This window comes from Pantherophis guttatus, chromosome 4 (assembly GCF_059756535.1).
Source record: "Pantherophis guttatus breed Tessera chromosome 4, ASM5975653v1, whole genome shotgun sequence".
Taxonomy (NCBI): domain Eukaryota; kingdom Metazoa; phylum Chordata; class Lepidosauria; order Squamata; family Colubridae; genus Pantherophis; species Pantherophis guttatus.
This window is the reverse complement of record NC_142066.1, coordinates 34,254,912-34,399,090: the sequence shown is the minus strand read 5'-3', so window position 1 is coordinate 34,399,090 and position 144,179 is coordinate 34,254,912. Positions and strand designations below refer to the sequence as shown.

Sequence of the window (144,179 nt, the reverse complement as noted above, 5' to 3'; positions counted from 1 at the left end):
GTCCCTACACCTAGAATGATTTTACTGCCTTTCTTTTGCCCAGGGCTACCACATATTTTTCAGGGATTTACATGCATTCAATGTCTATAGTTCATAGATATGTGTGTGTTTATTTTGTTCATCAGGTTGCATAGGTCCATCTTAATATGCTATTCCTGGTATGTGATGTTTTGTATACATACAGAGAAAGAAGCACTCTTGTGATCTTTGACTTTTACACTTGCTATCAAACATCAGCCATAATACTAATGACTGTTTTGAACAATATGCACGAATGGTTATTTTATATGTGAAATTATGACTGAAATATTTCTGCATCTATATTGGTTCTCACTGTCAGGAAGTTTCTCCTTAAGTTTTAGGAAAAAAATTAACTTCTCTCTTTGTTCAGTTTCCATCCATTGCTTTTTTTTTTGCCTTCTGGTGCTTTGGAAAGTACATTGCCTATACATTCTTTCTAGCAGTCCCTTAAAAACCTGTTGCCTATCACACTCTTGGGCAAAGCATGTGAGCCGTTTCCTCCTTTCAGTGGTCCATGAAAGTACATCTATAGTATGTAGATAATAAGTTGAAAAAAGGTGAACAACATTTTTACAGAACTATAGATACATTGATGCTGTGTGTGACAAGGAATGGCTGGTAGGGGAGGGGCCAGGCGAGGGACCCCTTGATGTGAGTGACATTGAGTTGGCCATGCCCACCCAGTCACATGACCAAGTCATGCCCACAAAATAAGCCACGCCCACAGAACCCAATTTTAGAACTCATCCCTGGAGCAGCTGAACTGTAGATTATATAGAAAAAGGGGATAACTTTCCAAAAGGCAACAAGAAAGCTATAATCAGCGAGGTAGATGAAAGAAGTTCTTATTTAGTCTTTCCAGATGAAAATGCTTCTGAGGAATAAGAAAAGATTTGTAAGACACAATACAGGAATACAAACAAATATATTCATTTTGTGGCTTCTAAACCTACTTGGAGTAATTTTTAGGAATGGTATTTACATCACAACATCCCTAGTTAGTGGGGAAGCAGAATGAGAAGAATGAATAAGAATGAGCAGTAGAGAGAAAGAAGAGATGGTGGATAGAAGTTGAGCAAGGGACTGGTTAAAAAGAGAAAGATTAGATGTAGAAGAAAAGAGGAAGGAATTCCCTGAGATGAATGGGTATTATGTAGGCTCAAGTGCTTCAGACTTACCATCCTCACTAGCTTTTCTATTTGGCATAATAAAAAGGAATGACCTCAATGCAGTGTTGAGATTTTAGAGTGGTTTTTGGTTTGATAAAACCTGAATGTGCTTCACATTCAAAGGAGAATATTAACAAATTACATAAAGTTTTGGCACAAAGTTGTGTGTCAACAAAGAGATGCTGTAAAGCTGTAAGGTAACAAGATATACTTATCAACCAAAACCTCTAAGACCCACAGAGAATGGAGAAACTTAGCAAAGATAGTGATGGGCAAAGTTAGCAAAGAAAACTTTACCAGTGAATATGGACCGACATCCACAATGTCCTTAGTATAGGCTCAAAGTTAAATAGAAGAGACTAACAGAATTCTTCTAGTAGGAAAATACTAAGGCTTCCATTTGATATTCCTATAGAGACCAATTTCCCAGTGCTGCTCCTTCACTATCCTTCACCTGATAAATTGCACTTTATTCTAATCTCTGATCCACTCCACTCCATTTCATTCACATCCTTTGGATTTAAATAAAACCCTGGTAGCCTACCTTCCTCCCCCCCCCCACACACACACAAACACACAAACACACAATATGAAAACAATTCCAATCACAAGCTAATGAGAAACAGCCACTCAAATGTAACTGAGCCATTTCAGATCTCCTACAATACTTTCAGTTTGCTCTGACATCAACTGACTCTCCTGTTGCACTCTTGAAAAATTATAACATCCTTACCCAAGAGCTCCACCAATATATTACCCATAATAACAGTACAACTTAAAGGCAACAATAGCACCACTCCAAGTCATGGTTTGACAGGGTCTTTGTTTACACCAAAATAACTTGCTGCCACTTACCAAAATTAAATATCCAATCCTACTGTCACACTGTACCTTCCCCACCAGAAATGATAGTTTCAACAGCTGCTGGCACTCAACTAAAGGAAACCATGAAAAACTGACCCATTAGATAGTAGCAAAAGGCGTTTTCTGTATCGCCTCTGTTACCACCAAGGGTTTGATTAGATTTCTCAAGACAACAAGATATAACAAGGAGCAAGTTAAAATTATAGCTGCAATAATTGTTTCTATTATATTATTTCTAAATATATAGTATTGTATCTGAATCTTCCCTGATTTGCATATCTCTAATAATAATATAGAACTAATAATATAGAATATTTATTTTTCTTCCTCAACAAAAATAGTGCAAACTATATCATATTTATGTATAACATAAAATTCCCAGCCAAAATTGGTACATTTTTCAGAATTAAATATCCTAGATATATGGGATCTTATGGTGTGGGAATAGATTTCTCTTATTATTAAATAATAAGTACAGTATGATCATTTTTGATCAATGGTGGCATATAAATTAATGTACCTGGAGGACCACTGGAACATTGCGTATAAGAAGTTTTTCCCTTGTGTGTAAACTGTTTAGAGTTTCACGTACATTAACTGTGCTGTCCCTCTTACTCTCCTTTTCCTCTATTCTTTTTACAAATATTTTCACTTATTTCTAAATTCAGCTTCACTTCTTTCTGAAAAAAATTGCATTTAACAACAACATTGGGGTTCAAATTTCTTTTGATGAAAAAGGAGAACTGGTTACTGGCCTGGATATTGAGAACTGGGTCACATTCCCCAACCAATCTGTCCTTCGAGTGAAAGTTGGGAAGCTGGATCCCTGGGCTGCTGAAGGCCAAATGTTCACCATTCATGATGGAGCTATCATTTGGCCCATGACTTTCAACCAAGTAAGTTCTGAATGTAGGTGATTTTGTTTGGAATGATGTATTTAGTCCTCACTTACCAACCATAATTAGGACTGGTAGCTCTACTGCCAAAAGACACAAGCAGTGAATGAAGCATCACATGATGGCACTTACTCACAGTATCAGTTCCTGATGAAATCAGTAGCAAATCACTCATGTCATTAAGCTGGTCATTGCATGACTGCAACATGAAATTCCCTGCTGGCTTCCTTGTTTATTTTATTTATTTCACATGGCATACATTTGTCATGGAGATCTACTCTTACAAAGTAGTCCTGCCCATCTAATTGTTAGTTCATTCAATATTGAGCCTGAGTGTGTACCATCTGGCTAGTGGAGTTCAGATTGATGACATCTTCCAGGTCTCTTCCACTGATTTCCCCTCCTATCTGGGCACATTCAGTGCTGGTACCCTTTCTTCTTGTGCAGTTAGTCTTTTCCACTGGATTGGAGCCCAGTTAACTACTCACAATAATGCTTTTGAACTGCTGGGTGGGCAGGATACGAGCTAGTTAAGTGTGATGGGAACACAGCCTGTCCCACGGGGCTACTAGGGCTCAAACTATCCTATTGACTTTGCTTGTCAGAAGTCGGCTGTGAAGTCATAACTGGTGATCAGGAGACCACAAGAACACTGTAGGACCAATCATAAATCTCCATTTTCAATACCATTTGAACTAACTTGAACAGTCACTGAACAAGTGGTCAAAAAGTGAGGACTATCTTTATCTAAATAACACCACAACATCATTTAACATAGAAAGAACATAAAAAACTTATTCTTTCGTTTGGTACAAATCTGTCTGCACCTGGAAAGAATTATAGATAATATAAGAATTTCTGAAAAGCAGTATTACCTAATCCATTACACAAAATATTACTGAGTTTCCACAGATATGTTGTAGTAAATTTTAAAGTCATTGGAGATATAGAGAAAGCACTTCTTCATACATCACTCTAATACAATGTTTCCCAATCTTGATCATTTTTTGGCTCATGATCCCTCTCTGACCCCAATTTGCTTCTATGAACCACACCAGAGTAATTTCTAGCTGACAATTATTCATTAGGAGCAATAGAAATGTTTAATATTTATGGTGCTGAAAGTAATACAGTGAATGACAAATTGTGCACCTGATTGCCCACTTCAGGATCATACACTTCATACCCTAGAGCAGGGGTTTCCAAACTTGGCAACTTGGCAACTCTGGACTTCAACTTTCAGAATTCATGAATCAGTTATCCTGGATGGGAAATTCTGGGAGTTCAAGTGCATAAGTCTTAAAGTTGCCAAGATTGGAGAGACCTACCCTAGTGATACGAATTGGTTCCATTTGTGGCCATATAGTCCATATCAAGAATGTAATGGGAAATATAATTGTACATTAATGTAGTAGTATGTTGTATGTGGCTGACGTTGTCTTCTGGTCTATTAACACGATGTCAGGTTGATTGGCTAGAACTCCCCCATCTGTCTGGATTTTGAAATATAATGGGGACCTTACAATTCTTATATGCAAAGATAATTTTTCAAGAGGCAAATGGACTTTATTGGGGGGCGGTTTGAAGACATTTTGCTTCTCATTCAAGGAACTTCCTCAGCTTTGAATGAGAATGCATTATTTTATTTTATTTCATTTTATATCAAATTTATATACTGCCCTTCTCCCTGAGGACTCAGGGCAGTGTACAGCCAAATAAAAACATAGACTACAAATATTAAAATACTATTAAAAAGATATATATAAATTTGGCCCTGTAATTAAAAAACCAATGACAAACCAATTAAAAACATTTAAAAGTGTTAAGCCAGCCCGGCTTGCTGAAAAAAGAAAGTTTTAAGGGCACGGCGGAAGGCACTGAGGTCTTGGATTATCCTTATCTCTGGGGGCAGTTGGTTCCAGAGGGTAGGTGCCCCCACAGAGAAGGCTCTCCCCCTGGGGGTCGCCAGTCTACATTGTTTGGCTGATGGCAACCCGAGGAGGCCCTCTCTGTGGGAGCATACAGGTCGATGGGAGGTTGTCGGTAGCAGCAGACGGTCTCGAAGATATCTAGGTCCTATGCCATGGGGTGCTTTAAAGGTGATAACCAACACCTTGAAGTGCACCCGGAACACTACTGGGAGCCAGCGCAGCTCACACAGGAGAGGTGTTGTATGCGAGCGCCATGCAGCTCCTGTAATGCCGCATTCTGGACCAATTGGAGCCTCCGGGTGCCCCTCAAGGGGAGCACCATGTAGAGAGCATTGCAGTAGTCCAGGCGAGAGATGATGAGGGCATGAGTGACTGTGCACAGGGAATCCTGATCAAGAAAGGGCCACAACTGACGTATCAGGTGAACCTGACAAAAAGTCCCCCTGGCCACAGCCGTCAGATGTTCTTCCAAGGACAGCTGCATATCCAGAAGGACTCCCAGATTGCAAGCCCTCTCCGAGACTCGCCCCCAATAGTCAGAGATGGAGTCATCTGACTATATCGGGATGCCGGGAACCACAGCCACTCAGTCTTGGAAGGGTTGAGTTTGAGCCGGTTTCTCCCCATCCAGATCCGCATAGCCTCCAGGCACCGGGACATTACTTCAAGGGCATCGTTGGGGTAGTCAGGGGTGGAGATGTACAGCTGGGTGTCATCAGCGTATTGGTGGTACTTCACCCCAAAGCCACAGATGATCTCACCCAGCGGCTTCATATAAATGTTGAAAAGAAGGGGCAAGACAACCGACCCCTGAGGCACTCCACATATGAGAGGCCTCGAGGTCGACCTCTGCCCCCCTGCCAACACAAACTGCGACCAGTCGGAGAGAAAGGAAGAGAACCACCGTAGCACAGTGCCCCCCATCCCCAACTCTTCCAACCAGTGCAGCATGATACCATGGTCGATGGTATCAAAAGCTGCTGAGAGGTCTAACAGGGCCAGAACAGAGGAGCAACCTCTGTCCCAAGCCCTCCAGAGATCATCTGATGTGAAGCAAAATGTCTTCAAAGAAAAACAAGAAAGTCCTGTTGCTTCTTGAAAAACCACCTTTGGGGAAACCATGACTTGGATGATTGAGAATTTCCATAGACATTTAACATTTTTATACACCATAACTTTCTGTGGCATCGCCTATCTCGACTGAGGAAGTCTAGCCTATATCATATGCTTGATTGTGCCATTCAATGTATTGTGCCCCTGCCTGCATCTTACACCCTACCACTGTCTGATGGGATGCCTCTGAGGCCTTTCTGCATATTCACCACCTTGGATTCTATCTAGCCTGGTAGAACCCTACTTCAACGGATATGTTGCTTAGTGACCGTTCTTGTACTGTTACAATGAGTATCCCAGTGCTGCTTTTTTATTACTTTATTACCTTCTAACTGCTGGTAGAATTTTTCAATTTCAGACATCTCAGCTGTCATTGCTACAATGATACATCCCATGCAGGGTGTTGCCATGGCATTTTCTCTGCTTGATCTTCCACTCATGTCAATGATTGAACACCTCATTCACTCTTCACACTCAATTTGATGTCATCTATGTAGAGGAGGCGGTTGATGGTAGTTCTGTATCTCTATCCAGTCCTTGTGACATCGGAATGAGGGAGCTCAAGCCTATGCAGAACAGTGATGGGGATAGTGCGTTACCTTAATATATGCTGCATATATGATATTTGCAAGACACTTGTATGAGCTGTCTTGAGTTTACTTTCAATTTTGTGTTGTATAGTCTATTGAATTCATCAGGAACATTCTTGTAGACTTTATACAGACCCAGGCATTAAAGATCCATGTGTGTGGCATTGAATCATAAGCATTGCTGTAGTCAATCTAGGCTATGCTCAAATTGGTGTAACTAGAACTTGAATCTTGGGCAACTGCTCTATCTATGACCAACTGGTGCTTTGAGCTTGTACTATTGTTCCCAATGCTCTTCTCAGCTGTTCTTATGTACTGGCCCATATGGTCCCATAGTTTTGTTGGTGTGATGCTTGATAGGACTTTTCATTTTGTGGGGCAGCAGCTTACTGGCCAGTAGTTGGATAGTCGTATTCCGTTGTAGGGGTCTTTCATGATTTTTCCTTGTGTTAGCCAGTTTCAGTGGGATCCTGGTTCATCTTTGTTGCTAGGCATTCTTGCAGTGCATCATGATTAAAACCCAGCTTTGATGTGGGAGACTTTGCTTGTTGGAAGCTAACTGGGAAAGTTTCAAATGGTAATCAAATGACATTTCAGGCAGTGCAACTGTCAAAAAACATGCCAGTTGCCAAGTGCAAGATTTTTGATCACTTGAATATGTGGATGCTGCAATAGTCGTAAGTGTGAAAAATGGACATTAGTTATTTTTTTCAGTGCCAGTGTAACTACAAACAATCAGTAAACCAATGGTTGTTGATCAAGGACTACCTGCATGTTAGTTTTATTAGATCTATGGGGAAAAAAATAAAGTAAGATTTTGGAAAAGTTATTCCCAAAAATAAACCTCTGGATTTAAAAGAAAATTGAATAAAACTGTGTAATTATAATCCTTTTGCATAGATAATTACTAATTGGCTTATATATTTTGCAATAAGCATGAGACTTAGAACTTAGTATGGATAGTATCAACCATAGTATCTTCCTTGAATTCTACAACTCTTGAGAGCTAGAGATGCCAGTTTGTAAGTGGTTAATTCAATTATTCACTTGGGAGAATGGACAGGATATCAATTGGTTTCTCCCATGAAGGTGACTACAGGATTTGGTTCTCACTCTCTTATATTTCATATCTACATAAAACCACTCTGAATGTCATCCACTGGTTTGGAAAGTTATGACTGTTCTTCTGCAATAGACATTAAGTGAATCATCATTATTGTTAAATGAATCTGAGGTCATTAAGAGAACACCATAGTTATTAAGTAAACCCATTCTTTCCTAAGGGGTATTTTAACAAAAAATTGGAAGTAAATACTGGTTTTCAGTAAAAATATTGTAAATTGTGATGACATGATCATCTATTACTGTGGGCCAATTGCCAAATGCAATACTTTGGAATTGGGTTATAAGCACCTTTTGGAGTGTCAGTCATAGCTTTGAATGGACACTAAGTGACTGTCACAAATCAAGGAGTTCCTGTATTCAAAATATCTAATTACCCAAAGTGTGAAAGATTACATGTCCAGAAAGAAGACTTTGATTAAGCTGAGTGCCAGAGAAATAATTCAGCACTGGGACATACTTTAAGCCTAAAATATTTCCCAGTTTAGAAGAAAGAATTGATGTAACCAGTAAAGTAAAACAAAGAATGAAGATTGATTTTTGTGGTGGTGGTGGTGATGATCATGATGAGGATGATATGATAAAGAAAAAAATGAAGGTAGAATTAGAATTCATTATTTGTCAATCATTAAAATCCAATGATTTTTCTATCTTCTTTTCCAAGTATCTGACTGAATGCTAACATTTTCCTTTTTATTTCACTTATTGGATAGAGGATACCTATTTCAGTATGTACTGAGAGCTGCCTCCCTGGATATTTCAAAAGGAAGCAAGAGGAAAAGCCATTTTGCTGTTATGATTGTCATCCATGTCCCAAAGAGAAAATGTCAAGCCAGAGAGGTAAGAAGCTTCATGAATCAAGTTCAGTTATAACTCTACAGGAAGGTGAGTTGTATTTGTTGTAGTTGTATTCTTTCATCAGTTGGCAGAGTATGGTCTCCCCAAAAAATAATTATAAGACCTCAGCAAAGAAATAAGAATTTAAAATGGGTTCTGGTTTAAAAAACCTCCCCAAGCCATTAATATAATTGATAAAAATAATGTTGAAAGTCCCAATTTCTGTTACATTGGGGTAAGCTTCTCATTTCTAGAACTGTGTATTATTCTATCTCTCATAATATCTGTGCCAATCAATAGATGGAAATATGTTGATGAGCTCATTCCTTAAAAACACACTGCAATTCTTAAACTGGAGAAATATAGTTCAATATTCACACAATTGAATATTAATAAATTACTAATATTAAATAGAAATCCTTAAAAGAGAATTTCCATGTTAAAATACAAACACTATTAAGATTGGCAATGCCAGTGTCAATCTTGCTTTTAAGAAGGCAAATCAAAAGCCTCTGTCATAAAAATATTGGTAAAATAATGACAGAACTCAAATAGAAATTTAAATATAGACACACATGCATGTATATGTATTTAATACAGATATATTTAAATTCCAGACATGGATGACTGTTCCAAATGTCCAGAAGATCAATATCCAAACAAGGTCCAGGATTCGTGTATTCCAAAAAGAATATCATTCTTAACCTATGAGGAACCAATGGGAATAAGTCTAGTCATTCTGGCAATTTTCTTTTTTCTTTGCACGACTTTGGTGCTGGCAACATTTTTGAAGTATCACCATACTCCCATTGTCAAGGCCAATAACCGAAATCTCACCTATGTTCTTCTCATCTCCCTCCTCCTCTGCTTTCTTTGCCCATTGCAGTTCCTTGTTGTACCAGGCAATATAGTATGTCTCTTTCGACAAATTAGCTTTGGCATCATCTTCTCAGTGGCTGTGTCTTCTGTGCTGGCAAAAACCATCACTGTAGTTCTGGCTTTCATGGCCACCAAGCCAGGATCCAGGATGAGGAACTGGGTGGGAAAAGGACTGGCCACTTCCATTGTTATTTCTGGTTCCCTGGTTCAAACAGTCATCTGTACTGTGTGGCTGTTCACATTTCCCCCTTTCCCTGATATTGATACCCATTCAGAAATTGAGGAAATCATACTGCAGTGCAATGAAGGCTCATCTATCATGTTCTTCTGTGTGCTGGGCTACATGGGCTTTCTGGCAGCTGCAAGTTTCACCATAGCTTTTTTCTCCAGGAATCTCCCCAGCAGTTTCAATGAGGCCAAATGCCTCACTTTCAGCATGCTGATCTTTTGCAGTGTGTGGATCTCTTTTGTTCCATCCTACCTGAGCACCAAAGGCAAATACATGGTTGCTGTGGAAGTGTTCTCCATTTTGGCCTCCAGTGCAGGGTTGCTTGTCTGCATATATTTCCCCAAATGTTACATAATTATTTTTAGACCAGAGCTAAACAACAGGGAGCAACTCATTAAGAGAAGAAGTTTGTAATATATGACCTAAAGTCTCCTATAATTATTTTTCTATTTTAGAAGTGTTTCTTTAAAACTCTAGTAAATTTATCAGTGATTTTGAAGAGATGAAAATGTTTGGGTGAGTTTCTGATACAGGAGTAAAGCTTAGTGAAATTATTCCTCATTTAGGTTAACTGAAAATCTGAGATATTACGAGGCCTTGAGTCTCTTTAATTTTGCAGGTGTTTTTTCCTGGTCTATAATGTAAAAGCATGAAAATGTGCTTTCTCTTCTAGTACAAAAAAAGAGTAGTGGAAACTCCTCTAAAGTACGCTAATTTTGCAGGGTTTTAGATGAGAGCATCAATGTTATCACTGGAAAACATTTTTCAAATACAATCAAGTGGTTTATTTAAGTACTTGTCATTTTCAGTACTCGTTGCACTTCCCAGAACCAATTAATGATGAGTACTGATATACCACTGCATTATACAGAAATAGCAGGGATGAAAGATAATACAGCATTACTAAACTGTATTGCAGAAATAAACTTAAATTGTGTTGAACTATTACAGCAAGTATCCTAATATAATTTTCATTTTTTTGGAGTGATCGTCATTTCTTTACGACTGTGCTGCAGTAAGGACCAAGCAATTAATGATTAGGAGTAAACATGACTGTACATATAACACTAACCAATCATATTAACTAGACAGTTAAGCGAACTGTATTGGTGAAGTGATTTTTCATTTTGGAGGGATGGGATTCTTAGATTATCTCAATATACTCTACATGGACAAGCTCTTAAAACCATTCATAAATTTCATTCGGTCCAGAATAAGGCTGCATTAGCAATTTTGGTTGTCACATAGTATTCTCATGTTGCAGTGTTGCTGTGTGAGCTGCATTGGCTTACAGTTTCTTTCTGGCTACAGATCAAGGTTGCTTGTTATCGTTATATTAATTTCTTGTGTCTTCCTCTTCCCAAGGGCATCTGCCTACTCCACTATCAGAGTGGGTTCACTCCATTTTCCACCTCTTAAATGTCATTATGTAGAAGGACCTAGGCATCAAATATCTCAATAGTAGACTCATACTTTGGAATGTGATTTAGCAGTCCCTTATACCTGGGCCTTCTACAAAGCTAAATGACCTGTTATCATAAGTCAAGTTACTGAAATCACAAGTCAAAGAGAATTCCCCCTATTGCGCATCATGTCTGTCTGTGCAATGCAATCCTATTTACTACAAAATGCTTCATGATTTGATCATTTCTGACATCTTTGTCAGAGTATAGCTTTAAAATATTTATTTATTTTATTTATTTTATTGAATTTCTATACCGCTCTTCTCCCGAAGGACTCAGGTCGGTGTACAGCCAGAAATAAAACCATAACAATATAAAAATTAAAAGCAATTAAATAAATTAAATAAATTGGCCAAAAACTCTAATAAAACAACCCATTAAAATAGTTAGGCCAGCCCTGCTTGTTGGAATAATAATGTTTTTAGGGCGCAATGAAAGGTACAAAGGTCAGGAATCCTACGAATCTCCAGGGGCAGCTCATTCCAGAGGGTAGGGGGGCCCATAGAGAATGCTCTCCCCCTGGGGATCATCAGCCGACATTGCCTAGCTGACGGCACCCGAAGGAGCCCCTCTCTGTGGGAGCGTACCAGTCGATGGGAGGCTATCGGTGGCAGAAGGCGGTCCCGTAAATACCCAGGTCCCAAGCCATGGAATGCTTTAAAAGTAGCAACCAACATCTTGAATCTCACCCGGAAGAACACTGGGAGCCAGTGCAGCTCGCGCAGGAGCAGTGTTACATGGGAGCATCGAGTCACTCTCGTAATTACCCGCGTGGCCGCATTCTGGACCAGTTGGATCTTTGGGTGCTCTTCAAGGGGAGCCCCATGTAGAGAGTGTTACAATAGTCCAGACGGGAGGACAAGGGTGTGAGTGACTGTGTGTAAGGAGTCCCAATCCAGAAAGGGACACAACTGGTAAATCAGGCGAACCTGATAAAAAGCCCCTCTGGCCACAGCCATCAAGTGGTCTTCTAAGGACAGCTGTGATTCCAGGAGGACATCCAAGTTGCGAGCCCTCTCTGAGGGGGTCAAGGTCTCACCCCCAGTAGTCAGTGATGGAGTCAACCACAGCCACTCGGTCTTGGAAGGGTTGAGTCTGAGCTTGTTCCTCCCCATCCAGATCCGTACGGCTTCCAGGCACTGGGTCATCACTTCAAGGGCATCATTGGGGTGGCCCAGGGTAGAAATGTATAACTGAGTATCATCAGCGTACTGATGGAAATCCACCCCGAAGCCACGGATGATCTTGCCCAGCGGCTTCACTTAAATGTTGAACAGGAGGGGTGAGAGGACTGACCCCTGTGGCACCCCACAAACTAGGTACCTTGGGATCAACCTCTGCCCCCCTGCCAACACAGACTGCATACGAACAGAGAGGAAGGAGGCAACCACTGTAGAATGGTGTCCCCCACTCCTAACCCCTCCAGCTGGCGCAGCATGATACCATGGTCGATGGTATCAAAAGCCGCCAAGAGATCTAACAGGACCAGGACAGAGGAACAACCTCTGTCCTGAGCCTCCAGAGATCATCAACTAATGTGACCAATGCCGTTTCCGTGCTATACCCAGGCCTGAAACCCGACTGGAATGGATGTAGATAGTCCGCTTCATCCAGGTGCTGTGGAAGTTGTCGTGCCACCACACTCTCAACAAACTTCGCCACAAAACAAAGGTTGGAGACAGGACTCTCAACAACCTTTGCCACAAAACGAAGGTTGGAGACAGGACAATAATTTGATAAAGCAGCAGATAGACAGACAGACAGACAGACAGACAGACAGACAGACAGACAGACAGATAGATAGATAGATATCTTTGTAAAGTAGCCCTTTACCTTACCGGGGGATACTTTTACATGTTTTACAATGAGGGACACTACCAGGATCTGTACTTTGTAATTCTCATTACCGCCCCTGATCAGGCAGAACTTATTTTTTACTTTTTGAAAGTTTAATTTTCACATCCACTCTGCTAATCAGTAGTTTGTCTTGAAAAAAGAGATTGCTATGCAATGGGCCTAGCAGGTCCCATTCATGGCTGCCTGCTGTGTGTCTGGCTCTCACTCTGAAACCGGAGTTACCAGTGGCTGTCAGCAGGGTGTTCTCCATGAGTGATGCATCATCCTTTTAAAAACCACCAGCTGAAAACTGAGTACCCAAGGCACCACCTCCAAAGTTCAGAATAAGCTCAATAGGAGCTCTGTATGCACAGGAGTGGTGACTCTGTGTAATTGACTCTGTGTAATTACACAGTCGCCTAATGTAACATCCACCTAATTAAACAGCGTCACTATGGGGTCATTGATAAGGCTCATTCTTGCACCATCATCTACATCTGTGCCATCTGCCTTTACAATCTTGCAACTCACATACAGCAGAATATTGTTTAGATACGTGTAATGCTCACCGTGTCCCGTTATATAAAAAATCCCAACAGCACATTGAGCGTCAATGCTGATAAAGTGGGGATCTCGGTTTATGTGCTGTTTTCAAGTCTGGTTTGTGTGGGGGCTATTTGAAAAAGATCTAGCTCCGATTTGACACATTTCTCTGAAGCCTCGTGGATAAAGCCATTTTATGTTAGAAGATGCTCTGTTTGGCAACAGCGCTTCCTTCCTTCTGAACGTTTCCTCTTTGTCTGGCATTTATTTTTCACAAGCTTCCTTTTTTAGGAGGCATAGGCCTCCCAACAGAATGTTTCTTCTTGATTACAGCCATACCAGCCCCCTCCTGACCGCCCTCTACAATGTGTGATACAAGATTGCCCAACATATCTCTGGCAATGTTATTAGCAGTCGCTGTCATGTGCGGTTTAATGATTTCTAATCCCCTCCTCAGTAATGGCATTGCTTTTCTTTTCTTTTTTTTTATTGAAAAAGTTTTTCAAATACAGATTTTTCCCCCTTTTCCCCCCTTCCCTAACCCCCCTCCCCCTCCTCTCCCCCCATGGCTTCTCCAAGATGAAATCCAAATTGATATCACATTATATAATACTTTACCACCCTTTTACACCACCCCCATGTGCTAAACATTTCTTTCTAACATTATTATTATATCCCCTGTATACTATACATTTCAAAACAACATTCGGCTATAAAACTATATAATAGATCCTAATTTGGCATTTATTCTACTCATAATCTACCCATTTCCTCCAGCCCCATACGTATATCTCTTAATTCAAATCTTTTAAGTATATTAATATCTAAACATAATATCCATTTTCCTGAACAAAGCAATCAGTAACCTAACCTATCTCCTTGTACCATATCGATTTTATTTCACCCACTTTCCTGCAGGTCTACCATACATAATATATTTAATATCTTTATTCTTCTGCCCATATCACTAAAAGATATTTCCATATGTAAATAAAATCCTCAAATGACTTTAAATTTGTATTCCATGTAGTATCTTCTGTAATGCCTTTCAACTAGATTGTTAATTCCATCGACCATGTTCGGGTAACATCAAATCCTGCTTCCAACAGTGTATTTAGTATCTTCAATTACCATCTACCCCCATCATTGATAAGTATTTCTGTATATAACCCCCCCCGAGTGACTTTATATTTATATTCCATATAGTATCTTCTGTAATGTCTTTTGTCTAGATTATTAATTTTAACAACCACGTTAGGGTAACAACCAGATCATCTGCATGCCCCTATTCCATAGTTCTCTTGCCTTGTAGCTCAACATATGCGTAGTCCATCTTTCATAGAGTCCATAATAGAAAGTTCCAGTCCACTCAATCACAGGCCATCTTCCACATCCCAAAGACACCAGCACTGCAGAGATCTGTTATTCTTCTCAAAATAGTATAAGTCTGTAATTTGCCTCCGTTATGTTTTCATGTATCTGCTTCTATAAGTCCCGCTTATTATATTTAATCGTCTCTTAAATAACTGGCATTAATCTGTTGGCTAAAAAAGAATTGTTTAGTTTAAAATTTTTTAGTTTTGTAGAACCTGCTTCCTCTTTTCTTAACTTGTGGTTTAGATCTCCACCCTGGTTGCCTTTCTAGGACTTGTATATCAGCTGATTGAATTACATGCTGGTCTTTAACTTGATAAGACATCAAATCGAGATCCAAAGCCGCCTCTCTTATATTTATAGGTGATCCAGCTATAGCCTCTAAAGGAGAATCTAAAAGTGGCTCATCCAAAAAGCCCTCTATAACTTGTTGTTTTTCCATTACCTCCATCTCCATCTGCTTAGCCTGAGTTTCAATCTCTTGTTCATTTTGCTTTTCTTTATCCCCCTCCTGTATTCCTGACACTGATAACATACGTGGAGATGTTGGGCCCATTTTAAAAACCTTCTAGTAAAATTCTTCCGCTTTTTCAAGAGTGTTTAATTGATATCTTTCTCCTTGATATCTCAATATTATACCAACTGGAGCATCCCACCTAAATGGGATGTTTTGTTTCTTTAGCTCAGTCACCAAAAATCTAAAGTCCTTTCTATCTTTTAACATCTTGGACGGCAGCTCTTTATATATCCAGATCTTCATTCCATTCATTTCTAGAGTGGAGTTAAAAGACTTTTGCACAATATCATTTCTTATTCCTTTATCAGTAAAATAAATCACCACATCTCTAGGCAATTGTCTTTGCTTTGCCACCCAAGAATTTACTCTGTAGACCTTATCAATCTTACAGAATACCTCTTCAAAACTAACCTTTAAAATCACAGCCAGAACTTCAGCAGACATCTTTCTCAAGTCCTCCCTGTTATTTTCCTGTATTCCCCTCATTCTGATCGCAAATTCCATGGATCTGAATTGCATCATTGTAACTTCATTTTCAATCCTTTGCTTTATATTATCTACATTGTAAGTCTTGTGATCAGCTTCCTTTATTTTAGACTCTACTTCTGAGCTATTTTCTTGAATCATTGTCAAGTCATTTTCAATTCTTTGTATTTTATTATCCAGATTATGAATCTTATAATCAGCTTCCTTCATTTTAGACTCTATTTCTAAATTGATATCTTTATCCATCTTTATAATTACTTCTGAAAAGCTTTTCAAAGCTGTTACAATATAGCGCTTCAGGTTATCATACTTTTGTTGAACCAACTCTTTAATTTCCTGTCTAAATTTTTCAAGATTCTGGTTCATAATCTCGTCTTGCCAACTCCTCCACAACAAATTCCTTTAAGTCTTTAAAACCATTCTTCTGCATCTGTAAACTCAAAAATTGCTCTTGTGATTTATAAATGGGGGACCCCCCCCCACAGCTTGGTTGTCTGGCTTTGTCAGTTTTAACGCCATCCTGCCACGCAAACAGACTCTTTTTAAAGAAAAAGTCTTCTCTCCACACAATATCAATATCAAGTCTCTAAGAAGGAAGAAGCATGAAACATAAATTTTTCTCTTCTCTTCTAGCCAGCACTATTGCTTCAAATATTTTGTAGCATATTAAACCATTCAAACGGAAAGACTTTCGCTTTCAGCTTTCTTCTCAAGCCTCAGCCAGCTGCCATTTTAAACTTTTTTTTCCCCTTTCACTCTTTCTTCATTCTTAAAATCAATGATAGGGTTGTTACAAATACTTGCAATTTAGAGTCCCAAATCCGGATTTCATCCTGCTTATTCAAGCAATCTGTTAGTTTTCGCTGATTAGGTTGGTCACATCGTCTAGCTCTGCAAAGCGCAGAGTTCCCCCGAAGCACGGAGCAGTAGCGAGCTGGATAGGGAGCCTCATCCTGCTTCCTCCCCAAGAGTAAAAACAAACTCTGGGGACTTTGCAGAGGGCTCTACCTGTTCTCGCCGGCTCTCCTCACATTTCCTTAAAGAAACGGAGTTTTTTGAGCTGCCTCTCAGCTGTAAGGGGGCTCTTTATGAGCGGTGGGGCTGGCGGTCCCAAAAGACCGTCTGGGGACGATGGAAGCCAAACCGGAAGCCCCGGAATTGCTTTTCGAAAAAGCCCCTGGAACACACTTCCTATGCCTGTACCATACATAACAGGTGCTCCTTGGAAGCCTGCTAGACCGTTTCCTGCCAGAGCCCTGTAATAGACAACATAGTGTTGAGGCCTCCCACACATCTTTATCCCGACCATCCTTCAGCTTTCTGAGGCCTGAAATAAAGCTTAACAACCACCTTACCGCGGTTAAAAGCTATGTTTTCATTCTGATCTGTCTTGATTTCTACAGTAATCGTATCAATATAATGTTTGTTGATGGGCACATAATGCGGTCACTCAAAGGTTGTCATTATTATTTTGTTGTCATTACCTTGCATGGGTAAACACTATAGTAAAGGCACATAGAAATGGGTAAACACCGTAGTAAAGGCACATAGAAATTGCCCACTATTTGAGGACTTACAATATTTGTATAAATATACAGCATGTTGAATCTCTGGTAATGTCCGTGACAACGTTGATTTTATTGGTACGAACAAGTGGTTGTATGCCTAATATATTCCCAAGTCTTCAGTGACTAGGATACTGTAGGGCCCTTTGGTTTTCAGTCTGATTTTTTTGTCCTATTGTATCATACTTCACAAACACTTTTGGAGATTCTTCGTCCTCTGCCATAACTTCATTCATATTTTCTATAATATGCTGGACGGTTGTGTAGTGTCCAGCTTTTAAAGAAAAAAGCCATTTTTTTCTCCCATTAGCAATTTCAAAATATTCCCTTGGATTTATTGTATTTCAGGTGTGTGGGTACTGTATCTAACCAGTCCTACTTCCCATGATCTTGGATGCATCAGCACCTTTACTAATTGAATAGTAAAGTTGGAACTTTTGTTGTTGAGAAACACAAATGCAGATGCATTGCTGGGCAGTGCAGTATAAAAGCCAGCCATGTCAAAATTTATACAGTTTGGCCTCCTTAATCCAACTATTGAATTTCTCTGGCCAGCTGGTCCATTTAACTAGGAGTTCTCTTTGTTTTCCCCTCACCCTTTTCCGGAATATTTTTTCAATTCTGTAGACATGTTCTTGGTCGCTAGGAATCTTTTGCAACTCTTTTGGGTAAAAAGAACCCTGTACTGGGTCCTCCGCATAATCCATTAATCTATATATCTCCCTTTCCCCCCTCCTAACTGCTCTTTGATGATAAATATTTCATCTGTAAAGGTTTGCTGATAAACCTTTTCAAACATTCCCTTTAGTCTGGATATCCTAACGTGATTCCCCACCTTAAGGATTTTTAAATTTCTGATCATTTTAAATTTTTTCCTGACTTATCCAATAAACAGACAGCCCAGGCATATTTGGATAATACATCGACTACTGTTAAAATAAATTTTGTGCCATTGTTTTCAATGGCAAAACCTGATAAGTCCACAAGATCGGCTTGCCATTGACAGTCTATGCAAAAAAACTATTGTTGCATTCCTAAGAAAGCTAATTCTTGCAGGTTTATGAAGGGTATAAGCATCTTGTCTGGAAAGCCATGTCAAGTTTTTAATCCGCTTTTGACAAGCCTTAAATAGGGCATTTACACCCCCATAACTACCCAAATACTCGGGTTTATAATAAAGCTCCTTTAGAAGTTTTTCATACTTCATTCTGCTCTGTTCACCCCATACAATAAACATACTTTACTCTTTAATACAAACCTTTTATTTGTAATTTAGAGTACGCTAACACACCCTTTGCCATCAGAATAATAACTTTCATCAGTAGTATCATTATAGTTATAGTAATTATCATCATCATCATCTTCAACCTCTGTGGTCAATAAATAAATACAATCAACACGACCACGTGGACATCCTTCAGCAACGTTACCCTCATTTGAAATGTCTCTTTTAAATTCATCAGGTAGACAAAAGGGGTACTCGGTAAGTTTCAGAACAGCTTCATTAATATCATCATTAACATCAACAATAGGCATGCTGTTAACAGGATTCATAAGTAAATCACCATAGAATCATCCTCGCTTGAGAGACTTCTTAAAAATACCAGGCATTAGTCATGCTTACATCCAGGAACTGTTTCTGCTTAAAAATAAAATACATAGATGGTTACTAAAGTGGTCAACAACTATTGCCCCCCACTTATTATATAAAATTATCATCAATACATATAGTACAAAAGACTATTTAGAGTCATTTACCTCCACAGTCCTCTGCATCCTCGTCATTGGTAAAGACGTTTGTTATTAATGAGGCACTGTGGTTATGGCTATAACCCAGAACAGAACCTGGAAAATGTATTCATTCATTACCTATCATGTATTTAACCTTTTGAATATATAACAAGGGGTTTACTTACTGAGGCATGTTCCTTGAATAGGCAATAAAGAACACCTCGTAGTCATTTCCCAACCTGACAGGTAAGATCTGGAGAGATCATCTATCTCTTCACGTTTTTATTGCTTCCCGTACATTACAGCACGATAGATGACATCCAAACAAAATAGGCCTGAAGTAATTTAAGTCTTCATCAAACATTGTAAAACATATTTTATGGCAGTAATTCAAAATAGGCCTTGACTTGGGCCATGATGTAGATGGGTCTACAAACATTTTTATCATTTCTGTCACTGGGTCCCATGTTATTATTAAATGCTGGCTATGCTTTAGGCAACTGAATTGTCAACCATTTGCAGAGACCTCCTTTTCAACAACCCCGTGAAAAGCAGGTCATGACTGGGACAGGCCTAAACATGCCTTAAACATACCTATCACATGTGTGATCATGTACGGTGCATGCATGGTTTCTAACAAGCATATATGGCGCAGGCCCCCCATTAAGCCCCTGGGATCTGTCACAAAAAGCCCTGTGTCCTATTGTCATAAATGAGCATGCACATATGTACCACATTTTAATTTTTACATATATCGCCTGTATCCCACTCCGGAACCCAGCTGTTATAATGCTATGACTCCGAGGGATGGGCAGTGGAAGTGATGTCACAAAATGGGCAGAACAAGCAGCTTCTAAAAAGGCAGTCCTCCAAGGGATGGGGACTGGAAGCGACATCACAAAATGGGCGCAGCTAACAGCTCCTAAAAAATACTATGTACTCTTACTACTTAGGCTGCATTGTTCAATTCATGATTGATACACAAACTACGGGGTCCTCTTGGATTCATAACTACTAGTTATAGAACAGGTAGCAACAATGGTTGGGGGAGGGTGATATATATTGAGTCCTTTAAGAAGTTTGGTTTTGAAATGAAATAACATTAGCTACTGTTATTACTCTATAAGTAATAGTAAGTAACCATCAAGACAGAAAATTATTTTTAAAATGAGAATGACTGTCATATGTTGGCCTGGTTTTTGAATCAAACACATATTCATTTCATCTCACAAACATATTCTTCAATATTTGTGGACTGTTGGCACAGTTCAGCCCCATTGTTTGATTAATGGATAAAATTGGTGATAATATGTTTAGAATTGAGAAGCGTATGTATAGTTCCACAGAGAAATGTAAATGTAAAAGTCACACTTTTCTCCCCCTCCTTTATAATTATCAAAAATATTATTATTAACGTTATTGCTTCTCAAAGCTCTGGTGAATAATTTATGTTTATTTGGAAGAATGGGCAGTAAGAGATGATGGACAGTTTAAATCCTTTATATTTTTTTAGAGTTTGGAGTATATAGGATTATTGTAATGATGTGTCAGAATGATTTTTATTCAAAGGTTCAGAACCAGATGAGAGTTATGTGAGGAAGAGAGAGGCTTATTTCAAGCTTGACTATGCTTGAAGACTTATAAGCATTGCATGGAAATGATAGGAAACTTGTAAACTGAGCTATGATTTTTTTGATTCTCCTACTATTGCCTTATACATTTTATGAGGCTCAACCAATAATGTGTAGAATCCAAGATACTATCCCGATTGATCACAAATATCTTGAAGCCGGTGACCTCCTTATTGGTGGCATTACTTCATTCATCTTCCTAAATAGAGTTGTAGAAAGCTTTGAAGAGGCTCCCAAGAAATCTGCTTTTGGTGAAACTCTGTAAGATATTATTATTAATTTCTTTCTAATATTGTATCAATAAATTTATTCTCTTAGTTAATTATTAAGAATTAAAATATGTGTTCCTTAAAGAAAGTGGTGGAAATTGAAATAATTATTCAGTCTTTCATGTTTAATAGATTCTACATGATTCTGGGGATTACAGCATCAGCTTCTCAAACTGAATTTCAAAGCAAGTAAAATTCTATTTAACCATTGGAATAAGAGTATTAAGTCAGAGATGCGGCATATTTTACATCAATATGTAGAACACCAATAAATAAATATGGCATATGATGATGTATCGACTGGCAGCCCCCAGGGGAAGAGCCTTCTCTGTGGGGGCACCTGCTATCTGGAATGAGCTCCCCCCGTAGATACAGAGGATCCCGTATTTACACACCTTCCGCCGTGCCCTCAAGACTTTTTTATTCCAACAGGCTGGCCTGGCCTAATTTCCCTTTTTAATTGTAAATTTTAAATTTGTCTAAAACTTTAGGGGTGTTTTAATCTGTTCCAGCCAAATTTATTTAGTTAGGTTTTTATACTGTTTTTAAATTTTGTAATCTGTGTGTTTTAGCTCTTGGCTGTTCACCACCCTGAGTCCTTCAGGAGTAGGGTGGTATATAAATCTAATACTAAATAAATAAATAAATAAATAAATAAATAAATAAATAAATAAATAAATAAATAAATAAATAATGATGCATTTTGGAATGAGAGAGAGGAGAAATGTCTATCTTTGAGAGCATATAATTAGTAACATTTTATTCTGCTTTTGTAATTTTTTTAGAAATTCTGTTTTCACAATTATATGAAGTTCTTACATTTAAACTAATAAAGGCATTGAACCAAATAAATTTTGCTACTATTTTAAAGTACAACAACTTTTGGATTTTGCTTAACTGACTTTAGCACATTATGGGATATTTGAAGTGCTTATTAAACAACTTATTATAGATACAATTTAAAAAGTTACAACCTATTTGCTACCCAATAATGAGGTGTTGTTAGGAATATACTTTGTCCATTCTGGAGGACCTAGATATTCTTCTAAGTAAATATAAAGCTAACCAACACCAAACTCCATGTTATTTCTTTGAAGACTTTTAAATTACAACAAAATATAATTCTTCCAAAATAAAAATGTCTATTTTAATGTCTATTTAATTGTAGGGCAAATACAATATAGTATATATAATCAAAATTGTTTAATGCACACACTCATGAAAAACTAATAATTATTTACCTGAAAACTGAATGATAACCAATTTATCAGTTAAAGTTATTGTAACAGTGGTTAGTTTGACTGCCCTTTTAGATGCAGAATTTCATTTGATTCAGCATCTAATTCCTATTGCAGAGTCCTAATCAAGTATTATCAGCATATTTTGACCATGATATTTGCTGTTAAGAAGATCAATGAAGACTTCCAGCTCTTACCTAACGTCACCTTGGGCTTCAGAATCTATGAGACTTATGGTGGGGAATACACATATCATGCCACAATGGAACTTTTCTCCAGTCAGAACCTATTCGTTCCCAACTACAAGTGTGGCATTCTGAACCAACTTGTATCAGTTGTTGGGACTCTTGATCCTGGAGTTTCTTTCGCTATGGAAGATATTTTAGGCACTTTCAAAGTTCCACAGGTAAGATGCATTGATGATGTTGTCTATACTTTGGTTTGTATTTTCAGAAAGAGTGAATTGTAAGTTTTTAAGATACATTTATTTTGATATTCATTTTTCTGTGAAGTATATTTAAGAATATGTATTTATCAAAGGATAAAACAATGTGATTCAGAGAATCATTCAGTTGTGCAGATACAAATATTTCAGACAAATAAATATTTTTATGTGTAGACATTATTGAGACATTTTAGATTTCTTTATTTATAGGAGATACATATTGGTTTTGTTTATTTTTTTTATTCTTTCTATAGCTCCTATATGGCCCTCTTCCAAATATGAATGGTAAAACTCATATCCCCTTCTATTACCACATGATTCCAGGTGAAGACTTTTATCTTCAGGGGATTCTTCAGCTACTGCTCCACTTCAGGTGGACCTGGATTGGAATTCTTGTGAAAGGAGATGGTGGAGAAAAATTTGAACAACTGATATTTTCATGGTTTTCTGTTCATGGGATCTGTATTGCTTTCTTAGAACAATTCAGGACAATTTATATCAGCAATCTGGATGATGGTCTGAAATGGTTTGTGGAGATATTTCATCGTTTTATTAACAGCAAAGCTAATGTTGTGATAATCAAAGATAAATATGTTTTAGACTTGAGATGGTTGTTATATCTGCCTGAAATAGAATTTGTTTCTACAAAGCCAAAAGGTAAGGTGTGGATCATTGCTTCCCAAATGGGTCTTGCATCATTCTTTTTTCAAAAGAGCTGGGATATCCAAGTCCTCCATGGTGCATTGTCCTTTGCAGTTTACTCAAATGAAGTTAAAGGATTCCAGCATTTTCTTAAGGCAAGAAACCATTTCTCATTCTTTCCCCAAGATGGTTTCCTTAAAGATGTATGGGAACATGCATTTGGCTGTGTATTTCCAGACCCATCTGAGAAGGATGATGCTGAGGGTATCTGCACTGGGAAAGAGAAACTGGAAAATCTTCCTTGGGCCTTTTTTGAAATGATGATGACCAGTCATAGTTACAGCATATATAATGCAATGTATGCTGTGGCACATGCTTTACATGCCATACAAGTGGGTCAACAACCATATACAAGAAGGTTGAGTGGCAGGAAACCTAATCTTCATGATGTACGGCCATGGCAGGTAATTTTGAAGTAATCAAATATTCTGGGAATGAGATGTTAATTGCAGATCATTAATGACAATGTTTTCTGAATCGAAAGTTAGGAATTTCACATGTTCTTTCTTTATCCCTTTTTTAAAAAATCTTGGGGGGGATTGCTAATCCCAAATTAGTTTCTCCTGCCTGAGTCTTCCAAACTCTCTTTCTTTCTAAATTCTTTCCTTAGTATTCTTCCAAAATACATTCAAAATAATTTCTGCCAAAAACATGATCAGCCCCAAAGTCATGAATGCAACTCGTCTGTGAAAGAGAAGGAGGATAAAATTAAATTGAGCAGCTGAATAATAGATTATATAGAAAAAGGGGACAACTTTCCAAAAGGCAACAGGAAAGCTGTAATCAGTGTAGAAGGTGAAAGAAGTTCTTATTTAGTCTTTCCAGATGAAAATGCTTTTAAGGAATAAAAAAGGTTTGTAAGACACAATACAGGAATACAAACAAAAATATTCATTTTGTGGCTTCTAAACCTACTTGGAGTAATTTTTAGGAGTGGTATTTACATTATAACATCAGTTAGTGAGAAAGCAGAATGATGAAGAATGAATAAGAATAAGCAGTAGAGAAAAAGAAGAGATGGTGGATAGAAGTTGAGCAAGGGACTGGTTAAAAAGAGAAAGATTAGATATAAAAGAAAAGAGGAAGGAATTCACTGAGATGAATGGGTGTTATGTAGGCTGAAAGTGCTTCAGACTTACCATCCTCATTATCTTTTCTATTTGGCATAATAAAAAGGAAAGACCAAAACCTCAATGCAGTGTTGAAGTCTAAGAGTGGTTTTTATTTTGATAAAATTTGAGTGTGCTACACAGTCAAAGGAAAATATTAACAAATTATATAAAGTTTTGGCACAAGGTTGTGTGTTAACAAAGAGATGCTGTAAAGCTATAAGGTAACAAGATATACTTATCAACCAAAATTTAGGAAAAAAATTAGGAAAAAGATTTAGGAAAAATCTCACACAGGATGGGCAAACTTAGCAAAGATAGTGATGGGCAAAGATAGCAAAGAAAACTTTACCAGTGAATATGGACAGACATCCACAATGTCCTTAGTATAGGCTCAAAGCTAAATAGAAGAGACTACTAGAACTCTTCTAGTAGGAAAATACTAAAGCTTCTATTTGATTGTTCTATAGAGACCAATTTCTGCTCCTCCACCTGATAAATTGCACTTTATTCTAATCTCTGATCCACTCCACTCCATTTCATTCTCATCCTTTGGATTCAAATAAAACCCTGATAGCCTACTGTTCTGTCCCCTCACAAGAGTTGCCTTGCAGAAGCTCAAATAGCCCGGCAGTAACAAACGCAGGCTAGAGAGATTGAAGCTGGCTCTTTAATAAATAGTTCTCTTTCAAAAGTTCAATAGTTATCAGCAATGTTCCAAAGGTATATCAGTTCAGTAATTAACTGGGCAATGTTCCAGAAGTCTTGGCAGACTGCCAGCAAGCTAATGCAGGAATGCAGGTTTCTTTTCAAAACTCAAAACTAGCAGTTCTAAACTGCACTGCCTCCAAAAGGCCAACAAATTGTTCACCATGCCTTTCCGGCCCAGCCACACCCCTTTCATACTTTGTAAGATGTGGCCCTATGTCTCCTGACTACACCTCTTCGGATGTGGCAATAGCTGTTCTCTACAACGTCTCCTATGTCTCTCTCTTGCATCCAATAGGGGCTCCCTCTCCTCATTACCGGCCTCTGTTTCTGCCTCAATTTGGTTGGGGTCCAGAGGCACATCAGCAACTGTCAATTCTTGCTGATTCACCAGTGAAGACGCCCCTCCGGCACATATCTCGTGCCAGCTTCCCCCATATCATTCTCTGACTCAGCATGCAAAGATAAATCAGCCTCCGGGGCTGGAGTCACAACAGCCTACCTTCCTCTTTCTCTCTCTACACACACACACACACACACACACACACACACACACACACACACGGAAAACAATTCCAGTCATAAGCTAATGAGAAGCAGCAACTCAAATGTAATTGAGCCATTTCAGATCTCCTACAATACTTTCAGTTTGCTCTGACATCAACTGACTCTCCTGTTGCACTCTTAAAACATTATACGTTCCTTACCCAAGAGCTCCACCAATATATTACCCACCATACCAGTACAACTTTAAGGCAACAATAGCACCACTCCAAGCCATGGTTTGACAGGGTCTTTGTTTACACCAAACTAACTTGCTGCTACTTACCAATTTTAAATATCCAACCCTACTGTCACACTGTACCTTCCCCACCAGAAATGATAGTTTCAACAGCTGCTGGCACTCAACTAAAGGAAACCATGAAAAACTGATCCATTAGAAAGTAGCAAAAGGGCTTGGTGTACCATCACTGTTACCAACAAGTGTCTGACTAGATTTTTCAAGACAACAAGATATAACAAGGAACAAGTTAAAATTATAGTTGCAATAATTGTATCTATTAATTAATTATTTCTAAATCTATAGTTTTGTATCTGAATCTTCCCTGATTTGCATATCTCTAATAATAACTGAACCAACTATTTATTTTTCTTCTACATCACAAATAGTGCAAACTATATCATATTTATGTATAACATAAAACTCCCAGCCAAAATTGGTGCATTTTTCAGAATTAAATATCCTGGATTTATAGTGTCTTACGGTGTGGGGCTAGATTTCTCTTATTATTAAATAATAAATACAGTATGGTCATTTTTTATCAATGGTGGCATATAAATTAATGTAGCTGGAGGACCATTGGAACATTGTGTATAAGAAGTTTTCCCCTTGTGTGTAAACTGTTTAGAGTTTCACGTACATTAACCATGCCGTCCCCCTTACTCTCTCTCCTCTATTCTTTTTACAAATATTTTCACTTATTTCTAAATTCAGCTTCACTTCTTTCTGAAAAAAATTGCATTTAACAACAGCATTGGGGTTCAAATTTCTTTTGATGAAAAAGGAGAACTGGTTACTGGCCTGGATATTGAGAACTGGGTCACATTCCCCAACCAATCTGTCCTTCCAGTGAAAGTTGGGAAGCTGGATCCCTGGGCTGCTGAAGGCCAAATGTTCACTATTCATGATGAAGCTATCACTTGGCCCATGACTTTCAACCAAGTAAGTTCTGAATGTAGGTGATTTTGTTTGGGATGATGTATTTAGTCCTCACTTACCAACCATAATTAGGACTGATAGCTCTACTACAAAAAGACACAGGCAGTGAGTGAAACATCACGTGATGGTACTAACTCACAGTATCAGTTCCTGATGAAATCAATATCAAATCACTCATGTCATTAAGCTGAACATTACATGATTGCAACATCAAACTCTCTGCTGGCTTCCTTGTTTATTTTATTTATTTCACATGGCATACATTTGTCATGGAGATCTACTCTTACAAAGTAGTCCTGCCCATCTAATTATTAGTTCATTCACTATTGAGCCTGTGTGTGTACCATCTGGCTAGTGGAGTTCAGATTGATGACATCTTCCAGGTCTCTTCCACTGATTTCCCCTCCTATCTGGGCACATTCAGTGCTGGTACCCTTTCTTCTTGTGCAGTTAGTCTTTTCCGCTGGATTGGAGCCCAGTTAACTACTCACAATAATGCTTTTGAACTGCTGGGTGGGCAGGATACGAGCTAGTTAAGTGTGATGGGAACACAGCCTGTCCCACGGTGCTACTAGGGCTCAAACTATCCTATTGACTTTGCTTGTCAGAAGTCAGCTGTGAAGTCATAACTGGTGATCAGGAGACCACAAGAACACTGTAGGACCAATCATAAATCTCCATTTTCAATACCATTTGAACTAACTTGAACAGTCATTGAACAAGTGATCAAAAAGTTAGGACATTTTTATAAACCATAACTTTCTGTGGCATCACCTATCTTGGCTGAGGAAGGTCTAGTTTATATTTTATACTTCCTGCACACAATGCAAAATACTTGATTGTTCTATTCAATGATTTGTCTTCCTGCTTGCATCTTACACCCTACCACTATCTAATGGGCTGCCTCTGAGGCCTTTCTGCATATTCGCCATCTTGGATCCTGTCTAGTCTGGTAGAACCCTACTTCAATGGATCTGTTGCTTAGTGATCATCCTTGTACTGTTATGATGAGTATCTCAGTGCTGGTTTTTTTTACTACTTTACTACTTTCTAACTGCTGGTAGATTTTTTCCATTTCAGTCACCTCAGCTGTCATTGCTACAATGATACATCCCATGCAAGGTGTTGCCACGGCGTTTTCTCTGCTTGATCTTCCTCTCACATCAATGAATGAACACCTCATTCACTCTTCACACTCAACTTGATGTCATCCATGTAGAGGAGGCAGATGATGGTAGTTTTGTATTTCTATCCAGTCCTTGTGACATCGGAATGAGGGGGCTCAAGCCTATGCAGAAAAGTCATGAGGATAGCGCATTACCTTGATATATGCTGCATTTGCAAGACACTTGTACAAGGCTTTATCAGACTTAAGGGACATAAGACATAAAGACATAAAATAAGGGTGTGGCTGGCTGAAGAAGTCTCATAAGACAGAAATAGTACTATCCCAGTCTCCCTTAAGTCTCACAACAGACAAACACAAAATGTCTGATAAAGCCTGAAAGTGGTGATTTGAGACCCGACTATGGCTATACAAACATCTTGAGCTACGTAGGAAAAAACCCTGACTAAAAAAAGTATTATATATATATACATATATACATATACATATACATACACACACACACACACACACACACACACACACACATATATATATATATGAGGTTTTCGCGGGTGTTTGTATGTAGGTCTTTGGTTATTCAGGTTTTCTCCCGCGTAAAATTGGAGATGTCTTGGCAACGTTTTGACGAAGTCTCATTCGTCATCTTCAGGCTGGTGTTTTCGGCTTTGTGCTTCTAAGAACAATGTGTGTGATCGCAGCTGTTTCTTCCTTTTAACTGCCAGTAGGGGTGTGAACTGATTGGGTGGGAGCTTGGCTGTGTTCTGATTAGGGCCAATTCTGTTCTTTTCAGGATGCGTTTGGTGGCTGCAGAGTTGGAGTGGTATTTCAATTGGAAGCATGTGGGGATTAAATTTTGATCAGGGCAATTGCGTAGAATGTGAGGTCACATAAAATGGAAGCTCTCTGGACTTCAACACAAATGTTCAAAGGCTGGAAGAGCCACAGAAAGAGTTACTGAACAGACCAATTACTAAGACCGAGCTAATAGAGGCAAGAGGGGAAAAAAACAATAAAACCCAGGACCGGATGGTATACCAACAGAATTTTACAAAACATGCCAACATCCAATGGATGAGATTTTACTTCAAGTTTTCAACAATGCACTTTTAGAAGCTACTATTCCCAAATCATGGACTGAAACTATCATTACACTTATCCCAAAAGAAGAAACAGATCCCACACAAATTAAAAATTACAGGCCAATATCACTGCTAAATGTAGATTATAAACTGTTCACGCTGATTATCAGATAGAGACTGAAGAGAATCATTCACGAATATATCCATCCAGATCAAAATGGTTTCATTCCAAGAAGGCAAATAAAAAATAATATGGGACTAATCACTGACGTTCTTGAATATTATGAAAAAAACTCAGATAAACAATTGGCCTTAATCTTCTTGGACACACAGAAGGCTTTTGATAATCTAAATTGGAAATTTCTTATATTACAATTGGAAAGTATGGAATTCAGTGACAAATTTTTAAATATGATTAGGAAGATTTACTCCTCTCAAACTGCAAAGATTATGATAAATGGGGACATGACAGAACAATTTGAAATATCAAAAGGAGTGAGACAGGGATGTCCTCTATCCCCCTTACTGTTTATAATATCCTTAGAAACACTATTAAATGAAATCAGGAAAGAAAAAGAAATAAAAGGACTGAGAATCAAAAAAGAGGAATATAAATTACAAGCCTTCGCAGATGATGTGGTGTTTATCTTGGAACAACCAGCAGTAACAGGAACTAAATTGTTAGCAAAAATAGAGGAATATGGAAGAGTGGCCGGTCTTAAAATCAATAAACAAAAAACAAAAGCATTAACGAACAATCTGACAAATTTGCAGGAAAAAGAATTAGAAGATAAATTAGGAATACAAATGGCAAAGAAAGTAAAATACCTAGGAATCTGGCTCACCAACAAAGTATCATCACTTAGAGAAGATAATTATAACAAATTGGCAAACCAGATGAAAAAGGATTTGGAAACATGGAGCAAGTTACAATTATCATTTCTAGGAAAAATTGCATCTATTAAAATGAACATATTATCCAGAATATTATACCTCTTCCAAGTAATCCCAATATGGCCAGGAAAGGACTTTTTTAAAGATTTCAATAAAATGATTGCAAATTATATTTGGCAGGGGAAGAAGCAAGAATTAAATTAAAATACCTTCAAGATACAAGAGAGAAAGGAGGATTAGGATTACCGATTGGGAACTGTATTACAAAGCAGCATCTTTGATTTGGATAAGAGATTTCATAGAGCTTAAAAACAAAAGAATATCAACATTAGAGGGCTTTGATTTGCAAAGAGGTTGCACACTTTTTTGTGGGAGGGGAGAGATAAACACCACGGATACTTCCAACAACATATTATTAGAGAAGCACTATATAAAACATGACAAGAGATTAGAAAAATACATTACAATAAAAATCCAGGATGGTTATTAACCATGAAAGCGCAGATCTATCCAAATGCCATGGAAATGGAGAAAATGAAAACCTATTAAGAACCACTGAATAGCAGGGGAGAGTTAAAATCGAGACAAGAACTGAAAGAACAGGGTATAGACATTGGCTGATGGCCATATTTACAGATAGAATCCAGATACAAGACAGACCTGGTACAATTTGGATTCCAAAAAGAGCCATATGAATTAGACAAAATTTTATAAGGAACGGATGAGAAATTGATAACCAAAATATATAATTACTTATTAAGATATAAATTAGAAGAAGAAGTGGTCAAAGAAAATATGATAATTTGGGCGAAAATTTTTGGATATAACATTGAATTGGACAAATGGGAAAAATTATGGAGTGTGAATTATAAACTAACAATGTCTATACTCTACAAAGATAATTTGTATAAAATGTTTTTCCGGTGCCACCTCCCTTCTGCGCGCTTAGCAAAAATGTTTCCGAATACCTCCCCAACCTGTTGGAAGTGCAAATCACAAAAATGAACCTACTACCATATGTGGTAGTCATGCCAGAAGGCAAAACAATTCTGGCAGGCAATAAAGACACAAATAGAAGAAATCACAAACCAGAAATTGGAAATGAAGCCCGAAATCTTTTTACCAGGAATAATTACAGGCCATTATAAAAAAGAAATAAAATATCTAATTATCCACATACTAACAGCAGCATGGATACTCTTTGCTCAAAATTGGAAACATGAAGACATACCAATGGAAAATAAAGTAATCACCAAAATTATGGAATGTGCAGAAATGGACAGACTCACAAAAGAATTACAGAAAAAAGATGAAGCAGACTATTATTTAGTATGGCAGAAATGGTATAACTGGTTGGAGAAAAAAAAAGGAATATAAAAATAGGGACACAAAAGAGAGGTCATAATTTATAGACAAAAATTGGGTACCAATTAAGGAACATAATTAATTAAATATGGAGTTTATCATATTGCTTTGTATGTAAATATATAGATATATAGATAAGAAATATAAATACAGTCTACTGATGTGACAATTTTGAAAAAGAAGTCATAAGACTTGATTCATGTTTATTTGTTTTGTATGTTGTATTGTTGTATTGTCGTATTTATGTTTGTTCGTAATTTTTAACCAATAATTTTTTTTAAAAAAAAGTTCAAAAACCATTGAATATAACATAAAGATAAATATATATATACGTAAAATCAGAACATATTATATTATTATAATATAATTATTATAATATTGTTAGAATTGTTAAAATTTATGAGAAGGCAAACATTGAATAGTGAATTACAAAAGCAGAATATACATGCTGATACGGAAAGCTGTAAAATTATATTACATTGTTGTATTGCTTGTGTTTTTTATTTGTTTGTACTTGTACTTGTATTTGTTTTCTTTTTTTCCCCTTTTTTTCTTTTGTACTTGTGTGTTTTAAAGTTGGAAAATGTTCAATAAAAAAAGAATTAGCATTAATTATTTGCCAATCATTACAATCCAATTATTATTCTATCTTCTTTTCCAGGTATCTGAGTGAATGCTAACATTTTACTTTTTATGTCACTTAGAGGATACCTATCTCAGTATGTACTGAGAGCTGCCTCCCTGGATATTTCAAAAGGAAGCAGGAGGGAAAGCCATTTTGCTGTTATGATTGTCATCCATGTCCCAAAGAGAAAATGTCAAGCCAGAAAGGTAAGAAGCTTCATGAATCAAGTTTTATTATGACTCTACAGGAAGCTGAGTTGTAGTTGTTGTAGTTATATTTTCACATCTCTTACCAAATTGTGCTGTCCAAAAAAGAAGGATTCCCTTTCCAATTGGAAGAATTAAGAATTTAAAATTGGTTCTGGATTAACCAAAAAACAAAAAAGCCAAGCAATTAATATAATTGATTAAAATAATAATCTCATTTCTATAATTGTGTATTATTTTATATTTCATAATATCTATGCGAATAAATAGATAGAGAGTGATGATTAGTCTGTTCCCTAAAAACACAGTGCAATTCTTAAACTAGAGAAATATAGCTAAATGTACACAATTGAACTTTAATAAATTACAAATACTAAATAAAACCCTTAAGAGAGAAGTGCTGCATTAAAATCTAGATTGAAAATGTCACTGCCAATCTTACTTTTAAGAAAGGCAAATCAAAAGCCTGTGACATAATAATATTCATACAATAATCACAGAATTCAAATAGAAATTTGAAAATAGACACACATGCATGCATATATATATGTAGGTCTTTGGTTATTTGGGTTTTCTCCCACGTAAAATTGGAAGTGGCTTGGCGACGTTTCAACGAAGTCTCATTCGTCATTTTCAGGCTGTGTTTTTGGCTTCGTGTTTTTAGGAGCAATGTGTGATCACAGCTGTTTCTTCCTTTTAACTGCCAGTGGGGGTGTGAATTGATTGGGTGGGAGCTTGGCTGTGTTCTGATCGGGTGGAGGTGTGTTCTGATTGGTTGAGGGATTGGCTGTGCTCTGATTGGATGGGGGTTGGCTGTGCTCTGATTGGATGGGGGTGTGTTCTGTTTGGATGGGGGCTTGATTGTGCTTGGGTTAGTCTGAGTTGCAGGGGGATTTGAGCTGGTGAGCTACATTGCTGTTGTTTGGCTTTGCGTTCGTGGTCATGCCACATCTTCATGGTGGGTCAGTTTGCTTCATGTATGGATTGGAGGAGTTTAAAGTGGCTAATGATGCAGCTGTGGTCTGACTTCTGGTTTGTACACAAGACAAGGCCACGGCGGGGGTCCCGGTCTACTGTGTTGGGCCGGAAAGGCCTGAAGATCATCAGGAAAAGCCGGTTGGGCCCAGAGTCCTCGAAGATGCGACGAGGAGGCCTCAGAAAATTCCCAGGGCCTGTCAATCAGCACAGGACAGCAGGCGAAGAGCTCTGAAGCTGGCAAGCCTGTTGGAGGGCAAAGACCTCGGATAGAAGATGCCGGCTGGCACGCTGTCATCGACAGAAGAGGATCGGCCATATGTGTGAGAATCTCAGCTGGAGGTCCTCCGAAGAACATCTGGGCCGGTGATTCTTGCTGCGGTGGTAGGTGGTATGCCTCAGGATCGCGTGGGCCACCCACATCAGGTTGGGTAGCCAGGATTGCAGCCTCAGCCATATTTTAAAAAGTTTTTACTATGGCGCTGCAAGCGGTGACCAGGGAGTTTATGGTTTCATGTAAACTAGTTTGCCCCTGGGTTGTTTGGCTGGGTGGTCGTGTTGGTTGCCCCTGCAACATGCATGGGATAGTCAGGGTTGGTAGTCCCACTGCTGTTGGTGGCAGCTCGTAATTAGTTGCTCCCATTAGCTGTTTTTTATTAATGGGGTTTGTATTAGTTGTTAGGCCTTTGGCCTGTTGATGGCTCATGGGTGTCGCCATTTTGGATCCTGTGACAACAGGAAGTGGTGAAGCCACCATTTTGTTTTTCTGCTGAGCTGATGAAAGTTCTGTCAGAAAATTTAAAGGGGCAGGTTCTGACAGAAAAATTTTTGCCGCCTTTTCTCTGGCATAATGGCTCACAGGAGTCTCTGAGGTAATTGAGGCATTTGTTTTTATTGCCTTCAACATATCTCTTGATTTTTGGAGGTCAGATAGCCTCTTTGTTATGAGGAGATTAGCGAGGGAGTCATTTAAGCATTTTCCTCAGTTAAAGCCTTTAGGATACTGTATCTGGACTTTGCTGCTTCTTTGGGGTCAGGAGTTGCTTCAAGCAGAAGTTCATAAGGGTCTTCTTCTGCTGTTACTTTGCCAGTATTCTCCTCATAGTGAGAGGAAAAGTCCTTTCAGGACTTGTGGCTACTGACCTGTATCCTGCAATTCGCCCACTGGCTCCTTTTTCAGCATATTCTTTAGCCTCTTTATCAGAGCTGTCAAAATCATCTGTTCTGCTGGTCATGTTTGTTTCGCAGTCTTCTTGATGCTGGCTAGCCATCTGAATCCTCTGGGCTCTGGTTAATACCGGGGATTCACGGATCCAAGTAATTTTCTTTTTAGTTACCCCTTTTATTTTAGATGACATATGTGAGCTTGCTAAAGATCATTAGACCACAACAGTCCTCTTGCTACCAATTTGTTAGAAAAGTTTTTTAGTTTAGGTTATAGAGGTCAATAAGATCTTGGAATGTCCCAGCAGCTACAATTAAGCCAGATTTCTTTTATCAAGAAAAACTTTGTTTATTTAAAATCAATAAACTATTTACATTTTAAATCACAGAACATTGTATCTTGGTCTTTATTTATTTCTGAGGTAAATGTGCCTAGAGCATAATCCCTTCTTCTCTCTTTTCTCCTGTGTGTCTCCTCTATGTCTCCCCTGTGTCTCCCATGTGTGTGTGGGTAAAGGAGGTCATATTTATAGAGTGGCTAAGCCACTCCCCGTTCAGTTCCTTAGACAAAATGGAGAGAAAGTATAAACACAAAACCATCCTTCCAGTATAGACAGTGTGGTTCAGTGGCAGTGTTTTATATAATTATCTGACAGTACCTTTACAGGGAGGATACATGGGATGAGGGTGTGGCTAACTGATGAGGACTAATAAGTCCAAAATAGATCTATTTTAGTCTCCTTAGTCTCCCAATGGGCAGCAGGGTGCTTGCTGGCTGCCTGAAAAAAAAGCCTAGAAACTAGTGGATTGTGATTTCACTGAACTAGGGCTGCATAAAAATCTTGGTTTACATAGGAAAAACCTGGCTAAAGAGAAATACACATAAAGGCCTATGAAAAGGCCTATGATATTGCTGAGCACATTGTAAGCCGCCCTGAGTCTCCGGAGAAGGGCGGCATATAAATCAAATTAAAAAGAAAAGAAAAGAAAAGAAAACATGTGATGTGTGTGTGTGTGTGTGTGTGTGTGTGTGTGTGTGTATATATATATATATATATATATATATATATATATATATATATTGCAAAACATTAAAATACATATATATTTGAATTTCAATTCCAGACAGGGATGACTGTTCCAAATGTCCAGAAGATCAATATCCAAACAAGGACCAGGATTCATGTCTTCCCAAAAGAATATCATTCTTAACCTATGAGGAACCAATGGGAATAGGTCTTGTGTTTCTGACAATTTTCTTCTTTCTCTGCACAACTGTGGTGCTGGCAACATTTCTGAAGTATCACCATACTCCCATTGTCAAGGCCAACAATCGAAATCTTACCTATGTTCTCCTCATCTCCCTCCTCCTATGCTTCCTTTGCTCACTGCAGTTCCTTGTTGCACCTGGAAATATAATATGTCTTTTTCGACAAATTAGCTTTGGCATCATCTTCTCAGTGGCTGTGTCTTCTGTGCTGGCAAAAACTATCACTGTGGTTCTAGCTTTTATGGCCACCAAACCAGGATCCAGGATGAGGAATTGGGTGGGAAAAGGACTGGCCACTTCCATTGTTCTTTCTGGTTCCCTGATTCAAACAGGTATCTGTACAGTGTGGCTGTTCACATTTCCCCCTTTCCCTGACATTGACACTGATTCAGAAATTGAGGAAATCATACTGCAGTGCAATGAAGGCTCATCTACCATGTTCTATTGTGTCCTGGGCTACATGGGCTTTCTGGCAGCTGCTAGTTTCACAGTAGCGTTTTTCTCCAGGAACCTCCCCAGCAGTTTCAATGAGGCCAAATGTCTCACATTTAGCATGTTGATCTTCTGCAGTGTGTGGATCTCTTTTGTTCCATCCTACCTGAGCACCAAAGGCAAATACATGGTGGCTGTGGAGGTTTTCTCCATTTTGGTCTCCAGTGCAGGGTTGCTTGTCTGCATATATTTCCCCAAATGTTACATAATTATTTTTAGGCCAGAGCTAAACAACAGGGAGCAACTCATTAAGAGAAGAAGTTTGTAATATATGACCTAAACTCTCCTATAATTATTTCTCTATTTTAGAACTGTTTCTTTAAACTCTAGGAAATTTGTCAGTGATTTTGAAGAGATGAAAATGTTCGGGTTAGTTTCTGATACAGGAGCAAAGCTCAGTGAAATTATCCCTCATTTAATATTAACTGAAAATCTAACTAAAATCTAAGCTAACAAATTATATCTATATTTTCTACAGCCTAAAATGGGAAAACATTAAAATGTCTGAATCTATCTATCTATCTATCTATCTATCTATCTATCTATCTATCATCTATCTATCTATCATGTCTATGTCTGTCTATGTCTGTCTGTCTGTCTGTCTGTCCGTCCATCCATCCATCCATCCATCCATCCATCCATCCATCTATCTATCTATCTATCTATCTATCTATCTATCTATCTAGATGGGATTTAAAAAAAGGGTGGAATCTGCTCTAAATAATACTAACTCTGCTAGGTTTAATATCAGGATTTCAATATTAAAAACATATCTGAAGCATTTGAAGCCATTATACTGAACAAATACAGCAAACCTTCTAACTCCAGTGTTAATTTTAATTAAAAATTATTTGATTAGTTTTCATTATAGAAGCAAAGCCTGGTGAAATTAACCTTCATTTATTAAAATTTCAAAGCCTTTATTGTCATTGTACAACAAAATTGGCTGTAATGCTGACCTATTAAGAGAAGATGAATCAATTTAAGATTGCAACCTGGATTTTCAGTAAAAAAAGATTCAAGTTATTTCTTTTTTGAAAAAAGAACAGGTATTTTCTGCCTATATTTCCTATAATGGGAATGCATGAAAGTGTCTGGATATGCTTTCTTTACTGGTATTGTTGGTCAGGAATCAGATTATTCTGATGAATGGCCAAGAGAGGCATATTTTGAAATGGCAGAGCTTAAGTTCAGGCCTCAGAAGGCCTTTGAGGCCATGGAAAATTTCACAGGAAATGTGTTAAATTTATATTTATTGACAAAGAAATAAAGGGAGACTATTTCAAGCTATTTAGCTCTCATCAGCTAGCCATACCCTTCTGGGATTCAAACTAAATAGCTTGAAATAGATCTATAGTAAACTCCCTTTATTTCTTTTTTGGGAAATATAAATTTAACACAAAGATAGTTTGTTGCGAAAGCGACTGCCTGCAAAGCCTCCTGGATTGGAGCTGAAAGGCGAAAGCAGAAGCAGTATGCTTTGTCCCATATTTGGGTAAACCAGGTTGCCCTGATAAAAATACACTTTTTCACAGAAAATCACTAGCCTGAAAATCACTATTGTGCCATAGAAATTTTGCCTGCAGCCAAGTTACCCAAACCAAAATTGTATTCAGTAACACCAAAGGAATTAGATGCACTCAGGGAATTCATTGACAAAAAAAACTAGGAGCTTCATCCAACCAACAGAATCACATATGGAGAACCCAACTTTATTCCAGGAAAAGAAAAAATCTTCTCCAAAACTGTGTGGATTGTCAAGGACATTTTCTACACATTTGTGTAGAAAACGTATATACCCTGCCTTTGATGAAAGACATGTTAGCCCACCTAGACAAAGACTTTTTTTTTTTTTTTTACCAAACTGGACCTAACAGAAGCATATTACTGAGTCCTAGTCAAAGAGTCTGATGAGTGGGAAACTGTTTTCAATTGCCTGCTTGGTTGTTTTCAGTTCCGGGTCTGTCCATTTGGTCTTCAAGGGACACTCACCATGTTTAGGTAGCTAATTAATGAGGTGCTGCATGAGCTCCTCTTCAAGGGAGTCCTAGAATGCCCAGATGACATTCTAATTTACACTGAATCCATAGACAAGCATGTGAAACTAGTGAAACTGTCCTAGAAAAGCTTTTAACTGTCCATCTATATGTGAAACTCTCCAAACTCTGGTGAGTTTCACCAGACTAAATTAGACTACCTGGGGTACCGGATCTCCCACAAAGGTATGGAAATGGCCCAGGGAAAGTTTGAGTGGTACTTAATTGGGAGGCACCCCACACCCAGAAACAACTGCCGAGTTTTCTACCCTTTGCAAAATTTTATAGACAGTTCATCCCTACCTTTGCCCAAATCGCCATGCCACTAACAAACCTACTAAAAAATTAAAGGGGAGGGAAGGCCTAAACTGAGAAAACCCTTCAAATAGTCCATGGAATGCCAAATGGCTTTCAAAAAATTTAAGAGATTATTCATTGATGAATTTATTCTCAAGCACCCTGACTCTGATGATCACTTGCTGATGCAAGTGATATAGCAGTAAGCCTCATCCTCCTCTAAAAAGACCAACACAGTGAACTACTACCCTGCACTTATACATCCAAAAAGCTGTCTGAATATGAATGCAGATAGATGTTTGAGAAAAAGAGGCTTACAGAGTGAGATTGGCGTTATTGACATGGAGACATTTCCTAGAAGGTGGTAATATTCCTTTTGAGTATAGACTGGCCACAAGAACCTGGAAGCACTAAAAGCCCCTCAGAAACTTTCACCCAAACAGATGAGATGGGTGAAGTACTTTAACCAGTTTAATTTTACATTGTGGTTCTCACCTGGAAGGAAGAATTTCATCTCCAGGTTACCCCAATACAACAGTACCAAAAAGTGAACTCCACATCCCTCCTCCAATTGGATAGCAGCACCAGCTACAACCAGAGCACAAAATTTAAAAAGTCCAACCTGACCAACTCAGGCATTAAGAACAGCCCTGATCAAGGACAAGTGGTTCACCAGCCACAAAGAAGATTTCTGCTGATGTAATGGCCTCACTTGAGTTAAGGGCAATACTATGTGCCAAAGACATCTGATTTTCCTATGGAGCCATGACTCAAAAATAGCAAGGCATTTTGGTTTGTAAAGACCCTGTATCTCATTAGATGCCAATTCTGGTGGTCAAGCATGAAGAAAGATATAAAAGGGATATGTGGCTAGTTGCCCTGTGTGTGCATTGGCTAAATGGCATCCAGGACTTTTGCAACCAGTTGCTAACAGCTCTTTGGAAAGAGGTTTCCATTGACTTTATTGTTGAACTTCCTGAAAGCTCAGGAAATACTGTAGTATGAGTCACCACTGACTTACTCTCCAAACAGGTGCACTTTGTGGCATGCCCAAAAATCTCTTCTGCATGGACCCTCGCAAAACTCTTCATTCAAAAATCTCTTGTCTCCATGTGCCCCCTGAAATAATAATATCTGACCAAGAGATGCAATTCACCTCAAAGTTCAGGCAGGAGTTCTCAGAGCTTTTAGGGATCACCCAGTCTCAGTTCTTTGCACTACCTCCAAACTAATGGTGCCTATGAACATAACAATGGCATCTTAGAACAATGCTACATAACCAACAGGATAGATTGGTTAGACCTCTTCCCCTTCATGGAGGTAGATATAATAATTCATTACACAGCAACACTGGCTTCATGCCATTTCATGTTGCCACTGGCCAGGACTTTATTGCTATGCTGCAATGGTCTGCAACTTCTGCAACACTAGCGCAAATTACATGGTCCATAGTATGTAAAGCACTAGATAACACTAGGGACACATACAAAAATTTACAGACAAAAAGAAAATCAGGGAGGATGTATACCTTTCCACCAAGTAACTACAATCTAGGCAATCTTTGAAGAATTGGGAGTGAAATATATAGGTCTTTTTCACATAACAAGAGTTATTAAACCAGCAACTGCCAAAGAATTTTAGGAATATACATCCTGTGTTCCACTGTAGTCTGCTTAACCAGCCAAAATTTCCCCATTATGACCACCTGCAGAAGCCCCTCCTCCTGATATCATTGAAGGTAAGCATCATTTTGAAGTAAAGGAAATCCTAGTATCACACCTCCATAATACAATCGAACAAATCCAGAGATATTTCACAAGAAGAGTCCTCCACTCCTCTGTTCACAACAGAATACCTTATGCCACCAGACTTAAAATTTTGGGCTTAGACAATTTAGAACTTTGCCATCTTTGGTCCAACCTAAGCGTAGTACATAAAATTATCTCCTACAATGTCCTACCTGTCAATGAATACTTCAGCTTCAACCACAATAATACAAGAGCATATAGATACAAACTTATGGTAAATCGCGCCAAACTTGATTGCAGAAAATACGACTTCAGTAACAGAATTGTTAATGCCTAGAATACAATACCGGATTCTGTAGTTTCTTCCCCAAATCCCCAAAACTTTACCCTTGGACTGTCTACTGTTAACCTCACCCCATTCCTAAGAGGTCTTTAAGGGGCCTCTTAGGAATGGGAAATCCCTGTTCCCTTTTATTTGTATCCATTTCATGTATTCATAATTATGTTTATATTTATATCTGTTTTCTAATACATGCTTGACAAAATAAATAAATAAATAAAAATAAAATAAATAAGGAGCCTTGATAGCACAGGGGTTTAGTGCACCCTGTAATTAACACAGCTGCCTGCAATTTCTGCTGGTTCGAATCTCTCCAAGGCTCAAGGTTGACTCAGCCTTCCATCCTTTCTAAGGTAGGTGAAATGAGGACCCAGTTTGTGGGGGCAATAAGCTGACTTTGTATAAAACATACAAAAGAATGAAGGCTATTGTTTAACGCATTGTAAGCCGCCCTGAGTCTCCGGAGAAGGGCGGCATATAAATCAAATTAAAAAAAAAAAAAAAAATAGGGGCAAACTGCAGTTTTTGGTTCTCTGGAAACACATCCTTTCTTCTGAAGCTGAATGGGTGGTTGCCCAGAATATGCAAGCTCTGAGAATATTATGCAAATTCCATAATCAATACCCTGACAACCTCCATTAGTAACCTAATTAATAACCTCTCTCTTTTCCTTTTTTCTCCAGGTTTATTCCTTTTCACAAAAGGGGCAGAATGTTAGAACTGCCACCTCATGCCTGTGCTTGGTACCAGTTTGCCAAGGACTCAAAGGGGGAAGGGGGAAGGGAGGGGGGCTGTTCGGAGAGAAAATGAAAGTAATGGAAGTAAGTATGTCTATTTCAAGTTGCTCCATTGTGAGAAGTATTCAGCTGCAAGCCAGCCTACACCCAAAATGACCATTTCCAAAGCATTTTGGAAATTGATTGCATGATGTGGGGACCAGCAATTGCCCTAAGAGAAGTGCCTAAGAGTTACATTTGGGAATTTGGTGCGTGAATTTCAGTTCTGGATTTGCTTTACTGAAATCCACGTGACTTCTAATAAAGCTATACATTTTGCAACAAATGGAGCCAAGGATCATTTATAGCTAGGAATCTAAACTGAGGCAGGTCTGATATTTCCAGAAAGCTGAATGACCTGAGTTTTCCCATGGGATGGTGTGAAGCTGGAACTCTGTGAAGTTCCGAATACTAATAATGGGTTCAGAATTGAGAAACATATTCTTAAATTTACAGAGTAATGGCAATTTAAAGTCACACTTTTTTCCACCCCTCTCTATAATTATCAAAAAGATTATTATTAACCTTGTTGGTTCTCAAAACCCTGGTAGACAATTTATGTTTACTTGGAAGAATGAGCCATAAGAGATGATGGGCAGTTTAAATCCTTCATGTGTTTTGAAAAACATATATTTAGAGTTTTGGGGCAGGTAAGATCATTATTGGATTGATGTCTCAGACTGATTTTTATTCTGAAGCTCAGAACGTAATTGGGCTTATGTGAGGAATAGAGAGATTTATTTTAAGGTTATTTATTCTTGGAGACTTGTCAGCATTATATGGAAGTGATAATAAGCTAGTAAATATGATATTGGTTGTTATCCTGTTATTGCCACATATATCTTGCAAGGCTCAACCAATAATGTGCAGAATCCAAGACACTATCTCGATTGTTCATGAATTTTTTCAAGCAGGTGACCTCATTATTGGTGGCATTACTTCATTAGTGTTTATAAGTAGAGTTGTAGAACACTTTGATGAAGTTCCCAAGAATTCTGTTGCTGGTGAACCATTGTAAGACATTATTATTGTTGTTGTTGTTGTTATTGTTGTTGTTGTTGTTGTTGTTATTGTTGTTGTTAATCTTTGGTGAGATTCACAGCCTTTGAGGCTGGTTAATAGCTCAGCAGCTTGAGTCCTAACCAAGAACCTAGGAACTGTTAAGGTATCGTCAGAGGATGTAAGCTGTTCTGAGTAGGGTGGTTTTTTGTAGAGTCAAAATGTTCAAGTCCTATAAATTTAGAATTTCTAAATAGCGGGGTAGCCCTTTGGGTATTGCTCCAAGGGCTCCAATTACAATCGGGACAACACACAATTTCTTTTTCCACAGTCGCTCAACTTCAATTTGCAAGTCCTGGTACTTTGTGATTTTTTTTCTTGCTGCTTATCTTCAATCCGTGCATCACCAGGCATTGCAATGTCAATGAACCATACTTTTTTCTTTTCAACTATTGTTATGTCAGGTGTGTTGTGGACCAAGTGCCTGTCAGTCTGAATCCTAAAGTCCCACAAGATCTTGAGTTTCTCATTCTCTAAAACTTTCTCAACCTGATGTTCCCAGTGGTTTTTGCTGTATTCAGATCCAAACTTCTGGCACAATTTCCAGTGAATGATCTTAGCAACACGGTCATGGCGTTGTAGGTAGTCAGTTTGTGAAATTTTGCTGCATCCACTGATCAGGTGGTCGACTGTCTCATTTTTCTCATTGCAGAGGCGGCATTTGCTGTTGGTGGTAAAATATTGAATTTTTGCCTTCATGCAGTTTGTGGCTAGGGCTTGTTCTTGAGCTGCCAAAATAAAGCTTTCTGTTTCTTTTTTCAGTACTCCTGATCTTAACCAGTTCCAAGTTAGTTTCTGGTCAGCTTTGCCTTCAATACTTTTCAAGTACTGGCCATGCAGAGCTTTGCTTTTCCAATTTTCAGCTCGTTGTTTAATTACTTCTTTCTTATATTCTGCTTTTGTTTTAGTTGTCTTTAAAAGGCCTCCTTTATTTACTTCCTTAATCATTGGTTCTTCATTTTTCTGGATGTAATCATTCAAGCTGCATTTTTCTTCTTCCACAGTCTGCTTTACTTGTAGGAGTCCTCGACCACCCTCTGCTCTTGGTAAATATAATCGGTCAACATCACTTTTAGGGTGCAAGGCATGATTCATTGTCATAAGCTTCCTTGTTTTTCTGTCCAAATTGTCTAACTCCATCTGGGTCCAGTCAATTATTCCTGCAGAGTATCTAATCACAGGTATAGCCCAGGTATTTATGGCTTTTATGATGTTTCCTCCACTCAATTTGAACATTAATATCTTATGAATTCACCGAATGTACTTGGCTGAAGTTAATTCCTTGATTTTTTTATGCATTAAGTCAGAGGCTTCTAAAATCCCCAAGTACTTGTAGCCTTCTTCTGATTTTACTGCCTTTATCATTTCTGCATTCTCTAGTTCTATTCTATCCTCTTCTATGATCTTGCCTGCTTTGGTTGCTATTGTTGCACATTTGTCAATTCCAAACTGCATACTGATGTCTTGGCTGAATTCTTTTGTGTTTTCAATTAATAAATTCAGTTCAGTTTTTGTTTTACCAAACAGCTTAAAATCATCCATGTACATCAAGTGCGAGATTTTCAGTCCTTTCTTTGCAAGTTCCTATCCACAGTTCATCTTCTTCAAAATGATTGTCAGTGGTAGCATTGAGAGTATAAAAAGTAGGGGTGAAAGGGAATCGCCCTGGAAAATGCCTCGTTTAATTTCAACTTCACCCAGTTTTTCTTCATTAGCCATAATTTTCATTTTCCAGAGGTTCATTGAAGATTCCATGAATTTTTGTATGTTGCTGCTGATGCCTAAGATTTCCAGGCATTTCTTGATCCAGCTATGGGGAACTGAACTGAATCAAACGCTTTCTTATAGTCTATCCAAGCCATGAACAGGTTGGTCTTTTCTTTGAGTTCTTTAGGATTAGCTTGTCAATCAGCAATTGATCCTTTGTTCTTCTTGAGTTTTTGCAGCATCCTTTCTGTTGTTGTTGTTATTATTATTATTATTATTATTATTATTATTATTATTATTATTATTATTATTATTTTATTACTGTCAGCCTGATGTTCAGAATGGGTTTGGCATTTTTGTCTACCTATTGAGTCCTTACCAGGACCTGGGATAGGCAAATCTGGATGTTTGACAGTGTTACAGATATCGTCACAGGATGGAAGCTGTTCCAAGTAAAGCTGCCTTCTGCAATTGACTGATGGCAAATTTGTCGATGCCTATGGTGTTTAAGTGGTGCTCCAGTTGTTTTGAGAGTGCACCCAAGACGCCTATTACTATTGGTACTACCTTTGCTTTGCATAGTTATTCTATCTCTATTTGTAGAACTTTGTATTTTGTTATCTTCTCCAGTTCTTTCTCTTCTATTCTGCTGTCTCCAGGCACTGCCACATCCACTATCCAGACATCATCATCATCATCATCATCATCATCATCATTATTAATCTTTCTATTACTATATCAATCTACCTAAAATTCTTCTATACTCCAAGTCTATGAATTATAGTTAATTTCAATATTGTACATATAAATTTTTAAATCAAAACAAAATAATACTTTCAACTTATGCTTTCATTGTGCTTTCTAAAGGAAAGCAATAGTAAGATCCTGTGTTGCTTCAAGAAAGGGGGAAAATCAAAATAATTATTCAGTCCTGCATGATTAACAGATTTTACATATTTCTCGGAATTATAACATCTGCTTCTAAAATTGAATCTCAAAAAAAGTAAAATTGTATTTAACCATTGGAATAATAGAACTAGTCAAAGATGCAGCATATTTTACATCAATAAATAAAACATCTATAAATAAATATGGCCATGATATATGAAACTTTTTGGAGTGGGAAGAAGAAAAATACATGTCTTTAGGGTAATTCATTAATTAATAAAATCTTATTCTGCTTTTGTATTTTTTTTTTAGAATTTCTGATTTTACAATTATATGAAGTTCTTACATTTAAACTAATACATTGGACTTACATTAAACTAATACAAGCATAGCACCAAACCCAAATTTTGCTATTTCTGTTTTTGGGGTAGGGAAAACCTTTGGATTTTGCTTAACTGGCTTTACACATTAAGGGATATTTGAACAGCTTATTAAATAACTTATTATAGCTATAATTTAAAGATGGTGCATTTAAGAAAATATTTTGTCAATTCTGGAAAAGTACTTAAGTACACTTCTAAGAAAATGTAAAGGAAATCAAAAATCAAAATCCATGTTATTTCTTTTAGGTCCTTTAAATTACAACAAAAATCTTTTCTACCAAAATATAAAGGTATCAAATTCCACAGTTTAATGTTTAATTAAGTTTAATGTGTATTTTCCATGTTGGGCAAATATTTTGCTCAGTATCATATAATCAAAATGGTTTAACAAACACACTCATGAAAAGCAAGTATTGATTTCTCTAAAAAGTGAATGATAACCAATTTATCAGATAACATTGTTCTTGTAAAGTTTAGTTTGACTTCCCTTTTTAGATGCATAATTTCATTGATTCAGCATCTAATTCCCATTGCAGAGTCCTAATCAAGTATTATCAGCATATTTTGACCATGATATTTGCTGTGAAGAAGATAAATGAAGACCTCCAGCTCTTACCTAACATTACCTTGGGTTTTAGAATATATGAAAGTTATGGTGGAGAGTACACATATCTTGCCACAATGAAACTTTTCTCCAGTCAGAAACAATTCATTCCCAACTACAAGCGTGGCATCCTGAACAAACTCAAATCTGTTATTGGGACTCTTGATCCTAACATTTCTATTGATATTGCAGACATTTTAGGTGTTTACAGGATTCCACAGGTAAGATGCATTCATGATAAGTTGCCCTTACTTTGCTTTGTATTTTTAGATAGAAGTGATTGTAAGACATTAAGACATATTTAATTTCATATACATTTATTTATGAAGTATATTAAGAAAATATACTTGTCAAAGGGTAAAGAAATGTGTACCAAATTTCAGAATTTGATATGATTGGTCAGGTTCAAACAATTAACTAGAATAGAATAGAATAGAATAGAATAGAATAGAATAGAATAGAATAGAATAGAATAGAATAGAATAGAATAGAAGAGTTGGAAGGGATCTTGGAGATCTTCTAGTCCAACCCCCTGCTTAGGCAGGAAATCCTACACCACTTCAGACAAGTGGTTATCCAACATCTTCTTAAAAATTTCCAGTGTTGGAGCATTCACAACTTCTGGAGGCAAGTTGTTCCACTGATTAATTATTCTAACTGTCAGGAAATTTCTCCTTAGTTCTAAGTTGCTTCTCTCCTTGATTAGTTTTTACCCATTGCTTCTTCTCATACCCTCAGGTGTTTTGGAGAATAGTTTGACTCCCTCTTCTTTGTGGCAGCCCCTGAAATATTGGAACACTGCTATCGTGTCACCCCTAGTCCTTTTTTTCATCAAACTAGACATACCCTGTTCCTGCAACCGTTCTTCATATGTTTTAGCCTCCAGTCCCCTAATCATCTTTGTTGCTCTTCTCTGCATCCTTTTCTAGATAGATTGATAAGCATTAAACATTTTCCCTTATTGCAGGATATTTGGATTTCTTCCCAATAAAGTTGCTATTGTGGTAAATAAAAATGATATAAGATTTCAGAATTGTATTTATTTATGTTTTGTTTTGTTGTAATTTAGATGCTGCCTTTAATTCTCATGTTCATGGAGGCACACATAGTGCTCTCTCCTCCTATATTTTTCTGCTACTACCAATTGTGATGTGTTAGGCCATGAGAGAGTATGGTGGACCCAAAGTTGTATACACTGAGCTCTTTTGGCTGAAGTGGATTTGAACCTGGTTCCTCCCATTCCTCATCCACCCTTTAAATTACTGTATCTCTTTGAAGCAAGGCTTATCATAGTAGATTTTGAAGCAGAGTATATAAGGAAATAAGGGAAATTTTGGGTGAGGGTAGCATCCATTCAAAAAATGAATTGAAGGCACATATATTGGAGAACAATGTTTCTTGGAAACGTAAATCTTTGTATTTAGAGCCATATTGGATCAATATCAATATCAATATCCAGGAGCTAGAAAAAGTTTTGTGACAGATTTGGGAGACTCAAGAAAACTCATTGCCATTATTATTATTATTTAATGTATGATGAGAAAAAAAGTAAACATATATACACAGACTACATAATTATAAATAAAACTTATATAGGGGTATAACAGTGGCCTCATAACTGAATATCCAGTTCAGCTATCCAGGCTATTGCCTCTGGTGTTGCTTCATGCAGATCTTCTAAGAAACCAGAAAATGCATGTTGTGGGCAATCTTGCACAATATGTTTAATATTTGTATATCAGCAACACAGTCACAACAATCTTTCCATCCCCATTGGTACAAGCAGAGGCACTTCCTCCAGTATAACATTTAATTTTGTTCAATTTCAACCAGACAAAATGAGGCATGTCAAACCAGATGGTTTGGCATAGCATTCACTAATGGTCAGACCATAAAATGGTACCTTGGTCCATTCTTCTTTCCAGGCATCCTTGGGGTTAAACTGGGTAAATATTAAGTGAATAGCTGTTTTTCCAGTTTGCCTATGGGATTTCAATCTTGTGATGGGCTGTGCATTTTCCTGGTGAGTATTGCCCTTGTTCAACATGCTTGACCAAAGCTGAATCAGAATTTGTTGTCTTCTAATGTGGTACAGTTACTGGTAACCAATGCATAGGAGTAGGATTCAATATGCCAGCGATGATATGCATTGTCTGCCAGAGTTTGACAACTGGTTAGGAAAAAAGCCTTAGAATTTTCTCTTGTCTGCAGAACAAGGAGCTTACAAACCCTCTGTGGTTCTATAAGATAGTATGAACCATATTCATACATGAAATTATTTTTATTGTTGAAGAAAAAAAGTAATATAAAAAGATGAAAGAAATTCAGAGGATCATTGAATTGTGCAGACTTTCACAAATATTTCATGCACATAAATAGTGTGAGAGCATATTCTAGAACTCTTTATTTGCAGAAAATGCATATTGGTTATCAATCATCTTTCTGTCTGTTTTTTGTTTTTTTTTATGTGTATAGCTCCTATATGGCCCTCCTCCAAATATGTATGCTAAAACTGATATCCCCTTCTATTACCACATGGTTCCAGGTGAAGACTTTTATTTTAGGGGGATCCTTCAGCTACTTGTCCATTTCAGGTGGACTTGGGTTGGAATTCTTGTGAAAGGAGATGGTGGAGAAAAATTTGAACAACTGATATTTTCATGGTTTTCTCTTCATGGGATCTGTATTGCTTTCTTAGAGCAGCTCAGGACAATTTACATCAGCAATGCAGATGATGGTCTGAAATGGTTTGTGGAAATATTTCATCGTTTCATTAACAGCAAAGCTAATGTTATGATAATCAAAGATAAATATGTTTTAGAATTGAGATGGTTGTTATATCTTCCTGAAATAGAATTTGTTTCTATAAAGCCAAAAGGTAGGGTGTGGATCATTGCTTCCCAAATGGGTCTTGCATCATTCTTTTATCAGAAGAACTGGGATATCCAAGTCCTCCATGGTGCATTGTCCTTTGCAGTTTACTCAAATGAAGTTAAAGGATTCCAGCATTTTCTTGAGACAAGAAACCATTTCTCATTCTTCCCCCAAGATGGTTTCATTAAAGATGTATGGGAAAATGCATTTGGCTGTGTATTTCCAAACCCATCTCAGAATGATGATCCTGAGAGTATCTGCACTGAGAAAGAAAAATTGGAGAGCCTTCCTGGGGCTTTTTTTGAAATGAGGATGACCAGTCCCAGTTACAGCATATACAATGCAGTGTATGCTGTGGCACATGCTTTAAATGCCATACAAGTGGATCAACAACCACATAGGAGAAACTGGAGTGGCAGGAAACCTAATCTTCAGGATGTACAGCCATGGCAGGTAATTTTGTAAGTAATCAAGTATGCTGGGAATGACATGTCAATTGCAGATCAGAAGTGACAGTTTTCTGTGATGTTAGTTTGGAATTTCTCTTGTGTTCTTTCTTTCTTTATTCCTTCTTTATTTTGGGGAGATTGCTAATCTCAAGGTAGTTTCTTCCAGCCTTAATCTTACAAACTCTCTTCCTCTCAAAATCCTTTTCTGAGCAATTTGTTCAAATTAGATTCCTATTCTTCTGGAAGACAGTCAAAAATCATTTCTGCCAAAAACATTATCAGCCCAAAGTCATGAATGCAGCTATTATTTGAAAGAGAAGAAGGGTAAATTAAACTGAGCAGGTGAACTATGAATTACAAAGAGAAAGGAGACAACATTCAGAAAACTAACAGGAAAGCTGTAATCAGTTTAGAAGGTGAAAAAGTTCTTATTTGTTTTTTCTAGATGAAAATGCTTCTGAGGAATTAGAAGACATAACATAGGATACAGGAATATAAACAAAAATATTCATTTTCTGACTTTTAAATGAACTATCAGTGAGTTTTAAGACTGAAGTACCTGCATTAGAATATCAATGAGTGGAGAAGCAGAATGATGAAGAAATAATAAGTATAAACAGAAGACAGAAAGAAGAGGTTATGGAGAAAAGTTGAACAAGGGAGTGGTTAAAAAGAAAAAGATTAGATGCAGAAGAAAAGTGGAAGGAATTCCCTGAGATGAATGGCTGTTATGTGGGATACTCAGATGCTTTAGATTTACCATCTTCACTATCCTTTCCATTCAACATAATAAAAAGGAAGGGCCAAAATGTGCAGTGTTGAGTTTTTAGAGGACTTTTCTTTTTGATAATATTTGACTGTGTTACAAGTTCAAAGGAAAATGTTAACAAATTATATAGAAATTTTGTACAATGTTGTTGTGTGCACAAGACTGTATAGCTATGAGATGTAGTTACCAACCAAGGTTTAGGAAACACTTCTAAGACCCACAAGAGGGATGACAGAATAATAAGCAAAGTTAGCAAAGAAAGTCTTGCCAGTGAATATGGACAGACATTGACAGTCCCATTAGTATAGGCTCAAAGTTAAATAGAAGAGATCATCTAATACAAAAAGACCAAAGTTTCCTTTTGATTTTCTTATGGAAACCAATTTTCCAGTGCTGTTTCTCCACCATCACTCACTTGAGAAATTTTATTCTAATGTCTGATCCATTCCCCTCCATTTCATCCTTGCCCTTTGGGTTCAAAAAACACCCTGGTACCCTATCTTCCACCACTCAGAGACACAATAACAACCATCCCATTCTTCAGCTAATGAGAAGCTACTAACCCTTGCAAAAATTACTTTCCATGCCCTGGTTTGGAGGGTAACTACTTCATCCAAATAACCTGCATAAAGCATGCTTCTAACCTGGAAACCAGATTAGTGAAAAAATCTGGACAGCTGAGAAATTGTTAAAAACTGCTGTTTAGTTAATTGTATTTTTATTTTTAATTGGGGGATAACCAGAACTAAAGCACTGAAGTGCAAAAGAGAAACCCTAGTATCCACTATTCTATAAACTGTGTCAATGCTGCTCCCCTCATTTAAGTTTCATTGTGTTAATTCAACCCAGCCACCCAGTAATAAATACTTCTGCACTGCCATTGAGGCAGAAACCCCAGTTCAGATTCTTGTGAGATGATCTGGAAACTTATGCTGCTTTCATTATGCTGTTGAATTAATAGTCCTGGGAAGGAACATCAACAGTAGATTTTGGTCAATGGTCAATGACCAATGACCATGCTTTCTATGCATAGCATAAGTATCCCCCTTTCCAGCACTGAGCCTGAAGGACACCTTCTCACCCATTGATCAGAAGATTAGAAACTTTGTGCCTGGCTGAAACAGATTTCAGACTAAACCTCCACTTTTTAAATGATGCCCTAGAAGTTGACTTTCCAATTGAATTCAGCTACCTACCTGGTTTCAGAATGCATGCTAATAATTATCTAATAAATTCTAGGGAACTTCTACTTTTTCCCAAGTATAGAAGTATAACAATAATCACTTTCCAATCCTGCTCCAATTAAAATGCCTCATTTAAGAGAAACATACTAAGGAAGAATTTTCTGCCAACCCAAGTGGACTGCTAAATCAAATGAGGAAGTTATCTCATATCTCCTATAGCATGGGTGTCAAACTTGCAGCATCACATTGCCATCATGTGATGTATCTTGATGTGTTTTCCCTTCATGGAGCTGGGGTGAGCTGGGATGGGTGTGGCCTGCAAGTGGTGCATCTGGCCCACGGACCACCAGTTTGACACCCCTGTCAGTTCTAATCAGATGACTCTCCTGATGCACCCTTAAAAAAATATACTATCCCTATGCAATAGCTCTACCAGCATGTGACCCATAATAACAGTACACCTTAAAGGCAATAACAGCACTTGTCCAAGCAATGATTAGACAAGGCCTTTGTTTACACCAAAACAACAACAACAGCAACCCTCTACCACTTTCTTAAATATTGAATAGTACTGCTGCATTATACCTCCTCTACCAAAAGAGATGGAATCAACAATTGTTGGTACTAATCTCAATCAATCAGAATAGAACTGGAAGGGACCTTGAAGATCTTCTACTCCAACCCCCTGCTGAAGCAGGAGACCCTATGCCATTTCAGATTTCAATGTCTCACAAACATAGCCTTAGTCTAAACACAACTCAAAATGTTACAGACAAATCATTATTTTTTCTTTTCTGGGTTGTTGTATTTCTAAACCCCTAGCTTACCACTAGATAGTAGCAAAAGACCTTTCCTGTAGTCTGTTGACAACAAGTGACTAGCTGGATTTTTTATGACGTCCAGACATGACAGATGCTAAACTATATTTATAGCTGCAATAATTGTATCTATTATATTATTTCTATAACTATAGTTTTGTATCTGGATCTTCCATGATCTGCATATATAATAGTTGAGCAAAATATTCAATTTTGTTCCTTGCTAAAAAAAAAAAAAGTGCAAATTATATTATATTTATGAGTAAAATAAAACTCTCCTCCAAAAGAAAATTGGTATATTTTTCAGAATTAAAATTTCCTAGATATAAAATCTCCTAGATATAAAATCTCCTAGGTCTTTGGGTAAGGTAAGGATAGATTTCTTTTATAATTAAATTATCACAAAAACTACAGTATAATTATTTTTGATCAATGGTGACATATAAGTAAATATGGGGGAACCACTAGAACATTGCACATTAAGAAATATCCCCCTCATGTGTAAACTGTTCTGAGCTGTTATGCAATTCTATATCTTAATCATGCTTTCTTTTTCTCTACTCTTTCCTTTTTACAAATATATTTAATTATTTCTCTATTCAGCTACACTTCTTTTTGAAAAGAATTGCATTTAACAACAGCATTGGAGATGAAATTTCTTTTGATGAGAAAGGAGAACTGGTTACAGGATTGGATCTTGAGAACTGGATCACATTCCCCAACCAGTCATTCTATCGGGTGAAAGTTGGGAAGCTGGATCCCTGGGCTGCTGAAGACCAAATGTTCACCATTCATGAGGAAACCATCAATTGGCCCTGCACTTTCAATCAAGCAGGTTCTGAATGTAGATGATTTCATTTGGATGACTGGAATGATATAGGTAGTTATTTTTTATCAATCATAATTGGGACCAGCAACTCTCTTGCAAGGATACACATTCATAAAGTGAAACATAACGTGATTGCGGTAACTTACAGCACTGGTTCCAGATGCAATTTTTAGGAAATCACCCATGGTCATTAAGTAGTTTGTTACATGACTGCAACATGAAACTTCCTACCAGATTTCTTATTGCCTTTCCTTTCCTGGCTATGAAGTCACAATTAGTGTCCATGTGACTGCAGGAACACTGTGATAGCTGCAACTTTGAAGACTAGTCAAAAGTCACTTCAGTATCATTGTAACTTTGAACAAGAGGTCAGTAAATGAGGACTACCTGTGTCTAAATGACACCTCTATATCATTTAACATAGAAGACAGATAATTTATTTATTTATTTATTATTTAAATTTCTATACCGCCCTTCTCCAGAATAGGACTCAGGGCGGTGAACAGCCAGAATAAAAAACAATACATACAAAATTTAAAAACAATTTAAAATAATTAAATATTATTGGCCGTAAATTAAAATAACCCAATTTAAAATCATTTTAAAATTAACTCAAGCCAGCCCCGCTAGTTGAAATAAATGGGTTTTCAGGGCCCGACAAAAAATCCGGAGGTCTGTTATTGTACGTATCTCTGGGGGGAGGTTGTTCCAGAGGGTGGGCGCCGCCACAGAGAAGGCTCTCCCCCTGGGGGTCGTCCGCCGACATTGTCTGGCGGACGGCACCCTGAGGAGGCCCACTCTGTGCGAGCGTACTGGCCGGTGGGAGGCTATTGGTGGCAGAAGGCGGTCTCGTAAGTACCCCGGCCCTAAGCCATGGAGCGCTTTAAAGGTGGTCACCAACACCTTGAAGCGCACCTGGAAGACCACCTGGAGCCAGTGCAGCTCGCGCAGGAGAGGTGTTACATGGGAGCGCCTCGTTGCCCCCATAATCCCCCATGCGGCCGCGTTCTGGACCAGCTGGAGCCTCCGGGTGCACCCCAGGGGGAGCCCCATGTTGAGAGCGTTGCAGTAGTCCAGGCGGGAAGTAACGAGTGCCTGAGTGACTGTGCGTAGGGAGTCCTGATCTAGAAAGGGGCGCAACTGGCGTATCAGGCGGACCTGATAAAAAGCTCCCCTGGCCACGGCCGTCAAATGATCTTCTAACGACAGCCGTGCATCCAGGAGGACGCCCAAGTTACGAGCCCTCTCCGTGGGGGCGAGTGATTCACCCCCAATAGCCAGTGATGGCGTCAGCTGGCTATATCGGGACGCCGTAAGCCACAGCCACTCGGTCTTGGAGGGGTTGAGTCGGAGCCTGTTTCTCCCCATCCAGGCCCGCATGGCCTCCAGGCACTGGGACATCACTTCAAGGGCATCATTGGGGTGGCCTGGGGTGGAGATGTACAGCTGGGTGTCATCAGCGTACTGATGGAACTCCACCCCGAAGCCACGGATGATCTCACCCAGCGGCTTTACATAAATGTTGAACAGAAGGGGCGAGAGGACCGACCCTTGTGGCACCCCATAAGCAAGGTGCCTCGGGGTCGACCGCTGCCCCCCTGTCAACACAGATTGCGACCGGTCAGAGAGGTAGGAGGAGAACCACCGCAGAACGGTGCCCCCCACCCCCAACCCTGCCAACCGGTGCAACATGATACCATGGTCAATGGTAACAAAAGCTGCTGAGAGGTCTAACAGGACCAGGATAGAGGATCAACCCCTATCCCGAGCCCTCCAGAGATCATCCACCAACGCGACCAATGCCGTTTCCGTGCTGTGCCCAGGCCGGAAGCCGGACTGGAGCGGGTCTAGATAGACAGCTTCATCCAGGTACCGGGGAAGCTGTTGCGCCACCACACTCTCAACAACCTTCGCAACGAAGCGAAGGTTGGAGACTGGACGATAGTTAGCCAAAACAGCCGGATCCAGAGAGGGCTTCTTGAGGAGGGGCCTCACAACCGCTTCTTTCAAAGCGGCCAGCAGGACCCCCTCACTCAAAGAAGCGTTAACAATCTTCTGGAGCCAGCCTCGTGTCACCTCCCGGGAAGCCAGTACCAACCAGGAGGGGCATGGGTCCAATAAACATGTGGTTGCGTTCAGCTGTCCCAGGACCCTGTCCATGTCCTCGGGAGCCACAGGATCGAACTCCCCCCAGATAACACTCTCAAGACCTGTCTCAGTCATCCCATCCGGACATACCCAGTCAGAGGCCAGCCCTTCCCGAATCTGAGCGATTTTGTCATACAGATACTGCACAAAGTCCTCAGCTCGGCCCTGCAAGGGGTCATCCCGCAGTTCCAGGTGGAGGAGGGAGCAGGTCACCCTAAACAGGGCGGCCGGGCGATTATCTGATGACGCGATAAGAGCGGCAAAATAGCTAGATTTTGCCGCTTTTATCGCCACTAGGTAGGTCTTAATATGAGACCTCACCAGTGTTCGGTCGGATTCGGAGCGGCTGGTCCTCCAACTACTCTCCAGGCGTCTTTTCCGGCGCTTCATCTCCCTAAGCTCCTCGGAGAACCAAGGAGCTAGGTGAGTTCGGTGCTGGGTCAGAGGCCGCAAAGGCACGACACGGTCCAAGGCCCCGGCAGCCGCACTATCCCAGGCGGCCACCAGGTCTTCAGCCGAGTCATGAGCCAGAGTCTCAGGAAATGGCCCAAGTTCCATCTGGAACCTATCAGGGTCCATCAGGCGCCTGGGGCGGAACCACCTGGTCGGTTCCGCCTCCCTGCGGCGGGGTGCAGCGGTTAGAAAGTCCAGTCGAAGGAGCGAGTGGTCAGACCATGACAAGGGTTCGATGGCTATATCCCCTATATCAAGGCCACTCAACCACTGACCAGAGACAAAAACTAAGTCCAGATGTGTCCCCCTGTGTGAGTGGGGTCATGAATTAACTGAGTAAGGTCCATGGCCATCATGGAAGCCATGAACTCTCGAGCCACTTCAGACGTTTCACCGATAGATGGCAGGTTGAAATCCCCCATAATAACAAGTCTGGGGGTGTCCACCGCCACCTCGGCTATAACGTTAAGCAGCTCGGGCAGGGCCATTGCCACGTGGCAGGGAGCCAGGTACGTGACCAACAAGCCCATCTGTACTCCATGACCCCACTTTACAAAGAGGGACTCACATCCGGCTATCTGTGGAACAGTGGTCTCCCTTGGATCCAGACCTTCCTTTATAATAACCGCCACCCCCCAGCCCCTGCCCTGAGCCCTCGGCTGATGAAATGCACGGAAGCCTGGTGGGCATATATCCACGAGGGGAACTCCCCCCTCCTGGCCCAACCAGGTCTCCGTAATGCCCGCCAGGTCCGCCTCCCCCTCCTGAATAAGATCGTGAATAAGGGGGGCTTTATTAACAACGGACCTGGCGTTGCATAACATCAGCCGAAGGCTCTGGCCCTGAGAATCTGGACAGCCTGGGGAACGAGAAAAGCATTGGGGACCGGAGTGCGCAATCACTCTAAAATAGCGAGTGCGCATTCCCCGAACATGATGTGGTCCCCAGCTACCACCATATCTGCCCCTCCCACTCACTATGCTGATGGAACAGCCCTCTTCAAATCGAACTCCAACCCCCTCCCCCACCTCCGGTTCTATGTCCCTAATGTCGCAGCCCTTCGCTAAGGCTGGTCTTGCACCCGGTGGATTTCCCCCAGAACCCACCCTAATCCCCCCGAACCCCTTAAAATGTTTGTTAAAAAACTACTAAAAGACCCACATGAAAAAAACCCTCAAACTCTTCTTTGCTGCATGCCATCTCTCGGGGCTCCAACGCCCGTCATCAAGATAGGCCCTCGATAACGAAGAGGGCCAAACCTGCGAGAGGGGGGAATCTCGCAGGGCACGAAGGTCATAAATGTCTTATTCTTTTAGTTGATACAAATCTCCCACAACTGAGAAGAATTGTAAACAGTATAAGAATTACATATATCTGAAAAACAGTGTTATCTAATATATATTTAAAATATTATTCAGTTTCCAAGCATACATTGTGGTAAACTTGAAGTAAAGTCATTGGAGCTATAGGAAAAGTATTTACTCATACATTATTCTAATGCAGTGTTTCCCAAACTTTTTCTTTTATGGCTCTGAGTCTGACCCCTTTCTTAGGAGACCCCTTTCCAATTTGCCTCTCTGAACCTCTTCAGAGTCATTGTTAGCTAATAGATCATACTGCGCAAAAGAGACAATCAACAAGCCAAAAAGGCAATAAAAAGGCAGGAACTTTTGCTTGGATTGTGCTATCTATTGAGAGTTGGATGGAGAATAAGTTTGACTAAAAATATGTATTCTAAATGTTTATAATACTATTTACTATTCAGAGTTAGGGGGATCTGGACCAATTCAGAATGTATTTGTGGGTTGGCAATATTTTATAAAGCATGTTTAAAATTGGAATTAATTTTAACCAGGATACAGACATATAAACACAACACACATCCCTTAAAGGGGTTTAACACTCGTTATTTAGAAAGATGACCAGAGCATGATCAACTATGCACGCTAAAGATAAGAATATATATATATATAAGCTGGCAGCCTGCGGGCCAGATGTATCATGTGCAGGCCATGCCCACTTGAGCTCCCCAAACACAAAAAATGTTATGATGTGTCGCGATACATCCTGTGATGCGATCAAGTATAACAGCCATGCTCTAGAGTCTAGGACAACTTGATGCAGCCAACTTAGTGTGGCCAACTTGCCATGGCCAACTCACTGTGGCCAATTGATTGTGGGACAACTTGCCACAGCCAACTTGCCATGGTACAACTCACTGCAGGAAAACAGTTACACTAATATCAAAGAAATTGTGGAATAGAATCAATAAGGAAAAGATGCCAAGGAGGGACAAAATGAAATGCAAATGACATGTTGGCCATGTGGAGATGACTATGGCAAATTGGCTGCAGCGAATTGGCCACATCAAGTTGTCCCATTCCAATCTCTCTATTGCTTGATAGCAATCTGCTGTAAATGGTGCTATCCTTGAAGAATAATTGGAATCTAAAATACAATGAAGTGGCACGTAAAATTCTGGGGACCCCTAGGGTGGCACAAATAACACCAATGTTGTATGAGCTGCATTGGTTGCCAGTTTGTTTTTTGGTCCAATTCAAGGTATTGATTATTATCTTGAAAACCCGTATACGGTATGGGTTATAGGTATCTGAGAAGCCATCCCAACACCATAGAACTAGCCTACCCCATGTGCTTCAGCAGATCTGGAGATCTGCCTGCTCTGGAGCCCACCTGCTAAGGAATTTTGGCAGGCAAGGTTAAGGAGAAAAGCCTTTTTCTTTGGAGCTATGGCCATGTGGAGCACTCTACCACTAAAGACGAGAACTGTTCCCACCCTTTTGGTCTCCCGGATGGGCATCAAAACTTGGTTCTGCTGGCTCCAAAAGAGGCTCTTGAAGATGGACAGGATAAGAAGATCATATCCTGATGCCATCTGCCTCCTTGATTCCAGTTTTTATATAGTTTTTAAAAATTAATTAGTTTTATATTTATATTTCATTATTTGTAAGCCAACATAATGTGGAGTCACATTATTGATGAGATAGGTAGAATATAAATTTAATAAATAAGTAAATAAAAATTAAACAATCACGATTTTTAAATCTTCTTTTCAAGTACCAGAGTGAACACTAATGTTTCCCTTCTTATTTTACTTATTGGGTAGACCTTGCCTGTTTCAGTGTGTACTGAGAGTTGCCCACCTGGTAATTTCAAAAGAAAGCAGGAGGCAAAGCCATTTTGCTGCTATAATTGTCATCCATGTCCCAAAGAGAAAATATCAAGCCAGAAGGGTAAGAAACATCATGAACCAAGTTATATTATGGTTCCACAGAAAGCTGAGTTGTATTCTTTTGTTTTTTGCCAGATTATACTGTCCCCAGAATGAAGGATTGCCTTACCAACTGAAAGGAAGATTTAAGGCAGAGTTCAGCATTTAACAAACAAAAAGAATCAAACAATTACAGAGTTTATTAAAATAATATTGAAACTTCTAATTTCTCTCACATTGGGATTACATTCTCATTTCTATTATTGTGCATTATTTGGTCTTCCATAAAATCTGTATAGGGAAATGAGTTGGTAATATACAGAGAAAAGCCAAATCCTTAGCTCTTTTCCTTGAGCCTTGCATTTATGGATATGAACACTGATTTTATTCCACAAAAAATATACAAAATGAATAAAATTCAATATAGACAAAGTGATAGGAGCACACTCCTATGGTATTTTACATTATTTTCAATATTTTAGAAACTGCATTCCATAAAGGCAAGATGCAGCTGTGAAACAAGACAAATGGACAGATAAATGGACACAATTGATAGAAGTTAGTAATAATATTAGTAAGAGTAAGTATAAAACTTAAAGAGATAATTGCCTTGTTAAAATCTAAATACAAGATTGGAAAATCAGGTGGAAAATGTCAGTGCAGTGATGCTGTTAAGGGCAATTTAAAGACTTATGTCATAATAATATTCATAGAATAATAATAGAGCCAAGCACAAATTTAAATACATGTATATTTCAATTCCAGACATGGATGACTGTTCCAACTGCCCAGAAGGTCAATACCCAAATAAGAACCAAGATTCATGTCTTCCCAAGAGAATTTCATTCTTATCCTATGAGGAACCAATGGGAATAAGTCTAGTGATTCTGGCAATTTTCTTTTCTCTCTCCACAGCTATAGTGCTGGCAACATTTTTGAAACATCACCATACTCCCATCATCAAAGCTAATAACCAAAACCTCACCTATGTTTTACTCATCTCCCTCCTTCTCTGCTTCCTTTGCTCACTGCAGTTCCTTTTTATACCTGGCAATATAATATGTCTCCTCCGACAAATTAGCTTTGGCATCATCTTCTCAGTGGCTGTGTCTTCTGTGCTGGCAAAAACCATCACTGTGGTTCTGGCTTTCATGGCCACCAAGCCAGGATCCAGGATGAGGAACTGGGTGGGAAGACGACTGGCCACTTCCATTGTTATTTCTGGCTCCCTGATTCAAACAGGCATCTGTACAGCGTGGCTGTTCATATTTCCCCCTTTCCCTGATGTTGATACACATTCAGAAATAGAGGAAATCATACTGCAGTGCAATGAAGGCTCAACTACCATGTTCTACTGTGTCCTGGGCTACATGGGCTTTCTGGCAGCTGCAAGTTTCACAGTAGCTTTTTTCTCCAGGAATCTCCCCAGCAGTTTCAATGAGGCCAAATGTATCACATTCAGCATGCTGATTTTCTGCAGTGTTTGGATCTCTTTTGTTCCATCCTACCTGAGCACCAAAGGCAAATACATGGTGGCTGTGGAGGTTTTCTCCATTTTGGCCTCCAGCGCTGGCTTGCTTGTCTGTATATATTTCCCCAAATGTTACATAATTATTTTTAGGCCAGAGCTAAATAATAGGGAACATCTCATTAAGAGAAAAAGTTAATAATTTGAAACCAAACCTTTCTTTAATTATTTTTGTCTGTTAACAGCCTTTATTCAAAGCTATTGTAGTTTAGTCTTTGATTTTGGAGAAATGTATTTTGGATTAGTATTCAGTATGGAAGCTAAGCCTGGTCAATCATTCAGTTTTAACTGAGTTAAAAGGTACTGAGGTATTAATAGGGCATGATTATTTTTCAGTTTGGTCTCACTGAAAAATCATATTTGAAATATTAAGTGCAGATAGCAGACATGAGAGATAATACAGGATGACTAGACGTTTAATTGTCTCTTTCTCTCACTCTTCCTTTCTTCTTTCCTCCTACTCATCTTGCTTCGTTATTTAAAAATATAGTTATATGGCAAATTAAATAAACGTTCTCTAATTTTTCATCACTTTGTTTTACTCATTTTTTCTTGCCCATTAGAAACTCCATTACACCCATTTAGGATGGATCCCATCAGCCATTTATAAGGCTCTTCAAACCTGGCTGTCCCCATAGGAATGTGATCTAGGAATTTAGGGGGACTCTATTGGTGAAATGACTTTTTATTTTTGAAGGATGGCATTATTAGATTTTTAATTTTTATGTATGTATGTATGCATTATTTATTTATTTGTTTGTTTGTTTGTTTGTTTATTTGTTTATTGCCAATCTGATTGTTTGGGATGACTCTAGATTATCTCAACCATGCACTATATGGGGCAGCCTTGGAGACCATCAAAATTTTTCAAGTAGTCCTGAATGTGGCAGTATGAGCAATTTTGATATCACATGTTTTGCTTATGTTTCACTGTTACCAGTTGAGCTGCACAGACTTGCATTTCTTTCCTTGTGCAAATCAAGCTTGTTGATTATCACCATCTTTCTGTGTTTTATTGGCATTTTGCTCAATTTGCACAAAACTATATGGAATACTGTATTTTTTAACCAAATGAAGGTTGTTCATTCTTTAAGGCACTGTCCCATGCAGAATGCATTATAGTAGTCCAAATAAAAGGAGACTATGGTTTGAGTGAGTGTAAGAAGAACATGTTGGTCCAGGAAAGTGTACAACTCACTGATGTGCAAAAGACATATGCTCCTCAAGCATGAATTGTACGTCCAAGAGAAACCATTAATTATACCTGTGGTAACTTTGTACAGTGCAACCCCATCCACAACCAAATATGGTAATTCTCCAAGAACCTGAGCCCCAAACTCAAACCCACTGTTTCTTGTTGGGTTCAGTTTTAATCCCAGAGTTTAACAGTCTCTAGGCTCCAAGAATTCACTGTGGGCAGAGATGTATAATTGAGGCCAAGGGTCAGACCTCTTGTTCTTAATTAGCACCAACTGAAAATGACTTTGAACTGGGAAAATACTTTGCCCCCCCACTCCCAATCCCTGGATTCATTCGAGAAATAAATCATTGTCATTGGTATCAAAGGCTGCACAGACATTTAAGTAAAACAACTACAGCTGCATTAGCCTCATTCTGTTCTCACCAGAGGTCATCAAAATGTATGACCAATGCCATTTACATCTAGGGCTAAATACCAAGTGAAAGGGGTCCCAATATTCCATTTCATCTAAGATCCCCTGAAACTGCAGAGTGACCACTTTTTTTAGCAAAGAAAAGGGAAGATTGAAGACAGGCAACAAATTGTCCATTGGGATAGAATTCATCAATGGCTTCTTAAGAAGATAGTGAATAAAAGTCTCCTCTTTGGGAACATCCCAGTTCCGCTTGTTCATGATCTGTGATGAATCTGGAATAGAGATCGTGCATCTCTCAAAGTTGTCCTTGATCTCTCAGTGGCCTTTGATACTATCAACCATAGTATCTTTCTGAGTTGGCAGTAGGCCTCAATCAAAAAGGAAAATTATGACAAATTAATACTGCAAATTGAGAAAGATTTGGAAAATTGGAAAAATCTTCAAACTTCAAGGATGGGAAGAGTGGCGGCAATTAAAATGAATACCTTGTCTTCTTTTTTTAATGCTTATGTCCAGTTAGTGTTGGTGGAGATAATTCATCACTTAAAACCCTGTTTAATTCATCACTTAAACCCCTGTTATGTGCGATACTACAGGATTTGTCATTGTCCACTCCATTGTTGAACAATCACATGAATCGCTGGAGTTAATCCACCAGTTTGGGATTTTGTACCATCAATCATCAACATTACACCCCCACAAGTTTGAACTCCTATTGGCCAAGTGAGGCTGTTCAGGTCCTGTTTAAATGTCTGGAGGTTTAGTGGGTCTGATTGGGAAGGAATCACTGACTCATGATTGTGTATATTGAAACTCCACCCTGGCTCTGAGGACTTTCCATTCATACTATTGGATGAAGATATGCAAACAAGGAGTAATTTTGGATTCATAACTCCTGCTTAAAGAGTAGGTGGCACCTGTGGCCAAAGGGGGGGATTTTACTTTGCTCCATATGGTGTGTCGGTTGCACTCTTTTTTAAAACAGAAGGCCCTTCAGATTACCACTCATGTTCTTAAAATTTCAAGGTTATCCTGTAAGCTGCCCTGAAATATTTAGTTAGTCTGCTATAGAAATAAAATAACACCAGCAATTGCTACTACTCTATGAGGTCACCCTCAAGACAAAAAAAAAAAAGTATTTTTAAAATGAAGGTGAAAGTTAAAAGTTTGGCCTGGCTTTAGGATCAAGTACAGACTCATTATTATTTTCTACGCCTCACTGTTCATCTCAAAAATATGTCCTTCAATATTTGATGATGATTATCTCTTTTCAGCCTTGTTATTCCATTCATGTGTTGAGTTGCTAATTCTATGTTCAGAATTGAGAAACATATTCTTAGTTCCACAGAGAAATGGAAATTTAAAGGTTGCACTTTTCTTTCCCCTTCCTTTACAATTATCAAAAAGATTATTATTAACTTTGCTGCTTCTCAAAACCCTTATGAACAGTTTATGTTTACTCGGAAAAATGAGCAATAATTGCTGATGGACAGTTTAAATCCTTCATATGTTTTGAAAAAACTTGATCTTAGACTTCATGAGCAGGTAAGATTATTATAGGAGTGACGTATCAGAATGCTATTTTATTTTAAAGTTTAGAACAAAATGGAAGTTATATGAGGAACAGAGAGTATTTATTTCAGTCTTGGATACTCATAAGCATTACATGGAATAATAGAAACCTTGTTAGCTGGGTCATGATGATATTGATTCTTCTCCTATTATTACTACATGTATTTAGTAATGGCCAACTAATGATATGCAGAATTCAAGACCCCATCCCAATTTTTCACAAATATTTTCAAGCAGGTGACTTCATCGTTGGTGGCATAACATCTTTTGTCTTCATAAGCAGAAATGTAGAAAACTTTGAGGAAGTTCCCAAGCATTTTGATGTTGGTGAACCGCAGTAAGATATTACTGTTTTCTTTACTGGTAACATTGCATCATGTAGACATTTTTTTTTAATAAATTTATCCTGTGAGTCATAATTTATTCCAATATTGCACATATAAATTGTTTTCTAGTATGATTTGATTGCTTATTTGTACCCTATGATTAATATTAAGTGTTGTACCTATGATTCTTGACAAATGTATCTTGTCTTTTTATGTACACTGAGAGCATATGCACCAAAGACAAACTTTTTGTGTGCAAAGAAAAAAATAAAAATAACTATTTAGCCCTTTGTTATTCTGAGATCCTAAACAATATTGGGAATTACAGTGTCAGCTTCTAAAACTGCTTCTCAAAGAAAAGGAAAGGAAAGTTGTATTTAACCATATGAACAATACTATTAAGTCAAAAATGCAGTATACTTTATCTCAATAAATAAAATAGCAATAAACAGAGATGTCTCTGTGTTGATACAGTATGCTGAAACTTTTTGGAGTAGGGAAAAAAGAAATACATGTCCTCAGGATGATTTAATTAGTCAAAGTCTTATTCTACTTTTGTAATTTTATTTAAAAAGATTGGTTTTACTAATAAATGAACTTCTTATAGCTAAAATAATGAAGGCATTAATGCTAAGTTTTGCTACTATTCTTAAAATAGAAAAACCTTAAGCCTTGTTTAAGATTAAACTGACTGGCATATTTTGGGATTTTTGAATTGCTTATTAAGTTAATAAAAAGAACTATAACTTTCATATAATGAAAATTGTTTAACAAGCACTTTTAAGAAATGCTAGCAATGATTCCACTGAAAACTGAATGGTTACTAATTAATCAATTAACATTTCTTATGGAGCACAATTTCACTGCCATTTTTAGATACAGAATTTCTTTTTTTTAAAATTGGTTTTTTTATTATGAAATATAGTAATACAATTTAATGTTTTTCGGTTCCGTGGTTTCAATATATAAGTACATGTTATTTACATATTATTTACATAGTATTGCATCTTTGCTTAGATCTAATTTTAAAAAAATATTACAAATAGTAATGCACAATTCTTTATGATCATATAAACATATTGTTTACTTGTTTACTTAAATTGCATCCTTACTTAACTGCAATATAATAATGCAAGTAGTAATACTCCACTCTTTATGATCATTATTAGAGATGTATAACCTTTATACTTCTCAAACTTCACTTTTTGTTTCTTTTCTCTATCCACTCATACCACAACTCCCACACATTATAATATTCCGTGTTCTCTCTTTCGTTAAGTTCTAATGTTAGCTTATTCATTTCGGCGCACTCTAGTATTTTCCTGATTACTTGTTCTTCGGGTGGTAGTTTTTTCTCTTTCCAATACTGAGTATACGTTATTCTTGCCGCTGTCGTTATATGTATAATTAGATGCTTCTTTTTTTTTTTTCGTATTCTGTTTTCAGGATTCCCAGGAGAAAGATTTTTGGTTCAAAATTGATATTGTCTTCTATTATTTCCGTAATCCATTTCCAAATCATTTTCCAAAATTTTTTCGCTTGGGGGCAGGTCCACCAACAATGGTAGAAAGTGCCTTGGTGGTGGCCACATTTCCAACAATTGGGACTCATGTTGGATTTTGGCAATCCTGGCAGGGGCTAAGTGCCACCTGTACAGCATCTTATATTGATTTTCCTTATAAGCTAACACCCTGGTCATTTTAAGGTTACTGTTCCAAATTGTGTCCCATTCGTTTAAATTTATGTTTTGTCCAATATTCCTAGCCCATGCTATCATCTGATCCTTGACCACCTCTTCTACCATGTCGTATTCCAGCAAGTAATTATACAATTTGGCTACTATTTTGTTGTCAGTTCCCATCCATATCTTATCAAATCCGTTAATGCCTATCTCTATGCCAAACTCTTCCTTGTCCTTTTTATAACGGGATTTTATTTGTGCATATGGCCACCAATCGATGAGGATGCCCTGTTCTTTCAATTCTTCGTTTGTTTTAAGGTTCCCTCCCCCATCTAATATCTCTTTATATTTGACCATTTTCCCCATTTCCAATGCATTAGAGTATATCATGGCCTCCATTGTGGAAAGCCATCTCGGGACTTTTGTATATTGTTTTCGTCTTATTTCACCCCATGTCTGCATTAGTGTGTCCCTTATTTTATGTCTATGTAAGTATGTCCTTGCTCTTTTCCCTATGTCCCAAAGGTAGGCGTGCCAGTCCTTCTGAAGGTCATGCCCTTCCAAGGTCAGGAGTCTTTTATTTTCCAGGGTTGCCCACTTAACCCTAACTTAGCCTTCAACCATACCAAATTCGCTGCTTTATAGTAGGTTTCCCATATTGGGAGTCCAAATCCACCTCTGTCCTTTTTATCTTGCAGATTTCTAATCGCTATCCTGGGTTTCTTCACACCCCAAATGAATTTTCTTATAATGGTATTAAATTCCAAAAAGAATTTTTTATTCAATTTGGTGGGGGCAGTTTGAAACAGGTACAGCAACTTAGGTAGCACACTCATCTTTATTGCTGCAATCCTGCCTAGGAATGATATCTGAAGTTTCCCCCATTTTTCTAAATCCTGTTTGATGTTTCTAATCAGGGGCATGTAATTGTCTTCCTTAAGGGCCGAACACCTTGCCGATATCCACACTCCCAAATACTTTACCTTCTGAACTATTTGAAGCCCCATTGCTTCTTCGAGTTTTTTCTTTTGATTCTCGGTCATATTTTTGGTCAGCAGTTAAGTTTTGGTTTTATTTAATTTAAAACCAGCTACCTCTCCATATTTACCCAGTTCTTCCAATATTTTAACACCTGTTTCTAATGGCTCTTCCATGATCAGAGCCACATCATCGGTAAATGCCTGGGTCTTGTACGTCTCTTTCCTGATTGTCAGTCCCTTGATTTCATTGTTGTTTCTAATCCTTTTTAATAAGACTTCTAGGGCTAGTATAAACAAAAGTGGTGACAAAGGGCATCCTTGTCTCACCCCCTTTCTAATTTGGAAGGTTTTTGTCAATTCTCCGTTTAATAAAACATTGGCTCTTTGTTTTTCATATATTGTAGTTATCGTGTTTTCAAAATTTGATCCGAATTTCATCTTTTTAATTTGTTGTGTCATGAACTCCCAATTCAAGTTGTTGAAAGCCTTCTGGGTGTCTAAGGAGACCAGTGTTATTTCTTTATTCGGGTGTGCCTCATAATATTCAAGAACATCTATTACTATCCTTGTGTTATTTCTTATCTGTCTCCCAGGGAGAAAACCATTTCGGTCACTATGTATCAAATTGTTCAAAATTATCTTTAGTCTTCCTGCTATTACACTCATATAAATCTTATAGTCTGTATTGAGAAGTGAGATAGGTCTATAATTTTTTATCAATTTTGGGTCTGCACTTTCTTTTTGGAGGAGTGTTATATATGCCTCCCTCCATCATTCCGGTATTTTGGATTTTGTCAGGGTCTCATTATAAATTTCCAACAATTTTGGTAAGAGAATTTCCTCTAATTCTGGGTTTTTATATAATTTTCCTGGGAATCCGTCTGGGCTTGGTGACTTCTTCTTTTTAAGTTTCGATATAGCCATCTTTAGCTCCGTCATTATAATTTCTTTATTGAGCATTTCTCTCTCATCATCCCCTATTAATGGGAGTTTTTCTTCCGACAGGTATTGGTCCACTTTTTCTTTTGGGATTCCTTCCTCTTTATACAGAGTGGCATAATATTCTTGGGTAATCTCTAATTTATCTTCTTCTTTATTCACAATATGTCCCTCTGAGTCTTCCAGATGGTAAATAGTCCCTTTCTCTTTTTCTTTTTTTTAGCCTGTAGGACAACCACCTGCCCGGTTTATTTGCATTTTCGAAATAATATTGTTTGGTTCGTTTTATCTTATATACCAGTTCTTCCTGATCTAGAATGTTTAATCTATGTTGTATAATTATTCAATTTTCTTTGGCTGCCTCGTTGCCTGGATTTTGCTGCACTATCTTCTCTGCTTTTCCTAATTCATCCAACAGTTCCCTCTGTAACTTTCTTTTTTCTTTATTTTTGTGTGAACCATATGATATTGCCAGGCCTCTCAGATAGGCCTTCATTGCATCCCATATTATTCCTCAGGCAATTGGCTCCTTTTCATTTTCTTCAAAAAATCATTTTAGTTCTCCCTTTACTTTCGCAATATTTTGCTTATCCCTCAGGAATTGTAAATTTAGTCTCCATCTCTTATTTCTTCTTTTGTATACATTCTTCCATCTAACTTCTAGCAGATTGTGGTCCGCCCAGACATTGGGTGTAATCTCTGCTGACATAATTTCCATCCCCATGTTTCTGCTTACCCACATCATGTCAATTCTTGACCATGATTTTTTAGGGTTGGAATAATATGTGTATTGTTTTTTGTTTGGGTGCAGTGTTCGCCAGATGTCTACTAAATTAAATTCATCTACTAAATCAAAGAAAGTTTTTGGTAGATTTTTTCTTTTTTTCTTTTGGTCTTTGGTGCTTTTGTGGTCTTTATCCAAATCTACTACCCCATTAAAGTCTCCAATTATGCAAGTATTACTATTATCCATTTTACTTATTCTTTCACCTAATTTTTTGTAAAATTTCCCCAAGTTTTTATTCGGGGCATAAATAGCTATTAGTAGTATTGGGGAATTGCCTCTCTTTATTTCCACTACTAACATTCTGCCCTTAGGGTCGGCATACTTTAATTCTCCTAGTATTTCTTTCTTGATATATAATGCCACACCCCTCTTTTTTTTCTCAGCTAAGGAGGTGAAAATTTTTCCAAATTTATTGTACTCCAGGTACTTTTCATTTTCTTTTTTTTATATGGACCTCTTGGAGGCATATTATATCTGCATTTTGTTTAGCTAATTTTATAAAGAATTTTTTCCTCTTTTTATTATCATTCAGACCATTGACATTAATTGATGTTAACTTCCAGTCTTCCATATCTTGTATCCTTTGTGTTGTCTTAGTTCTTATTTGCACATGTGGTCCTTTGCAGTCTTTGCTTCTTCTTTGCCTCCTTACTTTCCTTATCCTCCATCTCCTTCTCCTCTGGGGTTCCTTCTTTAGATCTCCTCTGCTAGATAGTTTCCTCTTCTTGTGTTATTGCTTCCAATTCCTCCTTACTACTTTGGTCTTCTTTTGTCCTCTTAGCTGATCTAGGAAATCTTGAGCTACTACCAGGCTGTCTATTTTGATTTTCTTTCCCTGCCATGTAATCAGCATGCCTTCCGGCAATATCCATCTAAAGAGGATATTCCTCTTATTCAATTGAATGGCCAGAAATCTATAGTCTCTTCTTGATTCCCTCACCCTCCTTGGGACTTGCTTTAATACTATCACTTCCTTTCCTTTAAACAACACCGGTTCTTCTCTCACCGCACTATAAAAGATGTCTTTAACTTTTTTCTGTGCGAATCGAATGTGCACTTCTCTGGGCAGTTTATTTCTTCTGGCGTAATTGGTCTGCACTCTGTACACCTCATCCAATTCTTTTATTATATCTTGTTTGTCTTGTTGCAGGACCTCAGCTATTAGCTCAGCCATCACTTGATCTTCTTCCTTATCTTCAGCAATATTCTGGAAACGCAGATAGAAGGAAACTCTATCCATTTCTAATTGAGTGATTGAATCCTCCAGCTCCCTGTTCTGTGCCATCAACTTCTGATCTACTATACCTAAGTTTCTTTCATTTTGCTCGATTTTAGATTCCATCTTCTTTATCTTTTGTTCATTGATTTGTATTAACTCTTGTATGTCGTTCACTTTTTGGTTGATGACTCTGATATCTGTTTTCAACTCTATATGATTGCTGGACATCTTTTCTTGCATCATAATCATAGTGTCCTGTATTGCTGTAAATGTCGATTGCATTGCTTGCATAGTAGGAATCATGGCTGATTTTTCTGTTTTCGACAATCCTTCAATCGACTTCTGTATTGCAGGTGATGTCATTGTTATTGTGGTATTAGAGGTTGTTTTCTTTCCTGTTTTGAGCACAATAGATACAGAATTTCATTTGATGTAGAATCTAATTCCCATTGCAGAGTCCTGATCAAGTATTATCAGCATATTTTGAGCTTGATATTTGCTGTGAAGAAGATCAATGAAGATCTCCAACTCTTACCTAACATCACCTTGGGCTTCAGAATATATGATACTTATGGTGGAGAGTACACATATCATGCCACAATGGAAGTTCTCTCTAATCAAAAAGTATTTGTTCCCAACTACAAATGTGGCATTCTGAACAACCTTGTATCAGTTGTTGGGACTCTTGATCCTGCAATTTCTTTTGATATGGCAGATATTTTAAGCATTTATAAGGTTCCACAGGTAAAATTTCTTAATGATAAGGTCTTCACACTTCGCACTTTGTATTTTCAGGAGAGCAAATTTTAATTCATTAAGATATTTTAACTTCATATCCCTGTATCTATAAAGTATATTTAAGAAAATGTATTTATTGAAGCATAAAGCAATGTGGATTAATTTTCAGAATTTGATATGTTAGGTAAGTTTAAAAAATTAACCATTAATAAATACCCTATTGGGCAGAAGTTTGGATTTCTGTGGTCCTCCCATGTAAGGATATTGTGATGAACAATAAATAATATAAAGTTTCTTGATTTTATTTATTTATATTGCATTTCTTTATTAGATTTATATGCTTTCTTCCATTCAGATGTTGAAGTGCCATTCAAAGTGCTTTCTTTTCCTGTATCTCTTGAACTACCAGTTGTGGTAGATTAGGCTGAGAGAGAGAGAGAGATTGATGGATCTAAAGTTACACAGTGAGCTCTTTTAGCAGAGAGTGGATGTCCACAAGTTCTTCCCACACTTCATCTTCTCCATAACCACTTCCTCTTTCTTTCTTTCTTTCTTTCTTTCTTTCTTTCTTTCTTTCTTTCTTTCTTTCTCTCTCTCTCTCTCTCTCTCTCTTTTTTTCTTCTTCTCTCTCTCTCTTTTTTCTTTTTCTTCCTTCCTTCCTTCCACCCATCATTCCTTTCCTTGTTGCCATATATACTATTATTTTTATTCTGTGTTGTGTGTTGCTCAGAATCTATTAGGATTGGGGAAGCTAAAATATTTGAATATATAGCTAACTATAGTTAGTTAAAGAATGAAGTAGCCAAAGCTACATCTTAAATGTCAAGGTCTTTATGGAAGCAGGTGTTTAATGGAGATAGTATACATATATATATATATATATATTTCATTCTGATAGATGATATTTCCTAAGAAAATATTCAATGATGCAATTAAAATTCATCAATAAACTGAGAAAATACATTCTTAAATAGGAAGCATATTGTCTATAATAAGAAAAGAGGGATCATAAGTATACTATATGTTGGTATCAAATACAAGATTCATAATCACAAACTCATGAATAGCTCATGCAAGGGAAGAATCTGAAATCATATGTTAAAATATATTTCAGAATAGAGGTTGGATATATTTTTCATCAATTTTCATCATTTTTCATCTGTCTGCAGAACAAGGACTTTACAAATGCTCTCTGGTTCTACCATCTAATATGAATCACTTTCAAAGACAAAATTATTCCTATTCACAAAGAAACAGCAGGAATGTATAAGTAGAAAGAGGATGAAAAATCACAGTCATACAACTCTGCAGTTGGTACAACAGTCACATATTATCTTGTGTCATAAATATTTCATGCATATAAATAGCATGAGAGCATATTCTGAGATTTTAGAATTCGATATTTGCAGAAGATACGTATTGCTTTTGTCAATCATTTTCCTGTTTTTCCCCTCTATAGTTCCTATATGGCTCTCCTCCAAGCATGCATGGTAAAACTGAAATCCCCTTCTATTACCATATGGTTCCAGATGAAGAATTCCATTTCAGGGGGATTCTTCAGCTACTTCTGCACTTTAAGTGGACCTGGATTGGGATACTTGTGAAAGGATATGGTGGAGCAAAATTTGAACAACTGATTTTTTCATGGTTATCTCTTCATGGTATATGCATTGCCTTCTTAGAGCAACTCCGAACAATTTATATCAATAATGTGGATGAGGGACTGAAATGGTTTGTGGAGACATTTCATCTTTTTACTAACAGCAAAGCTAATGTTGTGATAATCAATGATAAATATGTTTTACATTTGAGGTGGTTGTTATATCTACCTGAAATGGAAATGGTTTCTATACAGCCAAAAGGCAAGGTGTGGATCATTGCTTCCCAAATGACTCTTGCATCATATTTCTATCAGAAGAGCTGGGACATCCAGGTTCTCCATGGTGCACTGTCCTTTTCAGCTTATTCAAATGAAGTTGAAGGATTCCAGCATTTTATCCAGGCAAGAAAGCATTTCTTATTCTCTCATCAAGATGGCTTCATAAAAGATATGTGGGAGCAAGCATTTGGCTGTGAATTTCCAGACCAATCTGCAAATATGGAAACTGAGGGTATCTGCACTGGGAAGGAGAAACTGGAGAGCCTTCCTGGGGCTTTTTTTGAAATGAGGATGACCAGTCCCAGTTACAGTATATATAATGCAGTGTATGCTGCGGCACATGCTCTACATGCTATACAAGTGACTCAACAACCACATAAAAGAAAGCTGAGTGGCAGGAAACCTAATCTTCAGGATGCACAGCCATGGAAGGTAATCTTCTCAGTAGTCAAATATGTTGGAAATGAGATGTGAATTGCAAATCAGAAGGGTCAGAAAGGTGCAAATAGAAAGTTGGGAAATTCTTGCATGTTTTTTCTTTATCCCTTTTTCTTGTAGGATTGTTAATCTTGAAGGTTCTCTCTTCCTGCTTTGGTCTTCCAAAATTAGCTGTTCTCTAACTCCCCTCTGATAGACTGCAGCTACCTGAAGTTTAGCTTTTGCCTTTGCTGCCCCTATGATGGGCAAAGTTAGCAAAGAAAGCCTCACCAGTAGATATGGGTAAACATTTACAGTGTCCTTAGTACAGTCTCTGTAAAATAGAGTTAAATAGAAGAAATTACTAGAGATTACTATGTAGGAAAAGTCCCAAGACTTCCTTTTGATTCTCTTATAGAGGCCAGGTATCCAGTACTGCTCAGCCACCTAATAAACTGCAAATTAGAATAAATGGCTGCTACATATCTATCCACTCCACTCCACTCTACTGTCTTTCTTTGGTTGCAATAATAGCCTGATACGCCACCTTCCCTCCTATTGAGTGAGGCATAATTACAGACATCCCAATTATGGGTAGCTACTACCTCTGCAAAAATTCCCAGACTCTGGTCTGAAAGGCAACTGTGTGACATCCTCATGACCAGCATAAAGTCACCCTTCTAACTGGGACATTTGGCTTGCATTTGCAAGAGATGTCTGTTTTACTGACCTCCTCACCATGACATCACATTGACCCAGGAAACATGAACTGCAGATGAACTGCTACTTAATAAATTCCATTTATTTCCCATTGGGGCACTGAAGAGTGAAAAGCAGCCTGGGGTCTTAGCCTCCACAACAATACCTCCATTCAAATCATGTCATAACTATGTTAATCAATCCAGTCACCATTTTCTATTGGTAATAAATGTTTCTATTTCCCCAATGAGGCAGAAACCCCAGATCAGATGATTGTGGAATGAACTGGAAACGTATGCTGCTGTCCTTATACCATTCCAATACATTTGTATTCCAACATATTTATACTTCTGTGAGGGGATTTCAATGTCACATTGGACTACAGTGACCTCACCCTTTATACACAACACAGATGTCCCCTTCTCAACACTGAGGTTGAAGAATTTCACCTCACTTATTCTTCAAAAGATCAGCAATCATACTTTGCAGGCTTTTTCTGGCTCAAATAGTAATTTGGATAAATCTCCACATATTAAATGATGTCCTTGCAAGTGGCCATCCAGCTGAATTCAACTGTATTTCTGGCTCCAGAATGACAACTATGACTATATGATAGCCTCTAGGGACCTATTCTCTTATGCCAAGACACTAGAATTTATGCTTAGAGGGACAGCAATCACTTCCCAATCCAGCTCTAGTTAAAATGCTCCATTCAAAATAAACATACTAAAGAACATTACCACCCAGTTTGCTCTGACATCTACTGTGTCTCCTGATGCACTTTTGGAGAATTATAACTTCCTACTCAAGAGCTCCACCAGCATGTAACTATAATAACAGTGCATCTTTGAGGCAATAATAGTATAACTAGAAGCTTTGGTTTGACAAGTCCTTTCTTAATGTGTAAACTGTTTTGAGCTATCACATAATTCTATATCTTAAATATGATAACTCTTTCTGCTTTTTTCTTTTCACAAATATATTGAATTATTTCTCAATTCAGCTTCACTTCTTTCTGAAAAGAATTGCATTTAATAACAGCCTTGGGAATGAAATTTCTTTCCATGAGAATGGAGAACTTGTTACAGGACTGGATATTGAGAACTGGGTCACATTCCCCAATCAATCAATTCATCGAGTGAAAGTTGGAAAGCTGGATCCTTGGGCTGCTGAAGACCAAATGTTCACCATTCGTGACGAAGACATCACTTGGCCCAGCATTTTCAATCAAGTGGGTTTTGAGTATAGGTGGTTTTCTTTGAATGACTAAATGATGTATATAATCCTCACTTACAAACCTTAATTCACAAAGTCACAAAGTGAAATATCACTTGACTTCACTGACTTACAACATTAGATTCAGCTGCCATTATTAGCAAATCACTCTTGGTCATTAAGCAGGATGTTGCATGGTCCCAACATGAGACTTCCTGCTAGATTTCCTTATTGACTTTGCTTGTCAGAAGCCAGCTTGAAGTCACAAGTGTTGACCACATGACCCTGCAGACACGTGACAGCCACAAACTTAGCCATAAATCTATTTTTTCAGCAACATTGTAACTTTAAACAGGCACTGAAAAAGTGATCAGTGAGTGAGCATTATCTGTATCTGAATGATACAGATAATGCTAATGGGAAACGTAACTTTATATATAGGTATTAGTACATTATACCTGATTGAAGTTTATATAGAATGGCAAACTATTCTGTGACTTTTTAAAAACTTATTATATTTTATTTCTGAACTTATGCATACATGGTTGAGTGCAAAGATATGTATTAAAGTACTGTGTTAATCTTAAAGGAGGTGATTTGATATAAACAATCCCTAAAGTAAATTCATAATTAATGATCAATCCCAATTTTGTTGCAGCTAATCAGGTCTGGTGGCTGCAATATTCTTCACATATTTGATTATTCTGGTATTTTATCTAGCATTATTAGAATAATTATTGTATTTCTTATAGAAATTTCACTCTGTTAATCAAGAAGGTAGGTGGTGGATTGGAATTACATGAGGCAGATCATTTGCTAAACAACTATCAAAAATATTATAACTAATACTTTCCATTTTGTTGGAATTTGAAATAATAGATTCTGTATACAGAAGAAAAATATTATTTTCCTTTTTTGTACTCAGTCTCTCTTGAAAAACTTGTCTCAGCAATAGCTCCTGATGAAGGAGCAGCAGAGTTTGAAAGAGGCTTCAGAGGAGCATTTGCTTGGGTTACATTATGTGTTGAGATATGGGATAGAGAATAGTTTTGAGTATAAAATTGTGGTCTGGGAAAGTTTAAATTTAGGTTGCTTAAAATACACTTAAAAGTGCATATTATACAGTAGAAATAAGGTAGGATGTATGTGTGCATGTGTGTATGTATGTGTGTATGTATGTACTTACTTTAGGTATGTATTAAAATAAAAAAAATTCCCTTCTCACCACTATAGATGGCATACATCTTCATCAAGCTCAGGTTCTCTACCAGTGGCCTGAGAGTTTGAGGGTTCTGCACAGTATTTTAGCTTCTTTTTCCATTATACTCTTTTGGAGAGAGAGCTCCGATATTTTTCCTGGGATTTGTTGGAGCCACTCACTCAAGATTTCCTCTTTCTAGTCAATATAAAGTCTCTTAGTGTTGGACATGTATGGAAACTTCCATATATGGTGAAGAACGACTAGGTCATATGTAAAAGTAAATACACCCTCTTTGAATTCTATGATTTTATATACCAAGACATAGTAAAAATCATCTGGTCCTTAACAGTTCTTAAAAATAGATAAATAAAACCTCAAATGAGGTATAACACGTAACATATTATACCATGTCATCATTTATTTTACAAAATAAAGACAAAATGTAGAAGACGTGTAAAAAAGTAACTATACCTTATGATTCAATATCATGTGGAACCACCTTAAGAAGCAATAACTTGAAGTAACTGTATTCTATATGATTTTATCTGTCTCTCTCATCATTGTGGGGGAATTTTGTATCCATTTTTCTTTACAATATTGCTTCAGTTCATTGAGATTTGTGGACATTTCTTTATGCACAGCTTTATGCACAGCTCTCTCAAGATCCCACCACAGCATTTCAATCAGTTCGAAGTCTAGACTTTGACTGAGCTATTGTAGCATCTTGATTCTTTTCTTTTTCAGCCATTCTACTTTAGATTTGCTAGTGTGCTTGGGATAATTGTCCCGTTTTATGACCCAATGTTGACCAAGCTTTATCTGTTGGACAGATGGCCTCACATTTGACCCTAGAATACTTTGATATACAGAAGAGTTTGCAGGTGATTCAATGACTTGCAAGGTGCCCAGGGCTGTGGATGTGTTGTGGTTGACTCATTACTCAGCCTGCTCATAACCAGACAACAATAATGGGAGGGGGGAGGGGAGGGGAGGCATTGAAATGTGCAGGTGGTTTGGGAGGGACACTCTGGAATGCAAGTGAGACAGTTCCTCCAAAGATCATCAATTCTGAGAATGTCCAAGGTAGACAGATCATTCTCAAAACAACCCAGGTGCAACCGATTGGCGGACAAAAGAGGTCCAGGGAGAAAAAGGGGAATTTTTCTTATGCTTTTTATGCGTGAAATGTTAGAACTTCTGTACCCACATGGCTTTTCAGTAAAGTATATTCTTGGAGATTAAAAGAAAAAAAAACATTTCAGGAGTTTCTTTTGCTAGCTAGCATATTGGGACAGTTGACAGGTTGCAAAACAAGTTCAAATCATCACCCCTCCACCACTATGCTTGACTCTTAGTATGAGATATTGTGCTGATATTTGGTTTTTGACAAATATGGCACTATGCCTTATATCCAAATATCTCCACTGTGAGAGATTACATGTCCAGAAAGAGGACTTCAATTAAACTGAGTATCATATAATGAAATTCAGCACTGGGACATGTTTTGAGCCTAAAATATTTATGTAATCGGTAAAATAAAACTAAGAATGAAGATTTTCTTGATGCTGCTGCTGATGATGATAAAGAAAAAGAAATGAAGATGGAATTAGCTTTCATTATTTGTCAAACATTAAAATTCCATGATATTTCTAATTTTTTCACCAAGTACCTGAGTGAATGCTACTTTTTATTTCACTTATTGGATAGATGCTACCTACTTCAATGTGTACTGAGAGCTGCCTCCCTGGATATTTTAAAAAAAAGCAGGAGGGAAAGCCATTTTGCTGTTATGATTGTCATCGATGTCCCAAAGAGAAAATGTCCAGCCAGAGAGGTAAGAAGCTTCATGAATTAAGTTCTGTTATGACTCTACAGGAAGCTGAGTTGTAGTTGTTGTAACTGAATTTTTACATCTCTTAGAACAGTGTGCTCTCCCAAAAGAAGGATTCCTTTTCCAATTGGAAAACCGCAAATAAAAAAATAAGAATTTAAAATTAGCTCTTGTTTAACAAAAAAAAATCAAGCAAGTAATATAATTGATTAAAGTAATATTGAAAGTCCCAATTTCTTGTATATTGGGGTAAACTTCTCATTTCTATATCTGTGTATTATTCTATCTCCCATAATATCTGTGTCAATGATTAGATGGAAAAGTGTTGATAAGCGTATTCCCTAGAAAACACAATGCAACTCTTAAACCAGAGAAATACAGTTAAATGCACACAATTGAACAGTAAGTAATTAAAAATACTAAATAGAAACCCTTAAAATCCAAACACTAAAAAGTCAGATTAACAATGTCAGTGCCAATCTTGCTATTAAAAAAAGCAAATCAAACTGTGATAATAATATTCATAGAATAATTACAGAATTCAAATAGAAATTTGAAAATAGACACACATGCATGTATATATATTTAATACATATACATTTAAATTCAAATTTCAGACATGGATAACTGTTTCAAATGCCCAGAAGGTCAATATTCAAATAAGGATCAAGATTCATGTCTTCCCAAAAGAGTATCATTCTTATCCTATGAGGAATCAATGGGAATAAGTCTAGTGATTCTGGCAATTTTCTTTTCACTCTGCACAATTGTGGTGCTGGCAATATTTCTAAAATATCATAACACACCTATTGTCAAGGCCAATAACCGAAATCTTACCTATGTTCTTCTCACCTCCCTCCTCCTCTGCTTCCTTTGCTCACTGCAGTTCGTTGTTGCACCAGGTGATATAATATGTTTCCTCCGACAAATTAGCTTTGGAATCATCTTCTCAGTGGCTGTGTCTTCTGTCCTGGCAAAAACCATCATTGTAGTTCTGGCTTTCATGGCCACCAAGCCAGGATCCAGGATGAGGAACTGGGCAGGAAGAGGACTGGCCACCTCCATTGTTCTTTCTGGCTCCCTGATTCAAACAATCATCTGTACGGTGTGGCTGTTCACATTTCCCCCTTTTCCTGACATTGACACTCATTCAGAAATTGAGGAAATCATATTGCAGTGCAATGAAGGCTCATCTACCATGTTCTACTGTGTCCTAGGCTACATGGGCTTTCTGGCATCTGCTAGTTTCACAGTAGCGTTTTTCTCCAGGAATCTCCCCAGCAGTTTCAATGAAGCCAAATGCCTCACATTCAGCATGCTGATCTTTTGCAGTGTTTGGATTTCTTTTGTTCCATCTTACCTGAGCACCAAAGGCAAATACATGGTGGCTGTGGAGGTTTTCTCCATTTTGGCCTCCAGTGCAGGGTTGCTGGTCTGCATATATTTCCCCAAATGTTATGTAATTATTTGTAAACCACAGCTAAACAATAGGGAGCAACTCATTAAGAGAAAAAGTTCATAAAACATGAACCAAACTGGGAACGCTGGTATATATGGCTAAAGAAGAGGACAAACATAGAGTAAACAATATAATATTAAATATATACTTAGTTATAATTAGGTAGCGTTTGGTATTCAAAATGGTCAATGTTATCTGAACAAAAAGATTTACCGGGGTGTAACTATGAATAGGTATCTGGGGAATTGTTATGATCCCTGCTTAGTCTTTCTTTGTGGTTGTCTTTATGTGTTGTGTATATATATATATATATATATATATATAGATAGATAGATAGATAGATAGATAGATAGATAGATAGATAGATAGATAGATATAGATAGATAGATAGATAGATAGATATAGATATAGATATATAGATATATATACACACTCATATCTGTTTGATAATTACAGTATATGTAATTATCAAATAATTAATAAAATCAATTTTTATTTTAAAAAATGAACCAAACTCTCCTATAATCATTTCTCTATTTTAGAAGCATTTGTTTAAAGCTCTGAATTTGAAGAGATGGAAATATTTGAGTGAGTTTTCAATGTAGGAGTAAAAGCCAGTCAAATTATCCCTCATTTAACTAAAAATCTGAGATATTAAGAGGCCATGATTCTTTTTAAGTTTGCAAATTGGAATTTGAGGACCTATTGATTTGTGGAAAGCGGAATAACCTCTAATAACTTCTAATACTAACCTTGACAGGTTCCACATCAAGAACTTCAATACTAAGAAATATATCTGAAGCATTAACCAGTTATTCTATGAATGATGGATAAGACATCACCAATTTGAACTTAAATGAACGGTCATTGTATTCAATAAATGTAGCACCATTCTAATCCCAAAATTTAATTTTAATTAGAAATGATTTGGTGAGTTTTCAGTTCAGGAGCAAAGCCTTGTAAAGTTAGTCTTCAGTTATTAAAATGGAAAAAGTGACCTATTAAGAGATGATGAGTCTATTTAAGGTTGCAATCTGGAATTTGAGAAAAAAATATTCTAGTTATTTTTTTAAAAAAAAAATAACTGATTTATTCTTATTCTATAATGGGAAAGGTTGGGCCTGCATTCTTTTCTAGTATAAAAAAGCAATGGTAGGGACTGAGCAGTGGTGGTGCATTGGTTAGAATGCAATATTACAGCATACCATACATGGAAGTAGGTACCTTGTACTTTGTTGCATTTCCAGCAATTAGATTTTAGGTTGGGGTACATTTTTGCGAGTCTTGTTGGGGCTAAATGCCACCTATAGAATATTTTATGCTGGTTTTCTTTATATGCAGCAGATTTTAATGTATATTTTTTCCCAATTTTTTTCCCATTCTTCAAACTCAATGTTGTACCCAATATTTTTTGCCCATGCTATCATTGATCCTTTTACAATTTTTTCTTCTAACTCAAAATTTAATAAATAATTATATATTTTAGATAATAATTTCTCTTCCAGGCCTGTTAATAATTTATCTAATTGTGTAAATTTCAGTTCAAATCCAAATTCCTCTAAATCTTTTCTGTATCTAAATTGCAATTGAAGATACGGCCACCAATCTATGATTATTCCCTGTTCCTTTAATTCTTGGTTAGATTTTAATCTTCCTCCATTGTCCAAAATTTCATTTTATCATTTTACCAATATCTATTGTCCTGGGGTAGATCATTGCCTCCATAGTGGATAACCAGCCTGGTTTTTTGAGATAATGTTTCTTCCTAATTCCCAAGTCTGTAACAGTGAATCTCAAAGTGTATGTCTATAGAAGAATGAATGTGAATGTTTCTTATTTCTGGTGTTCCATACGAAGGCATGCCACCTCATTTAGAGATCATGCCCTTCCATTGTTAAAATTCTCCTATTCTTTAAATTAATCCATTTCCTAACCCAAACCAAACTCACTGCTTTGTAATAAGTTTCCCACACAGGGAGTCCAAAGCCTGCTCCTTCTATCTTGAAGTGAGATTAATTTTATCCGTTTTTGAATTAGAATTGAATTTCTAAAGAAATTCTTATTTAATTTTATTGGAATCGTTTGGAATAAATAGAGTCGTTTTGGCAAAATATTCATTTTAATTGTTGCGATTTTCTCTAATAGTGACAACTATAATTTTCCCCATCTTTCTAAGTCTTTCCCTATTTGTTGTATTAATTTCATATAATTATCCTTTTTTAATGCTGAACATCTTGCTCTTAACCAAATACCTAAATATTTCATTTTTTTACAGTTTGAAGTCCCATTCTTTCCTCGAGTTCTTCTTTTTGTTTTTCCGTTAAATTCTTAACTAACATTTTAGTTTTTTCTTTGTTAATTTTAAGGCCTGCAAACCCCCCCCCCATATATCTCTATCTCTTGCAGTAGTATTGGTCCAGATTCCAGTGGGTCTTCTGTAACAAATACCATATCATCTGCAAATGCCTGCACTTTAAATTCTTCCTGTTTAATTTTGGTTCCTTTTATTTCCATTTTCTGTCTAATTCTCTGTAATAATATCTCAAGGGTCAGGATAAAGAGCAGAGGTGACAGAGGACAACCCTGTCTAACTCCTTTTGTTATCTTAAATGAATTTGTAATCTCCCCATTTATTATTACCCTTACCATATTACCATTTTGATCTGTGTGTATCTTATCATTTTGTATTTTTTTTATCCGTTCCGTCATAATGTTCATAAAAATTTTGTAAATTTAAGAGTGAGATTGATCTATAATTCTTGATTTGTTTATTGTCTGTGCTTTCTTTAGAGATCAAGGTAATATATGCCTCCTTCCATGATTCTGGTGACTTTGCTTCCCTTAGGGCTTCATTGCATACTTCCAATAATAATAATTCTACTGAATCTCCTAAGTTTTTATAAATTTCCCCTGGCAACGCATCTGGTCCTGGGGTCTTGTTACTTTCTTGTTTTTGAATTGCTTCTTTAATTTCTAATAATGTTATCTTCCCATTCAATGTTTCCCTTTCTTTTTCCATCAATGAAAACCCAATCCCTTCCTTCAAGTAATCACTTATTTTCCCCTGTTCTGTCTCTTCCTGTCTATAAAGCCTCTCAAAGAATTCTTGTGTGATTTTTTTTTCTTCTCCATATTACTTTCCACAATTCCATTTTCATCCTGTAGATGATGTATTATTCTTTTTTCTCTCTCTCCTTTGCTGAGAAGTTAAAAAATTCTGGATTAAAATACAAAAATGACTAAAAGAAATTACACACTGTAAGATAGAATTTAAACCTGAACTGTTTCTTCTGGGGATTATTAAAGGAAATTACCCTGAAAGGATAAAATATTTAATCATTCATATAACTACAGCAGCTAGAATTGTACTTGCGCAAGCCTGGAAAATGTCCATTATACCAACAGACTGTGCAATAATCCGGAAAATTTTTGAATGTGCAGAAATGGACAAACTTACTTTAGAATTAAATAATAAGGAAGATTCGGAATACTACTTAACTTGGGAACATTGGTATCAATGGATAGAAATTAAAAATAAGAAATGTATAGAATAAAATAAGATATAAAATGTGTTTAAATATGTTGATTAAGTAGGAATATGTGGAAATAGATGAAGAAAGTTGAAATTATGTACTGTCAGAAAGACGTTGAATTGTATAATTATTACGGATGTATTTTTATTATAGATATATTTTAACTTGTATTTTTGGATTTTAAATGTTAATAAAGGTTTATTAAAAAAAAAGAATGCAGTATTACAGGCTAACTCTACCTACTGCCAAGAATTTGATCTTGACCAGATCAAGATTGACTCAGCCTTACATTGTCCTGAGGTCAGTTAAATGAGGACCCAGATTCTTGGTTGCAATATGTTGCCTTTGTAAACCGCTTAGAGAGTGTTGGAAAGACTTTGGGCTACTGCTATTTCTATTCTAAAGAATATTATTTTGCCAGATATTGAAGTATCTGCCACCATTAAGAACATTAATGATGTCACTGAAAAACATATTTAAAATGTTAAGCAGAGATAGTAGAGATGAGAGATAATATAGCAAATACAGCAAATAGTGCTGCATTAGAAGCAATTATGCCTGCATATATAACATGAGCAGGAACCAGACAGTTAATTGAACTGTGTTGGTGTGAAGTGGCTTCTTATTTTGGTGGAATGGGTTGGGACTGGAATGGGATTATTAGATTATTTCCACATGCTCTATGTGGGGCAGCCCTTATGAGCATCCAGAAATTTTATCTGATCCAAAAAATGGCTTGGGATTCACATAATTAGTTTATATTGCATAGTTGCTATATCAGCTATATTGGCTTGCATTTTTTTTCTTGATACAAGTCAAGGTTGCTAGTTATCACCACATTTCTTCCTTATGTGTGTCTCTTCCAAGGGTATCTGCCTATTATAGTGTCAGAGCAGACCACTTTAGGTTTCACTCCTTAAATATAGTCATGTAGAAACACATAGGCATCAAGCTTCTCAATGGCATCCTCATTCTTTGGATAGCCTTCCATGAGAATTAGCTTTCTCTAAAATCTGGGTCTTCCAGAAAGCTGGATGATTGACTTTTTTTTATAAGCTTTGAGATGGTATGAAACTGGAGCGCTGTGAAGTTCTGAAGACAGATCATTCAGCTTTCTGGAAGAACCAGGTATGGGGACTGCAAAATCTCAGGGAAGGGTATCCCAAATGCTGAGGCTGACACTGACACTGACACTGAAAGGCTTGACCTTCCCAAGACAGGAAAGGACATGACTGATGTACAACTCACACTTGTGCAAAGGCTGTTCTGGGAACAACTGTCACCTGTTCCCCAAGCAGCCACAAGTCAAGGAGCATGCCCTCATTATGCACCATGTTTGTCTGGGCAGTGCAACCCCATTCACAACCAATGAGAATAATTCTCCAGGAACCAAGGATGCTTGAAACAAAGACTACTCAGTCTTGCTAGCTTCAGTTTTAATCTGTTGATGTCAGCGTTGCAACGCTGCCATAGATAGAGCAGAGGACAGCGAAAGATAAACTCTGAAACTTTTGCCTGCAAAATCCCTTTGAAGCTTGGTTGTCGTGGAGATTTATTTATTTATTTATTTATTTATTTATTTAAATTTCTATACCGCCGTTCTCCAAAATAGGACTCAGGGCGGTGAACAGCCAAAGTAAAAAACAATACATACAAAATTTAAAAGCAATTTAAAATAATTAAATATTTTTGGCTATAAATTAAAACAACCCAATTTAAAATCAAATTAAAATTAACTCAAGCCAGCCCAGCTAGTTGAAATAAATGGGTTTTCAGGGCCCGACAAAAAATCCGGAGGTCTGTTATTGTACGTATCTCTGGGGGGAGGTTGTTCCAGAGGGTGGGCGCCACCACAGAGAAGGCTCTCCCCCTGGGAGTCGTCAGCCGACATTGTCTGGCGGACGGCACCCTGAGGAGGCCCACTCTGTGCGAGTGTACTGGCCGGTGGGAGGCTATTGGTGGCAGAAGGCGGTCTCGTAAGTACCCCGGCCCTAAGCCATGGAGCGCTTTAAAGGTGGTCACCAACACCTTGAAGCGCACCTGGAAGACCACCGGGAGCCAGTGCAGCTCGCGCAGGAGAGGTGTTACATGGGAGCGCCTCGTTGCCCCCATAATCCCCCACACGGCTGCGTTCTGGACCAGCTGGAGCCTCCGGGTGCACCCCAGGGGGAGCCCCATGTAGAGAGCATTGCAGTAGTCCAGGCGGGAAGTGACGAGTGCCTGAGGGACTGTGCGTAGGGAGTCCCGATCTAGAAAGGGGCGTAACTGGCGTATCAGGCAGACCTGATAAAAAGCCCCCATGGCCACGGCCGTCAAATGATCTTCTAACGACAGCCAGGCGTCCAGGAGGACGCCCAAGTTATGAGCCCTCTCCGTGGGGGCGAGTGATTCGTCCCCAATAGTCAGCGATGGCGTCAGCTGGCTATATCGGGACGCCGGAAGCCACAGCCACTCGGTCTTGGAGGGGTTGAGTTGGAGCCTGTTTCTCCCCATCCAGGCCCGCACGGCCTCCAGGCACTGGGACATCACTTCAAGGGCATCGTTGGGGTGGCCTGGGGTGGAGATGTACAGGGATCAGGGGAGGGGGCACATTCCTGAGAAATGACGGGGAAAAGAAGTCTGAAGAATGACTTGGAAGGCAGCCAGTGAGAAGCAGAGTCTTGGGGGTCAGAAAGGGAGGGATTGGGAGGCAAAAGGTCAGTCTTGTCCACGCGGAGTCATGATCCGGTGGCTGAGCTCAATTAAAAAAAGATTTCCTTGAAGATTGGCAGTTTGGAAATTCATTTAATTTTGAGACAATACCGCAGTCTGACAGACGGACAAGACTCACCTTTCCCAGCCAAACTGGCAAACCTCCAGCCCTCCAGCTCCTTACCAGATGTTTGGACAGATTGGAGGCACGGGTCTGAAGCCATGGCAGCAAGCCAGCTCTCTACTGAAAGTCTGCTTCAAACGGCTGTGAACCAGCCACCCCTCCCTACTCCAGCCAACTTGGATGCAACGGGGCCGCCTCTTCCTCCAGCAAAGCTGCAACCCCCCCTTCCCCTCCCTGCCACAGGATTACCAAGGACAGACGATCGTGCTCCAGCCCAAGAGAAGAAAAAATGAGGAACCTTGGTGGACTTTGCCAAAATCTGCAGAAGCTGAATTCCCCTTTCCAGACGCTAAAGGTAAGGGGAAGCCCCTGAGTGAACTGGGAAGGGCAGATTGGTTATGGGATTGGCAGAAGGCCAGACAGAAAGAAATTCCAACCCTGCCACTCGAAAGCCCATGGAGGAGTTAAAGCAAAATTTTGAACATGCTGTCAGCCTGGAAGATGGCCCATCCTGCAGGCCCAAAGATATAAGGAGGCCAACTGACCCTGTTGAACCAAGTCATCATAGAAGGGGGCCCAGCCCTTCCCCCTCCCACAGCAGAAGGAAGGAAAGTCCAAGGTTGCATCCATGGGTTCCTCCTCCACCCAGCAAACATACCAGCCTACGCAAGGCATCACCCCCCCGCCTCCGAATGAGAGATGAGGAAGAAGCCCAACGATACCCCAGACAGGCACACAGGGCCCAGCCATGGGAGGATGGGCCACCAAGGGCAGAGCCACCCCAGTTCAGAGGGAAATTTGATGGGGACCCAGACCAGGTGGCGCAGTTCCTCGACACAGCTGAGATCTATATCGAGAGCTATGGGCACCTTTACCCATTCCCCAGAGCCCTGGTCAATGCCATTTCAGAAGGGCTGGAGGGAGAAGCAAAGACTTGGTCATCAGCCCTCCACAAGAATAGAGCCCTCCAACTGCAAGATGCAGATGATTTCTTGCAACTATTGCGGGTGAGGTACGAGGAAGTAGTGGAGGACCCATATGTGGAAGACGAACTCAGAAGCCTAGTCCAGAGAGGGAAGCCCATCAAGGAACACATCCGTGAATTTCAAAGAGTCATGGGCACCTTGCCTCCCCTACCTGAGCGACTGCTAGTATATTTTTTTAGAACGAGCCTAGATAAGTGGATTGCTCAAGTGACCGCTTATCAGGACATCCCAAACCGACTCTCTGAATGGTTCCACGTGGCAATGCAAGTTGAAAGGGGACTGTGCACCAACGACATGCTAAAGCAACCAGAGGCCAGGGAGAGATACCAATCGGACCCGAGGCCACAAACCAGACAAGGAACCATGGCACCACGGCCTATCCAAAGGCCTTTCGTTCCACGGAACCCAATGAGATGCTACAGATGTGGAGGAATGGGCCATCTAGCAGCAGCCTGTACAACCCCGGGTCCGAGGCCAAACCTTCAGCCAAAGGCATGATGACAACGGGGCCCCAAGTGAGCCACTAATGCGCCATGAAGTCTCCTCCCCGACACAGAGGACTTCGCCCACTTGACCGAGACAAAGGGAGTCTCGGATGATGGAGACCAATTCCCCGACTCGTATGACAGTGAGGACGGGGGTGAAGATGACCCAATGGTGAGTGGACCCATCCACCCTTTCCTTTTTCCCATACACCTAACAGCCCCAAAGACAGGTACCCAAGAGACTTTCCAAGCCCTGATAGACTCGGACTGCACTAGGTGCCTAATTAATCTACCCACAGACCTAAAGTTAGGAATCCGAGCTAAGAAGCTCAACCACCCAATTCGATTTGAGCAAGTTGATGGGACCCTAGTAGGCGGAATGTGCACCACACACCTGACCGAACCAGTGAAGCTAGAACTAGGGGATCACTGGGAGACGATACGGTTCATAATAGCCCCCAAGATGGCCGATCCAGTCATAATGGGACTTTCCTGGCTAGACAAGTGGGGTCCAATTATCTGGTGGCAAGAGGGGACCCACAGATTGAGGATAGCCAAAGGGCCCCAACCTCTGCCATTCCATCCAGAACAAACACCCCCCACACTCGGACCCCAATGTCTCCCGCCTGAACAAAAGAAAATGGCACTGACACAAGGGCCCCTCCCGAAGGGCACCGTGAAGCAGCTGGGGCCCACATCCCACAGCACCCATGACACAGAGCAGATCCCAAAAGACTACCAAGACTTAGCACAGGTATTTAGCGAGACCGAGTGCAACATCCTACCTCCCCACCGTGATTCCGACTGTGCCATTGAAATCATCCCTTGGGCGAAACTTCCTAAACCAAAATTGTATGCCATGACGCCCCGTGAAATGCAAGAAATGCGGAACTACATAGATAAAAACCTACGAAGGGGCTTCATCAAGCCAGTCAAACCGCGGGTCGCGGCACCGGTCCTCTTCAAAGAGAAGAAAGACAGCTCTATGCGTCTGGTAGTTGACTTTTGGGGCATCAATGCTGTCTGCGTACACAACCTATACCCCCTGCCCCTCATGAAGGACATGCTAGCCCACCTGGCCAAGGGGAAGATTTTCACCAAACTAGACCTCCGCGAAGTCTACTACCGAGTGCGCATCAGGGAAGGAGACGAGTGGAAGACAGCGTTCAACTGCCCCCTGGGAAGTTACCAATTCAAGGTGATGCCATTTGGGCTACAGGGAGCCCCAGCCGTTTTCATGCAATTGATAAACAAAGTTCTGCATGACCACCTGTACAAAGGGGTCCTCATCTACCTAGATGACATTCTCATTTACACGGAGACCATGGACGAACACATACCCCTCTTACGCAAAGTGCTGGAAAAACTGCTGAAAGCGAACCTCTATGTCAAACTGTCAAAATGCGAGTTCCACCGATCGTGTCTGGACTATTTAGGTTACCGAGTATCAAATGAGGGGATAGAGATGGACCCGGCTAAAGTACAATCAGTCCTAGACTGGCGACCCCCACACACTCGCAGGCAACTACAAAGCTTCCTGGGGTTCGCGAACTTCTACAGGCAATTCATCCCCTGCTTTGCAAGAATTGCCAAATTTCTGATGGACCTCCTAAAGACAGGAAGTCCGACAACGAAACCCACCCGGAACAGCCTCTACAATGGGATTCGGCCTGCCAACAGATGTTCGAGACACTAAAACAAATGTTTGTAAAAGAACTGGTCCTGAAGCATCCTGACCCCAAACAACCCTTCGTCATCCAAGCAGATGCCAGCGATGTAGCAATAGGGGCAGTCTTACTCCAAAAGAACAGCCAGGGGGACCTGCAGCCTTGTGCCTACACATCCCGCAAACTCACCGACACGGAAAGACGATGGGCGGCATGGGAGAAGGAAGCGTTCACGGTGAGATGGGCACTATTAACCTGGCGACACCTGCTAGAAGGAGGCCAGACACTGTTCGAGGTCTGCACCGACCACAAAAACCTACAAGCCCTCAAGACCCCACGGAAGTTATCGCCCAGGCAAGTCCGGTGGGCCTAATACTTCAATCGTTTCAACTTTGAGCTGAAGCACATCCCGGGGGGAAGAACTTTCTGGCTGATGCCCTCTCCCGAATGCCTCAATACAACAGTGAACGTGAGCAGATAGTGAATCCCATCATCCCTTCTGCCCAAGGAGTGGGCCAAGTAATCACCAGATGGCAGCATTGAGATCAGCAGGGCCAGCCCGCGAGTGACCTAATGATGAGGCTCAAGGCAAAAACATTGGCGGACCCCTGGTTCTGAGACAATCAACATCTCTTGACAAAGAGAGATGGCCTAGCATGGAGAGGGATGAAACTTTATGTCCCAGCCACCTTGCTCACCTTAATCCTCAAGAGAAATCACGACGTCAAACCAGCAGGACATTTCGGCTTCCTAAAGACTCTACACTTAGCTCGGAGACAATTTTGGTGGCCCCACATGAAAAAAGATGTGGACAGCTATGTAAAAAGTTGTACCATCTGTGCCACGATGAAAACCCAACCAGGAAGGCCCCCGGGGCTGCTTCAGCCAGTAGCTGAACCATCAAGGCCATGGGAGGAGATTGCTATGGACTTCATAGTCGAACTGCCGAAGAGCAGAGGAAACACAGTGATCTGGACTGTAATAGACCTGTTCTCCAAACAGGCACATTTCATACCCTGCAGCAGACTACCCTCAGCCCACCAATTGGCCAAACTGTTCATAAAACACATCTACCACCTGCATGGAGTACCCAGAAGAATCATCTCTGATCGAGGAGTCCAGTTTACAGCGAAGTTCTGGAGGGAATTCCTTCGATCCATAGGATCATCCCAAGGCCTCAGCTCAGCGTTTCACCCAAGCACCAATGGGGGGGGGGGCGGAGAGACTGAATGCCATGATAGAGCAGTACCTGAGGTGCTACGTTGACTACCAACAATCAAACCGGACGGACCTCTTATCTTTTGCTGAGGTCGCATATAACAATGCTGTCCACAGTAGTACAGGACTAACCCCATTTAAGATAGTGAGCGGCATTGATTTCATCCCCATGCCAGAATACCCGAGGGAGCCTCCTTCCTCAGTTACCTTGACCGAATGGATGGCAATGCTAAGAGAAACCTGGGAGAATGTCAAGAGGGCATTAGACAAGGCAGCACAGACTTATAAGAAACAAGCAGATAAGCACCGAGACCCCCAGAGATCGTTCCAAGTTGGGGAAAAGGTCTACCTCTCCACCAAGTACTTGAGACTCAGACTCCTGACCAGAAAACTGGGGCCGAAATTCATAGGGCCATTTCCAATAATAAAAGTAATCAACCCGGTCACAGTACAATTGCAGTTGCCCCGGTTACTAGGGAGGATACACCCCATTTTTCACAGTAGCCTCCTGAAGCCTGTAGTAGGGTCAACGTTAAGGCCGGTGCCCCGTGATCCCCCAGGGCCCTTAATTGTTGGAGGCCAGACCCACTATGAAGTACAGTGGGTTCTCGATTCGAGGTGGCACAGGGGGCACCTCCAGTACTTAATTAAGTGGAAGGGCTACTCCTTGTCAGAAGCTTCCTGGTGAAGAGCACAAACATCCAAGCTGACCACCTCATACTAAATTCCATGCAGATCACCCGGACAAGCCAGGAGGGGGTGGGGTAACCCCTCGGAGGGGGTGAGGTACTAAACTTGTTATTTATTTCACGCAGGCCCCACTGGGAGAGTGAAGGGAGAGGGGCCGGATGTCAGCGTTGCAACGCTGCCATAGAGAGAGCAGAGGACAGCAAAATATAAACTCTGAAACTTTTGCCTGCAAAATCCCTTTGAAGCTTGGTTGTCGTGGAGATCAGGGGAGGGGCCACATTCCTGAGAAATGATGGGGAAAAGAAGTCTGAAGAATGACTTGGAAGACAGCCAATGAGAAGCAGAGTCTTGGGGGTCGGAAAGGGAGGGATTGGGAGGCAAAAGGTCAGTCTTGTCCACGCTGAGTCATGATCCGGTAGCTGAGCTCAATTAAAGAAAGATTTCCTTAAAGATTGGCAGTTTGGAAATTCATTTAATTTTGAGACAGTACTACAGTCTGACAGTTGGTCCCTATCCAGATCTCAATTGCCTCTGGACACCAAGAAAATATAGTTTTGACAGGGCTTAACACACAAGGGCAGAGACATACAATAGAAGATAATTAGCAAACAGATGATATCTCATTCCGTGGTGATGGGTGGTTTCGCCCAATGGCTTCTTGTAGATGTTTAACAGCAGAGAGAAAGCACTGTGGGATCCTGCATAGTAAGGCTGAGAGCCCTATATTTAGTGCTTAATCCCAATTGAAAGGGGTACAGATAATTCATCCTGGAATTGCAGCATGACCACCTCCTGAACAACCTTCCCAGAACAGGAGGGTTGGAGATAGGATGACAATCCAGTAATGTATTCTTAAGGAGGGGCATAGCATAGCATCAATACTATATTCTCCTCACTTTTCAACCCTATTGAGACAAGTGAGACTGTTGAGGTCCTGTTCCAATGCCTGGAGGCTCAATGACTGGGCAGGAACAAACCCTGAATCAAGGCTAATGAGGCTCTAACTGATTATTGTTGACATTGGGCAACCCTCTCCTCTACCTCTGAGGACTTTTTATCCATAATCTTGGGTTAGGCTGCATTTCTCAATTCAAGATAGATGCACAAACTGAGGGTCCTCTTGAATTCACAAGTATTGGTCAAGGAACAGGTGGTAACTATGATTGGGGATAGGAGATGTGTGTTCAATCTGTTGTGCCAATTGCATCCTTTCTTGAATTGAGAGACCTTTCTGTTAAACACTCATGGCCCTAAAGTGTTAAGACAATCCTGTGAGATACCTTGAATGGAATGGAATGGAATGGAATGGAATGGAATGGAATGGAATGGAATGGAATGGAAGAGGAGAGGGGAGGGGAGGGGAGGGGAGGGGAGGGGAAGGGAAGGGAAGGGAAGGGAAGAGAAGAGAAGAGAAGAGAAGAGAAGAGAAGAGAAGAGAAGAGAAGAGAAGAGAAGAGAAGAGAAGAGAAGAGAATTCTATATTAGCCAAGTGTGATTGGACACAGAAGGAATTTGTCTTTGGTGCATATGCTCTCAGTATACATAAAAGGAAAAAAAGAGGAAAAATACATTAATCAAGAATCATAAGATACAACACTTAGCAATAGTCATAGGTTACTAATAAACAATCAAATCATACTAGGAAACAACAGAACAATATAAATCATAAAAATATAAACAACATGGTTATAGTCATGAGTGGGAGGAGATAGGTAATCATACAATACTTAGTGATAGTCATAAGAACTTGAAAAGTCTGATATTAAAATGAAATAACATCAGGTATTGCTACTGTCTACATGAAGACATAAACGTATTTTTAAAATTAATGTGAAAGTTACAAGTTGGGCCTGGCTTTATAATCGATCACACATTCATTGGTAATTTATATCCCTCACTTTTCATCTAACATATTGTGCAATATTTGAAGATTGTTATCATGTCTCAGTCCTGTTGTTTGATTAATGGATGGAATTGCTAATACTGTGTTCAAAATAGATGAGCATATTTTTAATACTACAGAGTAATGGTAATTTCAAGGCTGCACTTTTCTTCAACCTCCCTTATAATTATCAAAAAGATTATTATTGACCTTGTTGCTTCTTAAAATCGTCAAAGACAGACAGTTTAATTATTTCATATGTTTTGAAAAACATGTGTTTAGAGTTTGGAGCAAGTAAGATCATTGTTTGAATGATGTCTCAGAATGATTTTTATTCTAAAGTTCAGAAGCTAATGGAAGTTATGTGAGGAATAGACAAATTTACTTATTGTCTATTCTTGGAAGCTTTTACATGAAATTATAAAAAGCTTGTAAAGTAGGTCATGATGATATTGGTTCTTTTCCTATTATTGCCACATGTGCCTTGCAAACCTCAAACAATAAGATGCAGAATCCAAGCCACTATCCCAATTGTTCACAAATATTTTCAACCAGGTGACCTCATCATTGGTGGTATTACTACATTCATCTTCATAAACAGAGTTGTAGAACACTTTGAGGAGGTTCCCAAGAATTCTGCTGTTGGTGAACTACTGTAAGACATTATTATTATTATTATTATTATTATTATTATTATTATTATTATTATTGGTAGTGGCTTGTTGCACAGTCAATCAAACGTTCAGATTGGATTTGGCATTTTTGTATGCTTATCAAGTCTTTCCCAAGGACCTGAGATGGACAGATGTTTGATGGTGCTAGAAGCATTCCTTCAGAATGCAAGTTGTTCTGAGTAATGCTGCCTTTTGTAATTATTACTACTATTATTTTCTTTGTACTATTATAGCAATGTACATGAAATTCTTTTGTACACTTATTCTGTTTGTTATAGTTAATCCCAATGTTGCATGTATACATTTTAAAATATAAATGAAGTAATACTTTTTGTTGAGGGTAAATTGCCCTCTGCAGAGCACAGCGGTATACCATACAGCGTTGCAACACAGATACTTCCAAACTCTGAACGTTTTAGTAAAAAGAATAGTCTTTACTGTGATAGTTCAAACAAAGCTTCTCGTAAACAAAGATAAAGCTTTCGATACAAAACATTGTTGCTTACATTTCTAGTTCTGTAACTCCGACACAATATCTCTCAGCAATAACATCACGAGTAGGAGTGAGCAATATCAGCAAAGCATAAGCGAGCGAGAATACTGCTGAGCTCACTGCCTTCCTTATATTTCCGTTTCAACCAATTACTCAATTAGTTACTTTACAGTAGTTAAAGTCATAGCACACATTTTTGATATATTGTCTACCCAAATGTAGGATACAGATCCAACACATTTCAACCCATATATGTTTTCACTGTGCTTTCTAAAGGAAGCCGATAGTGAGACTCTCTGTTCCTTGAAGAAAGGGAAGGGGATCAAAGAAATTATTTAGTCTTTCATGATATCAGATTTTACATATTTCTGTGGATTACACATCAGTTTCTAAAACTGGGTCTCAAAGAAAGCAAAATTATAATTAACCATTTGAATAATACTGTTAAGTAAGAAATGCAGCATATTTTACCCTAATAAATATATAAATATACCAATATATAAATTTGCCTGTTTGACCATTGAAGGTTTTTGGAGTTGGGAGGTGAGAAATACATGGTTTGGGATAATTTGATTACTAAAAATCATATTGTGCTTTTGTAATGTTTTTAGAAATTCTGATTTCAAAATTATATTAAGTCCTTACAGCTAAACTAATAATGATAATACATCATTTTGATAAAATTGTTTTTAAGATAGAGAAATCTTTGGATTTTGCTTAAACTGGCTTTTGCATATTATGGGATTTTACAGTGCTTATTAAATTATTTACTATAGATATAATATAATGAGCTACAACCTATTTTGTACCTGGTAATGTGTTGCTGTTTAAAGAATAATAATTTTTGTAGATTCTGGAACAGGACTTAGATACTCTCTTAAGAAAAGATGAAAGAAGACAAAGCCAAATCAATGGAATTTCTTTTTTGCTCAGTATCGTATAATCAAAATTGTTTAACAAATTCACTCATGAAAAGCCAGCAATTCTACTGAATAGTAACTAATTGATCAATTAACATTATTCTTGTGGAATTCAATTTCACTGTCCTTTTTAGACACTGAGCTTTATTTGATATAGCATCTAATTGCCATTGCAGAGTTCTGATCAAGTTTTATCACCATATTTTGAGCTTGATATTTGCTGTGAAGAAGATCAACGAAGACCTCCAGCTCTTACCTAACATCACCTTGGGCTTCAGAATATATGATAGTTATGGTGGAGAGTACTCATATCCTGCCACAATGGAACTTTTTTCCAGTCAGAACCAATTAATTCCCAACTACAAGTGTGGCATCCTGAACAAACTCATATCTGTTCTTGGAACTCTTGATCCTGAATATTCTTTTACTATTGAAGACATTTTACACATTTACAAGGTTCCCCAGGTAAGATTCATTAATATTAAGTTGCCCATACATTGCTTTATATTTTCAGATGGATTGATTGCAAGACGTTAAATATATATTTAATTTAGTATACATTTAACTATGAAGTATATTTAAGGAAATGAATTTATCAAAGCAGAAAGCAAAGTGAATTTAATTTCAGAATTTGGTATAATAGGTCAATTTCAAAAATTAACAATTAATAATCATTCCCCGTTGTGTAGGAGCTTTGGATTCCCTCTTAAGGAATTTGTTATTGTGATGAATAAAAAAAGATGTAAGGTTTCTGGTTTGTGTTTATTTATGTTGTCAGACTCAGATGCATTCAGATGTTCATGGAGTTACACATAGTGTTTCTTCTATATTTCTCTCCAACTACCAGTGTGAAAGACCGTGAAGTGCCCAAAGTTACACAGTGAACTTCTTTAGCTAAGACTAAACATCATCTGTGCATGATCACTGCTCTATCTCTCTTTCACTCTTTCCTTGATTAACATGGACTTGAACCTGGGTCTTTTCCTTCCTCATCTAGTCACTGTATTTTTTGAAGCAAGGCTCATCAAACAAGAAATATTTTGTATGTATGTGTGTGTGTGTGTGTGTGTGTGTGTGTGTGTGTTTGTATACACACACACACACACACACACACACACGGAGAGAGAGAGAGAGATCCATATGCTTAAAATGTTCTGTAGTTCTACAACAATATGAACCACATTCAAGGACAATTTTTTTTTATTGTTGAAGAAAAAGAAGTAATCTGCAAATTAAATAGGAAGAGGATAGAGAGAATCATTCAGCTGCGCAGATGAAGGGGATCTCAACAATCATTTACTGCAAACCTACTCTCACAAATATTTCATACACATAAATAGTGTGAAGGCATATCCTGAAACATTTCAGAACTTTTTATTTTCAGAAGATGCATATCAGTTTTATCAACCATTTTTCTGTCTATTTTTTTGTTCCTACAGTTCCTATATGGCCCTCCTCCAAGTATGAATGGTAAAACTAATATCCCCTTCTATTACCACATGGTTCCAGGTGAAGACTTAAATTATAGGGTGATTCTTCAGCTACTTCTCTATTTCAGGTGGACCTGGGTTGGAATTCTTGTGAAAGGAGATGGTGGAGCAAAATTTGAACAACTGATATTTTCATGGTTTTCTCTCCATGGTATCTGTATTGCGTTCTTAGAGCAGTTCAGGACAATTTATATCAGCAATGCAGATGATGGTCTGAAATGGTTTGTGGAGATATTTCATCGTTTCATTAACAGCAAAGCTAATGTTATGATAATCAATGATAAATATGTTTTAGAATTGAGATGGTTGTTATATCTGCCTGAAATGGAAATGGTTTCTATAAAGCCAAAAGGTTCGGTGTGGATTGTGGCTTCCCAAATCAGTATTGCATCATTCTTTTATCAGAAAAGCTGGGACATACAAGTCCTCCATGGTGCACTGTCCTTTGCAGGTTACTCAAATGAGGTTGAAGGATTCCAACATTTTCTTCAGACAAGAAACCATTTCTCATTCTTTCCCCAAGATGGTTTCATTAAAGATGTATGGGAACATGCATTTGGCTGTGTATTTCCAGACTTGTTTGTGAATAAGGAAACTGAGGGTATTTGCACTGGGAAAGAGAAACTGGAGAGCCTTCCTGGGGCTTTTTTCGAAATGAGGATGACCAGTCCTAGTTATAGCATATACAATGCAGTGTATGCTGTGGCACATGCTTTACATGCCATACAGGTGGGTCAACAATCACATAGGAGAAGATTGAGTGGCAGGAAACCTAATCTTCAGGATGTACAGCCATGGCAGGTAATTTTCTCATGAGTTAAATAATGAGAGAAATGAGATATGAATTTTGAATTAGAAGTGACATTGTTCTGTGAATAGAAAGTTAGGAATTTCTCTTGTGTCTCCTTCCTTGGTCTTCCAACCTTACTTCTTCTCTAAGTCCTTTCCTGCACAATTTACTCCTTAGATTCCTATTCTTCAGGAACACCCTTAAAATAGCTTCTGTCAAAACCAGTCAGCTAAGTTAGCTAAGAAAGTCTTGCCAGTGGATACAGAGAGACATTGACAGTCCCATTAGCATAGAGGAGATCCTCTAATAAGAACACATTAAAATTTTCTTTTGATTTTCTTATGGAAACCAATTTTCCACTTCTGCTCCTTCACCATCACTCACCTGATAAACTTTATTCTCATATCTGATCCATTCCACTCCCTTTCACTCCCATCCTTTGGCTGCATATAACACCCTGGTACCCTACTCTCCACGACTTAGAAACACAATTACAATTTCAGCCATAAGCCAATGGAAAGCAACCACTCCTGCAAAAATTACTCTTATAGGTCCTGGTTTGGAAGACAACTGCTTGACATCTAAGTGACCAGCATAAAGGAACCCTTCTAACCTTGAAACCAGGTTAGTTAGGAAAATGTATTGCTGATAAACTGTTAAAAAACTGATACTTAACGGATTACATTAATTTGCAGTTGGGACATTACTAGCACTGAAGAGCAAAAGGTGATCTGGAGTCCTAAACTCCACTATTCTACAAGCCATACCCATGTCCCTTTCCTCATTCAAGTTGTATTAATCCAATGTAGCTATTATGCCCTTTTGATAATAAATGCTTCAATGCCCCCAATGAGGCAGAAACCCCAGATCAGATGCATGTGGGATGAATTGGACTGTTGCTTTCTTGCAGAAGATACAGATCAATTAAAACTTGGACCACACATTTTCTGAATAATTTTTATCCTAGAGGTATAATTGCACTCAAGAATGAACTAAATCAGTGAATTGTTGGACAGTATTACTTGGTCTGTTGTGTGGATGTTTGGGTGGTTTAGGGGTAGAGAATTGTGGTGGGTGGGAGTGTGTTTGGGGTATACTGTGTATAAACAATAAAGTTATTTATTTATTTAGTTGGTAACTTAAGTTGCAAATGTACAGGTTGGCCTGGGAGGAGTCCTCAATGGGGGATTGGATCCTAATGACCATAACCTCGATGCATGGCACAAATATCTCCTTCCCAGCCCTGAGGCCAAAGAATTCCTACTCACCCATTGTCAACACTCAAAAAACAATAATTGCAGAAATGTGCCTGGCTATTAACTAGGTAATAATCTTTAGAGATCTTCTTCCTTTTGCCAAATTTCTAGTAATATGACATCAATCACCTATCAATCCTGTTCCATTAAAATGCTTCATTCAAGACACACATACTGAGGAAAAATTTTCTGCCAAACCAAGTGGACTCCCATCTAAATCAAATGATAACTGAGCTACCTCAGATCTCCTACAGTACTCATGAAAAATTATAACATCCTTAGCCAAGAAAGCGCTCCACCAGCATGTATTCCATAATAATAATGTGCTTTCAAGCAACTATTGCACAATCCAAAGCTATGGTTTCACTAGATCAGGGGTGTCAAACTTGCATCATCACAGCGTCGTCACATGATGTATTGTGACTTTTCCCCCTTTGGGTGGGCCATGAGTTTGACAGCCGTGCACTAGATATTTGTTAACATGAAAAACTCCTTTTGCCACCACTTACCAGTTTTAAGTATTAGGTGCACTGGATCTTCTCCACCAGAAGAGAAAATATCAACAACTGCTTGCATACAAGAAAAGGGAAGCCATAAAAAACACTTTCAAAAAGCCAGTTCCAATGACTCAACCTTATGCACAATTCTGGCATATCGCAAAAATACTTGGTGCTGTTTTTCTTTTAGGGTTGCTATATTTGTAAAAACTCAGTCAACTACTAGATAGTAGCAAAAAGCCTTTCTTTTTTTTTTTTAGAATTTTTTTTTTATTTTAAAACAAAACTTAAAACATAAAACATATCACCCATTACAATTATAGAAAGTGTATTGATCGGTTACAAATCTTTTGTGCTTAATCCCTTATCCAACATTTTCTTATTTGACAATTTATTACATTATTATTCTTATTTAACAATTATTTAACAATAACTTATCTCCCATAAAGAAGACAAAGAGAAAAACAAAATATTTCATTTCCATGCTTTGTTGTCTAGCCAGTAATAAAATAAATCCCATATCAAATAATAATGTTCATCTTCCTGTTCTCTAATTTCAAATGTCAATTTGTTCATTTCAGCACATTCCAAAATTTTCTTAATAAGATCATCATCAGTAGGTATCTTCTCTCCTTTCCACTTTTTGGCAAATATAATTCTAGCTGCTGTTAAAACATTCACAATTAAGTATTTCAGTTCTCTATTATATGTCTCTGGTACAATCCCTAATAAAAAATATCTCTTAAAGTCAATATGTTTCTTTATCATTTTTTCCAGCCATGTGTGGATTTTAGTCCAATATCTTTTAGCTTCTGCACATGTCCACCACATATGGTAATATGAACTTGGAATCTGATGACACTTCCAACACTTCTCCAATTTGTTCTTGAACATTCTAGCTATCTGTGCCAGGGGTAGATGGCACCTGTAAAACATTTTATACAAATTCTCTTTATATGCTGTTGACATTGTCATTTTATAGTTCTGCAACCACAGTTTTTCCCATTTCTCTAGATCAATCCCATGACCAAAATTTTTCCCCCATGCAATCATTATTTCCTTAACTTGTTCTTCTTCCATTTTTACATCTAATAAATAACCATACAGTTTTTTAATTATATAGTCATCAGAACCTATTAAAATTTTATCTAAATTCATCATATTACTATAAAAGCCCTCTGTTTTGGAATCTTCATTGTATCTAGACTGTATTTGCATATATGAAAACCAATCCATTTCAATCTCTTGTTCTTCTAATTCTTGTTTCGATTTAAGTTCACCCTTTTCATTCAATATTTCACCATATCTAACAATTTGTTGCTTTCTAAATGTTATTGAGTGTGAGAGTGCTTCAAAAGGGGATAGCCAGACTGGAATTTTCAAATAGTGACATTTTTTAATCTTCTCCCAGTTCAATAACAAAGATTCTCATATCATATGTCTTCTAAAATAACCCTGTGTTTTTGTGCCTTTGTACCACATAAAAGCATGCCAGCCCAACAACTAATCATGCCCTTCCAAGGTCAACAATCTACCATTTCTTAACGTTATCCATTCTTTGATCCACATCAAATTACAAGCTAAGTAATATAGTTCCTAATCCGGCAGACCAAAACCTCTTCTTGCTCTAGCATCTGTAACAGTTTAAGTTTTATCCTTGCCTTTTTGCCCTGCCATATATTTATTAACACAATTTTATTTAAATATTGAAAGTATCCTTTTCCCAACTTAATTGGAATTGTTTGGAATAAATATAAAAGTCTAGGCAGTATATTCACTTTAATAGTTGATATCCTCCCTATCAATGATAGTTGCAAATTCTCCCATTTTGCCAAGTCTGTCACTATCTGTTGTTTGAGCTTATTATAGTTATTTTCCTTAAGCAAAAAGCCTTTCTGTGTCTCTGGTTTGCAATTTTAAGAAATCCAGATATGGAATACAGCAAGCTACAATTACAGTTGCAATAATTGTGCCTATTATATTATTTGTAGATCTATAATTTTGTATATGAATCTTCCCTCATTTGCATATCTCTAATAATAGCTGGGCAGAATTTCTTTTTAGTGCTTGCAAAATAATAGTACAAACTTTACCATCTTTATGTGATAAATAATACCTGCCTACCCAATTAGATATATTTTTGAGAATTAAATTCTTCTAGATGTATTGGAGTATGGTGAGATGTGGCTGTTAGATTTCTTTTATTATTAAATAGTTGTTTTTGTTAGTTGTGAAGTCATGTCCGACCCATTGCAACCCTATGGACAATGTTCCTCCAGGACTTCCTACCCCCTACCATCCTCTGGAGCCCATTTAAGCTCACACCTACTGATTCAATGACTCCGTCCAGCCACCTCATTCTCTTTCGTCACTGTCTTCTTTTGCCCTAAATCTTTCCCAGCTTTAGGCTCTTCTCCAGTGAGTCGTTCTTTCTTATTAGGTCGCCAAAGTATTTGAGTTTCATCTCAGGATCTGGCCTTCTAAGGAGCAGTCACAGTTGATCTCCTCTAGGACTGACCGGTTTGATCACATTTCAGCCAAAGGGACTCGCAGGAGTCTTCTCCAGCACCCAAGTTCAAAGGCCTCAATTCTTTGGCACTTATTTTATTTATTTATTTATTTATTTATTTATTTATTTATTTATTTATTTATTTATTTATTTATATATATATATACTTAGCCTTTCTTATGGTCCACTTTTTATTGACAGGGTGATATCTCTGCTTTTTAGTATGCTTTTTAGTTGTAGACTATGGTAAAATATTTTTTTTATCAATAATGCCATGTAAGCAAATGTATCTTGTGGACCATCAGAACATTGCACATAATCCCTTTCATTGTTTTCATCTGTCACATAATTATATATTTTAACCATGCTTTCTCTCTGTCTTCTCTTTTTCACAAATATGTTCACTTGTTTCTATATTCAGCTTCATTTCTTTTTGAAAAGCATTGCATTTAACAACAGTGCTGGGGATGAAATTTTCTTTGATGAAAAAGGAGAGCTGGTTACAGGACTGGATATTGAGAACTGGGTCACATTCCCCAACCAATCCTTGCATCGAATGAAAGTTGGGAAGCTGGATCCCTGGGCTGCTGAAGACCAAATGTTCACCATTCATGAGGAAGCCATCACGTGGCCTAGTGCTTTCAACCAAGTAAGTTCTGAATGTTGATTATCTTGTTTGGATGTCTGGGATGGTACTTTCTTACCATCCATAATTGGAGCCAGCAACTTTGTTGCTAAGTCATACAATTACTGCAATGATTTACACTATCAGTTCCAACTGTGATCATTAGCAAATCACCCGTTGTCATCAAGGGGGACATTGCATGACCACAATGCAACTTCATGCCAGCTTCCCTATTGACTTTGCTTCTCAGAAGCCAGTTGTGAAGTCACAATTGGTGATCACATGCCCATGGGGACACTGCAATAACCAGAGCTTTGAAGACCAGTCATTAATATTTTTTTCAGGTTCTTTGTAACTTTGAGCAGTCACTGAAAAAATAGTAAGGACCCCTGTATCCAAATGACACGTCTTTATCTTTTAACAGAGAAAGAAGATAAAAAACTGATTCTTTCTGTTGATATGAATCTGTCTATAACTGGGAAGAATTAAAGGCAATATAAAAATTAGATTTATGAAAAACAGTAAACTTTAATGGTCAGTAGATCTTGTGATGGGTCAGAGATGGGTGTGTCAAGTGAAGATCTTGTCATGGGTCTTGTGATGAGAAGGTCATGTCAGGTATTGGTCACTGGGAGGTGAAGTGCTGGTTGGGGGTTGTTTGAGTTGGTTCAGGGTTTCAGGCTTGGATTTCAGGCTTGATGCAATGGAAACAGCATTGGTCAAGCTTGTGGATGATATTTGAATGGAATAAGGATAGTGCATCCATCCTTGATACCTTTGACCTCTCAGTGGGTTTCTATATAATGACTATGATATACTTTTGGGCCAACTGCAGGATTTGGCACTCAGTGATGCAGTATTTCACTGGTTTGGCTTCTTTCCCCAAGCCCATTTTTAGCCAATGTTAATATGGAGTGAGAGGTCCAGTCTACAACTACTCCTTTGAGAGGTGGCATAAGGCTCAGTACTCTCTCAAGTCCTTTTAAACATCTTCATAAAACCACTGGATGAGACCATCTGGCACCAAGGATGAGATATCATAGATGATACCCAGCTTTACATCTCTATCTGTGGTGATCTAAATAATGTAATGGTTGGTTGTTAGAAAGGCCTGGAGGCTATAGGGGCCTGGATAGGTCTTCAACTGAACTCTCATAAGATGAAGTAGCTGTGGATTGAAGAGACCTCCAGATCCTGTTGTTTATCATCTTTAGTTATGGATGATGTTGCACAACCTTAAATTCACCTGGTGCACAAACTTGATGTTCAAAGAGCAGGTGGAAATCTTGGTTAGTAGGGCCTTTGTGTAACTTCTTGTTGAGCACCAGTTGCACCCTTATATAGTTATATAGATTATGAGGCCCTGAGACTTCCAGTTGGCGCCGCAGGGACACAGACGGGAAATGGCAAGCTCCGCAGAGCTTCGCCAAAACCCCGTCTGCTAAGCTGCCGCTGACAGGTCTGCGGACCTCCCATGTCTTGAAGGTACAGGGGGACAAGAAGGGATCCCTTGGGCGGCCGAGAGGAATGGGCTGGTTCCTCGGGGCCGGAGGCTTTCCCTTCACGTTGGCAGCAGTGGAACGACAGCCATGGCGGCTGTCCTGATCCTGTGGCAGCCGGGAACAAGGATCGTGCTGGAGGAGAGGAGGAGAAGCGGAGAAGAATAGAGAGTGAGCGTCTTGAAGCCGGGTGAGTGACACCAACCCAGGCACAACACACATATCTGGATTTTAAAAAATAAGATCCCAAACTTCAAATAGCGGCTACAGAGCCGTGGGGCTTGAAGATTTAAAAGAAAAAGAAAAAAAGTGGAATGAGGACCCAAAATAGTCTTTGTTTTATTAAATTTGGCTTAGAAGAATTGATTTTTAACAACCCAGTAAATTGACTTTGCTTTTATTTGGAACAGTTTGGAGAAATGTTTCTTTGGGAATTTACACCTTTGAAAGCTAACAAAGCTAATGAAGATAGACAGACAGATGGCTACAAAATTGCCATGGAGTCTGCCGTGACTAAGCAGGAAAGTGGATTGAAGATACTTTTCTTTCTGTTTGAAAAAGGAACATTTTAAATGGCTTTTTACTTTGGATTGCCTTGAAATTTACATTGGATTTATGGACTTTGGAGGTTTCTATTCTGTCCCAGATGATTTTAAGAAGAAAGAAGGAATATTTTGGGCATTAGACAATGGAAATTAACAAGCCTTGGGAAAAAAAAAATATGTGTGGCACAGGAAAAAAAGACAGGAAGTTGATGCACTACACACGGAACAGACATTATAAAAGCATTAAAGGAACATACAGAATTTTTTTAAATTTGAATGGATGAACTTTGAAATGGAACAATTATGGACAGATAGAAAAAGGAAGAAAAGGAGGAAATAAAGTAATAAATTTTAAATGTAACTGAATTGAAATGTAAAGATTAAAAGCCTAAAAGTATATATGATTTTTGGATAAAAACAGAAAAGCTTTTCGAGTAATAAAAATAGAAAATAAAAGATGGCAATTAAAATAGAGGATGATATACAAGTGGTCAAAAACAATAAAGAAGAGAATATATTATTGTGAGACAATTTTAAGGAAAATTTACTGCTTGATGTAATATGCTTTAATTTTAATTGGTAAACAAATGTTAATTTGATGAGTATGCTGGACTAAGGCTTTATTGAACAAACTATCAAACACACAGATATTAGCGATAAATTGTGATTTAATTTAATATATACTGGAAATGATGATTATTATGAAATATATTGAGAATTAATTTGAAAGATTGTGTTGGAAGCTGACATAAAATAGATAATTATATGTTAAGGGGAAGTTAAAATAAGAGGGATGGATACCAACTAGATAAGAGTTTGAGACTCGGAGGAAATATGTTGGAACTAGTTAAAATGCTGGAAATCAGCCAAATAATTATAGGAGAGTTGGAGCAGACTATGCTGGAAATCAGCAAAATAAGAGTGGGAGTCCTGGAGGAGACTATGCTGGAAATCAGCCAAACATAATATGCTGGAAATCAGCCAATAAAATGCTGGAAATCAGCCAAACAAACAGGAGGAGAGTTGGAGTAGAATATGCTGGAAATCAGCCAAACAATGGAGGGAGTATAGGAGGAAACTATGCTGGAAATCAGCCAAATATAATATGCTGGAAAGCAGCCAATAACAATGATAGGCTTGGAGGAGATTATATTGAAATTAGCCAAAAATAGTTGGTGTTCTGGAGAAAAATATGTTGGGAACTAGCCAAACAGAATATGTTGAATAATAGCCAAATAACAGAGGGAGGTATGGAAGAAAATATGCTGGAAATTAGATTAAACAAAATATATTTTTGTGATAAATCTGTATAACATGAAAAGAGTAATAGATGACAAGGGAGATAAAATCAAAGATAAATTGATAAAGTTTAAGATATTAAAAATTAAGGAAAGGGTCAAGAGACTAAGAATTAGATAGAACTTTGCTTTATAAAGTGTAATAAGAATGGAGTGGCATAGAATTTGAAATCAAGATTTGTGGTGATAAAATTGTAAGGTAAATAATTAGAACAAGAGGTTAGAATATTGCTAAAAATTCTTTTTTGATACTGATGGAAAAAGATATAAGGTGAAGAAGAACAAGATATGATTAAGATTGATTAATAGAAATAAAAATGAAAGTTAATTTGAAATTAAAATTGTATTGATATAATAGATTTGTTTAGATGATGATGTTAGAATTTATATTAAAACTTGTTCTTATAGGTTTCGAACTTTTACTGTAGAGCTTTGACTAAAAATTTTTTCTATGTTTTGATTTTGAATTTTAAAAGATATAATGGGAAATTGTGAATGGAGCCTTTTTAAAATGTAAGCAATTGTACCTATTCATGACAGGATCGAGACTTCGCTCTCAAAAGAGATGTATTTTAAGTGTTATATTGGAAAAAATAAAAAATATTTTGGCAAAAAAAAAAAAAGATTATGAGGCCCTGCGCATTTTCACTCATGCCCTGCTCGTATCTTATATGGATTACTGCAATGTGCTCTATATAGCTCTTGAAGCTATATAGAATTTAGGTTGGTACAAAATGCAGTTACCAAACAGTTTTGGGGGCTCCTAGGTGGCACAGAAAATACCACTGTTCTGCAAGTTGCATTGATTACCAGTTTGCTTCTGGGTCCAATAAAAGGTGCTATTACCTTTAAAGCCTTAAGTAGCATGGTTCCAAGATATCTGAGGAGCAGTGGAACTAACCTGCTCCACTGATTACAGCAGAAGGGGGCTGCTGTGGGTACTACCTGCTAGAAAGAAATTTGATAGGTAGGGTGAAGGAGAAGAGCTTTTTTCATTTAGAGTCACGACAATGTGAAATGTTCTACTACCCAAGGTAGGAACTAATCCCATTCTTTTGGCCTTCTGGATGGATATCAGAACTTGGTTCTGCTGGTTGTCCTGGGGCCCCAAGAAGAGTGCTCACTGCTGGAGATGGTTGATGGGGGCAAGACCAACTTCTCTCCTGCCTTCCATTTCCTTGGTTTTGATGTTTATATAATTTTAAAATTTTTAACTGATTTTATATTTGTCTCTTGCTCTTTGTGAGCCACATAGTCATTTTATCAATGAGATTAATGGCATATAGATAACTAAATTAAATATTAAACAGTCATGATTTTTAAAATCTTCTTTTTAAACATGAGAGTGGACACTAATATTTCCCTTCTTATTTTACTTATTGGGTAGACACTGCCTATTTCAGTGTGTACTGAGAGCTGCTCCCCTGGTAATTTCAAAAGAAAGCAGGAGGCAAAGCCGTTTTGCTGCTATGATTGTCATCCATGTCCCAAAGAGAAAATATCAAGCCAGAAGGGTAAGAGGCATCATGAACCAAATTGCATTACAGCTCTACAGAAAGCTGAGTTATATATTTTGTTTGTTGAGAGATTATGCTGTCATCAGAAGGAAGGATGAAAGAAAGACTTAAGTCAAAGAGTTAAGCATTTAACTATGGCTCTGGTTTAAAAAACAAACAAAAAGAAGCAAACAATTAATTGAGTGATTAAAATAATATTGAAACTCCGAATTTCCCTTACAGTGGGAATATTTTGTCATTTCTGTAACTGTGTATTATTTATTCTTCCATAAAATCTGTGCCACATGAATGTGTTGAAAATATATGGAAAAGGGGCAAATCCTTAGCTCTTTTCCTTGAATGTTACTTGCATTTATGGATATGAACACACATTTTATCCCACAGGAATCTACAAAATAAAGAAAATTCAGTATGGATGAAGTGATCGAAACACATTCCTGTTATGTTTATTTTTATTTATATTATTCACAATAATAATCAATAAGCACGTAGACTTATATAACATTTCACAGAGCTTTACAGCCCTGTCTAAGCAGCTTACAGTGTCAGCCTCTTGCTCCCAACAATCTGTATCCTCATTTTACCCACCTTGGAAGGATGGAAGGCTGAGTCAATACTGTTAAAAAGATATTGTAGCAGGTGCTTCCCATAAAGACAAGATGCAATTGTGTAACCAGATAAATATATAGCTAATACATAAAATAGATAAGAGGCAGTAATAACATTAGAAATATTAAGTAGAATTCTTTGGAGATAATTGCCTTGTTAAAATCCAAAGATAAGACTGCTAAGTCAGATGAATAATGTCAGTGTCATTTTTGCTAAGAAAGACAAGTTAATATTTCATAATAATATTCATAGAAAAATCACAAAACACAAGCAGAATTTTATTATACACAAATGCATGTATGTTTATATATAATACATGTATATTTCAATTCCAGATATGGATGACTGCTCAAAATGTCCAGAAGATCAATATCCAAACAAGGTCCAGGATTCGTGTCTTCCCAAGAGAATTTCATTCTTATCCTTTGAGGAACCAATGGGAATATGTTTACTGATTCTGGTACTTAGCTTTGCTGGCTGCACAATTCTGGTTCTGGCAACATTTTTGAAATATCACCAAACTCCCATCGTCAAGGCCAATAACCGAAATCTCACCTATGTTCTACTTATCTCCCTTTTTCTCTGTTTCCTTTGCTCACTGCAGTTTCTTGTTGTACCAGGCAATATAATATGTCTCTTCAGACAAATTAGCTTTGGCATCATCTTCTCAGTGGCCGTGTCTTCTGTGCTGGCAAAAACCATCATTGTGGTTCTGGCTTTCATGGCCACCAAGCCAGGATCCAGGATGAGGAACTGGGTGGGAAGAGGCCTGGCCACATCCATTGTTCTTACTTGTTCCCTGATTCAAGCTGGCATCTGTACAGTGTGGCTCATCACATTTCCTCCTTTTCCTGACATTGACACACATTCAGAAAAGGAAGAAATTATATTGCAATGCAATGAAGACTCATCTACCATGTTCTACTGTGTCCTGGGCTACATGGGCTTTCTGGCAACTGCCAGTTTCACTGTAGCTTTTTTCTCCAGGAATCTCCCCAGCAGTTTCAATGAGGCCAAATGTCTCACTTTCAGCATGCTGATCTTCTGCAGTGTGTGGATCTCTTTTGTTCCATCTTACCTGAGCACCAAAGGCAAATACATGGTGGCTGTGGAGGTTTTCTCCATTTTGGCCTCTAGTGCAGGGTTGCTTGTCTGCATATATTTCCCCAAATGTTACATAATTATTTGTAAACCACAGCTAAACAATAGGGAGCAACTCATTAAGAGAAAAAGTTCATAAAACATGAACCAAACTCTCCTATAATCATTTCTCTATTTTAGAAGCATTTGTTTAAAGCTCTAGTAAATTCATCACTGAATTTGAAGAGATGGAAATGTTTGGGTGAGTTTTCAGTGTAGGAGTAAAAGCCAATCAAATTATTCTTCATTTAAATAAAAATCTGAGATATTAAGAGGCCATGTATCAGCCTTTATGATGCTTGCTTGCTATTGGCTGCCTTAATAATGGGGGGGGGGTAATAGATATTTGGGTGGGGGAAGCTGGCTGGTGGAGATGTCTCATGATGTGGCTGAAAGGGAGGAAAAGAAAGGAAAATTCTCATCATCTTCAGCACAGCTGAATGGATTTGTTGATAGCCAGTCAAGGTCAACCATTCAGGCATACCAGATGGATGGGACCCTATGAATATGCACCTCACATGATGCCTTGGGGAACTGGGGATTGGACATTCAGCCAGGGTCCTTGGGGAGAGGGATTTGGGAATACTTTCAATATGTAATTTTCACACCTATTGCCTCAGATCTTGCTTTCTTTTCATTGCATTCAGTTTATGCGCAATAAAAATGCATTTCTCTACAAACATGGAGTTGGAGTTTTTCTTTCTTGAGTTTTGAACGGAAGCACACCTGACACCATTATTCTTTTTAAATTTACAAATTGGAATTTGAGGATCTATTGATTTGATTTTTGCTATTGAAATAATTAAGATTTAATTTGAAAACACAGACACACAAAGAGAAACACAAGCTAATAAACTTTACAAACATTTCCACATGAAAGTGTGAAAATGCCTAGCTCTGCATCATTTTTGGAATGAGGGGATTTTTTTAAAAGAAAAAAGTGGAATAAATGTAATAACTTCTAATACTAACTCTGACAGGTTCCACACTTCAATACTAAGTGTGCACACTGCACACAATACTAAGAAGCATATCTGAAGCATTAACCAGTTATTCTATGAATGACGGATAAGACATCACCAATTTTACCTGAAATGAACTGTCATTGTATTCAATAAATGTAGCAACCTTCTAATCCCAAATTTAATTTTAATTAGAAATGATTTGGTGAGTTTTCAGTTCAGGAGTGAAGCCTTGTAAAGTTAGTCTTCAGTTATTAAAATGGAAAAAGTGACTATTAAGAGATGATGAGTCTATTTAAGGTTCTTATTCTATAATGGGAAAGGTTGAAAATGTCTGGGCCTGCATCCTTTTCTAGTATAAAAAAGCAATGGTAGAGACTGAGCAGGGGTGGTGCATTGGTTAGAATGCATTGGTTGATTTTGTAAACAGCTTAGAGAGTGTTGGAAAGACTTTGGGCTACTGCTATTTCTATTCTAAAGAATATTATTTTGCCAGATATTAAAGTATCTGCCACCATTAAGAACATTAATGATATCACTGAAAAACATATTTAAAATGTTAAGCAGAGATAGTAGAGATGAGAGACAATATAGCAAATACAGCAAATAGTGCTGCATTAGAAGCAATTATGCCTGCATATATAACACGAGCAGGAACCAGACAGTTAATTGAACTGTATTGGTGTGAAGTGGCTACTTATTTTGGTGGAATGGGATGGGATTGGAATGGGATTATTAGATTATTTCAATATGCTCTATGTGGGGCAGCCCTTATGAGCATCCAGAAATTTTATCTGGTCCAAAAAAAATGGCTTGGGATTCACATAGTTGGTTTATATTGCACAGTTGCTATATCAACTATATTGGCTTGCATTTTTTTTCTCAATACAAGTCAAGGTTGCTAGTTATCACCACATTTCTTCCTTATGTGTGTCTCTTCCAAGGGTATCTGCCTATTATAGTGTCAGAGCAGACCACTTTATGTTTCAGTGCTTAAATATAGTCATGTAGAAACACATAGGCATCAAGCCTCTCAGTGACATCCTCATTCTTTGGATAGCCTTCCATGAGAATTAGCTTTCTCTAAACCTGGGTCTTCCAGAAAGCTGGATGACTTGACTTTTTCTATAAGCTTTGAGATGGTATGAAAGTGGAGCTCTGTGAAGTTCTGAAGACAGATCATTCAGCTTTCTGGAAGAACCAGGTTTAGGGGACTGCAAAATCTCATGGAAGGGTATCCCAAATGCTGAGGCTGACACTGACACTGACACTGAAAGGCTTGACTGTTCCAAGACAGGAAAGGACATGACTGGTGTACAACTCAAACTTGTGCAAAGGCTGTTCTGGGAACAATTGTCACCTGTTCTCCAAGCAGCCACAAGGCAAGGAGCATGCCCTCATTATGCACCATGTCTGTCTGGGCAGTGCAACTCCATTCACAACCAATGGTAATAGTTCTCCAGGAACCAAGGATGCTTGAAACAAAGACTACTCAGTCTTGCTAGGCTTCAATTTTAATCTGTTGGTCCCCATCCAGATCTCAATTGCCTCTGGACACCAAGAAAGGATAGTTTTGACAAGGCTTAACACACAGATGGGTAGAGATGTGCAATAGAAGATAATCAGCAAAAGATGATATTTCATTCAATACTGATGGATGATTTTACCCAATGGCTTCTTGTAGATGTTTAAGAGCAGAGAGAAAGCACTGTGGGATCCTGCGTAGTAGGTCTGAGAGCCCTATATTTAGGGCTGAATCTCAATTGAAAGGGGTACAGATAATTCATCCTGGAATTGCAGCATGACCACTTCCCAAACAACCTTCCCAGAATGGGAGGGTTGGAGATAGGATGACAATCCAGTAATGTATTCTTAAGGAGGGGCATAGCATAGCATCGATACTATATTCTCCTCACTTTTCAAGTGAGACTGTTGAGGTCCTGTTCCAATGCCTGAAGGCTTGATGACTGGGCAGGATCAAACCCTGAATCAAGGCTAATGAGGCTCTGTCTCATGACTGTGGACATTGGGCAGCTCTCTCCTCTACACCTGAGGACTTTTGATCCATAATCTTGGGTTAGGCTGCATTTCTCAGTTCAAGATTGATGCACAAACTGAGGGTCCTCTTGGATTCACAAGTATTGGTCAAGGAGCAGGTGATAACTGTGATTGGAGATGGGAGTTTTGTGTTCCATCTGTTGTGCCAATTGCATCCTTTCTTGAATTGAGAGACCTTTCTGTTGGACACTCATCAGTGGTGGGTTCCTCCTGGTTTGGCCCAGTTCTCCTGAGCCAGTAGCTGTGACAATATGATGTCACTGAACCAGTTCTACCCCCGCCTCGGCGCCCCCCCACCCCCCGCACCTCCCCTGTGTTATTCTTACCTTTTATTTGACCCCCAATCTATTGCTGCCTCCTGAGTCCCAGCTGATGGCTAGAGCTGACGGCTAGAGGGAAAAAAACTGTTTAAACTCTTGCCACTGGGCTTCAAAGGATCGCCATGCAGCTGATCAGTGTTAAAAGAAAACAAATGAATAGACCAATGCCTGCAAAAATACATGAGTAGATCAGTGCCTGCAAAAATAAATGGGTAGACCAGTGCCTGCAAAAATACATGAGTAGATCAGTGCCTGCAAAAATACATGAGTAGATCAGTGCCTGCAAAAATAAATAGGTAGATCGGTACAGCTCTGCAAGCACTTAAAAGCCTGGTAGACCAGTACCTCTGCTAAATCCTAAATAATTGTAACATGACCATCAAGCCACATCCACAAAATAAGCCATGCCCACAGAACCAGTAGTAAAAAAATTTAGAACCCACCCCTGACACTCATGGTCCTATGGTGTTAAGACAGTCCTGTGAGATACCTTGAATAGAATAAATGGAATGGAACGGAACAGAACAGAACAGAACAGAACAGAATAGAATTCTTTATTGGCCAAGTATGATTGGACACGCAAGGAATTTGCCTTTGGTGCATATACTCTCAGTGTAAATAAAAGGAAAAAAAAGAGAAAACAGAAAAAATACATTCATCAAGAATCATAAGGGACTTCCGGTGGCACCGTAGGCGCCGAAGACGCTCCTTTTGTGAGTGCCAGCCCCACGATCGCATAAAGCTGCTAGAACAGCACAAATCAGCTGTCTAGTGTCTTGAAAACTTTCTCCCTGGGAAAAGGGTAGGAAGAGAGCAGATGGGTGCAGGTAGAGCTCCCCAAGAAGCCCCAGGAACAATTCTGGGGCTCAAAGGGTGAGAGCTCCCTGGAAGCCCGACAGAGCTCTGGATCCGGGACTTTTCTGCTTTAAGCAGAAGAAAACGGTGCGACCACCCCTGCAAACATCGCTGGGAATAAAACATCATTCGGAAGCAGGCTGAGCAAACTCAGGAGAGATCAGATTTGCAAGTACTAAACTTTAACTCCAAATGTGTATTACTTCCTTCTGTTTTTCTAAGGGGAGAAAGTGAAACCAAGATGGCGATTGAGCTTTAATGGGGCATGAAAGTGAAAGTTAAAAAGGAAAGTTTCATTTAGCGCTGGCAGCCCTGGTCTAAAATTAGAGATCTTTGCTTGGAAAGAAAGAAGATTAAAGGTTAAAAAGACTATAGCAGTGTTTTGGTTTTTTTTAAAGGATTGATATCATTTAAAGACTGGATTTCTGGATTTGGTGGATTTGTTGTTGTGGTTGCTGAATAAATTTAAATTGGAAATTAAAAATGGCTTCAAAACAAATAAAGACTGTTGTTAAAAATGCTGGGAGCTCGCCAGCTCAAACATCCAAATTGCAATCTCTCTCTGTTCCAACGGAACCACCAATATTAACACTTGAAATGTTAAAGGAAGCTTTTAAAACACAAGCCTCTGTTATAGAAAAAAAATTACTTTGGTGTTTGAGGATAAAATTCAAGATGTTGCTGAGGAGACGGCTCAAATTAAAGAGTTCATTCAAAAATGAAATCAGGAAATTAGAGAAGATATTATTATGGCAGTTCAAGGTCTGGCAGGCTATATTGAGGCAATAGATGAAAAAGTGGAAGAAATTAAGCAGTCTAATGAGAATTTGGAAAATAAAATGGGAGATGTCCAGAATAAGATGGAAAGAACTCAGGCCGATGTGATAATGATACAATATAGAGATATGGAATTTGCTTTGAGAATAAGAGGCCTCAAAGAAAATAAGCAAGAGAATTTGAGAGAGATTTTTTCAGAAGCATTTGCACAGATAATGGGAGATCAAAAAGCAAATCTTGAATAGCAAATTGACAATTTACTGTATCAATTCATGGGTTGCCAGACAGAAATATCTACCAAGAGACATTGTAGTTTATTTTACAACAAGGAGAATATGTAATGAAATCCTACAAGTCACTTTTAAAAATAAACTTCAAGTGCAGGGGCAGGAGGTTTTAATACTGAAAGAAATCCCCCCCCCAAAATGTTGAGAGCCAGAAGGGATTATGCCTTTCTGGTGGAAGAACTGAGAAACCATCAGATACAGTACAGATGGGAAGTTCCAGCTGGACTAGTGGTGAACTATTCAGGAGAGAGATATCGTCTTAACTCAGTGTGGAAGGCAAGAGATTTTTACACCAATGTACTAAAGGTTGGATGCCCACAGTCCCCAGAAGCTAGAAGGAAGATGGAAGCAGAGGGGGCAAGAAAGGGGGAGAAGGAAGAATTTTTGGCACAGGCCCAAAGGGGAGCTTTGATTACTCAAGAAGATTTAATACAACTTTCAACTACTGTTCAAGCCTTGGAGATAGAAGAACCTAAGGATCAAAGACAGACCCGAGCGGCAGCCAAGCGTCAAGAAGAATTAGGAGTGCAGCAACTTCAGATGACTCAAGAAACTACAAAAACAGAAGCAGTGGGAGGAGCAAGGACAAAAAGCAAAATGCATGGAGATTTCCAGCAAATGCTCCAAAAGCTTCAGGGGCCAAGAATGGCAACTAGATTTCTGACTTGGAATGTTAATGGCCTAAATTCACCACAAAAGAGGAGAAAAATATTTCATTATTTGAAACAGTTTAAAAATGATGTAATCTGTTTACAAGAAACTCATATTAGAAGCAAAGATCAAAAATATTTAATAAATGCAAGGTTAGGTATACATTTTGTTGCATCTGCTCCCAAGAAGAAGAATGGTATAGTTATATACCTAAAAAAAGACTTAATTGCCAAATTAATTGAAGCAGATGATCAAGGAAGATTTATAGCAATTGAACTTTTAATAAAAGGAGAAAAAATACTTTTAATTGGAGTCTATGCACCGAACCAACAACAGGAAAAAATTTATAAGCTTTTACATTCCAAGTTACTACAATGGGATTACAAATCATTCATTTTATTGGGCGATTGGAATGTAGTTTTGGACACTAAAAAAGAATAGAATAGAATAGAATAGAATAGAATAGAATAGAATAGAATAGAATAGAATAGAATAGAATAGAATAGAATTCTTTATTGGCCAAGTGTGATTGGACACACAAGGAATTTGTCTTTGGTGCATATGCTCTCAGTGTACATAAAAGGAAAAAAAGAGAAAACAGAAAAAATACATTCATCAAGAATCATAAGATACAATACTTAGTGATACTCATAGGTTACTAATAAGAAATCAAATCATACTAGGAAAGAAACAGAACAATACAAATCATAAAAATACAAGCAACATAATAATAATAACCTTTATTGTCAGTGCACAAAATGTGTACGATGTGATTGGTGGAGTTCCCTCAGTGGACCCCCCCCACAATACAACTCAGAGTGGAAACAGAAAATCCCCAACCCAATAAATCATATTAACAAACACCCAATCCTGTTAAACCAGTATGAACATCTTACACGCTGTACCAGCCCTGCAAGTCCATCATACAACGTAGTTATGAGGTTAATATATGGTTATAGTCATGAGTGGGAGGTGATAGGTAATTATAAAATAGTGATAGTCATAAGAACTTGAGAAGTCTGATATTGAGCCTGGTTTTAGAATTGATCACACATTCATTGGCAATTTAGGTCCCTCACTTTTCATCTCACATATTGTGCAATATTTGAAGATTGTTGTCACGTCTCAGTCCTGTTGTTTGATTAATGGATGGAATTGCTAATACTGTGTTCAGAATAGATGACCATATTCTTAATACCACAGAGTAATGGCAATTTCAAGGTTGCACTTTTCTTCAACCTCCCTTATAATTATCAAAAAGATTATTATTGACCTTGCTGCTTCTTAAAATCCTCAAAGACAAACAGTTTAATTATTTCATATGTTTGGAAAAACATGTATTTAGAGTTTGGGGCAAGTAAGATCATTATTTGAATGATGTCTCAGAATGATTTTTATTCTAAAGTTCAGAAGCTAATGGAAGTTATGTGAGGAATAGACAAATTTATTTATTGTCTATTCTTGGAAGTTCTTAAATTTACATGAAATTATAGAAAGCTTGTAAAGTAGCCCATGATGATATTGGTTCTTTTCCTATTATTGCCACATATGCCTTGCAAACCTCAAACAATAACATGCAGAATCCAAGCCACTGTACCGATTGTTCACAAATATTTTCAAGCAGGTGACCTCATCATTGGTGGTATTACTTCATTCATCTTCATAAACAGAGTTGTAGAACATTTTGAGGAGGTTCCCAAGAATTCTGCTGTTGGAGAACCACTGTAAGACATTATTATTATTATTGGTAGTGGCTTGTTGCACATTCAATCAAATGTTCAGATTGGATTTGGCATTTTGTATATCTATTAAGTCGTTCCAAAGAACCCGAGATACACAGATGTTTGATGGTGTTTGGAGCATTGCTTCAGAATGCAAGTTGTTCTGAGTAAAGCTGCCTTTTGTAATTATTACTATTATTATTTTCTTTGTATTATTATAGCAATGTACATGAAATTCTTTTGTACACTTATTCTCTGTGTTATAGTTAATCCCAATGTTGCATGTATACATTTTAAAATATGAACGAAGTAATACTTTTCAACCCATATATGTTTTCACTGTGCTTTCTAAAGGAAACCAATAGTGAGACTCTCTGTTCCTTGAAGAAAGGGGGGGGAGGGTCAAAGTAATTATTTAGTAATAATTAGTAATTATTGTTATTAGTAATTGTTATTATTATTAGTAATAAAAGTAATTATGATATCAGATTTTACATATCAGTTTCTAAAACTGGGTCTCAAAGAAAGCAAAATTATAGTTAACCATTAAAATAATACTGTTAAATCAGAGACGCAGCATGTTTTCCCCTAGTAAATAAAAGACCAATAAATAAATTTGCCATGCATTGAAGGTTTTTGGATATGGGAGGTGAGAAATACATGGCTTGGGTTAATTTGATTACTAAAAATCATATTGTGCTTTTGTAATGTTTTTAGAAATCCTGATTTCAACATTATATGAAGTTCTTACAGCTAAACTAATAATGATAATACATCATTTTGCTAAAACTGTTTTTAAGATAAAGAAACCTTTGGATTTTGCTTAAACTGACTTTTTCATATTATGGGATTTAAAGTGCTTATTACTTTATTTACTATAGATATAATATAATGAGTTATAACCTATTTTGTACCTGGTAATGTGTTGCTGCTAAAAAAAATAATATTTTTTGTAGATACTAGAACAGGACTTAGATACTCTCCTAAGAAAAGGAAAAGCATTGGGCCTTAAAATTAATAAAACAAAAATTATAGTTTAAAATGTAGCATTAAAAGAGAAAAGAAAATTAGAGGAAAAAGTGGGACTACAGAGTACAAAAAAAATTAAATACCTAGGAATTAGGCTGACAGTGAGGTGTTCCTCGATTAAAGAAGATAACTATGTGAAATTAATACAACAAATAAAATTGAATTTGAAAATATGGGGGGCATTACAGCTATCTATACTAGGTTAAATTGCAACCATCAGATGAACGTTTTACCGAAATTGCTCTGCCTTTTTCAAACTATATCTATAAAATTGGATAACAAATTCTTTATGGATTTGAATAAAATTACAACAAAGTTTATCTGGGCACGTAAAAAAGTAAGAATAAAATTAACAGATCTCCAGGATAGTAGAATCAGAGGTGGCTTAGGGCTTCCAGGTTGGCAACTTTACTAAAAAGTGGCAACTTTAGTATGGGTCAGGGAGTGAATTAACCTGAGAAGACTACTTACACTGGAAGGACATGATTTACAAAAAGGATGGCATGCCTTCTTATGGGACAAGGAGAATAAATCTCATTTATATTTTTTTAGACATAAAGTAAGGTAAGCTCTGATCCAAATATGGCAGGAGATCAAAAGAAAGCATTATATGAAAATCCCCAGTTGGTTATCGACAATGGAAACAATGATTCACCCTAACACTCTGGATATAGGTAAACTGGTCAAGTACAATGAAATTCTAGACAGCCAAGGGAACGTAAAAAATAGGCAGGAATTGGAAGAACAGGGCATAATCATAGATTGGTGGCCTTACTTGCATCTTCAATCAAGGTACAAAAAAGACAAAGATGAGTATGGAATTGAAATGGTGCTACAACAATTGGACAAACTATTGATTGGCCCAGATGAAAAATTGATAACAAAAGTTTATAATTACTTATTAGAATTTGATAGAGCTGAAGATATAGTGAAGGAAGTTATGATAGTATGGGCAAAAAATGTCAGACATGGTATTGAATTGGAGGATTGGGGGGGGAATTTGAAATAGAAATTATAAAATAACTAAATTGGCAAAGTACAAAGAGAACCAGTATAAAATGTTCTATTGCTGGCACTTGGCACCCTCTAGATTAGCGAAGATATACCCAAATCCAAGCCCAAATTGTGGGAAATGTGGTCAAAAACAAGGTACCTTCTATACCTTGTTTTTCTATACCTTATATACCTGGTGGTTTTGCCCTGAAATGAAAAAATACTGGAAGAAAATACACAGGTGGTTACAGGAATTAACAGGACTTCAGATAGAATATACCCTGGAACTATTTCTCCTAAGGATAGTTAAAGGGAAATACGACAAAAGAATAATATATACCATTTTACATATAATAGCCGCAGCAAGGATAGCTATCACGCAATATTGGAGAAATACAAACATACCTTCCAAAGGTTTAGTAATTAAAAAAATATTTGATTGTGCAGAAATGGACAAATTAAAAATTGAACTGAAAGGACAAATAGATTCGGAATATTCCGCAATACGGGAGAAGTGGTACGACTGGATTGAGAACAGAAAACTGGAAAAGAAATAGACAAAATAGAAGTAAAATTAAAATGTATAGTAAAAATGTATAGAGTATATTTGAATTGGAATGTTATGGTATGTAAATTGTCGCAGTTATGCATAAGATGCGAGTAGGATTTGTTTAATGGTAAAAATGCAATTTAAAAAAAGAAAAGGTAGAAGAAACAAAAGCCAAAATCAATGGTATTTCATTTTTGCTCAGTATTATATAATTAAAATTGTTAACAAATACACTCATGAAAAGCCAGCAACGATTCTACTGAAAATTGAATGGTAACTAATTAATCAGTTAACATTATTCTTATGGAATTAAATTTCACTGCCACATAGACACAGAACTTTATTTGATATAGCATCTAATTGCCATTGCAGCGTTCTGATCAAGTTTTATCAGCATATTTTGAGCTTGATATTTGCTGTGAAGAAGATCAATGAAGACCTCCAACTCTCACCTAACCTCACCTTGGGCTTCAGAATATATGATAGTTATGGTGGAGAGTACTCATACCTTGCCATAATGGAACTTTTTTCCAGTCAGAACCAATTCATTCCCAACTACAAATGTGGCATCCTGAACAATCTCATATCTGTTCTTGGAACTCTTGATCCTGAACATTCTTTTACTATTGAAGACATTTTACACATTTACAAGGTTCCCCAGGTAAGATTCATTAATATTGAGTTGTCCATACATTATTTTATTTTTTCAGATGAATTGATTGCAAGACATTAAGATATATTTAATTTAGTATATATTTAACTATGAAGTATATTTAAGGAAATGAATTTATCAAAGCAGAAAGCAAAGTGAATTTAATTTCAGAATTTGGTATAATAGGTCAATTTCAAAAATTAACAATTAATAATCATTCCCTGTTGTGTAGGAGCTTTGGATTCCCTCTCAAGGAATTTGTTATTGTGATGAACAAAAGAAGATGTAAGGTTTCTGAATTGTGTTTATTTATGTTGTCAGACTCAGATGCATTCAGATGTTCATGGAGTTATACATAGTGTTTCTCCTATATTTCTCTCCAACTACCAGTGTGAAAGACCGTGAAGTGCCCACAGTTACACAGTGAGCTTCTTTAGCTAAGACTAAACATCATCTGCCCATAATCACTGCTCTATCTCTCTTTCACTCTTTCCTTGATTAACATGGACTTGAACCTGGATCTTTTCCCTCCTCATCTAGTCACTGTATTTTTTGAAGTAAGGCTCATTAAACAAGAAATATTTTGTATGTATGTTTGTGTGTGTCTGTGTGTGTGTACACACACACACACACACACACACACACACACAGAGAGAGAGAGAGAGAGAGAGAGAGAGAGAGAGAGAGAGAGAGAGAGAGATCCATATATCTTGGCTGCAACACAAGATGCTTAAAATGTTCTGTAGTTCTACAACAATATGAACCACATTCAAGGACAATTCTTTTTTATTGTTGAAGAAAAAGAAGTAATCTGCAAATTCAATAGAAAGAAAATAGAGAGAATCATTCAACTGGGCAGATGCAGGGGAACTCAGCAATCATTTACTGCAAACCTACTCTCATAAATATTTCATACACATAAATAGTGCGAAGGCATATCCTGAAACATTTCAGAACTTTTTATTTGCAGAAGACGCATATCAATTTTATCAACTATTTAACTGTCTATTTTTTGTTCCTGTAGTTCCTATATGGGCCTCTTCCAAGTATGAATGGTAAAACTGATATCCCCTTCTATTACCACATGGTTCCAGGTGAAGACTTAAATTATAGGGGGATTCTTCAGCTACTTCTTCATTTCAGGTGGACCTGGGTTGGAATTCTTGTGAAAGGAGAAGTTGGAGCAAAATTTGAACAACTGATATTTTCATGGTTTCCTCTCCATGGGATCTGTATTGCGTTCTTAGAGCAGTTCGGGACAATTTATATCAATAATATGGATGATGGTCTGAAATGGTTTGTGGAGACATTTCATCTTTTTACTAACAGCAAAGCTAATGTTGTGATAATCAGTGATAAATATGTCGTACATTTAAGATTGTTGTTATATCTGCCTGAAGTGGATATGGTTTCTATACAGCCAAAAGGTACAGTATGGATTGTGACTTCCCAAATCAGTATTGCATCATTCTTTTATCAGAAAAGCTGGGACATAAAGGGTCTCCATGGTGCACTGTCCTTTGCAGGTTACTCAAATGAGGTTGAAGGATTCCAGCATTTTCTTCAGACAAGAAGCCATTTCTCATTCTTTCCCCAAGATGGTTTCATTAAAGATGTATGGGAACATGCATTTGGCTGTGTATTTCCAGACTCGTTTGTGAATCAGGAAACTGAGGGTATCTGCACTGGGAAAGAGAAACTGGAGAGCCTTCCTGGGGCTTTTTTTGAAATGAGGATGACCAGTCCTAGTTACAGCATATACAATGAAGTATATGCTGTGGCACATGCTTTACATGCCATTCAGGTGGCTCAACAATCACATAGGAGAAGGTTGAGTGGAAGGAAACCTAATCTTCAGGATGTACAGCCATGGCAGGTAATTTTCTCATAAGTTAAATAATGAGGGAAATGAGACATGAATGTTGAATTAGAAGTGATATTGTTCTGTGAATAGAAAGTTTGGAATTTCTCTTGTCTTCTTTCTTGAATATTTTTTTTTTAATTCTTGGGAATATTGCTAACCTCAGAGTAGTTTGTTCCTCCCTTAATCTTCCAACCTCACTTCTTCTCTAAATCCTTTCCTGAGCAATTTGCTCCTTAGATTCCTATTCTTCAGGAACACCCTTAAAGTAGCTTCTGTCAAAACCAGTTAGCTAAGCTAGCTAAGAAAGTCTTGCCAGTGGATACGGAGAGACATTGACAGTCCCGTTAGCATAGAGGAGATCTTCTAATAAGAATGTATCAAAACGTTCTTTTAATTTTCTTATGGAAACCAATTTTCCAGTTCTGCTCCTTCACCATCACTCACCTGATAAATTTTATTCTAATATCTGATCCATTCCACTCCCTTTCACTCCCATCCTTTGGATGCATGTAACACCCAGGTATTCTACTCTCCACCACTTAGAGGCACAATTACAATTTCAGCCATAAGCTGATGGAAAGCTACCACTCCTGCAAAAATTACCCTTATAGGTCCTGGTTTGGAAGGCAACTTCTTGACATCTAAATGACCAGCATAAAGTAACCCTTCTAACCATGAAACCAGGTTAGTGAGGAAAATGTAAACTGTTAAAAAACTGATACTTAATGGATTACATTAATTTGCAGTTGGAACATTACCAACACTGAAGAGCAAAAGGTGATATGGAGTCCTAATCTCCACTATTCTATAAACCATACACATGTCCCTCTCCTCATTCAAGTTGTATTGTGTTAATTGAAACTAGCTGGTTTGACCTTTTAATAATAAATGCTTCAATGCCCCCAATGAGGCAGAAACACGAGATAAGATGCATGTGGGATGAATTGGTAATTTAAGTTACAAATGTACTGGTTGACCTGGGAGGAGTCCTCAATGGGGGATTGGATCCTAATGATCATATCCTTTATGCATGGCACAAATATCTCCTTCCCAGCCCTGAGGCCAAAGAATTCCTACTCACCCATTGTCAACACTCAGAAATCAATAAGTGCAAAAATGTGCCTGGCTACTAATTATTTAATAATCTTTAGAGACCTTCTTCCTTTTACCAAGGTTCTAGTAATATGACATCAATTACCTTTCAATTCTGTTCCATTAAAATGCTTCATTCAAGACACACATACTGAGGAAAATTTTTCTGCCAAACCAAATGGACTCCCATCTAAATCAAATGATAACTAAGCTACCTCAGATCTCCGACATAAGATGAATCTTCTCATGCACTCAAGAAAAATTATAACACCCTTACCCAAGAGCTCCACCAGCATGTATCCCATAATAATAATGTGCTTTCAGGCAACTATCGCACAATCCCAAGCTATTGTTTCACTAGATCAGGGGTGTCAAAATGGCATCATCACAGTGGTGTCACATGATGTATCATGACTCCCTACCCCCTTTGGGTAGGTCATAAGTTTGACAGCCCTGCACTAGATATTTGTTAACATCAAAAACTCCTTTTGCTACCACTTACCATTTTTAAGTATTTGCTGAACTTGATCTCCTCCACCAGAAGAGAAATATCAAGAACTGCTTGCGTGCAAGAAAAGGGAAGCAATAAAAAAAAACATTCAGACACCCAGTTCCAATGACTCAACCTTATTCACAATTTGCAAAAATACTTGGTGCTGTTTTTCTTTTAGGGTTGCTATATTTGTAAAAAGTCAGTCAACCACTAGATAGAAGCAAAAGGCATTTCTGTGTCTCTCTATTGTCACCAAGTGACTGGTTAGAGAAATCCAGATATGGAATGCAGCAAGCTACAATTATAGCTGCAATAATTGTGCCTATTATATTATTTGTAGATCTATAATTTTGTATATGAATCTTCCCTCATTTGCATATCTCTAATAATAGTTGGGCAGAATTTCTATTTAGTGCTTGCAAAATAATAGTACAAACTTTATCATCTTTATGTGATAAATAACACCTGCCTACCCAATTCTGTATACTTTTGAGAATTAAATTCTCCTAGATATACGAGAATATGGTGGGATGTGGGTTTCAGATTTCTTTTATTATTAAATTGTTGTTGTTATTGTTAGTTCCGAAGTCATGTCCAACCCATTGCAACCCCATGGACAATGTTCCTCCAGGCCTTTCTATCCTCTACCATCCTCTGGAATCCATTGAAGTTCATGCCTACTGGTTCAGTGACTCCATCCAGCCACCTCATTCTCTGTTGTCCCCTTCTCCTTTTGCCCTCAATCTTTCCCAGCATTAGGCTCTTCTCCAGTGAGTCTTTCCTTCTTATTAGGTGGCCAAAATATTTGAATTATATCGTCAGGATCTGGCCTTCTAAGGAGCAGTCACGGTTGATCTCCTCTAGTACTGACCAGTTTGATCACTTTGCAATCCAAGGGACTCGCAGAAGTCTTCTCCAGCACCAGAGTTCCAAGGCCTCAATTCTTTGGCACTCAGCCTTTCTTACAGTCCACCTTTCACACCCATATATTACACTTGAAAAACCATAGCCTTGATTATACACACTTTTATTGACAGGGTGATGTCTCTACTTTTTAGTATGCTTTTTAGTTGTAGACTATGGTAAAATATTTTTTTTATCAATAATGCTAGGTAACCAAATGTATCTGGTGGACCACCAGAACATTGCACATAATCCCTTTCATTGTTTTCATCTGTCACATAATTATTTATCTTAACCATGCTTTCTCTCTGTTTTCTCTTTTTTCACAAATATGTTCAATTGTTTCTATATTCAGCTTCACTACTTTTTGAAAAGCATTGCATTTAACAACAGTGCTGGGGATGAAATTTTCTTTGATGAAAAAGGACAATTGGTTACAGGACTGGATATTGAGAACTGGGTCACATTCCCCAACCAGTCATTGCATCGAGTGAAAGTTGGGAAGCTGGATCCCTGGGCTGCTGAAGACCAAATGTTCACCATTCATGAGGAAGCCATCACGTGGCCTAGTGTTTTCAACCAAGTAAGTTCTGAATGTTGATGATTTTGTTTGGATGTCTGGGATGATACTTTCTTACCATCCATAATTGGAGCCAGCAACTTTGTTGCTAAGTCATAAAATTACTGCAATGATTTACACTATCAGTTCCAACTGTGATCATTAGCAAATAACCCATTGTCATCAAGGGGGACATTGCATGACCACAATGCAACTTCATGCAGCTTCCCTATTGACTTTGCTTCTCAGAAGCCAGTTGTGAAATCACAATTGGTGATCACATGCCCATGGGGACACTACAATAGCCAGAGCTTTGAAAACCAGTCATTAATATTTTTTTCAGGTTCTTTGTAACTTTGAGCAGTCACTGAAAAAATAGTAAGGACCCCTGTATCCCAATGACACCTCTTTATCTTTTAAGAGAGAAAGAAGATAAAAAACTGATTCTTTCTGTTGATATGAATCTGTCTATAACTGGGAAGAATTAAAGGCAATATAAAAATTAGATTTATGAAAAACAGTAAACTTTAATGGTCAGTAGATCTTGTGATGGGTCAGAGATGGGTGTGTCAAGTGAAGATCTTGTCATGGGTCTTGTGATGGGAAGGTCATGTCAGGTATTGGTCACTGGGAGGTGAAGTGCTGGTTGGGGAGAGTTGTGTGGGTTGGTTGAGGTTTTCAGGCTTGATTTCATGTAACAGCATTGGTCATGCTTGTGGATAATCTTTGATAAGAGTGGGATAAGAATAGTGCATCCATCCTTGTGTCAGTGCTCCAAGTAATGCACCCATTGAAAAATAGAGTTCCGAGGCAGGTAGATTCCTCAAAGAACAATTTATTGGACACATTATTTTGGCACAACTGTGAAAAACTGACTCTGAAAGTTCCCATGGTTTTCACCAGATGAAAAAAAATGACCTTTCACAAGTCATCAGTCACATTGTCTAATAGAGGTGCTGGCTGATTGCTTGATTACTTCACTCCTCCTTTCTTGGCCACCTGTTGGAATGACCTTGGTTCCCACAGGAAAACTTTTTGTTTTGACTGCAAAGCTCCAGTTAACTATTCCCCTCTCCCTATCCTCTCTTCTGCCTTGTGGCAACCCTGAAGTCACAAAGATGAAGATAGGTCAACTTCAGGATTTACACTTTGCTCCCTTTGACCTCTCAGTGGGTTTCTGTATGCTGACTATAGTATCCTTTTGGGCCAACTGCAGGATTTGGCCCTTAGTGGTGCAGTACTTTACTGGTTTGGCTTCTTTCTCCAAGGCCATTTGTAGCCAGCGTTAATATGGTGTGAGAGGTCCAGTCTACAACTACTCATTTGAGAGGTGGCATAAGGCTCAGTACTTTCTCCAGTCCTTTTAAACATCTTCAACAATCACTGGATGAGATCATCTGGCATCAAGGATGAGATATCATAGATGATACTCAGCTTTAGATCTCTGGTGATCTAAATAATGTAATGGTTGGCCTTTAGGAAGGCTTGTAGACTGTAGAGGTTTGGATAGGTCTTCAGCTGAATTCTCATAAAATGAATACAGCACGGAGACAGCATTGGTCGTGCTAGTGGATGATCTCTGGAGGCCTCGGGACAGAGGTTATTCCTCTGTTCTGGTCCTATTAGATCTTTCGGCGGCCTTCGATACCATCGACCATGGTATCCTGCTGCGACGCCTCAAAGGGTTGGGAGTGGGAAGTACTGTTTTACAGTGGTTTGCCTCCTACCTCTTGGGTCATACGCAAGCGGTGTTGGCGTGGAAGAGGTCGGCCATGAGGCCTCTCACTTATGGGGTGTCTCAGGGGTTGGTCCTCTTGCCTCTTCTGTTCAACATTTACATGAAGCCACTGGGAGAGATCATCTGTGGTTTTGGGGTGAGGTATCATCAGTACGCTGATGATACCCAGCTTTTTGTACCTACCCCACACCAGCCCAGCGATACCCTCGACGTGATGTCCTAGTGCTTGGAAGCAGTATGGATCTGGATGGGGAGGAACAGGCTTCGGCTCAACCCGGCCAAGACTGAGTGGCTGTGGATACCGGCATCACAGACCAAATGAGAGGTTCCATCTCTGACTATAGGGGCTGAGGTGTTGCACCCTGTAGACAGGGCGTGAAACTTGGGTGTCCTCCTGGATTCATGGCTGGGCTTGGAGGAGCATATAACAGCCGTAAATAGGGTGGCGTTTGCCCAGGTTCGCCTGGTGTGCCAGTTGCACCCATACTTGGACTGCAATGCCCTATGCGCAGTCACTCATGCACTAGTCACCTCCCGGATTGATTGCTACAATGCTCTCTACCTGGGGCTGCCTGTGAAGACCACTCGGAGGCTTCAGCTGGTGCAGAATGCGGCCGCATGGGATGTGATGGGAGGATCCCGATACTCCCAAGTTACACCTCTCTTGCACGACTTGCATTGGTTGCTGGTTGTCCTCCGGATGAGATTCAAGGTGCTGATGTTGACCTATAAAGTCCTTCATGGCTTAGGCCTAGGATATCTGTCGGACCACCTGCAACCAGCATCAACCTCCCATCGCCTGGTGTGTGCTCACAGAGAGGGCCTACTCAGGGTGCCGTCGGCTAGACAATGTCGGCTGGCGACCCCCAGGAATAGAGCCTTCTCTGTAGGCACACCCACCCTCTGGAATCAACCTCCCTTGGGTCTTCGATTGGCTACGGACCTTCATACCTTCTGTTGCGAGCTTAAGACATGGCTGTTTAAATGCCCTAGCCTGGACTGATGGGGTCTACTGTTTTAAATTGGTTTTAAATTGGTTTTAGTCTATTTTAGTATGTTTTAATGTGTATTTGTTGGGATTGTTTCACTGATGTGAGCCACCCTGAGTCCTTTGGAGAGAGGGCGGCATATAAATCCAATAAATAATAATAAAATAATAATAATGAAGTAGCTCTGGATTGAGGAGACCTCCAGATCCTGTTGTTTATGACCTTTAGTTATGGATGATGTTGCACAACCTTAAATTCACCTGGTGCACAAACTTGATATTCAAAGAGCAGGTGGAAATCATGGTTAGTAGGGCCTTTGTGTAACTTCTTGTTGTGCATTAGTTGCTCCCTTATATAGTTATATGAATTGTGAGGTCCCTGTGCATTTTCACTCATGCCATGATCATATCTCATTTGGATTACTGCAATGTGCTCTATACAGCTCTTGAAGAGTACTTGAAATTTAGGTTGGTACAAAATGCAGTGATCCACACAGTTTTGGAGGCTCCTAGGGTGGTACACATAATACCACTGTTGTGCAAGTTGCATTGGTTACCAGTTTGCTTCTTGGTCCAATAAAAGGTGCTATTACCTTTAAAGCCTTAAATAGCATGGTTCCAAGATATCTGAGGAGCAGTGGAACTAACCCTCCCCACTTATTCCAGCAGAAGGGGACTGCTGTGGGTCCTATCTGCTAGGAAATTTGATAGATAGGATGAAGGAGAAGAGCTTTTTTTCATTTAGAGCCACGACAATGTGAAAATGATCTACTACCAAAGGTAGGAACTAATCCCATTGTTTTGGCCTTCAGGATGAATATCAGAACTTGGTTCTGCTGGTTGTCCTGGGGCCCCAAGAAGAGTGCTCACTGCTGGAGATGGTTGATGGGGGAAGACAAACTTCTCTCCTGCCTTCCATTTCCTTGGTTTTGACGTAGATATAATTTTAAAAATTTTAAATTGATTTTATATTTGTCTTTTACTCTTTGTAAGCCACATAGTCACTTTATCAGTGAGATGGATGGCATATAAATAAATAAATAAATAAATAAATAAATAAATAAATAAATAAATAAATAAATGTGATGTGGAAAGGAAAGAAGAAAAAAATGTGATGGACATTAAATCAAAAATTACTAGATGAAAAAAAATTAACAATATATGGAAAAAGAATTGACTTTTTTCTTTAAAGAGAATAAGAAAGAACATACCTCATTACAAAATGTGTGGGATACCAGGAAAGCATATACTACAGGATTGACAATAACATATTTAGGAGAACAAAATAAATGTAGTAGACAAACACAAAAGAAATTAGAAGAGGAATATAAGAAATTAGTGATGGAGTTACAGAAAAAATCCCTATGATAAAAAGATTAAAAATTTGATAGACTTGAAAAAATATAAGTTGATCCTAATAGAAAATGAAGAAGAGCTGATGAACAAAATAAAAACTACAAAGCAAAATTTCTTTGAAAATGCAAATAAACAGGACGATAATTAGCATACAAAATGAAAAAAAGAAAGAAATTAATAAGTCAATTAATAGACCAAGATAGAAAGGTATATTACAGAAATGAGGTAAAGAAGGGAATAATTGAGAAATATTATAATGGACTGTATCAACAAGAGACAGTCTTGTTGAGACTGTCTTGTCGCAGAGGAAAAGATAGAACAGTATTTAGAAAAAGTGGAAATACCTAAGATTCTGGAAATTATTTAAAAAATGTTAGAAGAAAGGATATCAGTGATGGAATTAATGGAGGGAATTAAAAGACAAAAGAATGGGAAGTAACCAGGTCCGGACGGATTACCAGCAGAAGTTGGTTCTGTTGGTAGTACAAAATGTTACAAGATGTATTAAGTAATGTGACATTGCAAGTATTTAATGAACTATTACTAAAAGCTAACATTCCGGACTAATGGATGGAGGCATATATAACTTTTATACCAAAAGAAGAGGCAGATCTGCAACAAGTAAAGAATTATAGACCAATATCCCTATTAAATACAGATTATAAAATTTTTGCATCAATTATGGCTGAAAGATTAAACAAACTTTTAAATGAGTTTATACATCTGGATCAAAATAGCTTCTTACCAAAAAATACAAATTAGAGAATATGCAAATTATATTAAATACATTAGAATATTATGAAAAACATTCAGACAATGTTTTTAGATGCACAGAAAGCTTTTGATAATGTGAATTGGCAATTTATGACAGCACAGTTAAAAATGATGGATTTTGGGGATCGTTTCATAAGTATGATCAAAACTATATATAAAGATCAATTGGCAAAGGGGATGGTCAATAGTGAAATGACAAGAAAAGTGGATATTAGAAAAGGAACAAGACAAGGATACCTTTATCTCTGCTACTATTTATACTGACATTAGAGACTTTAAATAGAAAAGTGAGATGATATAAAAGGAATGAAAATTAAAAAAGAAGAATATAAACTGCAAGCATTCATGGATAATTTGATGTTTATTATGGAGGATGCAATAGAGACAGCGCCAAAGCTGCTGGGACAAATAGAAGAATATGGAAAAGTAGCAGGGTTGGAAATTAATAAGGACAAGACAAAAATATTAGTTAAAATTTTGAGGGAAAATAAAAAAAGGGAGATAATGGAGAAATCTCCATTTGAATGGAGATTCAAATGGTGAAGAAAGTGAAATATTTGGGCATTCATCTGACATCAGGATGTGTAACTCTCAAGGAAGATAACTATTATAAACTGAAAAAACAAATTGAAACAAATCTGGAGAAATGGATATCTGCAACAATCACTAATGGGAAGAATAGCATTAATAAAGTTGAACATATTACCAAAATTGTTATTTTTATTTCAAACGATACCAATAAAATTGAAGAAAAAGTACTTTGAAGATTTGAAGAGAATAACATGGAAATATGTATGGCAAGAAAAAAGAGCAAGAATTAATATAAAATACTGCAAGATGCAAAACTAGAGGTGGGATTGGGAACTGTATTACCAAGCAGCAGCATTAACGTGGATTAAAGAATGGATTTTGTTGAGAAATACAAGACTATTGATGCTGGAGGGACTATTGACGCTGGATATACAACTAGGTTGGCATGATTTCCTACCTATCCACTCCAGGGTGCACAGACTACTTTTCCATCGAAGCTCCCTGTCAGATGTGGACTTGGACAGTACTGCGTGGGACTGAGGGAGTTGGCTGTTATGAACCATCTATCACCAGAGGAGATTAAGCCATCAAATTCCCTGCCTTTGGACATCTGGCCGGCCACTGTGAGAGGGTGGCCGGGAAATTTTTCCTCTGAGTGACAGTACAGTAACTGACTCCTTCCACTGCTGTGAAAGGGCAGTGGAGCCCCGGCTGCTACCTATCTGAAGACTTTTCTGTCCTAGGACTTTGTTGGACCCTACCAAACTGCTTTCCCATCTGGTCATTGGATGTACTCAGTGGCAGAGCTATGTGCACTGCGGGACTCCCCCCTCTTGCAGGTTTGGCCCTCCACCCTATCGAGGGCCTACCTTGAAGACGGGTTTTGGAACCCCGAGAGGTGGCATGGTGCGAGAAGGGGGTTAGGGGCTTTTTGACTAAGATTTTAGATAGTATTTTAAGGGGTTCTGGGAGGGATAATTTATGGGGGGTTGGGACTAGCCCGGTGAGGGAAGGCATTACGAGGGATGTGGGGTCCAGGATTAAGGAAGGGACCAGTGTCCATACTGTGGAGGGTTGTTCCATCAGTACTGTGGTTGGGAGGGGCAGATATGGTGGGAGCAGGGGGCCACATCATGTTCGGGGAGTGCGCACTCGCTATCTCCAAGCGATTGCATGCTCCGGCCCCCAAGGCTTCTCTTGTTCCCTGGGTAGTCCAGACCCTCAGGGCCCGGGTTTTCGGTTGATGTTGTGCAACGCCAGGTCCATGGTAAATAAAGCCCCCCTCATTTGCGATCTCATACAGGAGGGGAGTGCGGACCTGGTGGGTGTTACAGAGATCTGGTTGGGCAGGAGGGGGGTGTCCCCCTCATTGAACTGTGTCCACCAGGTTTCTGCATGTTTCATCGGTCGAGGGCTCAGGGTAGGGGCGGTGGGGTGGCGGTTATTATTAAAGAAGATCTGAATCTGAGGGAGGCCACTGTTCCTCAGATAGCCGGATGTGAGCCCCTCCTTGTGAAGTGGGGTCATGGGGTTCAGATGGGCCTGCTGACTGCGTACTTGGCTCCCTGCCACATAGCAGCGGCCCTGCCCGAGCTGCTCGATATGATAGCCAGGGTGGCGGTGGATACCCCCAGACTTATGGTCATGGGGGATTTTAACCTGCTATCTGTTGGCGAGATGTCGGAAGCAGCTTGGGAGTTCATGGCTTCCAGGACAGCTATGGACCTGACCCAGGTAGTTCATGGCCCAACACACATGGGGGGACACATTCTGGACTTGATTTTCATATCAGGTCAGTGGCTGAATGATCTAGATATAGGGGATGTAATCATTGAACCCTTGTTATGGTGTGATCATTCGCTCCTCCAACTGGACTTATGTACTGCTGCCCCCCTGCCACAGGGAGGCGAAACGGGCTAGGTGGTTCCATCCCAGGTGCCTGATGGATCCTGATGGATTCCAGAGGGAGCTTGGGCCATTTCCTGAGGTTCTGGCTCACAATTCGACTAAGGACCTGGTGGCCGCCTGGGATAGGGCATCCGCTGGAGCCTTGGATCACGTTGTGCCTTTGTGGCCTCTGACCTGGTGCCAATCCCGTGTGGCTCCCTGGTTCTCCGAGTTGCTCAGGGAAATGAAGCACCGGAAAAGACACCTAGAGAGCAGTTGGAGGGCCAGCCGATCCAAATCCGACCAGACACTGGTGAGGTCTCAAATTAAGACCTACCTAGTGGCAAAATTTTTCCACTCTTATCACATCATCAGATAATCGCCCAGCCACCCTGTTTAGGGTGACCTGTTTCCTACTTCATCAGGGAGCAAGGGAAGACCCCTTACAGGGGAAAGCTGAGGACTTTGTGCAATATCTGTATAACAAAATCGCTCAGATTCGGGAAGGATTGGACTCTGACTGGGTACCTTCAGGTGGGGTGATGGAGGCGGGCCTTGAGAATGTCATTTGGGAGGAGTTTTACCCTGTGGCTCCCAAGGACATGGAAAGGATTCTGGGCAGGCTTAGCGTGGCCACATGTTTACTGGACCCGTGTCCCTCCTGGTTGGTACTGGCCTCCCGGGAGGTTTCACAAGGTTGGCTCCAGGGGATTATCAATGCTTCTTTGAGTGAGAGTAACTTCCCCACTGCCTTGATGGAGGCGGTGGTGAGGCCCCTCCTTAAGAAGCCTTCCCTGGACCCGGCTGTATTAGCAAATTATTGTCCTGTCTCCAACCTTCATTTTGTGGTGAAGGTTGTTGAAAATGTGGTGGCGCGACAATTTCCCCGTTACCTGGAGGAAACAGTTTATCTAGATCCATTCCAGTCGGGTTTCAGGCCTGGGCACAGCATGGAAATGGCATTGGTCGCGTTGGTGGATGATCTCTGGAGGGCTCGGGAGAGGGGTTGTTCCTCTGTCCTGGTCCTATTAGATCTCTCAGTGGCTTTTGATACCATCGACCATGGTATCATGCTGTGCCGACTGGAGGGGTTGGGGATAAGGGGCACCGTGCTGTGGTGGTTCTCCTTCCTCTCTGACCGGTCGCAGTTCGTGTTGACGGGGGGACAAAGATCGACCTCGAGGCCCCTTGTGTGTGGGGTGCCGCAAAGGTCGGTTCTCTCGCCCCTTTTGTTCAACATTTATTTGAAGCTGCTGGGTGAGATCATCTGTGGTTTCGGGGTGAAGTGTCACCTGTACGCTGATGATACTCAGCTGTACATTTCCACCCCGGACCACCCCAACAATACCCTTGATGTGATGTCCCGGTGCCTGGAGGCCGTGCGGATCTAGATGGGGATAAACAGGCTCAGGTTCAACATGTCCAAGACTGAGTGGCTGTGGCTTCCGGCATCCCGATATAGTCAGTTGATACCATCGCTGACTTTTGGGGGCGAGTCATTGGCCCCCACAGTGAGGGCTCGCAACTTGGGTGTCCTCCTGGATACATGGCTGTCTTTGGAAGAGCATATGATGGTTGTGGCCAGGGGGGCTTTTTATCAGGTTCGCCTGATCAGCCAGTTGCGTCCCTTTCTGGATCAGGACTCCCTACACATGGTCACTCATGCCCTCGTCACTTCCCGCCTGGACTACTGTAATGCTCTCTACATGGGGCTCTCCTTGAAGAGCACCCAGAGGCTCCAACTGGTCAGAATGCGGCCGCACTGGTGGCTATGGGGGCAACTCGGCACTCCCATGTAACACCTCTCCTGCGCGAGCAGCACTGGCTCCCAGTGGTTTTCTGGGTGCACTTCAAGGTATTGGTTACTACCTTTAGAGTGCTCCATGGCTTAGGACCCAGGTATTTACGAGATTGCCTTCTGCCGCCGGTAGCCTCCCACCGACCAGTATGCTTCCACAGAGAGGGGCTCCTCAGGGTGCTGTCAGCCAAACAATGCCACTGGCGGCCCCCAGGGGGAGAGCCTTCTCTATGGGGGCACCTACCCTCTGGAAGGAGCTGCCCCCGGAGATACAGTGGATCCCGGATCTGCGCACTTTCCACCATGCCCTAAAGACGTTTCTGTTTCATCAAGCCTGGCTGACCTGACCAAACTTTTTAAAATTGTTTTAATTTTAAATTGTTAAATTATGGGTTTTAATATAGGGGTGTTTTAACTGTGGGCCAAATTAATTTAATTGGATTTTAATATTGTTTTAAACTTTGTATTTTTTGTATTTTATCTGCTGGCTGTTCACCCCCCCTCCCCAAGTCCTTCGGGAGAAAGGCGGTATACAAATATAATAAACCTAACCTAACCTAACCTAACCTAACCTAACCTAACCTAACCTAACCTAACCTAACCTAACATAACATAACATAACATAACATAACATGGTATGGGAAACAAAGGATACATGGATATTTCCAGAGACATTATGTAAGAAATGATTTGTTACCAGTGTGGGAAAAAATGAAAGAAAAACATTATTTGAAAATTCCAATGTGGCTTTCCACAATAGAAGCTCTGACACATCCAAATATTGTTAATATGGGGAATATTGTTAAATACAAGGATATATCAACAGAACAGGAAGAACTGAAACAAAAGCAAAAATTAGAGAGTCAAGGGACTGAGACAGATTGGTATACAAGAATGAAAATACAGTCAAGATTTGAAGCAGATCGTAGGCAATATGGTTTTAACTTGGGGAAATCAGAATTGGATGAGATACTGACAGGAACAGATGAAAAAATGATTAAGAAATTATATAATTATTTATTGTGGATTAGATTAGAAGATGAAGAAGTAAAAGAAACAATGATAGTATGGGCAAAGAATTTTGGATATACTATTGAACTAGAGAAATGGCAACAAGTGTGGGAAAGAAATTATAAATTAACAATGGAAATAGCCTATAAAGAAAATTTGTATAGATGTTTAATAGATAGCATATGCCACCAGAAACATTAGCTAAGATGTTTAAAGATAAATCAGCAAAATGTTGGAAATGTCACCAATTGCCGGGATCATATTATCATATGTGGTGGTCGTGTAAAGAAGCAAAGTACTATTGGGTTAAAATACAGACATGGTTAGAGGGAATGCTGCAGCAACATATAGCGTTAAGACCAGAGATATTTTTATTGGGAATATTACCAGAGAAATATAGTAAAGAAGATATAACAGCAGCTAGAATTGTATTTGCACAGAATTGGAAAGCAGACAAAATCCCGTTGGAAGGAGAAATTATATAGAAAATTTTAGAATGTGCAGAAATGAACATTGAGAATAAAAGATAAAGAGGAGTCAACGTATTTCAAGACATGGAGAAATTTTTATGACTGGTTAAAAAAATATGAATAAAGGGACTTCCGGTTTGCTGTTTGTCCCCGCCGGACGCTCCTTCGCGACCGTCGAGCCCACTGCCTGTAAGAGCCGCCTTTTTCAGCGGAATGGCGGCTCGAAAAAACTCTGTTTCCATTAGGAAACGGAGATAGAGCCAGCTGGGGTGGGTAGAGTCCTCTGCCTAATCCCAAAAGTTTTTTATTTACTTTTGGGAGGGAGCGGAAGAGACTCCCCGTATCCCCAGCCGATGCTCTGGGCTCTGGGAGATCTCTGCTACACGCAGAGCTAGGGGGCAAATGAAAGCCTGCAAATCTGTTAAATTAATTAAAGAAGACGTGAGCTGGACCTCTGATCCTGAAGCGCAAGTATTCTTCTTATTTTAGAAAAGTTATTGAAGTTGTTTAAGAAGTGAAAGGAAAAAAGATTTTTAAAATGGCGATTGCTGCTGTGACTGCTGCGGCTTGAAGAGAGGCTGAAGGGGAAAGTCCTTCCGTTTCTATTACAAAGTAGCGGAGTGAATACTTCTGGCTGTAATTGAAGGCAAAACTTCACTCTCACTCTTGTTTTTTTCCTTTTTTTTTCCTGGGGATCTGATATTGATCTTGGTTGGAAAAAAGCTTTTTTTTTTCTCTTTTCCAGTAAATCTTGTCTGTGTGGAAAAATGGCACTGAGACTTATAAAGTTAGACAAACAGGCAGTGGGGGGGATTCCCCCATTAACAAATTACATCAACAAGTTCTAACTCTCCAGTCTCAGAAACCTGACTTTAATATAATAGAATTTCTTCTTGAGGAGATTGTAAGAAGGGATGAGATTGTGAATCAGCAACTTGAAAAATTTAAGCTGGAAATTAAAGAAATTGATGAATTGGTGAAATCTAAGTTTGACTTTTTGGATCGAAAGATTTTAAAAACAGCTAATGGTTTAGCAGACTTTGTGATTCAGTTGGATGCAAATACCAAATTATTAGAGTCTAAAATGAAAGAAACTGAGGAGAATTTGGATGACAAGATCCAAAAAATTAAAAAGGATTTGGCAAACATTCAGGATAATAGTTCAGAAGACAAACCTAAAATGGAGGTTGACCAAAAGATTGGTAATGAAGAAAATGTACAACAGAGGATTGAAAGAGAAGTTTTAATGATTCAATATAATTTTACAGAATATGCAATTAGACTGAGAGGTCTGCAGGAAAATGACAGAGATGATTTAAGGAAGATATCTTCTGAAATTCTGGCTGGGATTTTAAAGGTTCAACCTGATGAAGTGTTTTGCAGGATTGACAGAATTTATAGAATAAACTCCTGGTTGGCAAAACAAAGGCAATTGCCTAGAGATGTGGTGATTTATTTTACTGATAAAGGAATAAGAAATGATATTGTGCAGAACTCTTTTAGTTCTACTTTGCAATTTCGTGGAAGAAAGATTTGGATTTTTAAGGAGCTCCCGCCCAAGATGTTAATGGAGAGGAAGAAATTTGGTTTTCTAGTGTCTGAGTTAAAAAAAAGAAATATCCTATTTAGGTGGGATGTTCCAGTTGGTTTAATATTCAGACACCAAGGAGTAAGATACCAACTGAACACTGTTGAAAAAGCGGAAGAATTTTATCAAAAGATCTTAAAAAAGAATTTAACATCTTTAGGCATAATACAGGACAAACAAAAGGAGTTGGAAACAAAGGGAAAATATCAAATTATAGAGGCTGTGGTAGATAAATTGTCTTCGGACTCCCTGGATACCCCAGCTGGACTGTCTATAAATATGAGAGCAGTGTCATCGGATTCCAATGTGATGAATTATCAAGTTACAGACAAGTGCGTAAATCAACCAGTTGATATACAAGTGATGGAAAAGAAATACGAGATAATAAAACAAAACCAACAAGATCAACTAGCTGATACACAATTTGTAGGAAGGAAACCAGGATGGAAATTCAACCCGCAAAAGAAAAAGAAAAGAAACAGTTCTCATAGAAATAGTAGTTTCTAAACTAAGCAACAGCGAAGCCAGGGACTTTAAAAAAATGAACAAATATGTGAAAATAGTGGAGGCGAAGTATTGTTTAATACTATCTTGAGGATAGTGGCAGACCTCTGCAATGCCGTGATTTTGGGATGTGAAAAGAGCCTTACATTGTTGGATTTGAATTATCTATTTTGGATTTCTTTTACCGATAAATATATTATAACTATTTCGAGTTACAAGGCAAGAGAGTCATGCTGGGGCATGCAGAAGATCTGGCTGTTACCCACTAGGATGATGGGAATTAATAATCCTGATGAAAACCACAATTACAACTATATGGAATATAATCATAATGTCACTCGGGTGGTTGTTTTTACTTTTATATATATATGAGGATATTCATTACTGATGGGGGCAGATGATGACTGAAGATTTTGAACAAACTGTTGCACCAGGATGCTATGTTACCCAATTATGGATGATGGACTCAACAATCCAGTGGAAAGACGTCAAAGAAGATATTATATGGATTATAAATTTAAAGTTATTGTCTTTTTTTCTTTTTATAAAATGGAATGTATACATAGATATATGTATATTTTAGCAGAGTGGGCAGTGGTTCATATTTAGAATTGTAGTGCATGGTAATTTTGCGGGAAACTGGGTTGAAATAGGTTAGTTTACTGATTGATTAGTTTAAGAAAAAGGATTTTTAAGTCATATATTTAGGGGAGTGGAGGAATTGGATAGAATTGAATAAATGTTAAATTTGGATGTGGGGAGAAGGCTGCTTTGAAATGTTATATTAATATATATAAAAGATTAAATGTTATGTTGTTGTAATAATATAAGGGAGGAAGAAGAGAGGAGAGAGAGGAAGGGAAGGTGAAGTAGGAAAAGGAAGGCGAGGAGGAATGAAGAAAGATGGAAGAGATGGAAGGAGGAAGAGAAGGGAAGAGAAGAGGAAAGGTTGTGGTAAAATAAAGGATAGTAAATGGTAAAAGAGCAGCCTTGAACAACTAAAAATGAAAGTTAAAAGACAAGATGAATGGAAAATGGTGGATAAAAGACTGTACATTTAATTATGTTTATGAGAAATAAAACTAAAAACTTTTTGGAAACAAAAAAAAGAAGAGTTGTCACTGCTGGAGATGGTTGATGGGGGGCAAGACAAACTTCTCTCCTGCCTTCCATTTCCTTGGTTTAAATTTTTTAAAATCTTCTTTTTAAACATGAGAGTGGACACTAATATTTCCCTTCTTATTTTACTTATTGGGTAGACACTGCCTATTTCCGTGTGTACTGAGAGCTGCTCCCCTGGTAATTTCAAAAGAAAGCAGGAGGCAAAGCCGTTTTGCTGCTATGATTGTCATCCATGTCCCAAAGAGAAAATATCAAGCCAGAAGGGTAAGAGACATCATGAACCAAACTGCATTACAGCCCTACAGAAAGTTAAGTTATATATTTTGTTTGTTGAGAAATTATGCTGTCCTCAGAAGGAAGGATTCTTTTACCAACTGAAAGAAGACTTAAGGCAAAGAGTTAAGCATTCAACTATGGCTCTGGTTTAACAAACAAACAAAAAGAAGCAAACAATTAACTGAGTGATTAAAATAATATTGAAACTCCGAATTTCCCTTACAGTGGGAATATTTTGTCATTTCTGTAACTGTGTATTATTCATTCTCCCATAAAATTTGTGCCACATGAATGTTTTGAAAATATATGGAAAAGGGGAAAATCCTTAGCTCTTTTCCTTGAACGTTATTTGCATTTATGGATATGAACACACATTTTATCCCACAGGAATTTACAAAATGAAGAAAATTCAGTATGGATGAAGTGATAGAATAGATATTATTTTTATTTATATTTATATTATTCACAATAATAATCAATAAGCACATAGACTTATAAACCATTTCACAGTGCTTTACAGCCCTGTCTAAGCAGCTTACAGTGTCAGCCTCTTGCTCCCAACAATCTGGATCCTCATTTTACCCACCTTGGAAGGATGAAAGGCTGAGTCAATACTGTTAAAAAGATATTGTAGCAGGTGCTTCCCATAAAAACAACATGCAATTGTGTAACCAGATAAATATATAGCTAATACATAAAATAGATAAGAGGCAGTAATAACATTAGAAATATTAAGTAGAATTCTTTGGAGATAATTGCCTTGTTAAAATCCAAAGATAAGACTGGTAAGTCAGATGGATAATGTCAGTGCCATTTTTGCTGTTAAGAAAGACAATTTAATATGCCATAATAATATTCATAGAAGAATCACAAAGCACAAGCAGTATTTTCAATATATACACAAATGCATGTATGTTTATATATAATACATGTATATTTAAATTCCAGACATGGATGACTGTTCCAAATGTCCAGATGGTCAATATCCAAATAAGAACCACGATTCATGTCTTCCCAAGAGAATTTCATTCTTATCCTTTGAGGAACCAATGGGAATATGTCTACTGATTCTGGCACTTTTCTTTTCTGCCTGCACAATTCTGGTTCTGGCAACATTTTTAAAACATCACCAAACTCCCATCGTTAAGGCCAATAACCGAAATCTCACCTATGTTCTACTTATCTCCCTTCTCCTCTGTTTCCTTTGCTCACTGCAGTTCCTCATTGCACCAGGCAATATAATATGTCTCCTCCGACAAATTAGCTTTGGCATCATCTTCTCAGTGGCCGTGTCTTCTGTGCTGGCAAAAACCATCACTGTGGTTCTAGCTTTCATGGCCACCAAGCCAGGATCCAGGATGAGGAACTGGGTGGGAAGAGGTCTGGCCATCTCCATTGTTCTTACTTGTTCCCTGATTCAAGCTGGCATCTGTACAGGGTGGCTCATCACGTTTCCTCCTTTTCCTGACATTGACACACATTCAGAAAGGGAAGAAATCATATTGCAATGCAGTGAAGGCTCATCTACCATGTTCTACTGTGTCCTGGGCTACATGGGCTTTCTGGCAGCTGCCAGTTTTACAGTAGCGTTTTTCTCCAGGAATCTCCCCAGCAGTTTCAATGAGGCCAAATGTCTCACATTCAGCATGCTGATCTTCTGCAGTGTTTGGATTTCTTTTGTTCCATCTTACCTGAGCACCAAAGGCAAATACATGGTGGCTGTGGAGGTTTTCTCCATTTTGGCCTCCAGTGCAGGGTTGCTTGTCTGCATATATTTCCCCAAATGTTACATAATTATTTGTAAACCACAGCTAAACAATAGGGAGCAACTCATTAAGAGAAAAAGTTCATAAAACATGAACCAAACTCTCATATAATCATTTCTCTATTTTAGAAGCATTTGTTTAAAGCTCTAGAAAATTCATCACTGAATTTGAAGAAATGGAAATGTTTGGGTGAGTTTTCAATGTAGGAGTAAAAGCCAGTCAAATTATCCCTCATTCAAGTAAAAATGAGGGATGATGCTTGTTTGCTATTGGTTGCCATAATAAGAGTTGGGGGAATGTATATGTATTTGGGTGGGGGAAACAAGCTGGTGGAGATTTCTTTTTATGTGACTGAAAGGGAGGAAAACCGAGGAAAATTCTCATCATCTTTGGTGCACCTGAATGGATTTGTTGATAGCCAGTCAATGTCAACCGTTCTGGCATACCAGATGGATGGGACCATCTGAAGATGCACCTCAGATGACACCTTGTGGAACTGGGGATTGGATATTCAGCCAGAGTCTTTTGGGGGAGGGATTTGGGAACACTTTCAATATGTAATTTTCACACCTATTGCCTGAGATCTTGCTTTCTTTTCATTGCAATCAGTTCGTGCTCAGTAAAAGTACATGGAGTTGGGGTTTTGGTTTCTTGAGTTTTGAATGTGGGCACACCTGACACCATGATTCTTTTTAAATTTGCATATTGGAATTTGAGGACCTATTGATTTGCTTCATGCTATTGAAAAAATTAAGATTTAATTTGAAAACACAAACACACAAAGAGAAACACAAGCTAATTAACTTTACAAAATTAAAGTATGAAAATGCCTAGCTCTGCATCGTTTTTGAAATGATGGGATATTTTTTAAAAGAAAGAGTGCATGCTCAAGATGGCGACGGTTGCCAAGATCGCGGCTTGAGGATGGGGACTGACCTATCCTTTGGGGTCTTTTGGGGATTGTTGTGAAGATCTACGACCCCAGGCCCGGTTAGGAGAACTCTCTGCCTACACAGAGAGAGTCTTCTCCCCTCCGGATATTGAGGCTGGGCAGAGAGAGAGCGTCAGGTGATGTTGGGAGCAGCGGACTGCGTCAACTGGGTGCTGGCAGCGTTTTCTTCCAGCTGGAGCCCATCTGGGCATTGGAATGGCGTGGCGGCGTTTTTGCCTGGGGTGCTTTCTGCACGGCGACTTCCCAGGCCCGTGGGGTTTGCTAGAGTGCTGCAGGAATTGCCGGGTTTTCCAGAAGTTCTCTGGGAAGCTGCCAGACGTCTTGGGTGTAACGGCAGCAACGGCGGCGAAGGCGTGATGACAGCAGCTGTGGCAGTCCAGAGGGCCTGGCAGAGAGGAGACCCCCCCCCATGAAGTTGTGGATGGGGGGGCAACAGGCCGGGAGATCATCCACCTTTTGGGTTGGGCAAGGACCTGGCGTGAGATGCTTTTTAGACCTTGGGAGGCCTCCATTTGGTTATGTGGGGCCTGGGGGGCTAGAGATAACTGCCCCTGTTTCTCCCCAATGCTTCTCTATAGGGACTATGCCCACCTTGGATTGTCGGCTAGCCTACTGACTCACTTGATGCCAAGCTTATTTCCACCTGGACTTTCCCTAACTGTGGGGAGGACTATTTAAATCTGAAATGGGGGCTGGTACATGGCTCCATCCCATCAGCTGAGGGGGCTGGGCGTCAGTTTAAACCACTGTGAGAGGGTGGCTCTGATGTCGGGGCCCCTGGGGGCTGAACTGGGATGATATCAAATCTTCTTGCATTTGCCAGCAGAGGGGATTTGACCGTCGGACCAACCGCCATAAGAGGGCGGTTTTGGACCTGAGCCCCGGGTGCTGTGCTGTCTGCATTGGTTCATCGCTGCCATCTCACCACAAGAAGGGGTTGACTGGCTGACCGGACCACCATGAAAGGGTGGTTGGATCTATCCCCCCCCCCTTGGATTGTGGTCGACCTGGAACTTGACTTTGTCCTCTGTTGTGAGAGGACAGTGGACCTGGTCTTGTGAAAATGTTTTTGAGACTCTCATTCCATGTCTCTCCCCTGGACCTTTTATATGGACCCCTAGGTCCATATAAGGATATGGTCGCTCCCATCCTCTGTGGTCAAGATGTATTCAGCAGTGGAGCTTCTTGGTCTGCGAGACTCCCCCCTCTCACAGGCTTGGCCCTCCACTCTATCGAGGGCCTACCTCAATGATGGGTTTTGGAACCCCGAGAAGTGGCATGTTGCAAAGAGGGGGTTGCGGTGTTTTTTAAAATTGTCTTTTTGTAATCTTTTAAGGGGTTTAGGGTGGGGGTGGGGAGGGAGGGGTATAGATCAGGCTCGACACAGGGGCATGGAATGGAAGGCGGGGAGCAGGGTGTGGAGGAGCTCAGTGCTGATAGGATGGAGGGCGATTCTATCAGGACTGTGGTCGGGAGGGGCAGATATGGCGGGAGTAGGGGGCCACATCAGGTGGTGGGGGCATGCACCCAATATCTTCAAGCGGTGGCATGCCTCGGTCCCCATGACTCTTCTTGTTCCCCTGTCTGTCCAGAGTTTCAGAGCCCAGGCCTTAGACTGATGTTGTACAATGCCAGGTCCATGGTTAATAAGGCCCCCCTCATTTCTGAGCTAATACAGGAGGGGGTTGTAGACCTGGCAGGGACCTGGTTGGGCCAAGAGGGGGGGGTCCCCCTTGTAGAGATGTGCCCACCAGGTTTCCATGCATTCCATCAGCCAAAGGCCCAGGGCAGGAGTGGGGGGGTGGCAGTCATTATAAAGGAAGGTCTTGATCTGAGGGAGGCCACTGTACCTCAGATAGCCGGATGTGAGTCTCTCCTGGTGAAGTGGGGCCATGGGATGCAGGTGGGCCTGCTGATCGCGTACCTGGCTCCCTGCCACGTGACAGTGGCCCTTCCCGAGCTTCTCAATGTTATTGCCGGGATGGTGGTTGATACCCCCAGACTTTTGGTCATGGGGGATTTCAACCTGCCATCTGCCGGTGAGGCGTCTGGGATGGCTTGGGAGTTTATGGCTTCCATGACAGCCATGGACCTGACTCAACTAATTCTTGGCCCTACTCACACGGGAGGACACACTCTGGACTTGGTTTGTATCTCTGGTTAATGGCTGAGTGGTCTGGATATAGGGGATATAGTTATTGAACCCCTGTCATGGTCGGACCATTCTCTCCTGAGGCTGGACTTTTTGACCGCTGCACCCCATTGCAGGGAGGCAGAACTGACCAGGTGGTTCCGCCCCAGGTGCCTGATGGATCCTGATAGCTTCCAGAGGGAGCTTGGGCCAGTTCCTGAAACTCTGGCTCACGACTCAGCTGAAGACCTGGTGGCTGCCTGGGATAGGATGGCCGCCAGTGCTCTGGACCGAGTCATGCCTTTGCGGCCTCTGACCTGACGCCGAACCTGCCCATCCCCTTGGTTCTCCGAGGAGCTGAGGGAGATGAAGCGCCAGAAAAGACACCTAGAGAGTGGTTGGAGGGCTAGTCGCTCCGAATCCGACCGAACACTAGTTAGGGCTCATATTAAGACCTATCTAGTCTAGTGATAAAAGCGGCAAAGTGTAATTACTTTTTTGCTCTTATTGCATCGGCAGATAACCACCCAGCCACTTTGTTTAGGGTGATTCGCTCCCTCCTACATCAGGGAGCACGGGAAGACCCCTTGCAAGGGCAGGCTGAGGATTTTGCACAGTATCTGCATGATAAAAACGCTCAGATTCGGGAAGGCTTGGACTCTGACTGGGTAGATCCCAGAAGGGTGACTGAGGCCGGTCTTGAGAATGATATCTGAGATGAGTTCGACCCTGTGACTCCTGAGGACGTGGACAGGATCCTGGGGAGGTTAAACGCAACCACATGTTTATTGGACCCGTGCCCTTCTTGGCTGATTCTGGCCACCCGGGAAGTAACACGAGGCTGGCTCTAGAGGATTATAAATGCTTCTTTGAGAGAGGGTTTCTTGCCTCCCACCTTGAAAGAGGCGGTGGTGAGGCCCCTCCTCAAGAAGCCTTCTCTGGACCCAGCTGTTCTGGCAAACTACTGTCCGGTCTCCAACCTTCGCTTCATTGTGAAGGTTGTGGAGAGTGTGGTTGCACGACAGCTCCCACAGTACCTGGATGAAACCTAGATCCATGCCAGTCCGGCTTCAGGCCTGGGTACAGCATGGAGACGGCATTGGTCGCATTGGTGGATAATCTCTGGAGGACTCGGGACAGGGGTTGTTCCTCTGTTCTGACCCTGTTAGACCTCTCAGTGGCTTTTGATACCATCGACCATGGTATCATGCTGCGCCAGCTGGGGGGATTGGGGATGGGAGGCACCGTGTTGTGGTGGTTCTCCTCCTATTTCTCTGATCAGTCGCAGTCCGTGTTGGCAGGGGGGCAGAGATCGACCTCGAGGGGCCTTGCTTGCGGGGTGCCGCAAGGGCCGATCCTCTCACTGCTCCTGTTCAACATTTATGTGAAACCGCTGGGTGAGATCATCCGTTGTTTTGGGGTGCGATGCCATGTGTATGCTGATGACACTCAGCTGTACATCTCCACCCCAGACCACCCCAATGATGCCCTTGAAGTGATGTCCTAGTGTCTGGA

General features: G+C 38.9%; 10 protein-coding genes across 10 annotated transcripts in view; all 10 read left to right on the top strand.

Annotated features, from left to right (window-relative positions):
* The window catches only part of LOC117668683 (vomeronasal type-2 receptor 26-like), a 14,644-nt gene extending 4,579 nt beyond the window's left edge, over window positions 1–10,065 (top strand). Inside the window, exons 3-5 of the mRNA XM_034422746.3 lie at window positions 2,723–2,950; window positions 8,420–8,546; window positions 9,161–10,065. Coding sequence (XP_034278637.2) covers window positions 2,723–2,950; window positions 8,420–8,546; window positions 9,161–10,065 — 1,260 coding nt within the window. The remainder of the gene's footprint in view (window positions 1–2,722; window positions 2,951–8,419; window positions 8,547–9,160) is intronic.
* A 12,390-nt stretch (window positions 10,066–22,455) lies between these two features.
* Window positions 22,456–23,870, top strand: LOC148113988 (vomeronasal type-2 receptor 26-like). The gene is made up of 2 exons (XM_087893595.1): window positions 22,456–22,710; window positions 23,004–23,870. Exons 1-2 carry the CDS (start codon window positions 22,456–22,458, stop codon window positions 23,868–23,870), a joined length of 1,122 nt encoding a protein of 373 aa, XP_087749721.1.
* A 2,841-nt stretch (window positions 23,871–26,711) lies between these two features.
* Window positions 26,712–36,455, top strand: LOC117668682 (vomeronasal type-2 receptor 26-like). Its single transcript, XM_060693679.2, has 3 exons — window positions 26,712–26,991; window positions 32,160–32,286; window positions 35,551–36,455. The coding sequence occupies exons 1-3, from the start codon at window positions 26,941–26,943 to the stop codon at window positions 36,453–36,455; spliced, it is 1,083 nt and encodes a 360-aa protein (XP_060549662.2). The 5' UTR covers window positions 26,712–26,940.
* A 9,536-nt stretch (window positions 36,456–45,991) lies between these two features.
* LOC117668681 (vomeronasal type-2 receptor 26-like) lies at window positions 45,992–52,971 on the top strand. The gene is made up of 3 exons (XM_060693680.2): window positions 45,992–46,246; window positions 48,501–49,352; window positions 52,723–52,971. Exons 1-3 carry the CDS (start codon window positions 45,992–45,994, stop codon window positions 52,969–52,971), a joined length of 1,356 nt encoding a protein of 451 aa, XP_060549663.2.
* A 6,575-nt stretch (window positions 52,972–59,546) lies between these two features.
* On the top strand, window positions 59,547–60,448 carry LOC148113987 (vomeronasal type-2 receptor 26-like). Its single transcript, XM_087893594.1, has one exon. The coding sequence runs from the start codon at window positions 59,549–59,551 to the stop codon at window positions 60,446–60,448; it is 900 nt and encodes a 299-aa protein (XP_087749720.1). The 5' UTR covers window positions 59,547–59,548.
* Window positions 60,449–70,029: 9,581 nt separating this feature from the next.
* On the top strand, window positions 70,030–74,432 carry LOC148113986 (vomeronasal type-2 receptor 26-like). The gene is made up of 3 exons (XM_087893593.1): window positions 70,030–70,173; window positions 71,627–72,478; window positions 74,166–74,432. The coding sequence occupies exons 1-3, from the start codon at window positions 70,030–70,032 to the stop codon at window positions 74,430–74,432; spliced, it is 1,263 nt and encodes a 420-aa protein (XP_087749719.1).
* Window positions 74,433–76,970: 2,538 nt separating this feature from the next.
* On the top strand, window positions 76,971–78,931 carry LOC117668860 (vomeronasal type-2 receptor 26-like). The gene is made up of 2 exons (XM_087893592.1): window positions 76,971–77,412; window positions 78,027–78,931. Exons 1-2 carry the CDS (start codon window positions 77,286–77,288, stop codon window positions 78,929–78,931), a joined length of 1,032 nt encoding a protein of 343 aa, XP_087749718.1. The 5' UTR covers window positions 76,971–77,285.
* Window positions 78,932–87,327: 8,396 nt separating this feature from the next.
* On the top strand, window positions 87,328–108,106 carry LOC132712420 (vomeronasal type-2 receptor 26-like). The gene is made up of 7 exons (XM_087893591.1): window positions 87,328–87,714; window positions 94,460–94,696; window positions 95,671–96,522; window positions 101,195–101,408; window positions 101,764–101,777; window positions 106,128–106,254; window positions 107,202–108,106. Exons 1-7 carry the CDS (start codon window positions 87,328–87,330, stop codon window positions 108,104–108,106), a joined length of 2,736 nt encoding a protein of 911 aa, XP_087749717.1.
* A 9,197-nt stretch (window positions 108,107–117,303) lies between these two features.
* On the top strand, window positions 117,304–123,814 carry LOC148113985 (vomeronasal type-2 receptor 26-like). The gene is made up of 4 exons (XM_087893590.1): window positions 117,304–117,612; window positions 118,634–118,870; window positions 119,886–120,737; window positions 123,569–123,814. Exons 1-4 carry the CDS (start codon window positions 117,304–117,306, stop codon window positions 123,812–123,814), a joined length of 1,644 nt encoding a protein of 547 aa, XP_087749716.1.
* Window positions 123,815–137,694: 13,880 nt separating this feature from the next.
* LOC148113984 (vomeronasal type-2 receptor 26-like) lies at window positions 137,695–139,668 on the top strand. The gene is made up of 2 exons (XM_087893589.1): window positions 137,695–137,803; window positions 138,764–139,668. The coding sequence occupies exon 2, from the start codon at window positions 138,766–138,768 to the stop codon at window positions 139,666–139,668; it is 903 nt and encodes a 300-aa protein (XP_087749715.1). The 5' UTR covers window positions 137,695–137,803; window positions 138,764–138,765.
* Window positions 139,669–144,179: the final 4,511 nt, after the last annotated feature.

What these genes read in the sequence shown, in the direction of transcription:
- LOC117668860 (XM_087893592.1), top strand. Translation starts at nt 77,286, where the DNA reads ATGCTACCTACTTCAATGTGTACTGAGAGCTGCCTCCCTGGATATTTT. An exon ending in GAAAATGTCCAGCCAGAGAG is followed by an intron (nt 77,413 to 78,026) that starts GTAAGAAGCTTC and finishes TTCAAATTTCAG; the next exon opens with ACATGGATAACTGTTTCAAA.
- LOC148113986 (XM_087893593.1), top strand. Translation starts at nt 70,030, where the DNA reads ATGGAAGTTCTCTCTAATCAAAAAGTATTTGTTCCCAACTACAAATGT. An exon ending in GCATTTATAAGGTTCCACAG is followed by an intron (nt 70,174 to 71,626) that starts GTAAAATTTCTT and finishes TCCCCTCTATAG; the next exon opens with TTCCTATATGGCTCTCCTCC. An exon ending in AGGATGCACAGCCATGGAAG is followed by an intron (nt 72,479 to 74,165) that starts GTAATCTTCTCA and finishes TTCTCAATTCAG; the next exon opens with CTTCACTTCTTTCTGAAAAG.
- LOC148113988 (XM_087893595.1), top strand. Translation starts at nt 22,456, where the DNA reads ATGATATTTGCTGTTAAGAAGATCAATGAAGACTTCCAGCTCTTACCT. An exon ending in GCACTTTCAAAGTTCCACAG is followed by an intron (nt 22,711 to 23,003) that starts GTAAGATGCATT and finishes TTCTTTCTATAG; the next exon opens with CTCCTATATGGCCCTCTTCC.
- LOC148113987 (XM_087893594.1), top strand. Translation starts at nt 59,549, where the DNA reads ATGGATGACTGTTCCAACTGCCCAGAAGGTCAATACCCAAATAAGAAC.
- LOC148113984 (XM_087893589.1), top strand. Translation starts at nt 138,766, where the DNA reads ATGGATGACTGTTCCAAATGTCCAGATGGTCAATATCCAAATAAGAAC.
- LOC148113985 (XM_087893590.1), top strand. Translation starts at nt 117,304, where the DNA reads ATGGAAACAATGATTCACCCTAACACTCTGGATATAGGTAAACTGGTC. An exon ending in ACATTTACAAGGTTCCCCAG is followed by an intron (nt 118,871 to 119,885) that starts GTAAGATTCATT and finishes TTGTTCCTGTAG; the next exon opens with TTCCTATATGGGCCTCTTCC. An exon ending in AGGATGTACAGCCATGGCAG is followed by an intron (nt 120,738 to 123,568) that starts GTAATTTTCTCA and finishes TTCTATATTCAG; the next exon opens with CTTCACTACTTTTTGAAAAG.
- LOC117668682 (XM_060693679.2), top strand. Translation starts at nt 26,941, where the DNA reads ATGTTCACTATTCATGATGAAGCTATCACTTGGCCCATGACTTTCAAC. An exon ending in GGCCCATGACTTTCAACCAA is followed by an intron (nt 26,992 to 32,159) that starts GTAAGTTCTGAA and finishes TATGTCACTTAG; the next exon opens with AGGATACCTATCTCAGTATG. An exon ending in GAAAATGTCAAGCCAGAAAG is followed by an intron (nt 32,287 to 35,550) that starts GTAAGAAGCTTC and finishes TTTCAATTCCAG; the next exon opens with ACAGGGATGACTGTTCCAAA.
- LOC132712420 (XM_087893591.1), top strand. Translation starts at nt 87,328, where the DNA reads ATGGCACTGACACAAGGGCCCCTCCCGAAGGGCACCGTGAAGCAGCTG. An exon ending in ACATTTACAAGGTTCCCCAG is followed by an intron (nt 94,697 to 95,670) that starts GTAAGATTCATT and finishes TTGTTCCTACAG; the next exon opens with TTCCTATATGGCCCTCCTCC. An exon ending in GAAAATATCAAGCCAGAAGG is followed by an intron (nt 106,255 to 107,201) that starts GTAAGAGGCATC and finishes TTTCAATTCCAG; the next exon opens with ATATGGATGACTGCTCAAAA.
- LOC117668681 (XM_060693680.2), top strand. Translation starts at nt 45,992, where the DNA reads ATGATATTTGCTGTGAAGAAGATAAATGAAGACCTCCAGCTCTTACCT. An exon ending in GTGTTTACAGGATTCCACAG is followed by an intron (nt 46,247 to 48,500) that starts GTAAGATGCATT and finishes TTATGTGTATAG; the next exon opens with CTCCTATATGGCCCTCCTCC. An exon ending in AGGATGTACAGCCATGGCAG is followed by an intron (nt 49,353 to 52,722) that starts GTAATTTTGTAA and finishes TTCTCTATTCAG; the next exon opens with CTACACTTCTTTTTGAAAAG.